Genomic DNA, 144,179 nt, shown 5'->3' on the forward strand with positions numbered 1-144,179 from the left:
CTTTAGTGGAGCTCCCTCGGTTAGTGTTTCCCTCCCTGAGTTGATGCACCCGTGCTGCCAGGGCAGAAGTGGGTTTCCCATCCCACCTTCTCATTTCTTCCTCATGGTCACGCAGAAAGAACCACAGGTCAGCTCGTGGGGTGTATCTTCTCTCCCTAGCTGGGGGACGCTGGGCTCTAACTCTGGCATCTGTGACTCGCACTGGTGCTGCACTGACCTTCTTCATCTCCTCCCTCATCTCTCTCATCTCCTCTTTGAGTTCCCTAATTACAGCAGAGACCTGAGCCTGCATTGGGCCGTTCATTATACTCTCAAAATTCCTGAGCCTATTGGCAACAGAACCCACTGTCTCGTGGTTGGTGTCAGCATTAATGGCTGCAATGAATGTGGTGTATTGAGATGGCCCCAGGTGTGCCAGATTCCACAACATCTGCCCTGTGCACCTGACCTTGTCGGGGTCATTGTCATGTTGTCCACCCCTCCCAAAGAGTATCTCCAGTATTGCCACTTCTCTCAGCTGTTGGATCCCCTCCTCAGCGGTCTTCCAGCGCATTCTATGGTGGTGCTCCTGCATTCTCTCTCTATGGACAAACCTCTCTCTTACACTCATTAAAAGCCGCTCCCAGAGGGAAAGGGGGCCTGGTTCCCTTACGAATACGTGATCCACACCTGCGTCCTGGGTCAGGGGTCCCAAATTCCTTGCCTCAGTACCATCCAGCTGCACACCTGTACCCATAAGGTCCCAGACCCATAGTAACCACGTTGTAAAAGCCTCACGGCCCCTTCGTACAACATCTTTACGCAGATTACGGAGACTCTCGTATGACAGGGACTCCGTGACGATCTCAACCTCTGGCTCCCCTGCTGGTTGTGAGGGCCCTGCTTTCTGATCCTTATTATCCAGGTGCTTTGTTTTCACCTTAGACTTTCTAGTTTCCACAGGGGCAACTGCTGCTGGCTGTGAGTGCCCTTGCAATTCAGCTGGAACCTGGCTAGATGTAACATCTGTGGGTTCCACTGCTGCACCATCAGGTTCTTCCTCTTTAAGGCAGGGGAGAGTTTCTCAAGAGCTGGGGAAAGGTACTCCTTCAGCATTTGGCCCATCTCCTTCACTAGAAACCCCACCCACTCTGGATGGTTCCTTTCTGAGGTGAGCTCTGGGGCAGAACCAGGCTCAGGGGCAACATCCTTAGCCTCTGGGGCAGAATCCTTAGTCTCTAGGGCAGAATCCTTAGTCTCTGGGGGATAATCCTTAGTCTCTGTGGCAGGGGCAGGTTCAGGCTCTGGGGCAGAATCCTTAGTCTCTGGGGCAGGGGCAGGGTCAGGGTCAGGCTCTGGGGCAGAATCCCTATTCCTTGGGGGACGTATCAGGGTTGTCATCCAAGTCAATCTCCCCTCATCTCGGAATGTTAAATAGAACAAGTTTACAAGGCCTATTAGTAATGTCAGCCACTGTATGATATCATTACTGCTTAGAAGAGATTTGAACCCCTCAAAAGCTGGTGGAGCAGACCCAAAAAACTGTGTAAGGGGTTGGGACAAAATTTTCCCTGGTGTCATATCCTCACAGTATGTACCATTATTAAAGTAACCCCAAAAACATACAGTTAGAGTGTGATAGCCCTGAATTCATGTACCCACCTTCCAGAGGAAGTTAAAAATCCATGAATTTCTCACGTTATCAGCCCACAAAAGGAAGTGGATAATAGTTACAGCAGCCTGAGTTATAGGACCCATGTTCAAGTAAGGGATTGCAAATGGGAGAGATAAAGCTGTGGCCAAATGGAGCCCAAACCACGGTAAGCTGGACAACATGATGCCACCTAACACAAAACTGAGGTAACTCAAGAACTGTTATTCCTTTTTCACCCTTTTCTCTCAATGCCCTCGGGCCCCACATTGGGTGGCCAAAATCTGTCCTGGTTTGAAAGACAGGTGTTTGCTAAGGAAAGCAGAAGCTTCCCTTTGGACTGAAAAAAAAATGTGATTCTTCCGATTATTATAATTTTGGAATTAAGAGAGCTCTCAGGCAAAGATATGGCGGTAGGAATAACAGTTCTTTACTAGTACACCTAACACGACAAACAAGAACAACAACAGCTATGAAATTAGCCACAAACAGAACAGTAACTCAGTCCCAGTGTTTTTTGGCTGCAGGCACCTTTTCTCTGAGCTGCAGTTCCCGGTGCTGGGGGCGGGCAGGTCCCACAGAGCTGCAGGAGGGCTGGGGGTGATGGCAGAGCTGTCCCAGGGGGAGAGAGAGAGACGGAGAGAGAGCTCTCCACTCACGGTGTGGGTCCCAATGCTCAGCAGAGTGCTGGATGGTGGTAGTTCACAGCGAGAAGACAGCAGGGCAGGGTCCGATGGTGGTTTCCCGACGCTGGGATGGCAGGGATGGGACAGAGGCGGCGATCGTCCTTCTCGTCCGAACTCTGTGGGGGAAAATGGGCCGAGGCCCAGCCTTCCGCTTCCCCTTCTGGCTGTTTGAATCTCGCGGGGCTTACTTCCTCTCTCTCTCTCCTCCCCCCCCCATTGTCACCAGGGCCCAGTCAACAGGTATCTTAGCATGACAATGGGGAAAATTCCACAGAGGGAAAAGGGAGAGAACCAACCCCCAACAATGTGCATATGTGTATGCAAAGTAATTAGGAAATAATAGGATAAGGCTTCCTTTCTTGCTCTACTGCTAAGAAAACTCAACACTGAAGAATTTAGCAGGAGGTCATTGACACCAAAACTACCAGATTTCTTTGTAATAGCAATGTATGAATAACATGAAACTGTTTCTGGGAGTCAGAAAAAGGAATAGTTCTGGAGCTCAGCTTTTCATCTATCTAAATAGTATGGATATGCCTTTAAGCTTATCAGCTCAAAAAGTACAGTTGTTTAAATAAGTATTTTTAACTGAAGGACCCCTAAAAGCCTATCAAAATAGATTCTTGCAACCATGAATATGAAATACATAAACCCCTTAGCTGTTGTCAAAAGCCTCTTTCAAGATACTTATGGAGGTCCTGATGATGAGGATGCCTGTCATCATCTATTCCTCTACTGATATTTTGTGATTAGAATAAGTTAGTTGTGGTGTAAAATTGTAAAGACATGAGTGACACTGTCTTGTAGGATAATTGTTCTTTTCCCTTTAATTGCTACTGAGATAGACAGATCCTTCCTCCCTACCAAAGAAATTGAAAAAATAAACACTGTTACATCTCACAACACATTTGGCTGTCTGGCTTAAAATAAGCATGTGTCATCCACAATTTGTCAGGGGTCCTAGCCAAATACCTGTTATAAATGTTATTCCATCTGTCCAATTTACCAAACAACAAGAGTAAATCTAGCAGCAATTTTTTAAAAAATAGCAATTGTATAAAAGTGAATACAATCAAATATTGTAGATACGCATATTTAAAAATATACAAAATTTGACAGTGAGTAATTCAGTAAAATTAAGGTTTGTATAAAGCATAAGCAAAACTGAGCGGGGATATGGGGAGGGCCCTACCCTTCCCCATGTATCAAACAAACAAGGCAAAAATCCCACTTATATACTATATGCTAATATATATTAATACAGAACTTTCTGGAAAACTCCTCCTAGTTTCTGTTCCTAAAATCTATGTCACTATATTGTGCTGCACATGCTCTACTAATAGTTAGGGGTCTCTCATCCTTTGGGGGTTCTTATTTCTGATGAAGGCTCTTTGTCTTCATCAGTGTCCGCTATGTAACCTTGCAGGTAGTGCAGGCGCACTAAGCTTGGTGTTATGTAATTTCAAGTTCCATGCTTGGAGTCATCCCAATTTGGCCCAGTCCAAGGTCAAAATTTTTATTTCTAGATGTGACTTATCAAACCTACATCCTTCTACGACTCCCACCTAATATCTGAGGGAGTTAATATGCTTTTTCCTCACCATTTCCTTTCTTTTCTTTGTAACAATTCTTTCCTATTAATACGAGTACCATTTTGTCAATATAGTTACACTTTAGTTAGCACGAATCACATTTCTTACACTATCAAAATCATCAAATAGTTTTTTCACTCAACTTTTAATAAAACAAAATTGTGCTAAGAAGTTGCGTGTTGTTGAATGTATGACTGAAATGTGCCTGGAACAGATCAAAGTAATTTCTTTTTAAAGTTAGAAACTCATAATATTCTATTTCTCATAGTGTATTTTGAATTGTATTAAAACTTCAGAAAAGTATTTTAGAGTACTAATACTTTAGAAAAGTATTTTTTCATTAGTAAACATACATCAATGCATCTAGACTGTTGCAATCTCATTAATATTAAACTTCTGAGCACTGAATTAGTAACTATCATACAAATATTCAATTGCAAAATTATTCTGTTGCTGTCTATTAATGTCACTTTGTGAACACTTCTGTTAAGCATGCATTCTGTCAGTGTTCAGTGCTAGAAAAACATGAGAGAATGCCTAAGTACTCACAGGTGGTATAGGGGAGGGGAAAAAACCCCAACCCAACCAACTAAACACATATACATCCAAATAAAGAAAAACAACAAAAACCAGAAGACTGTAAATTTTTGTATTGAACTGCAAAGATTCTCTACCTGCCATATATATTTCCAGTGAAAGGCAGTTTAGATGCATTTAATGACAGAAGAACAGAAGAAAACAAAATCAGAGCTACTGATACCTTTAGTCCATTTCAGTACTGTGAGAAACTCCTAAATTTGCCTCAATTGTCAAATTACTGCAAGAAACTCCTAAATTTACTGCAAGCAACAAATTTATGACCCATTTCACCTTTCGAAAATTTTTATAGGACTCTGTTTGCTCTCTTCCATAAGTTTTTCCCTTGTCAGCTCTTTGCACTGAAGTGCAAGCTGCAGCCGGAAGGCTGCTGGACTCTCTCCTGGGGCTACCATATTAAATTCTTAGATATTAGACTCACGTGTATCCAATGTGGTAATACTTCTTACATTATACCGCTGCCAGCTCGCTTAGCACAACATCAACTTTGTCCTCTGATAACTGTGTGGTTACAGAGCAAACATGAGTATACTTCAGCACTCAAACTATGAATCAATTTGGCTTTGACAGCCTCTCATTCTAAGAAGTATTGACCTCTTTTCCCTCCCATATTTTCTCTTTTTTTTTTCTACTTCTTTTTCTTAGTCTCTCTAATCATGAAGGCAATAGAAAGAAATTTATTTATTACCCCACAAATGATAAGAATAATAAAGCAGAATTATACTTTAGAAAGATGTTTGTTAACAGGACAGGAAAGAAAAGGGTGCTTTTAGCCCATAAAATCTGGAAAACAGCAAAAGTAATAAAAATTATCTGTAGAAGTAATATTAAAAATTGAAAACTGTAAGAATTTCTCTCTGAATAGGTTTTCCCCCCCTTGACTGCCAATTTTTGGTGTTTTGAAATTATTTAATTTGCTGCTTTCATGCAGAGAAATCCTTCTCATTTTTTGAGAGCAGTCTCAAAAATCCTAGTTTTGCATCAAGGTGATTTTCCAGGGTTTCAGTAAGAAAGTTCCTTATAAATGGAAACCAATACTCTTCTATTTTAATTATCTTAATTCATCACAGAACCACTTACCTTTGGACTGCAATCATGCTGATATACTAGGAGCCACAAGTAGTTGTAAAAATGCAAGGAGAACTTGTATTTAGCTGCAGACATTTCAGGAAGCCTGCAGGCTCCTGATATGTTATTCTCCAGCTACACTAGAACTCATTGGATCAGCTGAACACAAATGGAGATCAGATTATCAGATATTGGCCCTCACCAACGTCAGCTTCCTACACTGGCTGTATCGTTAATGCAATTTTTCTATTGAACGAGACCCTTGCTATTTTTACTCAGAACAAAAATAATGTTGTCATGTCCAAAGGCTACATTTTCCCCTTCGAAAATGTTCTTCTTCATCCTTTGCATTTTTAAAAAATCTTTTGTCTGCATTCTTTTATGGTCTGAGGCTCCGGTATTTCAGCCAAGCACTGATAGAGTCATTGCAGACTTCAGCTGCCTTGCAGAGCCTAAATAGACATTGAGGCTACATGGGCGACTTCAATTAAGCAGTTCTATAGAAGTAACATTTTTTATTGAAAAACAGTGTCTTTTTGCAGGGCCAAACAAAGATTGCAAAGATACAAATCAGAACAAACTACTTATAAAATAATAACTGCCAAGGCAACTAATTCAGCACTCAGCAGAAAGGACAAAGATCCATTTACCCTGTTATTTGCTTCTTTTACTCTACCATTGTGAAAACACATTACAGCAAATATGCATATGATAAAGTAAAATTTCAGTGAGACATTTCCAGATTCTAGTAACCAAACTGCAGGCTTTTTGATGCAGTAAAGTTCTTTTTCTTAGAGAAGTGTAGCTATGAAAATATTCAAGAGCTTTTTATTCCTATGCACATGTATGCAGCAGAGATTATCACAGAAGTAAAAGAATGCAATTATTTTTCCTTCATCCTGCTTGTAAAACACAAATACATTCTACTTCATGAAATGCCTTACAACGTATGCTGCATGCTGATGCTTTCCTCTCAACCACCTTAGACTATAGCAAGTGCTTTCCTTCTTTTTCAGTTCTTTTTTTTTTTAATTCAACTTCTGCAATTTGCATCTATATGTACTTTTCCTTTCCATTTTGTTTCTTTTTCTAATTTCTATCAGTTTATTTGCTGAAAATTAAAAGAGGAGCTTGGTTCCTTGACTTTCGGAAGAGGATTTCCCACATGACTTCAATTCCTTCTGCACTTCAAATCATTTGGTCCAATTAGTTCTCCCCTCCTCTTTGTTTCCTTCTTCCTGTGGGCCCACCAAGCAAGTAGCAGAAGTCTTCAAGCAAGCTGCAGAAGTCTTTGTGTGTGTGTGTGTGTGTGTGTGTGTGTGTGTGTGTGTATTCTGATCTGAGCCAAATGATCGCAAATTACTCTGCCTGGCCTTGGCTGTTATTAGACTTGACAGCAACTGTGGCTCTTTTGATTATTTCAACAGCTAGTTTTGTTGCTTGTCTGAAGATGCAAAAGCACAGCTCTCTCCTCCCTGCAGAAACTGCTTACCAGATAAAGGGATGTGTCAGGATCTGTTCCAAGACTGCTAAGGTAGATCTGCCATTGCTGCTCAATCTACCTCCTGCAGTCTTGTTAAAGCCTATCTCCCTTTCTAGATACCTCTATTATTTACACACCTCTATCAGGTATCAAGTCAGTGATGTGTAGCACTTGACAAAAAGCCCCTAGAGCTATTTATCACTTGCAAATACCAACATAAACTAGAAGAGAGATAAAGCTCACAGACAGATCACGGATTAATGCATTTGGAACTCAGTATGAAATAACTACTTACAAGAAATGGAGGCATTTAAAACCTTGTTGGGGGTTGGTTCTCTCCCTTTTCCCTCTGTGGAATTTTCCCCATTGTCATGCTAAGATACCTGTTGACTGGGCCCTGGTGACAAGGGGGGAGGGGAGAGAGAGGAGGGAAACCCCGCGAGATTCAAACAGCCAGAAGAGGAAGCAGAAAGCTCGGCCTCATCCCATTTTCCCCCACGGAGTTTGGACGAGAAGGACGATCACCACCTCAGTCCCATTCCCGCCATCCCAGCGCCGGGAGTCATCCTCACTGCTGTCAGACCCTGCCCTGCTGCCTTCTCGCTGTAATCTGCCACCATCCAGCACTCTGCTGAGCACCAGCACCCACACCGTGAGCGGAGAGCTCTCTCTCCATCTCTCTCTCCCCCTGGGACAGCGCTGCCACCACCCCCAGCCCTCCTGCAGCTCTGCGGGACCTGCCCGCCCCCAGCACCGGGAACTGCAGCTCAGGGAAAAGGGGCCTGCAGCCAAAAAACACTGGGACTGAGTTACTGTTCTGTTTGTGGCTAATTTCATAGCTGTTGTTGTTCTTGTTTGTCTTGTTAGATATACTAGTAAAGAACTGTTATTCCTACCCCCATATCTTTGCCTGAGAGCTCCCTTAATTTCAAAATCATAATAATCAGAAGGAAGGAAGGATCACATTTTTCAGTCCAAAGGGAAGCTTCTGCTTTCCTTAGCAAACACCTGTCTTTCAAACCAAGACAAACCTAAGAACCACTTCCGAGCTTGAATGCTTGTGGTGTTTTTCAGGGGTCCATATTGCTGTTTAATATCACAGATATGGACAGTGGCACTGAGTGCACCAGTGAGTTTAGCAATGGCACCAAGCTCTGTAGTGTGGTTGACAAGCTGCAGGGCAGGGATGGTATCCAGAGGGACTTGGACAGACCTGGGAGGTGGGCCTGTGCATACCTCCTGAAGTTCAACAAGGCCAAGTGGGATGCCTCACTCCAACCTGGGTTGGGACAATCCCAAGCGCAAGTACAAGATGGGCTGAGAACAAGATCAAGACCACCCCTTGGGAGAAGGATTTGGGAGTGTTAGTGGATGTCTCAGCAATGTGTGCTTGCAGCCCAGAAACCTAACCATATCCTGGGATGCATCAAAAGACAAATGGCCAACCATCAATCACTAATAGGTGCGGTCTCCCCTAGTATGTCGCTCTGGTGAGATCCCCACCTGGAGGGCTGCATCTGGCTCTGGCGTCCTCAGCACAAGAAAGGCATGGACCTGTTAGAAAGCATCCAGAGGAGGGCCACAAAGATAACCTGAAGGCTGAAACACTTCTCCTATGAAGACAGCTGAAAGAGTTGGGGTTGTTCACCCTGACAAAGCGCAGACTTTGGGAAGACCTCACTGTGGCCTTCCAGAACTTATAAGAAAGGAGGGAGAAGGACTTTTTACATGGGGCAGATAGCAACAGAACAAGGAGGAACGACTTTAAGCTGAAAGAGGGTGGGCTTCAATCAGATACCAGAAAAAAATTCTTTAACGAGAAAGTGGTGAGGCATCGCAACAGGTTGTCCAGAGGCTGTGAATGCTAAATCTCTGCAGATGTTCAAGGTCAGGCTGGATAGGGGTCTGAATAAGCTGGTCCAGGGAAGTGAAGATACACTTGTCCATGGCACCTTTGGAATTGGAATTTGGCATCTTTGGGTTGGAATTAGATGATTTTTAAGCTCCCTTCCAACCTGAACTGTTATTTTGTTCTATTACTGGTACATTGACAGTGTGAGCATGCCTACAGATAGTTACCCTGAAGAATTCTATCTAATAGTAAGCAACCTCCTTTTAAGGGGATTGAGAATTATGGAATAGTTTCTGCAAAAATTTCAGAAATATTTTTAAAGTATTTCATTGAATGCTGCCTTGCATTTTAATTTGTTTAAGTTTTGTGAGATTTTCTTGTTTCCAGGAGTACTGATTGGGAATTTTTCTAGTACTGTTTACAGGAATATGTTGGTTATTGCTACCTGAATGTTGTATCCACATACAAATGGTATTTTAGTTTGATCTCTTCCTTTCTGGTGAAATCTATCTTCAAACAGTTACAGGCATTTTTTGAATGGCTATTCTAGCTCTAAGTACAATCACTGTCCCTTGTCCATTTCCAGCTGGAAGAGGTTGATTCCGTGGCCAAGCAGTTGCCTCAGGGACTTTATCACTTTCCATAATTTGGTTATTGCACTTCAATTTTTAAATTGGACTTTAAAAAGATCACAAAGGATGATCGTCCATGTTAAACACTCATATCACTCTATAATGTATTATGCGATATTTTTGGGAATATTTTCCTAGTAATAGCTGGAGCTACTCTATTCAGCATGATTTTCTTAGGCCTAAGTTTCATCCAAATGTATTTTCCAATTTCATATGCTTGGAAGCCCCTGTGTCAATTTCATCAATAACAACAAAAGAAAGTTTAATCCAGTTTTTGAGGGCTCTTTGAATTTGTGTTATGTTCTACAGTTTATTTCTGGTTTTTCCTTTCTTAATAATTTTACATTATACAAGGTTTCCTTTCTCCCAGACAGCAGCAAAACACATAGTACAAAAAGGAGATATTCAGGAAGTGGAAAGTTGATGGTCCTTGTTGTTCTTTGTGGTTAAGTGGAGTTTAATAGCTGAATACAGGTTCTGCATTTTGGTTTTACAGTAGAGAACCAGAATACAAACAACACACAGTTTGTTTGACACGGGAGAGTCTCTTCTGTCTCTCATACATGCACATTCCAACAGCATGTACCTATGACAGCAGTGCTCCACTGAAGAGTTTTGCATCCACTCTAGGTCACGTACAAGGCATGTTGATCTTGCACTGAAATTTGTAAGGTGATTTCCTTGGACTACCATGAAATCTATCCATGCAGAGGTCATCCAAAGCACGAGGCTTTTGAGAACACACACCTGTATTGGAAGGTTTCATTTGTCTATTCTACAGTCCTGCTGTACATTCAGTTTTATTCCTGGCCTTACATCTTTTTACCATATAAAGCCTTATGTTCTTCAAAGCATAACTATTATACCACTCAAACACTAAGAGCTGCAGTGGAAAAAGCCTCTTTTATGGAAAAATTACTGTAAAGTCAAGCACTGAAACACTAAAAAATGCACAGACAATCATGAATTGATTTGTATTTATGCATTATATATATTTCAGTTTTGTGATGGCTTTTTTTTCAACCTGTACAATATGCTTTCATCACTGGGAGCACAGAAGGTGCTCAGTGTGTCAGTACAGATATTGCTCAACATCAGGATTACTCACTGTTTAGTTGTATCTTCCTGCTCTAATTTGTGGTCATATTTACATATCTATAAACTTTATTGTTTACTGTACTTGCTCTGAAGCTGAATTTATCTTCCTTATATCCTTTTTTAGTAGCACCTACAATGGAATAATAAGTAAAAACATTTATGATTTAGTTTTACAGCTACCATATGAAGTGAAGAAGTGTTATAAATGAGAAACAAAAAGTCTTGATATTTAGCAAAATTTAGATTGCTTTATTTGATATAGATGGAGCAAGCAGCGCTGGAGAACCACACACTCCATGCTCCATCAAACCTTGGTTTGTAGCCCCTTCTTATAGTATGGTCTCTCGTTATAATTTTTAACTTGGCCAGGTAAGCAGTGGTGGTCGAATAAACATCCATAAAGTCTCTGGGCAATACTTTGTCTCATAGAAAACTGGCAAAAGTTGGGAAGTCTGGTCTTTGTAGATAGGCAGCAATGATCAAATGAAGGCAGGAAGTCTGATTTTGCAAAATCTATTGGACTATCCAAAAGTCTGGTTGTGCAAAATGGTAGTAGATACAACTTATTTAGAAAACATAATATTCATAACCGGGGGATTTAAAACAGAATTATTTAATTATATATTTTCCTTTATCTGATGTACGTGCTTCACTTCAGACCTTAGTATTCTGGTTTATACAAACCCCAATACTTTTATGATTAACACAAATCTTTTATCAATTATCACAGAAACAATATAATTTCTATTTAGATATGGGCAACTGAGGCCCTGGGGGAAAAAGGTAGATGTAAAACCACACAGGTTTTTGACTTAAAATGTGGCCATATTTTTCATATCACTTCAGCAGTTTTAAGTGTGTACTTCACTGGTTTGAAGTAGGTCCTAGGATAACTTTTTAAGTAGTTCAAACCAAGGTACTGAACTCAGGCCAGGACACATATCCACCTAGCCGTGAATCACAACTGCTGTGGGTCAAAAGCCTGCCTACCTCCAGCCCTCAGCCAATATCGGGGCCACAATCCGCTGCACCTACAATTCCCACAGCTACAGGAGCCTCCGGCTTTCCAGCTACGCACTGCAACTGCCCTTCTCACCTCACAAAATCACAGAATTGTTAGGAAGTCATCTAGTCCAACTCCCTGCCAAGGCAGGGTCATCTAGAGCGGGCATGTTGGGGGTTAGGGTTTTTTTTTCTTTTGTTCCTTCTTACCTATAGAATTTTCCCCATGAGTTGCTGGGAAACGCTGACTGCTGGTACTTAATGGGTTCTTGAGAAAAAGAAGAGTTGGCCGGGCCCAGGTAAAAGAAGGGTGGGAGGCAGCTACTACCTCTCACGCGCTGCAGCTTCAGAGAAAGGGCGTTCGCTGTTGTTGCTTGGGGAAAGGAATTCGCCATAATCCAGCCCGGACCTGCTGTTTCTTCTGTGAGATGAGCCTCTGCTCGTGAGAGCAGCCACTGACCTGGGATCTTATTAACACCTACCTCACGAAAAGAGGGACCTATCACTATCTGCTCGGGTGCCCGGGAATCCTGAGCCCGCCTCTCCCTGCTCAGAACCGGCCATCACTACCCCACCCCTGCCGCTTCTTCGGCACCGCTCTGGGTTTCTCTACGCTGTAGCCCCGCACCGCCCTGCCCTGGCAGGGATATCCAGCAGTTCCAACTACTGCTGCAAAGTTTCTGATACATCTCGCCCACCAGACCGGTATCTTTCGCTCATTCCTGCCGTTCCATCTTGAGCTCTTCAGAGTCCTGCAGGGGCACCGGGATCGACTGCCCCAGGGCTTTGTTAAGCAAAGCCTCTCCTCCCTTCTTTTCCGTCTCGGCCGAGAAGGCTGTCATAGGGGATCCTGGTTCTGTTTGTTATTAATGCCGTAGTTGTTGCTGTTTTATTTGCCTTGTTATACATACTAGTAAAGAACTGTTATTCCTATCCTCCTATCTTTGAGAGCCCCTTGATTTCAAAATTACAATAATTCCGAGGGAAGGGATTTACATTCTCCAATCTAAGAGAGGGTCCTGCCTTCCCTAGCAGATACCTGTCTTTCAAACCGAGCCAAGGTGACAGAGGAACGTGTCCAGGTGGGTTTTGAGTGCCTCCATAGGGAGACTCCACGACCTCCCTGGACAGCGTGTTCCAGTGCTCGGCCATCCTCAACGTAAAGACATTCTTCCTCACGCGGAGGTGGAACTTCCTGTGGTTTCGTTTATGGCCATTGCTCCTTGTTCTATCGCTGGGTACCACTGAAAAGAGTCTGGCACCACCCACCTTTTGGCAGCTTCTTGCCCTCGTCACGAGGCGAAGCAGAACTCACGACCCCTCACCGCAAGCCCCTTCTCCCTTTTAGCAAGTAGCTGCCCGGATTCGCACACCCCTCTCGCTGCTGGGCGGTGCCGCCCTGGGCCTCGCTCGCCAGCCCATCCCCGCAAAGTGCCCGGCGGAGCGTAGCTGGCCAGCGGCGCCAGCCAGGTACCTCCCCCCACAGCCGCCTCCCCCACCCCCTTTTGTGGCGGTGCCAGGCGGCCGCCGGGCTTCCTGCTGACGCCGGAGAGCCGCGGATGGGCAGGAAAGGCCGTCTCTCCTCCCGCCTCGCCCCGCCAGCAGCAGCGCGGAGCGGTCTCCGGAAGAAGCGTGGCGGAGAGGGCGCAGGTGCGGGACAGGTCCGCGCGAATTACACTGGCCATGGCAGCCCTCGCTTCTTGAGTGCTGCCAGCTGCCCCTCCGCCGCCGATGGCCGAAGCCTGGAGGCTGGAGGAGGACGAGGAGGAGCTGCGGGAGCTCGGCAGAAGGCACCGGAGGGTCGCGCTGAGCTCGGTGGCAGGTGAGCGGGGAGGGCGCGGCGAGCCATGGCGTCGCTTCCTTTAGGCTGGCCCTGGCTCGCCTCCCCATGTCTGGATTCCTGTCGGGGGCAGGGCGGCATTGGCGGCGCCGCCCTGAGGCCCGGTGGCCTCGCCCCAGGGCAGTTCGGATCAGCTCAGGTGCATCCGACCCGTAGGTGTGTGCACGCGGGCCGCCCCCAGAGCCTGATCCTGCTCCAAGCTGATCATAGTCATACATCGGTTTTAGTTAGAAGGGGAGTTAAAGATCACCTGTTCCAGCACCCCTGCTGTAGACAAGGACGCCTTCAACTAGACCAGGTTCCTCAGAGTCCCATCCAACCTGTCATTGAGGGCATCCAGGGATAGAGTATCTACAGTTCTGTGGGCAACCTGTTACACTGTTTCGCCACCCTGAAGCTAACACGGGCACGTGCTGACCAGCACAGACACGTCCAAGTGCATAGGGTGCCCTATCAGGAAATTAAATGCCCATAAAGTACCAAAGTAGAAGAACATCTAGATAACAAAGTTGTTCACATTTAGCCATTTCTATCTACATATAGACAGCAGGCCCTGGTGAACAGGCAAGAACCAGTGTATGTGAGAAGGAATGGAGCTAGGGAGTGAGCAGATTGATGTGTCTTTGTAGAGAGACCTGGACAACAACAACAAGCTTTTGTTTGAAATTATGAACTTGATTGGACCCTAGCAGCAGCTGAAATTATTTAGTTCAGATATCATTGCTAATTGAGGGTCAAAGTGCATGTCACTGTCCTCTAGGCACTGGGGTGTGAATACAGCATTTCTTTTTCTGTCAGTGTAAAATCCATTCCAGAATTAATAATTTTCATTAGGTCTGTTTCCGGGTAATCTCAGCTATGCTACGTAGTTGAACTCCAAATATGCTGATTTTTAATAATTATGATACAACTATAACAATATAACACCTTGTGCAATTCATGTGAGTTCACATCCCTTTCAGCAACAAGAAATTGAGTGTCCCTTTGTAGTTGACAAAAACGCAGCAACACGAGGGATCCTGGAGGAAAACTTTCAACAGGCAAGCCCTGTTGCATTCAGTGGCTCAAGTTATGTCACTGCCTATCTATGCAGGTGCAGGTTTAGCAGGACCCTATTCAAACCACTGTGGTTTGGCATGTCTGCAGGGTTTTGCCTAGTCTAGGGTAGAGTGCAAAAAATCAGTGTTTGTTCCTGAATGGTTTCCTCAACATCAATATGTTCGTGCTGCTGGTTGTGATGTCTGTTTTCTAAAAGTGTTTCTTCTAGAGGTTTTTATTAGCAGAAAACATAGAATTGGTTCTGCAGTTTATATATGTATATAACCTTTGCCACCTTCTTGTGGAACAAAGCTTGTTCTCAGAATTTGTCTTTGGCATACTGCTATTAACCATTAATTAAAGGTGGGTTTTTTTCAGTTTTTGCTTTTATTTTTTCCTGTCAGCCACCCTTTGAAATGGGGCCAGTACTCTTTGTTTACCTTACTGGTATAAAGTATGTGTGAATGAATATCATTCTGCTTGAGCTGTCTCACTTTCTTCCCATCTGTTTGCACATCTCTATGCTGGAAAACACCAGTAAGATTCTCAGCAGAGTATTCTTAAGACTTCAGTGAAAAGTATCATCCAAAGTAGATGAGTTTGCTGCCTTTCCCATACTTGACATTTATTTACATACTGTTATTTACAAACCTACTGAAAATGAGTGGGGCTTTTTTGCATGCAATGTGTTGTTACCAAGCCTGCGAGATATTTTGTTAAAGGGTTTAAAAAATGTAGTGGCACCTTAGCAGATTTAAGTATTTCGGTCTGTTAAACTAATTGTGAATTTAAGCAGCTTAAATTTCTGCTATGTTCAGCCTGTGCATGGAAGTCCATAAGGGCAGTTGATCACCTATGTCCTGCTGGTGCAAGGCATGTATACAAAGTGGGAGCTGAACGGTAAAAGTTTACAGCTGCTTCTGACTTACTGAATGCTCAGACTTAGTTAGCAGTGGTTTGTTGGAGAAGCAGAGCACAGGAAGCTCTGGAATGAAGGAGTAGTGTTTTCTCTTGAAGCCAGTTGCGGTTGTGATGCACCATGTACTGTAGGATGAAGCCAGCTAGACTAAACTAACAGCTTGCTGTGGTTCTAGACGTTTGATGTCCTTTGGTGATGTGCATTTCTGCTGTCTTCTGTGTGTCAGCTCTGCTGCTTGTCCAACCTTTTGGTGCGTGAAGTCAGTGTTGTGGTTTGGTGGTAGCCTGGGCTGGTATACTGAGTGGCTGCCTCACTCGGAGCTCTTGTGCTTGCTAGAACCTGCACCAACCTGTTCTGGTGCATTGTCCAAGCAGGGGGATATTTTTCTAGTTCTCTTCAGTGGTTGGGAATCTTCTGATTCAGTTCACTGAAATGGTTTTGGGTGAATGTTGAAGCTGGAAGAAGGGAAAGAGTAGGAGCATGCAGCCAGAGAGAGGTAAGAGCCTATGCCAATCAGAAGTTAGTTAGGCTTAGATTGCTGTTAAACTGCAGCCTGAAAGCTGTTAGAGACATACTCATGGTTTGGTTTTGTTTGTGTTTTTTGTATTTTTAATGTGATTCACTGGAGGGTTGATTTGTTTGTTTTTTTTTGCTGTGTTGGGTTGGGGGCTTTTTTGCTGAAGATGCTTGCTTAAGCACTAGACTGCCAGAGCAGATGTTGAAGCTGGGAAACTTGGAGGAATGAGATAGGCAGAACCATTTATGTCCATGAGGTAGTTGTAGCTAGCTCAGGTGATTTGTCTGACTGCCTGTGTCTACCACACTGCATATCATGATCACATGTCATGGCATTATTTTCTCTGAATTCAAGGAAGTTTTTATCTGGCATGTTCTGGAAAACCTGGGGGAAGATATTAAATAGAGCAATTAGAAACTCTGCTAAAGAAATTATTTTTCCCTTTGAGAAAATGCTGGTTGAATTTGTGTATATATATGTGTGTGTGTGTGTGTGTATGATTTTTTTAGGTTATAGGAAAGAGAAGTATGACATGTTCTTTAAAAATTGAGAACAATGAAAGTAGCTGCATAGGTTCATTCAAACAGAATAATCTGGCTCTGGGAAAGGAAGCCACTTTTGTTTGAAACTTTTGGTTTTTTTAACTGCAATATAAATAATGTCATCAATTTCTACTTCCATTGCTGCCTATTTCTCTCAGATGCATTATTGTTCTGGGAAGTTACAGAGACCACAGGATCTTTACTGGACTTTTTCTGTATAGAATATTTGTATTTTTACTTGGTTTGTTTTCAATAAAGTGGAAACAAAAAAATTCCAAACAAATGAGAACAATCTCACTAAAATGCTGTTTCTCCATAGATTTACAGGTTCTCTGCAGTCTAACTCTGAGTCTTAATCTGGTGTGCTTTCCTATTTTCACTACCTCTTTATTCTGTGACTATTGACTGAAGTGGACTTGCAGGAAAGTTTATAGTGAATATAGTAAATTTTACTTATGAACTACATTTGTTGAATGTCTGTCTTTGCTGTGACATTAGGGCTGAGTACCACAATATTCTGATATTATTTAAAGCACAAGGAAAAATTTTCACATATTCAGTATCTGCATTATTTCACTTTGAATTCTGGCAAGTGTTCCAGAAAGAATAGCCCATTATAGATGTGGCAGAAATTTCCTTACTTAAAAGTAAAATGAAATTACCAAATATGGAAACCAGTATTGAAAGTTATTTGAGTTGATAATGAAGACCTATGTAATTTTTACTTTAATGTGTGGTTAAAAGTACAGGTGGTCAAGGCTTTGGTTTAACTTAATATTACTCTATTCTACTTATCACAAATGCTTGTCAGTGGTTTGTTCTCATACAATGGCTGTAAATTTTGCACATGAGTTTTGCTGTGCTGATTGAAACTTCTCTATGTTGAGTTTTGTTGGGTTTTTTTCCCCTTCCTCTGTTTCTGTTTCTCTGTAGTAGTTCAGATGTTTCCTGGAATATTTTCAGCTCTGATGAGCCGTTTTAGATTATGAATTGAAATAATCTGTTTTTGGTTGGTTAATTGACTGAGTGCTTTGGGGTTTTTTATGCCAAAACAGGATTTAGTTCAGAGTTGGATCAATTCATTACACTCCCACAACTCCCACATCAAACTGGCACAGACTTGTTTTTGAAGCTGAGAACAGTGAACTATATCCAGTATAACAAATTAAGGTTGAATATTTCACTGCTCAACATGCTGAGAGGTTATGGGAATACATTTCTGACGAAGTTCAGTGAACCTTAATTTAAAGGCATCATGGAGATTTTACAGACAAATGAAGAATTTAATATAACAATGTTCAGCAGTTGTTGCCATGTTAATGCAAAACTATGTAATTGGCCTTAAGAAGTAAAGAATAAGATGGTCTGAAATTCTTCATTGAATTCTTGAGTCTGAGACTGTTTTGGTGGTGATGTCCTTTAAGGTTCATTGAATCATAACAAGAACAGCTCAAACTCAGTCCTTCCCAAGAGGTCCCAGTGAGCCTGGAGCTGGGAGAAAGCATGATTAGGAAAAGGGTAATTCGAAGACTTAGTTGCTTAACCAACTCTTATATTTAAGGATTGGAAAGATCAGCATCTTACAGAAGAGAAGTCAGCATTGTTCAGCTGGAAACTTCTTTATCTGCAGATCTGTGTCCTTCAGTGCTGATCTGGAAATTGTTCTGCCTGTCCATACCAAGTTTACCATTTATCCTCTTTTATGAAGAGAAGAGAAGAGAAGAGAAGAGAAGAGAAGAGAAGAGAAGAGAAGAGAAGAGAAGAGAAGAGATCCCCATCAAGTAGATCACTTGTTTTAAATAAATTCATAAATTTATGATCTCCTAGTCTGCCCATGACAGGAAGTCTTTAAAGTGGGTGCCACTATTTTATTTATTTCTTTGTTTAGTCAGCTAGCTCACAAATTCAAGAAGCCGTGGACCTGATGGCCAGCTGAACATTGCTTCCCTCTTTTCCCTGGGATTCAGTCTGTTTTGTTGTGGCAGTCCCGATGCAGATTTAGGCACTTCAGTTTTAATAACTACTTCAGGCACCACCACAGTGAAACACTTAAGATCCAAAGGGCACACATAGTGTAATTCTCCTGAAATAATCTATGACTGATGCTGTAATGTTGTATCTTGTAAGTATTAGGAAGATTACGTGATTAGGCATTCTTCATAGCCCATTGAAGTTACTGCACACATTTCTACTATCTTTCATAGTGTCTGACTGTAGCTTGCTTGAGGTAAATATAAATACTAACTAAAGCTTTTCTGGAGGTTAAATAATATAGTCTATACATGAAAATTCTCCAACATATCTTGAAATTCAAGTTAGTGGCAAGAAAAAAAAAACCACTTGCATTTACTTGGCCAAGAGTGTAGACTGAACCATAAAGAATGTTGTGCCCTCTGAAGAAACGTTTCTAAAAATGAAGGCTGGTCTTAGGAAAATAATTGCATAACTTCTGGTAATCAGTGGGGTGATTTCCTAGTCAAGGAAACTGTAGAAGTACAAATAAGTATCATTATTAAGTGATTAAATGGACTTTCTTCATTTAGGTTGGAGCCAAAGCAAGGCATAGAAGTATGTAATTGCTTAAGGGGAGGTAAGTGTGTAGCCAGAGAATGACCCATAGAGCTATGATTGCCCAAAGACCTTGCTGTTACTTGTGCTGTAAGCAAACATTTCCTGTCAGGGCAACAAATGATAAGTCTGAGTTGTTGCATGAAGAATGCAGATGGACAGCAAAACATAAAATTAGTCATAACCTCATTGCATGAAGCTTTTATCAAAGTGGTTGCTGTGTATAGATGGAAAGAAATTTAGTATTTGTAAATAAATTTGTAAATATTTGCTTTTGAGAGTATAGCCTTTGTTTTTCCAAAATGGGTTCTTTCACCCAGTGTGCAAGAGGCCAATCCACACAGAGTCGAGGTATTTGATTTATTTAGTTCAGCTTAGAAAGGCATCCTAGCTGGCAAATTCACAAAGCCAGTACACCAATTATCAAAAGTTTTCATTATTTATACATTTGGACAAGCAAAGGCATGAATGTTTATTGGCTATAATTTATACAGTTCTCTTAGTAATTTAACTAACAGAAATAGAGAACTAATTAATTTATTGCTTCTGCTTCATCAGTCCACGTGCTCAATCTTCTTTTGAATATGTGGATTTCTTGAGTTGGTGGCTGTGAGTCAGTGATTGTGGTCTTACCCTGCCAGAGTTGCCTTTTACTTAGTTAGCACATTAATTTGATGAGTTGTCTTAGTTTATTCCTCCTAATATGGTTCCTACCAGCCTTATCTTGGATATTTTCCCCAGTGTACTTGCAGTCTATCAGTTCAGCATTCTGTTGTAATTCTGTTTCTTAAATTTTGTACACTGAGGTTCTCCCTTTTTTTGTTTTCTCTATAGCTGCAGTCACTGAGGCATGTTAAGCTGCAGTTACTGAGATGTTAAATATAATTTATCTACTTGGAAGCTGTGCATCACCTTGATTTAAGATCTAGAAACAACAGGGTGGTGGCGTTGATGCTCTCCATTGAAAATTGTCGTAGTTCTCTGTGTTTTGTTTCAATAAGCATCTCTCTCAATATGTGCCATATGAAGTTTTCTTTCCATAGCACTGAAGTAATTTGCCATGAACTTCTCTTCTTGAAGTTAGATATCTATAGTGAAATACAACTCTTTAAGCATTCTTTAGTTTCTTTGCTTTGATGACTTAGGTGTTTGTGGCCATGGAAGTGTTGTTTGGAAGGGAATTCTGGGTTACCTAGTCCAGCCTCTTTCTTGAAGCAGGCCTGTTGCCAAGATCAGTCCAGCCAAGGCTTTGTCTACCAGTGACTTGAAGTCTCCCAAAAGAGAGAGATTTACAGCCTCTGCAGGCAACCTGTTTCAGTGCTTTACTTATTTTGTAATGGAAGAACTTTTGCTCATCTACAGCTTGAACCTCCCAAGCTACATTTGTGATCATTGCCCCATTTATTATTATTCAATAACACCAGGAGGAGTTTGCATTTGTGATCTTTGTTGCTACGCTACAGAGTAGATATGTGCTGTAGTTAAATAGCTTTTTTGCTTTCTTTTTTCTGTGGTAAAGGAGTCTGGCCCCATCAGCTTTCTCATTGCACAGTCCTGCCTTGCTTATTCAGATCCTCAGACTGTACAAAATTGTAGTGGAAGTGTTGTTTTCATACTCTGCTCTTGAAAAACAGTATACACAAAAGACACTGAAGCCTTCCAACAGCAGATTTGAGAACACAGTATATCATCTGTTGGTCTGTGGTTTATGCTTGGCAAGCATCTTTTCCTTTAGAGAAGGATAAAAATAAATTTTGTGGGAAAGCATAGATGTAGTGGTTGATGGCACATACTAAGAAAAATTCCCATTTTTCCCCTCAACACTGTATAAATTTTGAAAGACACAGTATGTATATGTATATATATCATATACATATATTATGTATATTAATATTTTTAAACTGACCACTTGATGTACTGCTGGTACAATAATTGTTTCAGGTAGTTTTTTAAATCTGTAGAAATTTGTATGGATTTTATATATTATTCTAAAAGTATCAATTTGACATTGCTGCTTGACAATTTAGAATCTTCTGACAGAATTTAATGGAATGCTAAATAAGGTGTTTCAAAGATGAACCTAATTGGTTTAGAAATTCTTGCATGTGTTACAAAACAAATCTATCCCATGCTTTCCTGCTTTCTGTGGCTGTATTTGGGTCCAGCTTGAAGGGCTGGATGTCAGCGAGACTGAAAAAGTTCACACTGGAGTAAAAGCTGAATGCAACAAATTTTACTGTTCATTTTTTTTCTTTTCCCAAAGCTTTTAAAGAGGTCATAGCATTTATTTTTTTGTGTGTATGTTGCTACCTCAGCCAGCTTGTTCAGGCTTTTGAAGAAAATACGATTGGATCAAAACATGCTAAAGATTTCAAATGGTTGACATCACTACTCCTGTGGTTAATAGTGGGCACACTGTCAGGTCAGCCTTTCGGACCTGTGCTAGTAGCTCATGTGTCACAGCACGCAAACTGAAAAAACAAATGTCTTCAGGAAAGTATGCAAGAAACATCTCTCCTTCCCCTCTGCAGTCAATTTCTTAGCAACTTCTGGGAGGCTGCATATGAAAGGTCTTGCTAAATTGCTGCCAATGGAGTTATCTTTCACTGATTCAATTGCTTTTTTGAATCCACTTAGACTTTTAAGTCTTCAAGTCTTATATGGTAGTAAGGAACATGATCATTCATTGTTTGAAATCAGTTACTGTCTTTGACATACTGGTTGGTACTTCTGCTGGATATTCACTGGTACTTGAATTATGATGATAAATTTCTTATCTCTATTTTGCTTTTTAATGTGGTCTTGATTGTGGTGATTTACTTCCTTAAAAACTTAGGTAAATTTTCAAGCACTATGTTTGCTACAAAAGGGTCTCTGGTCCATTCCCCTTCTAGACAGAATATTGTGTGTATAGAAAAGCTGTTTGACTTTTTTTTTCTTCCGTAAAAGCATTTTGATTCTATTTGTAAGAGATAAGCTAAAATTAATATAATTTGTTTTCTCAAGGTGATAATTTTGTACTCATCATTAATTCCCCCTTGCAGTAAAGCCTGAGTGCTCAATATCAGATCTATACATGAAAATTGGTTCAGGTTGAACACATCTGTGCTAAATAATTTACAAGAATTTTTAAGTGTACAGTGTGTTGTGATCTTACTTGTTATTAAAATACTGTTTGCTCATCCTGTTGGAGAGGTGTGATGTAAATGTCTGGAAACAAGCTCAGCATTTCAGTAACGAGAAATTTACTCCATTGGGGTCCTTTATTCATTTTATAGCTGCACTGTAAATTTAGGGTACGAAACTAATAGAAATGTGGGACTTGGGATCAAAGTAGAAACTTTGTAAGAAGTCTCTCTCCTTTTACCTAGTACTTGAAGACTGATGGCAAATGCTGTACCTTTTGTCATTTGTCTTAAGCTTGCCATTCTTTGCAACAGCCAGTGAACTCCAAACTGGGATGATGAAGTTCACCTGAGAATGGAGTTCCTTAGGCTGGGCACCTGCCAAATCCTGCCTGGACAGTTTACCACATCCATTGTTTAAGCATGTCAAGTCTGTGCTTCGACAAGCATCACTGCCAGCGTGGAAAAAGTATCACTGAATGATGAGATGGGATAATGCTGCAGACCTCATGTATTCAGCACTTATCAGCCTAACTTTATGAAAAAAAAGAGTTTTTTCTGTTCTAGTGTGCTAAGCTTGCTGCAGATCACCAATATCTCTGGGAAATGCATGGTAGCAGCTGCCATGACATCAGGCACATTTAATTTCTGTTATTGCTGTCCACTACCTTGATGTTTGTGGATCCATTATCAAGAACTATTTGAAGTGTGTCATAATGGTATTCTGGCACCGTGGCAATGTAGAGGTACTAATTATTAATTATTATTAAATAATATGCATTAAAGCATTATTTGCTTTAATAATAGCAAAGTGCTGGGCTTTCTGTAGTGTGGGACAGTGGCAGAGAGCTGCACAACTTTTAAGCATGTGCTCAAAGCCGATGGATGAGGATTATCTCAGGGTACAACAGTTTATATATGCCATCATCATTAAATAAATCAATTTTTTGCACCTTCACATTAATCCCTTTTATGATGTGTCTAGGTCTTGTAATATTTGTTTGATGATAAAGTGCAAGAGTCCTTTTGGGGAATAATTCATTGTATGGTACTTCAGAAGAATCCAGTGCAATTGTGAGAGGCAATTGTTACATTCAGTTTCCCAGATTTTTTTATTGCTGTGTTGAGCCGAATTACCAATGTCACCGGAGGGAAAATATTTTGTTAATACGCTAATTTCAAATATGCTTTTCTAGAAAATTAGTAGTTGTAACAAAATCAGTGAGATTTAAGACTGTTCTTGTTAGGTGGACTGGGTAAACATCTTGGGGATTCTTTAATCATAAATGGTGACACAGGACCACAAAATACTCCAAGATCAAGTTGCTGAGTATTTCAGTGGTATCTTGAGAGAAGTAAGTACTTTCATTTGCCCGGTAAATTTATTCTGTTTTTTGAGATACTGCTTTTTTTATAATTGAGTGTATTACAGTCCTTCCTTTTCATACATTATTTTCTTTCTCTTTGTGTCATTTCATCTCTGCAGTCTCTAAATTCCTCCCACAGTGCAGACCTATGCACTTACTTCCACTCACTATCATGTCTGCTATCTAAATTGGAAGTAAAGTCACCTTTATTCTGTCAGTGGCTTCGCAGGATGAAATAGTCAAGAAAGTGGTTTTTGGTTTGTTTTAAAGCCAAATTAGTTTCCTAATACACTGAAAGAGGAATATATTCTGCATTGCTATTATTGTGAATCCATGTATTGTCCACATTGAATATGACAGCTTCCAAGTGCTTTGTCCATGAGATTACACTGGAGACTTTTGTTGTTGAGGTTTGCCATTTCAACAGTATGTTGTGACAGGTGAATGTATCTACAAATAGGTGGTCAAAGCTGGAGGTGCTTTTGGTGCTGGATGTTCTGGTTCTCAAGCAGGGTAAACCCCTGAGGAGGAAAATAATGGGATAAATTTGTATCTTGCATATTGTGTGTGAATGTTTTATGAGATAGTCTATTAATACTATAGTGTCAGAAGGACAAATTTATTCACACGTCTAATTATTGGCATATGCTGCATGTGTATCAGCACCCAGTGACAGGCAGACATAGGTAGGACTGAGTGAGCTCTAGCTGTGGAATATGCAGAATCTCTGCAGGAGTGCTAAATCTCTGATTTGGAAAGAAAAATGTAGTGCAGTGCCCTTGAAAGATAATTTCTTTTTAATGGCAATGCTAGCATCATCAGAGAAATACTTTTCTGAAATGTAGATTTAACATTTATGAAATACCTAGAGAGGAATATATTTTGTGGTTGTAATTCTTTTGTTCTTCAAAATGTTGAGCCAATTGATACTATCTATATGAGAATATTAAAAAAAATAGGTAGTAGGGCTCATCTAGAGTAGCTCCCACTGTGATTCTGATGGTACAGTAATACCTCTGTCTAGTTATACCTGAAGTATGTAATTGAAGAACTACATTGCACTGATTAGCTGGGATGTCTTTTATGAAGATGTGGGGATTTGTACTTTTAGGAGTTGCTAATTTTTTGAAAAAAGAGCTTTAGAAACATCTGTATCCTAAATTTCATTCTTAAACAACTGTGGTAGAAGGCAGAAGTGTGGTAACATATGTATATAGTGGGTGTATTTTGTTGCTTATGTACTTTGTTTATCGTTTATGGCTTAAGAACAAGCCCAGTTCCCTGTGCTGAGTTTTGTCTAGGTTCTTACAACATGAGCCGTTTAGAGAAATGGTGAGAGCTTACACAGTCTGTTTCCTTTCTCTTTTGTTTTCTGTGTCAGCCCCCTCTTTTGCTGGCACATATGCTCACAACTGATGCATGCACATGTTTCACTGTTGCAGTGCAAGAGAAATGTAGGAACAAGAATGCGGGGGTGGAACTTGAGAGTCACAAAAACAAATCAGCAGCAAAAGTAGCATTGGCAAACGTGGCCTCTGCTGTCCAGTAAAATACTTTTTTCACTTGTATGTTGTGTGCTTAAAAGTGCACTAAAGGTATTTTAAGGTGATTATAGTTTGTTTTTAATTTTTTTAGCAAGGTAAAGATACTATAACTTAAAGTCTTTGGATAATTACACACTTTATGGTGGTCAGTAGGTTTCAAAATTAAGTACTCGACTGCAGAGGGTCAGTATGTTCTCAGCTATGTGTTGGGGTACATCCCGGCCATCTATCAGTTGTGTTTAAGAGTGGTGGGGGAAAAAGCATTACTCCAAATATAAAAAACTGCAAAAATGCTTTGTGCTTACAGACTCATTTACTGTTTAGCATTAAAACTGACAGACTACTATAATTTCATTGTAGGGGGTATTATAATGTTGTTTTCTTCCTGGAGTGTACTGCTCTGGAAGTCAACAGCATACTGTAGAATTTAAAGTAAGTATAAAAACTGTTTGCCTTTACAATTAAAAACTCTAAGCATGTCCTGATTTTTGTAGACTTTTGCAGTAAAGCGAAAGCTATACATAAAGTAAATTTTAAAAGTTTCTTCCAAGCATCTCATTAATCTCTTCTTGAATCTTCTACTTTTTAAACAACTTGTAAGGGACTCTGCTGTTAAAATATTAAAATACATAAACAAATGTTCAGTTTTATGGGTTTTATTGTGTGGCTGTTCCTAACAAAATTGACCAAAATTTGTAGTAGACTTTACACAGTGGAATCAATTTGCATTGTTCTGATTCCTTACCTGAGGCAAGTGCTGAAAAGAAGAAGAGTGGCTTTGAGTCACAATATGCCTTAAAAGAGACAAAAAGGTGGCACCATCAGTTTTTGCTTGTCTCAGTGCAAATAAAGCAACTAGTGTTGAAAATCTCACATAAATGCAGATCTTTTTCCCAGAATATGTGCAATTCTTTTGAGTGAGGGCTGCATCTACACTGTCAGTTAGAAATGAAAATTTGGGGTTCTTGGTGGAGTTGTCTGGCAGGGACTGGTGCACCATTTAGCTGTGATCACCTGGGTCTAGATGTATATAACTAAAATAATGACAGGAGCCATCACATTTCTGCGTGATGCCTTGTAAACCTTCTGTATTGGTCTTAGCATCTGGGTTTGTTAACGCCTGACAGCCTTCAAAGTTCATTGGGGATTGATGCATTCAGATGCATCATCAGATGAAAGTTGTACAGCCTCTTCCAGTAATTTGCTTATCTGAAATCATCACTTCCCTCTACATTTTGGAGTTGCAGCACTGCTTAAAAACACATGATTCCCATTGCTTGGTTTATCTGGAGCTTTGCCATTATTACAGTAGCACATCATGCTTTCTTTCCTTGTGAAACCACTGCTGGGCCATCCGGGGCTAAAAACTGCTGGGATGGGGACTACTGGTTGCTCTAACTACCTGTCTTCCTGAAGAGTGTTAATGTCCCACCTCTTTTGCTGACTTTTGCATAGTTAAACTGGAAGATACAATATTTCCTAGAAATGGGAATGGTATGCCCCCCTTTCCTCCCTTCAGCCAATTCAGCTTTTAAGAGATCAAGCTGTGAAATGGGGTTAAAAGTGCGAAGTTACCAGCTTCAGGGAGTTAATGGCATTGGAGGTTCCACAGTAGCTTTGCAGTTTTGAAGTGGCAGTATGTGTTTTAGTTTTCCACTCATTTTTCAACAACATTGTATGTTTATACTGGAATTTTTTTCTAGTGAGAGCAAACTTTTCAGCTGAAGTCACTCTTAGCAGCAAGGTGCTTTGAAGAAGCTTGCAAAATACACAGAGGAAAATAATGTCTCTACTTAATGTGAGTTGCCTTTTTCATTTTCTTTGCTTGTCTTCCAGAAACAAGAGTGATTGCCTTAAAATATACTGTTTTCTGCATTGGTGTTTAGGCAAAAACTCCAGCTATTTCAGGTTTGTGGAGCAACTGAAATGACATTGACCCAGCTATTTTTCTTTTGATGTTATGTTTGTATTTTTCTTGAGAAGGAAAACTGTTCTATCATATTAGATAAACAAACAATGAAAGAAGCTAGTTTCCCCAAACTTGGAGTGTAAGAGAATCACCTTTTTTCTGAAGGCAACTGGAACATGGCATTTCTGTCTGCCACTCAGCCTTTGAATGCTGAAAAAAGGCGTAAGGTGTCCATGCTGCTGCTGAAATATAGAGCATGATTTTGTAAAGAAGCTCTAGATTTGCCAAACAGTTGTGGTATGAAGAGCAGATCTTTGTGCCTTAATGTTTTGCTTGATTCTTCTGCTGTGCTTAGAACTGGGCAAGTCTTCCCAACTTCAGCCAGGAATGTGACTTCTATCTCATCTGTTCCACCTGCTAGCTGCTTGGCTTCTTGCATGATCTCCTGCTGCTGAACAAGGCTAATATATTCTCTTGTATGGCTGTAATTTTATGAGGGCAACAAAGGTTTTGTAAATAGTAGATGTGAGTGTGAAGTGGAGAAAATCTCAAAGTATGGTCTGTAGGAGGTTGGAGCATGGTCAGTTCTTATGGATTGAGAGCCTGCATATTTCTAACTATGCAAATTGTGGATTGGAGGACAGGCAGAAAGAACATGATTAACTAAAATAAACTTAGGATCCTACAATCTGGTTCTGTAGCTTGTAAACACTAGCTGCTTATGAACTCCTAGCATATTTTACTACAGCTACATATACAATAAGGAATTCAATTACTTTTATCAACAGAAGGGTAGGGAGGACAATACTGGTGTCTTGTGTCTGGAAGGTACTACCTGTTGCTGGAAGTGGCATTTTTTCCTGTGCTTTTCCCATGCCAGAGTGCAGACTGGCCTCTTTGTTCATTTTAAGTGCTAGTCCAGCAGCATTCAGTTTTTGCTCTGATCTGACATACAGTTTTGACTTCCAGAGTTGAGAATTGAAGAATATACAGTTATCTGTTAGAAGGACATCATGTCCTGTAATTTTTTACAGCAATTTATATCTTTGATATGGAGGAAAATCTGTAGTGCAGAATTTAATTTTCAGATCTTTGTAACTATTGTCTTCTTGCTCATTTCTGTTAGAAAAGACTACAAAGAGATCTCTCTGCTGTTGAGGTAATGTATAGAGAAGAGAGAATCAGTTGTGGGCATGCACTTTTGAGACTCAGCTTATTCAAGTCAAGGATTTGCCTACAGAATGGAGAGATAAGATGTGTGTGTGTGCGTGTGTGTGTGTGTATTTTGTTAAAAAAATTGCCTGTTTTTTCTAGGCTTTCATATTCTAGTGTTTCCAGAGGTTTGTCATTTGAATTGATGGTTGTCCCTAATGCCAAAACAGCACTTAGAATTGCAAACTTTACAGAATCACAGAATCAGTTAAGTTGGAAAAACTTCTGAGATTGAGTCCAACCTATAACCACACCACTTTGTCAATAAGACCATGGCACTGAGTGGCCATGTCCAGTCTTTCCTAAAACACCTCCTGGGACAGTTACTTCACGACCTAATTGACTCCAAGCACCTAACTGAAAGATTGAAGTCTTTGAGTCTCTCGTTACAGGTGAAACTGAAACAAATATAAAAGGTTAAGGTCACAGCAAACTTAATGAGGTGGAGATTTTAGTTCTGTTTTAAAGTGTTGGCTCTTTGCATGTTGGATTACAATTCATTCTTTTCAAGAAGATCAATATGCATGTGGATGGTGGGCTCTCACTAAGTTTATCAGAAAATAAAATGTGCAAAACCAAATGAAATATTGAAATGTTGAAACAGGAATAAAAATAAAAGGGAATCTCATTGATTTCCTGAATGAGCAGGTTGCAGCGGTATGGGTGGGCTGTGGTGGATCTGCTGGCTGGACACGGGCTATGTGGGAAAGCTCCCAGATGCTGTGCTTACATGTGTTCTGACTCAGTTTCTTCCTTCTCACTGATTTATCCACACAATCGATCATTTCAGCAGTAGGAGGGCTTTGTCTGAATACTGTTAGATTGTGGCTGCGTACAGAGCAAGAGGCACTGAACAAGCAGCAGATGGCAAGCAGATTTCAGTAGGAATAATTTTTTTCAGTGCTCACAGGTAAGGAGGTTACATGGTAAGGATGGAAGGAGTGTATATTTGAAGAACTGCTGCTGCAACTCTGGTTTGACCTATTCCAGAGCTATACCATGTTGCTTCTGCTAGCAGAGTTGCACACAGTGTGATGAAATGGAGATCACTGAGAGTTAAGAAGACAAATTATAACTGTGTAGCTATGACAGCTCAGTAGGAGCACCTATGGATACAAAAAGCATTACATACTTCTAAGCACTGTTGACATGAGATAATTTTTTACCACTTCTGTGAAAATTTAATCAAATGAGCACACAAGGCTTGGAGAGGAAGTTATTTCTTTTGTAAAGGAGATAAAGCTGCACAAACGATGAGTGCTGTCAGCAGAAGAAAAATTATTTCAAATGCAGAGCTTTAAGATTGAAAATACAATCTGAGCGTGAAATTTTTTTTAGGAAGACTCTTCTGTATAGACCAGCTTTTCAGTAAAGTGTTTATTAACACATGAAAAATAACTGTTTAAAATATACAACTATCAAATTAAAAGCAAAATTACCCTGGTCAGTGGAGATTATATGCAGCTGTAGGAATTGCCTTCTGCTTGTACAGTGGATCTTTCCGTATTAAAAGATGAATCCCCCTCCAATTTTCAAATATATGTATTTTAGGTGGACAATAGTCTCCATTTATCCAATAGTTCAAAAATCATGCAGTAAAAGATATTCTGTACCTAAAATATGAGTGATAATACATGAATTCTAATATCATAGCACTGTGGTTATTTTGTAATGCATGTATGATAATCATAACTCTTGGGAGAAGTATTTTATATTTTCATTACATGCTGGAGCTTTATGTGTAGATTTTTGTGGGTCAATCTCATTAGTCCAAATAAGCTACTTGAAATACTTGCAGGATAAACAAAACACTTTCTAAAAACAGAAAAATTGAATATTTGGAACCCCCAGAAGCTGAAGAGTTAATGGTGAGGTTGCCCTGGATTCAAGTTATTTGCAGATGTTGCTGCAACCAGCTGCTGATTTTTCTCCCATCCTGTCAGGGAGCTCTGTCAGCTATGATTCATGGAATGATTTTTTTGCACTGAGTAATCTGTGGTTTTTCTTTTTTCCGTTTCCCTCTCCCTTATTTTTATTCTGAACTAAAGCACTGTTCATTTCAGCTAAAGGGAGGAGAAGCTTCCAAAGCATTAATACAAAACATTAAATAGACTGTGTTCTGAGTGGAGGAGTTGTTACAAGTGCTAAACTTACAGTGATTTTACTTGATCTTAGGCAGTCTATTTCAGTATGGAAAAATAGTTTTAGAACAGAATCAGCTTTTGGTTTTGCTAGTCATATGGTTTCACAGTGCTCTTAAGACTTCTGTACTAGTATTGCTAAAAAACATCCAATTTCTGTGCTGATATTATGCCTCCTTTCTCACAGATCGCTCAGAAAGAAATAAACCAGACTGCCGCTCTTCAGGGTAAGAACTGTATTTCTCTATTTATTCTTCCCTTCTCTTTTTTTTCCCCCTTATTTTTTCCTTTGATTGGGTGAACTAGGAAATTGGCCAGAAATATAAAAATGTCATTCTTTTACTTCTGGTTTGGTAACAGTAATGTAATACCAAAATAAGTTTGTGTTAAAAATAATTGTTTTATATTCCTTATGGGCAATTTTTTTCAAGCAATTAATAGGACTTGCTTCATTGTGTACACTTAAACTCCAAATGCTTGTTTATGTATCATGCACATGGTTGTTTGGTAAAATTGTGGTTTAAAACAAGAAGCCCCTCATTTGCTATTTTGAACTGCTTGCTTCTATAGCCAAGAAAATAATTCTTAGTTCAGTCAAAAATAGCAACTTTATTATTTATTCTGTTAACTCTGATTCCATCACACCTAAGTTTTCCCAAGAAGCAAATTAAAGTGTTTTGAACGAAACATATGCACACACGTTGTGTTTATTTAGAATTTCCATCAGGACTTGTCATGAACTTCTAGGCTATTGATTTGCAAGGCCATACTTTCCCTTAAGGTTCTGAATATTCTGTAATTATTCTTATCCTCTGAGTTTTAAATAATCTTTTTCTCTATTGACTCATTTTCAAACTCCCTCTCTTTCAGTTCTCCACTGGGGAACAGAATTTTGTCCATGTCATGTGGTAGATAGTGGAATTTTAATGAACTAAACTAAATGAACTAAAGTGATAGAGCAGACCATCGAACACTGGCTTTCCCATTCCTTTGTGAAAAGTCTTTCCAAAAAATGCTCCTATTTTCGAGGTTTTTGAACTGATCTTTTAATTTGATTTTTTACAGTCTACATTATTTTTGGTATATTTTACAATACAGTGGGCTAACATTTATAGCCGGAAGAAGAGTGTAGCATTTTCTTACAGCACACTTAATGCATTGGATCTATTGTGGGATATGATGGGAGAGAATGTTTTTCCCTTCCCTCCCCCATCTGCCACAGCACTATAGCTGATTCCAGCAGTGTGTTTAAGTTGCAGGGGAGTATTGCCTTTGCCTTTGAATCCTTTTCTCTGCTTAAAAGCTCAATCACTGCATGTACTATAATTCTTTAACACTTAAAAATACTAAACTTTTTCTTTTCTTAAAATGATGTGGTTACAGTCTAAATGTAAGAACTTTCATTAGATCATGTCATACTACAATAATGTCAAATAAATCCAAACCATTATTGAAAGGAAGTATAATTTTGTCAAAATGTTTAGTTTAAGGTTGAAATTTCAATCTCTTCCCCTTTCTTCTCTCTAGTAGCTCTCACCAATACCTTTTTGCTCTGGAGTGTGTTTCAGAAGTTTGAATTTGAACCAAAAGTAAAGCAAAACACTGGATTTTTTTCCATGGAATTGGAAAGTCAAATGTCAACCAGCCTTGGCGATAAAACACTGCCCTAAGTTGCCTAGACTACAGTCTCCAAACTGTCATGTGAAAAGCACAGAATAATTAACAATATGATGTAGATTGCTTGTAATGTTGAGAGAAATGCAGTCTTTCATTCTTGTGAAAGCATGTGCTTTCTGACCATATCTATGTATCTTTTACCCCCTTCTTAGTTTCACTGGCTGTTGTGTCATGAGCTGCGAGGAAGAAAGGCCACCATTTTAAAGGGTAGCATTGTTTTGTGCACTGCTGTTTCCAGGCTGGAACAGGAGCAGCCTGCCTTTCTTAAATGATGTACTCTGCTAATTAGTGTTGCAACACTCAGTGGTTAATCTCTCACTGTAATTGGAAGCATTATTCTGTGGTGACACATTGCTGGGTGAGATTCTCATCCCGAGTCTGGCCATTTCATGCCCAGGAAAAGACCTGCAGTTGCATCAAGGCCAGAGCCCCTTGATACAAGACCTGAGGGAAAACTAAATTGTAAAGCATGCAAGGCTAAAACTGAAGTGCAAAGCATACTTCTCTTGTAACATGGGCAGCATTTCTGAGCTGTTTGAATTCTACTGGGGACAGTTTTATACCACTTGATTATGAGCTACTGCACTTAGTACACTGTCCTCCTGTGAGCAATTCATGACAAGGGAAGAAGAAATTACAGTGGTTCAGAGGCATATTGACTACTTATTCCTAAAACTGCATGTTGAAGGATGCATATCTTAAAAACACAAGCTAGTATCCCTCTCAGGTTCTCAAGTGGAACAAAAATGACACTGCAGGTCTTGAACTCAAGGTCTAGAAACAAGATTTTCTGCACTACAATTCCTATGAAATATTGGAGGTGGGCATGGGGAGACCAGCTGACAAGATGAAGGAATAAGGAGTGAGCCTTAAGAAAGGTAGATAACCTAAGATGAAATAACAGATGTAGATGTTTCCAAGAGAGAGGCAGAGAAGTAGTTAGGTGTTTAATACAAAACTCTGGTAAGATCTTGCTCAGAAGCCTATCAGGTCTAAGTAAAAATGTGGAACACTGGGATAAGAAGAGACAAAAAAAGGCCCAGATATCCACCACCAACTCTTCCTCATGCATTGCAAGATTAGGTTTTGGTCTGGAACATGATCATTATAACAAAAAAGTCACATAACTGTATTTCTTATGATTTCAAGGCTCTAAAGCTTGCCTTTTCCAACCTCCTGTTTTTATATATTTCTCTCACTGTGTATTTCTAGATGTATTTCAAGCTTGTGCTTGAGTCTTTGCAGTATTAGGGATGAAGAGTTTATATACACTGAGACAAGGATCAGTTGTAAAACATACCTTGGACATAATTTGCAGTGAAAGATATATAAAAAAAAACTGTTGTAGGTAGAACAGTATCTAAATGGTCATTAACATAGTTACTTTATTATAGGGTGATGCCATTTAGAATTTTTACAGCAGTATCAGGAGCTCTGATAAATATTCTGGTTTGGTTATTAGCCTATCAAATGTTTGGCATGGGAGAAATGCTACAGAAAGAGGGAACGTTCTGAGGGTGATACAGGGATCTAGCACAGCACGTGGAAGAAATCTGGAGAGTGGATGAACCAAAGGCCATAGATTTAAAGGGAGGGAAACAGATCTTGGGTAACATTTAGAAAATATGCATTATTACATTATCTTCTGGCTCTTTTGGTAACTAGCAACCATCTGACACTCAGGAGAGTTTAGATAAAGCAAGGAGTAGCAGAATAGGGCTTGTGTATCCATTTTGTGTACTGCTCTGTGCTGATTTTCTTGTTAAATATAGTGCATTAATAAGAACAAAGCAAATGTTCGCTGAATCCAAATAATACCTATTGTTAATTTTTTTATTTTTATTGTTAAATTGTTAAATTTTTTATCAAGAAGCATTTAATTTCATGACCTAATAGCCATCCCTCAGTTGTTACATTCAGACAGTATTAAAATACATCTCTATTGGTAACAGTGATCTGTAATTATATGTACTGCTGTCTCTGATAGCTTCAGGTCATACGCTGCTGTAACACAGGTCAATTAGGTCAAAAGAAGTAGGTCTTTATTCCTCTAAATATTTTCAAACTGAACATTATATGATAGTATTAGAATAGAAGGTTTCAGGCATCTACATATTTGCAGTTAATCCCTGAACATGAGTAAAGCTTGGATTTTTTTTTTCTTCTTTTAGTTAAGGATTATGGATGAAAAAATCCTGAAATGCAGTCCTATAATTCGATATGTCATTGTAGTTCTCTTGACCTTGGAGATGAGGGGATGAAGGTAGCTAAGAACTGCAGCAATTTATTGAGAGATTTAGTAGGGTATCAATCACTTTAAGTCAAATAAGAAACTTTGATTTTTAGAATATCAGTGTCTACTGTGAAAAATGGGGAGGGGGATGAAAATAATTAGTTCATTTGTAGAAACAGATCCTAAGTTTTACTGCATATAGTCTGCATGCCGTAGTGTGCTTAAGTTCTTTTACAGTTATTTGCATTCATTTGATTACAGTAAATTGAGTTTTTTAAATTTAAAATTTATGAAGTCAACAATGCAAATATACAAAAGTCTTTTGTTCCTTTATAAACAAGCACTTGCAGTGGCTGATCAAAGGGGCTACTGATCCTTCTAGGGAAGCTCTGGTAAATCAAGAGGTCATTTTTATGAACGGTATTTTGTATCTGACTTAGGTTTTAGTTGTTGGGGTTTTTTTTATAATGTAGCAGAATTCCATTAGTGAAAGCTTCTCTGCATTTTGATTTCCTCTGCTATATAATCTCTTGCCCAGCTGGCGGTGCTGTGCCTGATGCCCTCCAGGACAAGGTTGGCCCTCCTGGCTGCCAGGGCAGAATGACTCACATTCAACTGGCCATGGACCAGGACCTCCAGCTCCCTTTCTGCAGCACTGCTCTCCAGCCTCTCATTCCTCAGCCTGTGTGTACATCCATGGTTGTCCTATCCAAGGTGTAGAATCTGGCATTTGTCTTTGTTAAACTTTATATTGTTGGTGATTGCTCTGTCTTAGTCAAAGGGGCAGTGTGGAGAGACTTCTGCTGCTTCTGTACTGAGAAATCACAGAATGGTGAGAAGGTCATGTAATTAAGCATCATGCTCATAGTGGGAAGATGCTGATACTAGATAAGGCGCATGATGTTATAGCCAAGATTTGAAAATCTCCCAGGAGCAAGAGATTGAGTCTACTTACTTTCAGCCTACTCAGAGGCTGCTTGTCTCTCATTTAGTAACTTTATTTCCAAATGAAAATGCTGTGGGTAGCACTACCAAAAGAAACAGTCTAAACACTGGACTACTTAATATCCAGGAGGACTAGATTCGTTCACACAAAACATCCTGAAGTACAGTTTTTCATCACTTTGTTTAAAACCCTTGTATTGTCTACTAGCAATGTCTGGACAGCCTTGACAATTCTTCTATTTTACACAGGAAAATTTCAGGCTTTTTCCCATCCTCTTCAGTGTTACAGACTGTAATGCACATGTGAAGTTTGAGACTTTGAACCTTGCTGGCACTCCATCTAAATGGGAAGAGTTGTGTGTAGAAGAAAGAATGAATGTTGGGGGATGTTTTACTGTGATACTCTTACTGGTTACATTTAGCTATTGCAATTTTTAAGGCTAGGGAGTATCAGATTACTCTTGGTCTTTAGCCTGCCTTTAGGCCATGAAAATAGAAATGTCCTGCTTTTGTATCCTCCCAGTAGGTCAGAAGTTGGGGTACTTCTAAAGAGTATTTAGACTCCTTTCCAAATCCTTGGGTTGCAGTTTCACAATTGCCCTGAGCTGAGCTACGCCTGTGTTGCTCCAAGAAGGAAAGGTCTCATTCTCTCCTTTGGGCTGCTGTCAGTGCTCATGTGGTTAGTTGGATCAGAAGGTTGATCTCCAGGGAAAAACAAATAGCTGTCTCTCCACAGATGGAGCAAGTTCAGCATAAGGGGGGGGTAGAGTGATTTCTTCCAAGTTCCATGATCAGTCAGTGGCAGAAAGAGAAGCAGGGGCTCGGAGTTTTGACTTTCTTGTTGTTATCTTAAAAGTAGGGTCATGTGACTCCTTTTTTTTCATTCTGAGAGATACATTTTGGACTCAGTCAGTGCAATCCCACAGGTTAAATAGAGATTTTAACTGGTGCAATTTGGATTTGGAATCTACTTATGTGTCTTCTGTTTATCGTGTGTTTCTCACATGCTTTCACAATGGACCTGTTTCTGTTGGGAGTAGAATAAGCTGGAGCAATTTTGTGCAGCATGTTTCCTTGGTTGCTTCTTTGCCACAATAAATCATTATGCTTAATTTTTAATTTGCAATGTTAATTTTTACTCTGCTCAGTTTATGCTTATCTGTAAGGGAGGTAAAAAAGAATCATAGGTAGGCCAAGGAATAAATGGTGGGTTCAGCGTAATTTTTGGCAGTTAGGGATCACAAGAGTATCTAGAGCCTGGTCCTTGGGGTGTTCGTTTTAATGTTGCCAATTCACCACTGTTGTGTTGGGGATTTTTGGCTATTCTTCTCACAGGCAGCAGTAAAGAGTTATTGTGAAGGGTGTATCCTAGCCAGCATCCTAGAGCACTTATTCCTAAACAGAGAAGAGGGATTTGTTTTAATAAAAAGAGAGTGCTCTATTCCTGGTTTCTGCAAAGGGAACTCTGAAGGACTGTTTGCTCTGGTGCCCTGAACAACTCCTTCCATTGTCTGGGCTGCTCTCCAGTGCTTATTCTATTTCATAATGGAAAATAATGCTGAAAATGAGATGGTTGTTGAAAGAATAAAGATGAAAAGGCTCACCCTCTGTCTTCACCGAAAGAATTTCACTGCCTCTTTAGGCTTCTTGTGTACATGAGCAAGTTTCGCCATTCCATCATCTTTCAGAACAGACTCCTGTACAAAGTACTGAGGACCATCCAGACACATGGCCACACTCCTTGTGCATTAGGAGAATTATCTGGGACATGAACAACCATGATAGACGTTAGTTCTAAAAAAAAGTGGTTTCAGGAAGCCACTTTTTTTTCAGTTGCACGTTTTTTAAGCCAAATTAATCAGTCATGGTTATAATTCTGCTTCTTTATAATTATTTTTTTTCTCCCCAAGACTTCTCAATGATGAACAGCAGATGAAATTTATGTGGTAACTGAGAAGAAGGGCTGGGAGAGAATTCTTTCCAAAGGTATTTCTAATATTTTCAAAGAAAACAGAAAAGGAGGAGGAGCTGCTAGGGGAAGCCTACAGGATATCTGCTCAGGAGACAGACTCAGCAGATTGTGAACTTAGAATGCAGAGGTAGCAATTGCTCGGTTGTCTCTGAAAGAATTTCTTGTTGATTTTTTTTTTAAGAGTTGGAGCTTTAGTTTATTTCCCTGAGGATTTATGTAGGTTTCTGTCTAGGCTCAGTATCTACATTTTCCTTTGATTCTGGAATTTGAGTGGGAGTGCTCAGTTTGCAATTATATTCATTTTCACAGCCTCTTACTCTGATGTGCACAAAAGAGAAGAGATTGTTATTTCATTCTTTTTTTTCTCTTTTTTTCTGTACTGCTCACCTTTGTAATTTCACTGTAAGTTATTTCTTTGGTGTCTTTGTTCTTTATTCTGGTATAGGGAATAAGTTACCTTAAGTAGCAACATCTGATTTGGCAGGTTGAACACTGAAATGATTAATCAAGAACTCTTTTAAAGCATATTACAGTTGCTTTCTTACTACATCATGGGGCTAAATTATTCCTGGTGAGGCCTGTCACATTGATAATTTCATCCTCTTAAATATATTTTAGTATAATGTACAGTATCATGTGCAGTTTGCACAGCTGTATTTGGACTCTGATCCTCTTGTTTGTGAGAGATTGCATTTCTGATTTTGCTACAAAATTTTTCTGTTCAAAAGTGGTGTTTTGCTCAGCGCAGACATCACCATTTGAATTTAAGCCATGTTTGTTTACTGAGTTTGTCCTAGTTTTGGCCATCTCTGACAAATCACAGGCTCAGCTGAGTTAGTATTAGCCCCTAGTATACACAAGGATGAGCTGGTTTTTCATCTGTTACAGCTGCTTCAGCTTCAAGAAGAGAACTAAGATCCAGTGATACAAAAATTCATGTTGCCTGTTCCTTCGGTGGCTCACAATCAAGGCAAGTCACCTCCAGGTCTCGTGCCACAGGAGGGTCCCCTGCCACAGAGTACTGAAGTTAGACCATGCAACACTAAAATAGTGGAAACTATTCATAGTAGTATGGTCTGTATAAGTATGCATAGCTGCATCTTAATCTAGGGATTATTGTTACAAGAGGCTTGTCATCTGACTATGGTGAACATTGCCATCGCCTGAGGCTTGAGGCAAAGGTTGACTTCTAATTAAGGAGAAGGTCCAAATCTACTCAGGGTGTTCCAACCACAAGCAGTAATTACTTTATTAAATCTCTCTTTTGATCTATAGGATAATATCTGGTGGAAGCAAAAGAAGTTCCTCAATGAGATTACATTTCTATTAGGCAATACTTCTGCTTGGAATGAATGCTTAGTAAAAAGAAATGGCTTTGATTTTACTATTATGATTCTTCACGTCATTGGACTTATGCTTCCCCATTCCCTCACACACCAGTATCTGGTATCTAGTATTAGAACCTGAAAAGAGGTTGTAGAAGTAAGAGGACTAGAGGAAATGACCTTAAGATGAGACAGGGGAGATTCAGATTAGATATTATTTAAAAAAAAATATCACTGTTATGGTAGTCAGGCACTGGAATAGGTTGCTCAGGGAGGTACTGGAGTCACCATCCCTGGAGGTGATCAAGAGAAGTCTGGATCTGGTGCTTTATGATACAGTTGAGTGGTTTAGTGGTTCAGGGGTTACAATGGTAGTGCTGGGTTGACAGTGGAACTTAAAGGTCTCTTCCAATCTTGATGATTTTATGTTTCTATGAATACAGTATTAGTTCAAACAATCCAGATATCGTTTTGTGGTTGAACCAGGTCAGGAAGTTTCTTTCCTTTCCCAAAAACACAGTTTCTTTGGACAGCTGTTTTTAAAACCATTGTGTTGTTTTAGTGCCTTGTTTCCACAGCCCTTTCTAAAATAATAGGTCCATGAATAGCTAAAAGCATGTAGTGCTCCTGAAGGCTGGACAACTAGGAGGAAAGAGAACAGTACGATGGGACAAGTACTTTAATGACAGCTGCAGAAGAGGCTTTCTCACACATCTTACTGGTGTATAGGACAAAAGATTATTTACTTTACTATTCAATCTGTCTTCTTCTTCCAAGGCTCTTGGCAAGGAAATGAGTTACGTTAAATGAACTTTTTACGGTGTGAACTAACTAGAAATCCTTTCTGTTAATAACAGCATTTATTTTTTTCCGCCAAAGACAGATCTGAAATGACAGCACTGTTCTCTGATGCAACTTGAACCTGTTTCCTCTTGTTCTTTTGCTTGTTATTTGGCAGAAGAGACAGACTCTCACCTTGATATAATCTCTTTTCATGTGTTTGTTGAGAGCAATAAGGCCTTGCATGAGCATCTTTTTCTTCAGGGTAAACACCCCCAACTCCCTCAGCTGCTTGTCACAAGATTTGTGCTCTAGACCCTTCAGCAGTTTTGTTGCCCTTCTCTGGACATTCCTAGAACCTTGGTGTCCATCTTGTAGTGAGGGGCCCAAAACTAAACACAGAATTCAAGGTATGGCCAAACTAGTGCCTAGTACATACAGATAATCACTGCGCTGGTCCTGCTGGCTGCACTGTTTCTGATACAGGCCTGGAAGGCTACCTGGACATATTCTGGCTCATGTTCAGACACTATCAACCAGCAGCCCCAGGCCCTTTTCCACCAGGCAGTTTTCCAGCCTCTCTTCCCTCAGCCTGTAGCAATGCCTGGTTGTTGTGGACCATGGGAAGAACCCTGCTCCAAGCAGGGTCATGATAGAGCACATTGCAGGGATTGTGTCCACACTGGTCTTGAGTATCTCTAGTGAGGGAGACTCTAGAACCTCTCTGGACATTTTGACACAGCTGCACAGTAAAAAAGTTTTTTCCCATGTTCAGGTGGAACTTGCTGTGCATCAGTTTGTCTCTTCCCTCTTGTCCTGTTACTTGGCACCACTGAGCCAAGCCTGGCTCCATCCTCTTATCACCCTCCCTGCAGATACAGAGACATTGAGGTCCCCTCTCAGTTTTCTCAAAGCTGAATAGGCCCAACTCTCAGCCTGTTATTTTAAGGGAGATATTCCAGCCTTGTCATCATCTTCATTGTCCTTTTCTGGATCTGCTCCAGGAGCTCCATGTCTCTCTTTCACTGAGGAGCCCAGAACTGGACACAGCACTCCTGATGGGCTTCACCCGAGCTGAGCAGAGAGGCAGGATCACCTCCCTTCCCTGCTGGCATTGCTCTGAGAGAAGTGATACTTCATTTTTCTAAGCCAACAGTGGGTTTTCATTAGGGTTTTTTTTTTTAAATTCATACACACTTCTGGCATACACATAGTGTGTTGTGGCAAGCAATACCAAAGCTTAACCTCACAATGCACATTGAAAAGACTCTTTGGCTCTTTTGACCTTGATGTCTGCTAATTTTCTAATGCTTTCTATGTTATGTAGTGTAAGAGACTGAGCTGTCATTCCCTATAGCTTTGCTGCTTCTTGAGAAAGTTAAAATGGTGTTGTTCTGCTTTTAAATAGATCATGTAAATCCATTAGGTAGTCTTAAGGAAAAGGTCGCTATTACTTTTGGAGGCCTAAAGGCATTTTTAGCAAGAGGCAAGAAGGTTTACTGATACAAGAAAAAAAGAGGGAAACCATTTACTGCCTTTGGAATTAAGGGCATCACTGAGAGTGGAGATTAGAGAAATCACCTGGTTATGTTATCTGAATCCAGGGCATTTAAGTTGCACCGGAGATTGAAAAAAGTAATATTTATTTTCTATGCCTATCCCTGTAAAAATATTGATCAAGGATTAGAGGTTAGAGATGAAGTAGTTGCTATAAGAGAAGGGTAACCCCACTGGTCCCTGTTTTTTCTGTTTTTTTTTCAGTTGCTGGAGTAAGCTGATACTTTGTGGTTCTATGTAATTTCCTCTGCCTAGTTTACCTGATGGCATGTGGCACACTGATTGCAGTGCTTGGGGGAGTATGTGATAAAGTTATGTGTTTGGTGAGGGAAAGGTATTGATATCTGTGTCTGTGAAATGTTTTGCAGTGGTATTTCTTATGGTTGTTGCTCTGACAAGGTCCGGTTCAATCTGTTCTACAAGGTGTTTGTTTCTGAAGCTAAATTTGGTTGAATGGCAAAAAATGATAGTGATTATTTCATCCAAGTTGTAATCATCCATTAGAGACTGTAGTATTTACTGACTTGCCATATAATTTGAGGTCCATGATGTTGTAAGACAGCCAGGATATATGACTGAGTGTGGAGGAAGTTCCTTTTGTCTTGTAGTATGTTTGCATGGTGACTTGCTCAAAGATGAGCTCTCTGGAGAAATGTCCCCAGAGTTTAAAGGCCGCCTCTCAATTGTTGAGGTAGGTATTTTGTTCTTGCAGCAAATTCAGTGTTGTTCCTGCCTATCAGGATTTTGCAGTCAGATACGTGCAGGTTTTATAGGCATTGGAATGATTTAAATCATTTCTTTGGCTCTGTGGCTCAAAGCTTCTATTTCATTCTTAGAAAATAATTTGAGTATGTGTAAACTTGAATGCTTTTCCCCAGCCTGGGCTAGCAAAGGTGTTAACTTTACCAACCTTTACACTATACCAAAATTCTTGTAGAATCAGAATTAAAAAACTTGAAAAATAATCTTTGATGCTTATTTTTTGGAGTGGTTGACCTTAATCTCAGAGTTGCTGGATCAATTGTGAATGTATAAAAAGGACTGAAATTTAAGGTCCTGTTTAAACTCTGAGGCAAACATTGCAGACCTACAGATATGTCAATGTAGGGTTTGTTGTTATGTAGTGCAAATTTCTGGTGAATAATTTTCTGTATTTTGCAACCAAGAGCTTTGTCAATATCTATGACATAGAACCAAATGAAGTATTTCAAGAAGGGCAAGGGAAAAGTGCTCAGGAAAACATGCCATTTCTCTGACTGAGCTGCATGCAAGGTACCTTATGGAATGACAGGTCCAGGAAGGGTGTGGTTAGAACATTTTATTTGAATTTATGTGCCCTGTGCATTCTGTAAGGTCCACTGTTACAGGTTCATGGATCTCATACACTGTAGGGTGTAACTGGGTGAGTAAGCAGTACATTGCAACAAGATGTGATCATGCATGAATATGGTTTTACATTTGAAAGATTTTAATGTAAGTGGGTTGAAAATTAATATGTCTGCTGCATTTTACATTATTTGTTTGTAAGTACAAATGGCCTGTTTGAAACCAGTATGTTTCTTGATATGGATAACCTTGTAGTGTGAACCAACAGCCAAAAGATGTGGTTAATATTTATGTTGTAGAAGGGGTTTTGGTTTTTTTGTTTCTCATTTTTAAGCACTCAGTTAAAGCTTCACTATGTTTGATGCATATGTATTAATATTTCTGTCATGTAGGCTGTTCCTTCACAACAAATACCTTTGTTCTCAACAGACATCTATAATTAAAACAATGAGGAAATTCCCTTTGTTTCCTCAGTCAGATAAAGGTTAAACTCCTTAGCATATTTCATGCTACTTTTTTGATTTGGCTGGCCTATAAAGAAGTTGAATTAGGCTGAAGGAGCACAAAAATCCTATGGCATGGGACGTGTCAAAGAACTTAGCATTTGCAATTGTACTTTGAAATTCTCAAAGGCACTTAACTGATTTTTTGGCACTGAGGTCATACCAGTAGTCAATGCTTCTTGTAATCCCAGTTCTGTGGGTTAGGTTGAACTTAACATTTTAGATCCCAAACATCTGTCTTTTGTATTACAGTGCTGGAATTGTGCTGGTAATCTTTGACTAGGCAATATCCAGATACTATTTCAACTGCTGAGTGCAGAACCTATTTAGTAGTGTTCCTGGGAAGTGAGACTCAGTAATTCACCTGTCAGAGGCCTCAGTTGCCTCAAGATTCCCCAGGAGCTCCTTCCTTATTACTCTAGTTTCCTCGCAAAGCATGCACAGTAATTAAAGCAAATGGGCGTATATTTTACAGATTTTTACACAAACATAGGAAACAAACATATCTAGGCAAAATAAGAAACACATAACTTGTTGCCTTGGTCGGATTACTGCTCTGTCGTCTTTGACATCTGTATACTTGCAAGCACCTGAGCTTTCTTCACTGGATTCCTCTAGCATATGCATCATCTGGGTCCTGCTGAGTATTTCCCCTTGCATTCAACACCCTTTTTTTCCTTGCTTGTTCTTTTCTGGAGCAATGCTCTTTTGTGTTTCTATTCTGAAGCTTCTCTGTTCTCAAAAGTCCAGCTGAAATATACCCATCTTTTAATTTCTTTGGGTGATTTCCCCACCCATGCTTTATTGTTTTCTCCTTACTGATCTGCAGATAAGTAATTTAGTAAGGATTTAAGATACTCACTGCTATAAAAGTGATGTTATCTATTTTATTACAGTTATTATTAATGTTTGTAGTCTGATGAGAACATTGACATACTGCTTTTTCCCTTTACAATACTTCAAAGATAGTCTTACCACTATACTCATTATCTTCTATGAAATATAGAAACTATTTGGAGAAAATCTAATATTCATACTTTATAACAGTTAAAGCCCTGTAAAGACACCTTGAATCCTGTGGATCCAGATTTACTGGTTTTCTTTATGCCTTTGTCCTGCTCATCCTTCATGATTAAACCAGGTTTTATTAATCTATGATGTCAGTTATGGAGATTCTGGAGCTCATTTAGCTACCAGGTTATATTTGATGTACAGAGATGTATGAAGCAAGCAGAATGTTCCATCAGTGGCTAGAGAAGGCTTTGATTTACTGACTAAAATGCAACTGCAAATAGTTGAATCAAAAAGCATTCTTCAGAAATAGGCTTTGTTTTGTACTCTTTAACTGTAAAAGTAGGACACTGACATCTTTCCCCATGTGCAAATGCAGAAACTCTATATACTTTAATGGTAAAGTATTTCCATCAGCAGAAGTTACACTTTACGGGTAAATTTTTTTATTTAAAAGCGCTGGTTCTTCCCTTCTATTTTTCATGGTTGCTTTCATATCTGAATATAATGCTGGCTGGGTCCAAATATCCTGTCCCTATCACTATAACAATTCAGTGATACCTTCATTTACATTTACAGTGATACGTTGCTATTCTGCTATTATTAAAATTATAGATGTTTTCTACTCCTATAATTATTTACTACCAAGATTAAATTGCCATTAGTCATAAATACTGTTTACTGATTTTAATCAAAACATACTAGCAGGCTTATCATAACAGTGAGTATGATAGATGACATAGCGGGGGTAGCCTTTTTAGCTCTTACAAGAGGGCCAAAGTCTTCCTGTAGCATGCATTTTGTTGGTAGCTGAAATCAGTCAGTGTGCAATGAAGACTGAGACTGACTTGAATCATGCTCTAAGGATTTGTCTCCCTGACTGTGTTTGTAAAGTCATCTTTGGGTTAGGGGCAGTTCAGCTTGGGTTGTTGAGTGAAAGAAAATGCTGTATGAAATCTATCTAGAATGTCTGTAGCTCAGGATCAGGAAGGAGTTAATTCAGGGTGCACACAAGCCAAGTGACTCAGATTCACAAAAAATTTGGGAGGTGTTTCAGTTTCATGGTCTAAGCTGGAAATTATTAAATGTGGACGATGTTGTAACCTCATGACTTTTAGGCTGCTGTGAGAATTGAAGTGAGAAATGTTATAATCTACTGCCATGATTTGCTTTGACTTCCTGCCTGTGCTCTACCTTAAAATTGAAGGTTTAATTGCTAAAATACAATCCCAAAGTATGACAGCGACAAACACATGAATATGTAATAAGTGGTTGAAGAAACAGCTAGAGGAAATTCCTGAAAGGATTTCCCTCTGCTGATCAATGTGATCTATTTTAATTAGCAGAGCAGCTGGACTTTAGCTGCTGCTTAACTACATCTTCACTTGTCCAGACAGTGGGAAGTCACTGTTGTGGCATTCATTAAGTGAGGCAGAAGCAGAAAATCTCAGCATATTGATGAGGATTGTATTGTCACTGTACTTAATTGCTGGTTGGGGATTTCTTGCTTTTGAAGCTGAACCCAAGAGAGAAGTAAAGTTGTGTGGGGATAAGTCTTAATTTCTAGATGACCCATCTATACTATTGAGCATGTGATTCTTATCCTTTTTTAGCCTCCTGTACCTACAGGGCCAGGACTTGCATGATCTAGCAGAGAACATGCAAGTGTTCATTTTACAGAAAGACTGTGGGGGAGAAGGTGCCGTCAACTGTGATTTTTTCTGGTGCTTGTCTGATCTCCTAGTGAGTCAATATGAATCATCAGCACTAAAAGGAAAAAAAAAAAGAATGGATCAGCTGATACAGAAGGATGAGAAGAACAGCTGACATGAGGTATAGCCAGCATTTGGTGATTTACCGTCAGATTAGTGGCTGAGTCATGGATTTAAGGTTTGTTTTGTCAGTGGAGGCTGAGCTGCTTACCTCAAGGACTGCTGCTGGCCTCCCCATCCACTCCCATCATTTCTCTGGTACCACCCTGATGCTTGTGTGGCTCTGCAGCCAGCTGGAGCAGTTGGCCTGTCTGGCTGAAAACTAATCAAGATATTTGGGGTGGGATTCTTTGTTGTAAACAAAATCATGTGGCTAATCCAGCAGACTTGTAATCATGCCATCAACAACACAGGAGAGCTGGTGGAAGTGGTGAATATGGGGAATGGTGAACCAGGAGTATTGGCTGTGCACTGTCTGCTTTTCTGATGCTGATAAGGAAAGTGCACCTGGACTCCATGTGCTGTGTCAGCTTATTTACACTACCAGCTAGAGAACTGGGGCTCCTCAGCAGTGGAGGCATTGAGGCAGCTGACCACTGTGGCTGCATTTTCAGTACAAATTGACTTCCACAGGATTAATACAATTCTGTCTACTGTACCCACATAGTGAATTTGGGATAGCTGTGAGTCTTCTGCTTTAGCTTTAGGAGCTTTTTCGTAGAACTAGTAAGTCTGTCTTGGGCCTGTAATGGTGGTAAATCTGATCATTTGCACCATCCCTAATTTAGCGATAAAGTTATTACCATCTTTATGTAATTCAGTCTGCAGTGAAATAATTTAGGTGATATTTAAAGTATTTTGTGCTTGAAGTAGTGTCTTCTAGTAAGTTTTTAGAATGTTGCAGTATAGTACACTGGCTGTTAAAAAGATGGCATGATTTCTAAAGTGACTGAGAGGAATATATGATGCTTTTTATTAAGCTAGTGTTTTGCCATATGGTAATTTCAGCATGAGCTATTTTAAATTCTTGGCTTGCATTCCAAGAAGTCACAAGACTTTAAAAATAGCAACATTTTAATTCTTTTTACTCTGTGTGTGAGTACAAAGTAGGGTCAATAACCATCACAATTAGACATATGTTTAACTTTTACGCAGGTATGTGAACCTAAGGATTGATACTTCATGAAAAGCTTCATATAACTTGACATTAAGGATACATTTTGAGACCTTGGAATAGATGGTTCAGAATATTAATTTTTTAGACCAACTGATCATTCTTTTTCATTATTTTTCTTGGCTTTTTCCCCCTTTAGGCTTTTATTTATACCTAGAGTGATGTATTAAAAAAGTACAATCAGTTTTCCTGTAGAATATTCATTGTTATGTCCGTTTAGGCAAATAAACTAAAGGTCCTGGTTCTGATAAAAGGAGCAGGAAATATGAAGGTCTGCTCAATTCCTGCTGAGAATCCCATGCAAGCCAATAGGAGGGTGTGGAAGTAGATGACCAAGAGATGATGAGACAGGCTAGTAGCTTGGGATGTCTTTCTTATCCCAAGCAGTATCATAACCTGTAGAGCAGAAGACTGTAGATAGCCAAGGGAGGCCCTCCCTAGGCTGTAGGTAGCCTCACATGCAGGAAGGGGGTTGTCACAAGCCAGTCCTGCCTGTGATCTCTAGCGGCAAGTGAAATCCATCAATCCTCTGCCTGTTTGCACTCAACAGCCAAGCTGCCTCACTGTCAGCCACCTTGTGGGAAAGTGCCCATGTGGTGCCCTCCACTGGGCTGGACATTCTGCTGTTCCTGAACCAGCTAAAGGACTGGGTGGGTGAAAAGATAGCCCAGAACCTTCAGGCCTCTTGGCTTAAGTAGCTGTCCTGCTCTGGGCAGACACAACTCCCTGCCTGCTCCCTTGGAGATGGCTGTGTGATTTGAGCTTTATTCCACTTAAACGACACCTCCCCCTCTCTGCTCTGTGGTGACTGCTGAGGTGACTGATGCTCCTACAGTTGCTGTGTTGGGTCAGGAGTTAGCCCTGCAGGAGCAGCCTTTTGAAAAACCTGGTAGCTACACTGAAATTGTCTCTGAAGAGAGACAATACTCAGTCAAGGAAGTGTCGAAGCAGAGCCCCTAATGAGGGAGAAACCATGGTTTATGCACAGTAAGTGCACTTACTCCACTGAACAGTTTACAGCTCTTTGCCCGGTCTACCTTTTGGCAATTTTATTTGCCTAATGTACAGATCCAAAATATGCTTTTGAAGCATTTTCCCCAAATATTTATATTTAGGAAACCTGTCCTTGAAACTCAGAGCAGAGCCTACCAGAAAGACTGAGTAGATGTTTAACAACTTGAAACACACTACTACAGGTTCTGTATCTTTCAGAAATGGGGACCCATAGGACCCTTTTAATATTGCTGCCAATTTGGAAGTATCCAACTGCTTTCAGCATAGCAGGCACAGCAACTTACAGATCCCCTCTAAACTTACTGGGTTTTTCTGGGTGCAAAGTGGATTTTGAGGAACTGGCAGGGGAAACTCTTCAAGCCTATTGCCTTAGCTGGAAATAAAAAAAAAAATTGTGATTTAAATGAGCAGTTAGCAAGCTCTAGAATAAATGTGCGGATGTCAGAGGAGTTGCTCTGGTTGTCCACTCCTGCATGCTAAAAGCTGAGGGGAGGGACAGTGGATGGTGGTGGTTGTGATGGAGGACTAGCTTGCATCTTTACTTATTCCATATTATATATGACTCTGGTGTTGTTGCTAATATTTGTAAGATTCCTTAGTACTTTGAAACTTCCCACTGTCTGCAAGGTTTTCTTCCAGCAGTAATGAGTTTGGACTTGACTTGTGTGCGTTGCAGGGCGGCACAGGAGCTGCTGTCTCCCATCCCCACAGTGAGTTACTGTCGCACTGTCCCCTCGGGTGTTCTCATGTAGTTGTGGGGCAAGTTGCATTTTGGATGGATGAATTTTTCCTTGGCATATGTGTTTGATATGATTTTTTTTTTCTGCCTTCTGGTTCATTGCTGTGCCTTATGAACAAGAGGAGGAGGTGGAAAAGAGGCAAGGACCATGCAAGATAGCAATTGCTGCAGCTCCTACCTCATCAAATAGGAAAACTAAATTTGATTTGGTTATGTTAATTATTTGGATGGCTTGAGCAAAAACATGGTATTAACTGTGGAGCAGAGCAACCTTATCACTTCTTTCTTCGCAACACAGAATAGAAGACCAGGAATTGATTTCTATGGAGCAGGGACAGGTAGGCTCAGCATAAGGTATGGGTAAAATCATCAGCTGCTCCAAGAACAGCATCTTATTTAAATTACTTGGGGTTTAGTATATAACGAAATTAGGAAGTTTGCAGTTCTTTTGCAGGGCTTCATGGGGAAAAAAAATGCATCTACTGTCATTTCTGTGTTTTTAAAGGGCTTAAATAATTGTAAGCTAGATTTGAATCAAACTCTCCTGGGGGTAGGAAATGTAGTGCTTTGCCAAAAGGTTGTTGATGAGTGACCTGCTAATGGAAAGTGGAAGAGAAAAACTCTTCCAACAGCTGTTTTTGCCTGTAAGATCATAAATTTTCTATTAGAACCATATTATTCTGGGTTCTAAATTACAGATAGTTGCGTATTTGAGCTGCATTGCTGCCCTTGATATATCCATTCTTCAACTTCACTAGGTTGGTTTAATGAAAGGTTTTAATTCTTTGTTCTTTGCATTTTGATTATAAAAATGCTTTCTATGTATTCTTTTGGTCCTCATGCCATGTGGAAAGCTGAAACTTGTGTCTACATGACAACTCCTATGATTTCCAGCTAAAAGTACTTGCTTTTATATGAAAATATTTATCAGATTATGAGGCAGAGTGCAATGGGTCAAAGGGCTTTTGCCAGCAGAGGAAAAGCTTTTCCTTTTTGTTCTTACTGATACTTGAATGTATATGCTTCATAGATTTCCTAATTTCTGCCTATAAAACTTAAATCCTGAAATCTTTGTATATAAAGTTATTGCTGCTCCAGAAGATTTCAGATTCATGTTACCAGACTTTGGTCTTCTTCCTCCCCCTGTCTGATAATAAATACAATTAAAACCCTAAAGATTGTAGTTATTCAGAGAAATGAAAGAAAATAATAAAGCTTCAAAAATGAACATCCAAGAGAAAGAGACTTGAAATATGAGGAACTAAGAAAAGAGTCCAGGGTACCTCTGTGATGAACACAACTAAAACTGTTTCTTAAAAATAAGTTTATATTATGATGGGACACTTTGAAGGAAAATTAGAACCCTTTTCTGCTAAAAATGCACAGTGAAATATGACTGATAGAAATATTTTCTAAAGCAGCTTTGAGAGCAGTGTGGATTGGGTCCAAGCCACATTTGAACTGTTTCTGAAGCCAGACAAATAGGCATTGTTTATCCTAGACTAGCCAGACTGTTTCAGAAAACAGTTCTGTCAGACCAACATTAATTTCTAGTCTTGATTAGATTCCAGAATGACTGTAGAGGGACAACTTTTTCATCCATACCCTTTTTGACTGTCTCTTTCTTGTCTCCTCCAAATCCCCCCACTCTTCATCGCACTGGAGTAATTGCAGCCATCACGTGCATGTGGAGCTAAACTGAGCCCTGACAGAGTTGGTGTGCTGCATGCCAGCAGAGTGACAGCAGACTTAAAATGCTAATGCACTCCCTGTACTAACATTCCTGCTGATGAAGTCTGGTGCTGGAAGGCTTCTGGAAAAAGCTTGATTAGTATACCTGTGTTTTGTTGTTTAGATACTGTATTGATTTGAACCAGATAAAGTCTATTTATTTTCAGCCTTTAAAAAGTCCATTCAGCACTTCCAGAGGCTTCTCACCAATACATATTGTTAATCTCTTGCGTTTAAAAGTGAAAAAACAGAAAAAAATTCTTCTTTTCTGAACTGCTTGGTTTGTTTGTTTGTGTTGTTTTAATTCCTCTGTATCTTAGCACAAAGTGGAAGAAAATGTATTAATACCATGTTCTTCAAATTGCAGCATTTCTAAAAATGATAATCCCAAATTAGATTTGATTTTTACTTGCAGAAATAGTAGGGACTTCTGTATCTCTTAAATAGGACATTCAGAGGAGAGGCATCAGAAGTCTTAGTCTTACTGAGGAAACCAGTTGGCAAAAGGAAACATTTCTCTGTCCTTGTGTATCAACAAATATTTGGTCATGTTGTCTTCCTAACCCCACCCACCAAGTTATTACTGAAAAATATTATCTCAACTGGAAGGGAAGACAAGTTGTTAAGTAATCGTTAAAAAATATTTAGCAAAAAGGTTGTAGGTTTTTACTTCACTATGTAAATTTTATTTATTTATGAGAATGTGAAATCAATGAATGCTTATAATCTGTGAATATGCACACCCACATGAGACGGAATGTGAACTTCAAGACAGAATTGAGAGAAATAATGGATTTAATAATTGGCTTTCTATATTTGGGGAATCTTGAAGCCAAGCTGTAACCTGGTTTTCATTAAAAGGGGTTGGGTATGGTTGTATAGACCAGGAGTTTTGGACAAATTCCTGTAAGATGACAACATGAGGAAAAACAGGCTTGGCAAACCCTTTTCAATACGTGGGGAATTTTTGCATGATGTTAATTAATTGTTTTCTCTTTGAGACATTAACCATGTTTTAAATTTTTTTTCTTCAATAAGCCAAGGACCTTTGTCATCCATAAGAGCAGCAATCAAGAGATGTAAGTTTACTTTTCCTTTTTGAGAACTATAATGTTTTAAGACTGCTACATCTTTTTTTTTAGTAACTATTTAACTTGGTGTGCAAAAATGAAGTAGCTGTAAGTAAGTGAGCAGAAAACTGAGGGCCTGTAATTTCTTTCTCCCTTTCTTTTTAGACTATCTCTTTTTTCCTTCATTCCAGTTCCTAACATTTTCTTATTTTTGCACTAACGCATTTGTGCATAGATGTGATCCGCTTCTTAAGAGCTTGGGTTAGACATGCCCAATTTAGTTCATTTGACAAAATAGAAGATTGTTTTATTTAGTAGAAATCTGCAGTAACTGCTTATTCATTGCATTGGGGACAGAATTAGACTCGTGTACTGGGCTTATTTTGGAAAATAAAAGATTGTTTATAAAGCTTGAATGGAAGTCCAAATTATTCTTCCCTGGTTTCAGCTTAAGTACTTTTCCCCTTTCCCTGCTCATGATGTTTCCAGGCAGAGAGTTTCTTCAAATACATCTTTCAAAGTATTTTATGCTGTTACTTTCTTCTCTTTTCAGTTTTTTTCCTTTCTGTACATGACTTTAATTTCATATTAATGAGACAACCCTCAGGATTCTGTTATGGGAGAAAATAAATTAGTGTATGTAGTATTGATTTGTTTCTCTTGGAACTATTAGTCAGAGACTCATTAGTGTAGATTAGATTGGAGGTAGTGAAAGGGCATCATGAAAGCTTTACTCAGAGCAAGTCTGCATTATGCTGTCGTTAAAATACAACACTTTTATTTGTGCTACTGCTGCCACAGATGGAATTGGGAAAACAGAGAGTACCAGATTTTGGAGGCCTTCTGTGGGTGGAGTCAGAAATTATTCAGACTGCCTAAGCCCCCGTACCTTGCCAAAATGAGAAATCATCTAAGAGATCATTAAGCATTTAATATATATGTTTTTGAAAATGAAGTAGCAAGGGATTCTTTGTTTTGAGGCATTATCACATATAAATCCAGTCAAGAAGCTGTGGCTCATGTTATTTACTTACAACTTACAAATAACTAAGATGAAATGTAAGTACCGTGTGGATTATTGAGATAATAAACTAGCAAAATAATATCCATGTACATAGCAAGGCATTGTATATGAAACTATAGTTTTTTTTGTACTCCAGTACCCAGTGCTGTTAGGATGAACCTATATTACAATGGACACTGAATAATTCCTAACTCCCCTTGCCATTAATCTGGAAAAAGTATGATATTCACTGGCCAAGTGTAATTCCTAAACAGAGTTAGAAATCTGTCTTTCTTAATCCCTGATTCTTTGGGCTCTTACTCTCAAATTTTCAAGAAACATGGTAAGTATGTACAGGGTTTCAATTTACCCACCTGTGGACAATGCTGTATACCACTTTGTTTGGATAAGTCTCTCCATTTCTTGTGGCCAGAGAGAAAGAGGGTTTATTTTCCTTTGGCGCACTGACCACAACTCCAGATAGAAAGATGCTGTCGTTTTCAGTTCTTTGACTGCTCCATAGGATTCAGAAGAGTGAGCCCAACCTAACTTGGAGGAAGGAAGCATGTGAACATGAGATCTGCTCAGAAGTAATCTTTTGATCTCAACTCTTAAAAATTTACCCCAGGGTCTTTAATGATGGTCTCAGGCCTGGACACATCCCTCTTATCCAACTACTACTGAAATAATTGAAACTGTTTCCATTGATGCCAGCACAAAAAAAACATGCACAAAAATGTGGAAGAAAGTAGAAAGAGGCAAGCCAAATACTGCAGCAGTGAGGCAAAGGGGAACAATGTTTTCACTCGCTTCTCCACTCTTCTAGACCAGGGTGCTGTTTGGAAACAGGCTACAGAAGCAAGTCTCTTATCCTAAAAGGTTGGAAGAACCTGTGGGCTTGTTCTATTCTCATTCTGTCCTAAGTAAATGCATGGCTGAATGAAGGATGCATAACAGCTTATATGCACTCTAAAGCTGTGACTTTCCATTTGGCAGTTTTGCAGCCAATTTTGGCTGTGTGTTTTGTTTGTTTTTCATTTTGTTTGTTTTCCTAGGGGGCTTCCTAGGTTCTTTTGGCTCCCGCTTTTTCCCAATCAGATCAATTCCATGACCTCATTCTCTTCCCCATCTACACAAAACATTTGGGCTGGCATAATGCAGAGTGGTGCAGAGGCAGGAACATACAGCCCAAGGAAAGGTGTAGGAAAGAGTGAAGTACCTTCATAAATCGTGATTGTCAAAATTGAGTAAAATTGAGAAAAAAACCCAGGCTTGCTCTAAGGGTGTAGTTATGAAGATTTTATTCAGCAGCAATGCCAGCCTCTCTGGTGTCTAACAGTTAGATTAGCTGTGAAGAGGGTAGAGAGGACTACCCTGGGGGTGGGAAGAGGTAACCCTGTTACCTCCCTGGGTTATTTTTTATCAGTTCACTCCCTGAAGTTGCACAAAGAAGCACTGGAGCCAGGAAACAGGCAGGAAAGAGATTGCGATTTGGGGTGTCATCTTCCTTCCCCTGTGCTGCTGGTGGTCTGAGCCCAAGGTGAACAGGTCCAGGGAGGTAAAGTGAGACAAAAACTGTACAGACGACAGTATTTTTTATCACTGTGAACTCACTGTGGGGTCACATGAGTGCTAACGTTCATTCAAGGGGAATCAAAAATCTGTATTTGCAAGGGGAATTGGACATCACCATCTTTTTAGCTACATTCAGGCATTAAATCAACCAAGCTGTAATGTCGGACAATCTGATATTTCCCTGAGGTGCCTGGAAACAGAACAAGAAAAGGAGCAAGACTTTCCCCTTGTGCCAAGAAGCAGTTTGGGAGAAAATAGAGATGCATGCACATCTTTTATTCACAGCCTTTCCATGCAGAAATAGTCTAATCAGATGTTGGGTGAAATCAAGGCCCTTTTTTCTGGTGTTGGCTTGAGGATTATCTGTTTTAGTGTTCCCTGAAGAAGGATCTGTGCAGTAACGTAACACCTTTGATATTTTGAAGACTGCAGGTGTGGCCTCTTTCATAGGAACATTCTTTCAGTTCTTCAAACTGCATTACTTTGTAGGTAAGGGAGGGAGTGTATGCCCACCCTTGAGGCTTTCCTTGAGATAATAAATAACTTTTATTCCTAGGCATCTATATAGTAAAACAAATAGCTTCTTAATCTACTAGTCTCTGTATTTCATAGATTTGAAAGAAATGTCTAGCCTGGTCTTTGAAAGCATTGAAAGAAAGTGTGTTTTAAAATATTTGCACATGTCGTTGTTGTAGAAAGGCTTGGCCTATCTGAGGATGTCTTTCCAATCTTTAATGCAAAATTAAACTTGCTTTTAAAACACTCAGTAATGACAAAACTGTTCAGTATTTCATACAGGTTTCTAAATGGAAGCACACAAATATTGTTATGTAGTGTGTACATTGTGGAAGCACTCGGTGCTCACAACAGATTCTTGATAACTTCAGTTGTCTTTGTATTGCTTTAAGAGATTGCCTGAAAGACTAATTTCTAAGCCAGCTCTCTTCCAAAGGTTCAGATCTGTATGTCAGACTTCTGTTGCCACCAGCTTGTCTGTAACATCAAAGTTTATGGGTTTGTGGTATAATGGTGGTTGTACTTATACAACTACTGTTATATGGTGTTTTGATCCATAGCTTAAAATACCCTCTGCACCATAATCTGTATGTATTTCAAATACAAGTGACATATTAAGTACACTTGAAAAGTAGAACCCTGAGAAGAGACAGTTGAGGAAAAAATTTGAAATATAAGTATGCAGCACAAAGGAATACCCTTTGCCTCCACACATTTAAAAATAATTGGAAAAAACCCACTAAGTAATTCTTCTAAAAAATATGTACAAAAGAGGAATCTGTAAGCCACTGATCTGCCCTCTATTTATAGTATGAGATTTACAGTATGAGATGACTAATGAGATGCCTCATTGACTAGCTAATAAAGTGCCTCATTGACAACTAACAGAAATAGTGACAATGGTATGAGTTGATATACCCCGAAGCATAAGCTTCTGAAAATGTTAGTGGTTCTCACCCTGAGCATTTCTTATTGTCGAAGTTGAGAAACAAACTGTTTTCAGTTGTCAGTGTATAAACTAGCACTGGAATACATTTCCATTGACTTCCCGATGGAAGAGAGGTTTTTTTAAATCTTAAAATTGTCATAATTTGAAATTGGAGGGAAAAATTAATAATAAATCTTTTCAAGACAATCCACAAAAGGAAAGAAGAATGGACTTAAAGGATCAAAAGACCACAAGGCCAGAAAAATAGCTGCAGGGTTTTTTCTTGTGTTTTTTTTTTAAGTCAGGTGTGTACAGTATTTAACAGTTCATGTCTTCTTTCATGCACTTTTAAATTTAAATTAGTTTCTTTGAAATAGTGAAGGAATAAAAGCTATGCAAGTCTGGGGGCAAGGATTATTTCTAAAGTTTGTATTTTCTTTTCCATAGCATTTGTGGAATACCTAAGAGCAGAAGATGCAGTAGCTTTCATCTCTGTTTCTACTGTGAATTTAAATCCTCTTAAGAGCTTCCAAAACAAAATACATTCTAAAAGTATAGTTGTAAAATAATGTGACAGCCAGAGTAGAGGAGATGTTGACAGAAAAAGGGAAGACCTATTTTAGTGTCATTAAAAAAAAACCTGTTTATATTACTTGTTTTTGTACATGGAAGCAACTTGATTTCATTAGTGTAAAGTTATTTTTATAAAAATATTTTAAATGTGTTGTTTTCAAAAGAGTTTATTTGTTTACTTGAATTTTGGAGCTTGATGTGTTACATAGATACCTCACTGGGTTTATTTTTTTTTTGCCTATGCTAAGAAAGGAAAGAGGTCTTTCAGGCTTTTTTTAGGTTTTTCCTGTTTAATAACTCTAATAAATTGAAGCACATTTACAGTCTCACAGGAAGAAAGAGCTTGTAGAATTTATCCAGAAATTAAGAAATAGTGAAGTAAGGTAACAGGATTATCGATTCAGTTTTACATTCCTCCTTAATTAGCTTTTATTTCTCCTGTCTTTATCATTGGAATTTGGCTATAACCCAAGCAGTTGTATTGACTATATTTACCAAAAGAGCACTTTTTTCTATCATCTTTGCAAAAGTAAGCTTGGATTTAATTGATTTGTGTCAGTTTGGGGTTTTTTTCCTCTAATGTGTGTGTGTTAGATCAGTGTTGTGTTGAGATCTCTGAAGAAGAAAGTGAAGGCGAGGTGTTTATTTACTTAGTCAAACAATTTTTGCAGAACTGATTTAGATCTGAAATCATTTGAGGTATACCTCTTGCTGGGATCAGCCTGCCTGCCCATACTTCTGTGGTAGGTGAGAGTATAAATTACGGGATCCCAACTTCTATGCACCTATATGGAGTCCTCAGTGTAAATTATTATTTATGGAAGGAAGAAAAAGGACCCAAATAAACTGTAATTTTAAACTAGAAAAAGCAGTCAAAGAGATTTGATTTCACTCTCCTCATTCCCACTGTGTTTCCTTGTTGAGCCGTGTGGTGGACATTTCCATGTTCGGTTATATTCTTCATGGTTAAATTTATTGCAAGGAAAACTTCTAAATAGCCACTGATAAAATTGGCATGCAGCTAGAAATAAAATGTATTTTTATTTTCATTTTTTAGGACACTATGTTGTGAATAGACATTACAGTTATCCCCTTACAGCAGTGGCACATGCGCTACCCTTGCATGACTAATCCATTTGATCCTGGCCTCTGGCACTCTGAAGCATTGGTTTGTTCTCCTTCACCACCTCTTTGTCTTCTGTAAACTCTTCTTTTTTTTCTCTAGTGCTCATAAATAGTGCACATCCAAAATGCCCTGTTGAAGAGGTATGTCTGACACAGCGCTCTGCAACTCTTCAATCGAGTATGCTTTGCTGATTTTGGCTAATGATGCTGTGATGTTGCACAATGAGATGCTACCATTTCCTTAAATTGCACTTCCTATGCAAAAAAAATTATCCCTTGGATAATTTGTTTTTCTCTCTGAAGAAATCCAAATGAAAATGCAATGTGGCCATTGAAAAAAAAATATTTGAATGCAAATATGACAAAACCAGAAAAATGAAGATTTGCTTATTTTATGCAACTTAAAACACATGGTTAGAAAATAAAAATGTTTCTGGCTCTTAATCCACAAGTGATTTCAACTTCAGCAAATATCTGGCTGGGAACATTTAATATTTTTTTTTTTTTACATGAAGGAGGGTGAAATATCTTTTTAAGTTCTGTGCCTTAGTACCTTTCCCTTCTATAAACAAACAGAGACATTAAATAAGATTAAAGAGCACATCTCAGAAATTACCCATCAAAAGGAAAAGCCTGATATGTTTAACACTTCTTTTTGTTTAATTCATATATCATTTTAAAGAAAGGAAAAGAAGTTTCAACTCTAGGGTGCCCACAATGCAGAATATAGGAAAGTGTGGGAATGAAGAATACAGAGGACAGGACCATCTCTTTTGGTAGTAACTTCGACATAGAGAGACTAAAAATTATTATGAAACTCCACTCTGAATATTTTAAAAAGCTTCTCATGTTTGATACAAAATAGGGTTTTTTTACACTTGGCCTATCTTAAAATCTGGGATTTAGGATCAGAGGCTCTATTTTCTAAATTTCATTGATAGTAGATTGGTAAGGGCTCTGCTGTTATCCTCACGTTGCTGTGACAGTATATTTTAACCTCTTAAAAACTTTTGTTTCTTTCCTTTAAATAGCTTCTCGGACCTCTAGCCATAGTGATCAACAGAGGGATAGAAGGTATGATGCACTTTATATTGCACTTAGGTGTTACTGTAAAACTTGATAGATTGTGTCACAGTATTGCTTTTTATGCCTTTCTTCTCTGGTTTATTTTTTTCCTTCTCTCTATTCTTAGTATGTTTAGAGTGGACTTAGAAAAAAATAGAAATACTTTGATTTTTAAGCACAATAGGTTAAGAGTTTGAGGGATTCTCTCATTGACTTTTGTATGTGTCCTCAAAGAGGGAATGCAAATAACCATCAAACCTCTGCAGAACTGTTTTATTTTGCTGACGTGTATGTACGGGATCACTTCATAATGAAAATAAGCACACTTTCAAGCCTCCTTTCAGTTTCTAAGAGGGTACTGAGAAAGGAGGTCACCAACCTGGATAGCTGGTGAGCTGAGTCTGCCATTATTTTAGATGTGAAGGAACTGTACCCTTCTTTTTTTAAATTGTTTTTAAAATGGCTTTAGAATTTATCCTTCTGCAGCGTTTTTTCTGTCAGCCGACAGAAGCTTCTGTAAGCAGATGTTTTATCTACTCACAGAAGTCCTTTTTCAAAGTGAAAGTTTTGTGAGATTCTGGATGGATCAGTGATGCTGCAGGGACCATGTCCTGGGAGCATGGGCCACCCCTGCAGCTGATGCTCTGAAGGAGCTGGTATGGTGGTAAACCAGGGGTGATACCTGTGGGTCCTTGACTCTCATGAAAGTCTCTGTAGTACTGGGTGATGGAAGCAAACAGCCCCTGTTCCAAAGGCCCTGTGAGGCTTGCTCTGCCCCCGTTTAGCACCCTGGAAGGTTTCCCTTGGGGTCTGAGGATACACGAGTTTTTTGGTAATCTAGCCAAGAAGCAATCTAGCCTGCTGTTTTCAGATTGTAGCTGGCTAAGGGCAAACACATGATTAGTTCTTGTTATCCTGTGAAGACTAAGACTTCTGCCATCTGATTGGGTTACACTTATGTTTAAGTACTTTTAGCATTTAAATTACTTCACTGAAGCCAATAAACCTACTTTTTTGCTAAGAGATTTAATTAGGGGCTTTGAATGAAAGCCTAAATGTTTGTTAGAAAGGTCAGGTAAGTTGCTTTGAAATCATGGAAAGACACCTTTAGTTAAAAAAAAAAAAACTGAGCTACTTTTATTTCCTGTTCTGAGAAAACCTTGGTCTTTTATACTTAAAATAACTATTTGTGAATGTTTTAGGCAATTATTCCCCTTTGCCTCCATTTCCAGGCGTCCTGAAATTACAATAGTTGCTGCTGAACCCCTCCGGCCATCCTCCTGGTTTCCAGGTGCAAGTTCTGTCACTCCTCAAGGATTAGGATTCCCCTCTGCTTCATCTCATGCTCAGTGGAGGAGAAATGAGCATCTTCCAGCTGAAGTGAGTGTGAATTTACATGAGGCATTGTTTAATTTACAAATGCAAAAAGCTCATTAGGTTAGAGAGGAACAGTTTTTGTTTGTTTAGACTTTCATTGCATTGAATAGAAGACTACAACAGTGTTCTTTTCCTCTGTATATGTTAATTTAGCATTTTTAATTCATATGCCTTTTTTTTAAAGCATCATATTTGGATGTATCTTAATATTTATCTCTCTGTTTTGTAGCTTCCACCATCGTATGAGCAGGTGATAAAAGAAATCAATAGAGTGCAAGTCAATACAACAAATAACAATAATGCTGCTGCTTCTAGACAAACTACTACTTCTGCAACACAAACTGACTTTCCAGAGGAGCTAATCAGCCATTTGCCAGGAAGTAATGTAAAAACTAGTGTTCCTACACACTGGGAATCAGGTCGAGGTGAGGCTGTTTTGGATTTCTCTGTGATGCAAACCTTACCCTGTCTCCTGGAGATGCACTTTGTTGTTGGCCTTTGCAGGATTTAATATGAATAACAGTTAAATTTCTGTGAATTATTACTACTGTAAATTTCTGTAAAAATCCTTCCTTCTGAAAAGCTACTATTGCATTCAGAGTATCATGAAGTCTTTTTCAACTCAGCCAAAATGACAGTCAGAACTTTGGGGCCAGAGGAGCTCAGATACCTTATCAAAGCAGTAGCACTTCATACATTCAGACTGAAAAGCGTGCATACTAAGCTGGGGAAGCTATTGTACTGTTCTTTGGTCTGGATTTTGTTTGCATGCCCCTCAATGCTGCAAGTTAACAGGAGGTTTTGAACTCAATTTGTAGGTATCATGCATTTCAGCAATCTTCAGCTTTTTCCTAAAGTTTGTATATTTTTCCATTCATATTTTTAGAAACAGAACTGTATTTTTACAAGCACTGGTAGAGTTCTCAATGAAAGCCATAATTCCTACCATCCTAATGTCTGTCAAAATATAATACAAATTAAATGTTCTGGAATAGATAAGTAAAACCTTTTTTCTGTTAGCAGGGCAGAGTCCTCTTAAAACTCCTAGGCCTCCTGCATCTGTTCTGAGTGATTCTCCTGCAGAATATGAGAATCCTTTAATGGTCTTCGAAAATCATGAAGGTCAGAGATGCCAAGAAAATCCCAATGCTGTGATATGTCCTGTGCCAAAGCCAAGATCAAGAAGCAATCTCAGACCTGTGGTCAAAAGTACTGAAAGTAAGATAGACAGTGAAGAAGAAGTGAACCACTCTACTCCAAAACAGCAGCAAACTCCAAAACAGCAGCAACCTCCAATTCAGCAGTCATCTCTTCTAGATGAAGACAGCTTACTAGACAATCACTTGGTGATGGACAATATGAGTACAGAAAGGATCCAAAATAGTATTGTTTCAAGTATCAAAGGTTTTGAACCCCAAGGCACTAATGATACCTCAGGATCATCCAAAAAGCCAGAAATTGCCCCTCGTTCATTTGTCCCAAGGTCCGTTACTACAAAGAAGCCAGTCATTGCTCCAAAGCCAGAGGTAGACAGAATTTCAGAAGAGTTGGATGCATGGACTGAAAGCAAATCAACACCTTCCAAGGAATTGCAGCCTCTGCCTGAAATACTTGGGAGCAGTGTTGTAACCAAACCTGAATTGCCAAAGAAGCCAAAACCCAGCCTTGTTAAAAGCAGCAGTAGTGATTTTCTTGATGTGAGGAGTGGATCAGTTGCAGAAAACAGCAGTGGACCGAAGAAATTTCCTATTCCTGCTCCAAGGCCTCTTGTTCCTAAAAAGTCATGTTACTCAGAAGATCTTGCCCTTTCTTTGGCCTCACTGAAACCAGTTGCTGCTCCTCCACGACCTTCTCTATCTGCTCAAGAAAAAGTTTTAACATCTCTGGGGGAATTGTCCCCTGCAGCCAACTCCTCAGCATCTGCTTTGCAAAATAAATTAGATGTGGAAGGAGATCTGATCAGTTTTGATGATGATGTTTTGCCACTAAGTCCAGCTTCTGTAGTTAAAGATGACATCAGTTCTGAAGCTGCATCAGGTAAGAAGATAATGTTTTTAAACTGTCACTGTGGTTATTCTTTGCAGGCATATCCTGTGTGAATTACATATGCCTGTCTTGTTGGGGTTTATATGTGTGTAAGAAACTTTCGGTTTTCTGTTATGTCAAGAACACTATGAAAATGACATGGATTTTGAGACTCGGGAGGTTTCAAGACTAGATAAATCTCAGAACTTGTTCACTGGATATATTAGGTGGTTACTAAAATAATTATAAAAGACTTGATGTTATATGCTAGATGTCACCTCTAGAATGTGTCACAGTTCTCTCTGGGAACTTGGGACAACTTATCTCTCACCATCTAATGTGACTAATTTATTTGCGTGCCTTAAGTTCTGTAGTGGAAGCTTGGCCATCTGAAGAAGGAGCAGTTTTTGTAGCATATAGGAACACTCATGATCCAACATACTAGGGTGGTCTGTCCATCTCACCAATGCCTATTTATTTTCTCTCTCCTGTCTTTCTGTCTTGTATTCATGTGACTACATGTGTCTAGCAGTCTTGTGACTGCATTCTGGTAACACAACTACAGCTTCAGGGGTTCATTAAGGAATGAAAATAATTTTTTCATGTGGACAGATGAATTACTAGAGCTACATTCCTCTCATAAGCCTTGTTTGATACTATTAGGCACTTGGGGTCAATTTTTTTTAGTGCTGTTTTAGGTAGTTTAAGACACAGATGGGCATTGGGCTGTCATTACATTTTATAGCATAGGTTTTGCCCTCTTAATATTCAGTGTGTCTGGTTTAGTTTACCAGCCCCACTACAATCCAGGGATAATTCTGTTTTAAAGCAGAGGGTGTGCCACACAAAATACTTGTTTAAGGAACTAGCTATGATTTAAAAAAAAAAATTTAAACCTCATCTATTGGGTTTGCTTGGCCAGGTTTTGATATTGGGACATCTACAGGGGTGGCTTTTTTGAGAACCTGCCTGAGCCTTCCCCCATGTTCAACAGAGTGGGAGGGATCCCATGTTGAAATGGGGGAAAAGTGTGGGAAGTCCTCCCCTGATGAGGAGGGAGCAGCAGAGACAATGATAAACTGACCATGGTCCCTGTTTTCATCCTCCTGTGCTGCTTCAGGCAGGAGGTTATGGCCACTGTGGGCTGCCATAACAGGACCAGGCCAGCCAGGGAGACTGTTGCAGAATAAATAGGCGGGAATGATGGAGTTGCCAAAACCAAAAAAACTTTTAATGTAAAAATAAACATAGCATGGTACAAGGGCAACCTCCAAAGATGTCAAAACTTGGAAAGCACAGGAGTATATAGCTGGGGTTGGAGGGTACAGGGTCTAATCAATAATGAGGATAAGGAACAGAACCATATATATAGCTGGCAGCCAGCCAGCCATGTATCAAAACCAAGAACAACAACTTATTTGTAATAAGCTGATTAACATATTAGTTCCCATGAGACAACTCCTCTCTATTCTCTCACCCCAATGTAAAAGGATGTCCTTCCTCTTAGCTAGGTGTCTTCCAGGGTTTGAAGCTGAAGCTCTCTGCATCTGCAGGTGAAGCCAACTCCTTGTCCACCTCAATTTCCACAGGAGGTGAGGAAATTGCAAGTGGAGTTGAGACTGGAAAGAAGGGAGAGGTGAGAGTAGGTGTTTTTAAGATTTGGATTTATTTCTCATCCTTCTCTGATTTGATTGCTAATAAAGTCAAGTAATGTTTCTCCAGGTTAAATCTGGCCATGATGGTAGCTGGTGAATGGTCTCTCCCTGCTCTTATCTCTACCCAAGAGCATTTTGTTCCATTTTCTCTCCCTGTTCATTGTAGTGGAGTGATAGAGTAGCTTTGGGGAGCATGTGTCGTCCAGCCAGGAGTGACCCACCACACATCATTTATCACCTTAACTTTCACAAAAGAGAAATGTAGATGCTGTGTAGTTGTCACGGTAAATCAATATTAGTAATTGTTAACAAATGGAATTTCTCCACAGTTTGTGAATTATACTGTCAGATGAAGTTCAAATTTGTTATCTCCTCTGTATTGTCATAAAAGCTCCAAGGCAGATGTAGAAAGTTCCCTTAAAGTTCTACATTGCTAAGATTGGTACATACAGTTCTCAGGGAGCTTATAAAAGCAGTGAAAATAAGGCAACTAAAGATCCTGCAGGAGAGGTGATTATTTCAACATGGATACAAGTCTATTTTTTCTTGGGCTGACAGATTCCAGGAACACTGCAAAAATGTCGCTAAAACTGAAAGGAAGCAGTAGTACAGGATGACTGCAGAGGTGTTTTGTACTTACGTCAAGGAAATGTATGGCTGATGTTGTCTAGGTGGGAACAGAGGCATGATCATTGTGTCTGGAGTCATGAAATAGGCACTATATATGTGGATGGTTTTAGAAGAAAAGCCATTTAGGGTAAAACTTCTGTAGTTTCAGTAATTTTATTTTGATTTTGAAATGTAACAAATAGAAAGAAAATGTACCTGTTCTAAGTACTAGACAAGAAAATAAAATATTTGCATTTTGAAAATGCATAAAAAGAAAAGTAATGTTTTAGCTATGTACACTAAAAGACTTGTCCCCAACTTAGAAAAATTATATAACATTAGTTCTTCCATTAAATCAAAGGTTGAGTGATCACAAATGAAAATCACCTGAGAAAAGCAACTTTCATGATGAAGTGATGTAAAGAGTGTCATTCTTACTCTTTCTGGTTGGTGCCCCAGATGTTATTCTACATTTAATTATGAAGAAAATGTTTTCCATCCTCATGGTTAACAGAGGAACTATTCATATTATGGTTTCCTGACTTCTTAAGTTTTTTCATTCTTCATTCAATAAAATGTCATTGGCACTGCAATCACCTCTTGCCTACTAAAGAGAAAAAGGTATGGCAACATTACCACTTTATTACACTGTAAAATTAGGACTAATTCCAGATTTTTGCTGGCATTTTTGAGCTCAAGATCATATCCTGTACCCTGGATAACTAATACTGTGCAATGTCTTGACAGAGTGTCTACAAGAACAGCACTGGCTCTCTGAAAATAAGGCAACACAGAGCACTAACACTAGCTATTTCTCACATTCCCATAGGAACAGCTTGGGATTTGCAAGATAAACCCATAGTAAAATGTTCTGTGAAGGCAGGAAGAGAAGCTCTAATCTTGCTCTCAGTTCCCCAGACCTTTGATTTTCTAACATATTTGTCACTGTCATTACTTAGCAAAATGACAGTGCTCTGCTTGTTGTTGTGGCAACCCCAGGAAAGGAAGAAGGCTTTTATGCAGTGGTATTGAAAACCAAGCACCAGCATCTTGTTCGTCAGAGAGCAGTGTTACATCACATGTTGCAGTTTACCAGAGCTTCATTTTGTCCGGTACAGCACAGGTGCATTAGGCCAATGTAAACAGAACTGGAGGGATAAATCCGTGCTGCTGATGACTCCTGCTGTGAAAGGAGGAAGGGGAAGTATTCAGTGGATGATGAGGAGGGTGCAGAAGGCAGAAGTTGAAGTGAGCATTTAAATGAAAAGGTGAAACAGGCAAAACAAAATTCAGAGTCTCTACAGTGATTTAGTTGATTGACGTAAGACATCAGCTTTCTCTAGCAGGAGGCGACCAACTTCACAGTAAGTGGAAAATACCTGAATACTGTATATGCTAAGATCAACAGTGTTAGCAGCTAACCGGTTTAGTTTCACCAGTCTAAATGTCAGTGTTTAACTGATAGTTCAACTACCAAAACTAGCTGAAGGATTCAAGGTTACCTCAAGCAATCCCGTGAGTTTTGTCAGTGTTTGACAGCATCTCCAGCAGCACAGCTGTTAGTTGAGTGAATTTGCCCTTATCCAAACATCAGTAATTTTATTATTGTCTAATCTGTATAGAGGGGAATCATTCTGGTGCAAATAGAGACTCTGTATTGAGATTTCTTTTAAAGCTTTCAGCATCCACTCAGAGAGTTGAAGTCCATGGCAACTTTGGAAGCTGTGAAATTCAGAGGTGAATTGTGACAGTATCTTGCAGCCAACTCATGATGCTGGCCCAAGGGAAGTGCCAGGAAGGAGAAGTCAGGAATGACAAATGTGTAGAACTTCTTTTGTCATCAGCTGAAACAGTTTTAAGTGCCATAATTTTGGACTCAAAGGCAAATGTTCAAAGCCATTTGTATCCTAATGAAACTACTTCTATTTAAGTCAGTCATTTAAATGTGAAGGCGTCTGTTTGGGACTCTACACCTTTTGGTTCTAATGCTTTTGATGATAGTTGTGATATTTTGGATCACCTGGGTTACTTTTGCATTTCATTTATGGCTGATAACAGGGACTTGTGCAGTTCCTTTGTGCAGGAGGTTAAAAGTTTTGATAATCTATCAGGTGGACTCAATTCTCACTTAGCCATTTTTATAAAGGCTTGGAAATTAAATCCTGGTACAAGTTCAACTGCGTAAATTTCACAGCTTCAGAAGACCCATGATTTTACCTGTAGCTGTATTAGTTGCTATGCTAAAGCATGTAGTGTGCCTGCTTGCTAAATGTTATAAGTTTTGGACAAAGAAGATAATGTAAAGGTGCATTTATAGCACATATTTAAATTGAAACTTGGAGGTGATATTGCTGCAATGGTTTTATTGCTTTTCCCATATGGGGAGCTCTTCTCTCTTCTTCCTTCTCTCTGGAACAGTATGTAATTCACTGATCGCTCTGTGCCTGACATAGCAGAATTCAGTTTAAACCAGATGCTTTGAAAAGTAGTTCAGAGAGTGCCTTACCTTACCAGCAGGAGACAGCTCACATCTTGATATCTTCATGACGTTCAGGTCAACTACTGCATTTCTTAATTGACATATATATCTGTCTGTCTAACTACTTTATCATAGTATAAAGGTTCATTTCTGTCTCTGCTGAGAAAAAAATCCAAGCAAAGCAATGCTGCTATCCATTTATATATATTGTTGTTTCTTGTAGTATGAATGGTGGCGTTTGTGTGACATTATAGACAATTCAGAAAAGCTGCTGCTTGAGTAATTCCAGATTTGTCTGCTGTGGGGATACTGCTCAGCTGCTTGATTTTAATTGCTTCCTCAGGACTGAAAAGAAAAGAAAAAAAGAAAAAAGAAAAAAATGGGAATACCTTCTGACTGGTAGATTAGTGCAGACATGTCATCAAAATCCTGTAGCTTTTCTTAAGGTTCAGCTGTGCTTCAAATTACTCTTAATGTGGTTATTTTCAAGATACCTTTCTCCTTTTTTACTTACTGACAAATTATTACCCCAGAAAAGAATGAGGTGTCTCATCCATTTTAATCTGCTTTTTGGCATAAAACCCTGTAAAAACAGTTTTACATGAGGACATGCTGCTATTGGAGACTGGGGGCTGTGCTGTGTCCTGTTGGTTCTGCTGCAAGGTTTTCAGTCTCCAGGAAAAGTGACAATAAGCATCCATTAGCTCTTCAGTAACTACAGATGCTTTCTTAGTGGTTATAAATTGGAGCCTTCAAGGACCTTGAAAGTTGACACAGGAGAGACCCTTATATCTAGGATCAGGAAACAAGTAAGGTTTTTAAATCATAGCTACCTAATGGATGAGTAGCACTCTAGGTTGTCAAATGCAAATTAATTTGGTTTGAGTTCTAGGTCTAGAGATGCTGTGAAGTAACACACAAGTAATAATGTTCTTAATAAGATCTATCTTCTCTGATATTTAAATCTGTTTATTTTACAATATTTAAAATGCAAATATCCTTTGTTTGTCAAGGAACAACAAAATGCTTATTTAAAAGAAAATATTTTAAAAATAACCCCTTTTTTCTGAAAGCATGTGATTCTTGCAAGAGAACAGAAACAACGTTATGAATTACCTTGTCCTTCACATTTTCAATTGGAAAAAAAAAAAAATTGTCCAACTGCTTTCCATTATCTGCTTTGGCAATTTCCAGCATGCCTGTTTTGGGGCACTTAAATCTCTTGGCAATAAAAAAAATCATTCATTCACCTGGCAAGAAAGGACAAGGCCATGTTTCTTAATCTTCAGGGTTATTTGCAGGTATATTTTCATGGTCACCCATTTTATGTCAAAATACCATCCGGTATCTAAAGTCAACCCAGGTTACACAACCAGTTTCTAGCAACATGCCCTCACAGCTGACCTGTTCTGGGCAGGAGATTTGGTCAGCAACCTCCTGAAGGCTCTTGCAATCTGAACTATGCTAGTCTTCAACTAGCAAACTAGATTGATGATAGAGGACCAGCCTCCAAATTCTCCCATAGTAGCTTGTGCTGGTATGTGCAGTATTTTTGTGCCAAAGGCAGTGTAATTTCCATCACCTTTACTAGTACAGATGAACAATGAACCAAATGATTATGCTTTTAGATACACACAGGTGCAAAGTGTGGGCATTCCCACACTTTGAGAGAAGCGCTGAAAGCTCAGGAAAGGTCCACCTATTGGGTTGTTGGGTGTTTAGAAAGTCCAAGAAGCTTTGCTATTGTAGTAGTAGATTTTATCTGCTCTCCAGCTTTCTGACTATGTGGATGAGATTTCATTGCTTAGTTGAAGATAGGTTGCATTTTCAACAAGTACATTTAAGTCAAATCTGTGGCATTTCTTGGCAAATTTTTTTCTATAGTTTACAGAGAATACAAAACTCTACATAATTCTTCGTCTTTGTGCACTTCTGTCACACTGATGACCAGGCTCTTTCTGCAAAGCAGATTTGTTTGCCTCTCCTCCAGTTTTAAGTCGGAAGCAGTAGTAAGTCTTCTCCCAAATGATACTGCATTCTTTTTATTTCAATGAGCTGGTGTAGTCTCCTAGCATTAAGAGAATACCAAGAAGCCTGAATGTCACCTGAACTGACTATCAGGTTATGCAGAGATCAGATGCTAAAAAAAGATGCCGTGTCCCATTGTCTCCTTTTTTTTCTTTCTTTTCTTTTTTTTTCTAGTCTCTTAGAAGTTACAGGCATGACCAGATCATGCACATTCTGTGCAGAGAGAGTTGCAAATTGCATGTTTTGTGAAAGGTGGTGCAGTTCACATTATTATATTATTATATTCACATTATATCTGTGTGTCAGAAATCCATTTCTAAAAGCAGTGAACTGTTAATTTTCTTGATGAAAAACACTGTGGAAAGCAGATTGGTAAAATCACTGATGCTGGAATTTAGATACCATACCTGTCTAATAAATCTCTTTTATCACTGTAAGTAGGTTGAGATTTAAAATCTGAGTGAACATCAGATTTTTGATTGTGACATTTCACAGTCTTTCTTGAGCATGAACCCCATTCTTTGAGGTGTTACCTGTTAGGTTTCTTGTTGGCTCTCTAGCTATATTACTAGGAGGAACCTGTTGTTGAGAATCTTCCTCCAACTGTGGGTTGATTATGCTTCCTTAAATACCAGAGTGTTTTTGTGGGGACAGGTTTTAATAAAACCATTTGTTGATGAGGTCTGTTCCTGTTCTCTGTTCCTGGAAGACTCTGGTAACAGTACTGTTCTGTGTGAAGGGAATGTGTGAGTTTTGCCTTTAACAGCTGATTTAGGTTTTTTAATTAAACCTTGAAAGTGGACAGAGTTGCATACTTCTGTAGTGACAAGTGTTGTAATATCAGCACGCCCACCTTTGTACTTCATTGTTCTCATGTGTACTGAGTACTTCTTGCAGGACTGAGCATCTTCACAACAGATAGTACTATCTGGGCTTTTAGCTTTGCATTTAGTATTTGTCGTCCCCTTATTGCTGCTAAGGTATTGTCGAGGTTTGAAGGACAGGTATCTGCTAAGAAAGGCAAGAGCATCTCTTTGAAATGGAGAATGTAAACACCCTCCCTCCAAATTATTATAATTTTGAAATTAAGGGGCCCTCAGGCAAAGATATGGGAAGTAGGAATAACAGTTCTTTACTAAGAAAATTAAAATAGAAATACAGTATTGCAAAGAGCAAGCCAAAAATACTGACAGAATCAGAATACAGCTTGACACCCCATCAGTCAGAGTGTTGGTAGCAGTCTGATTAAATAGTGGCTGCAGTCCTTCTGGAGTGACGGATGTAGTTCAGTTGAAGCAGTGGTCCTGCAGAAGGGTGCAGTTTTCCTCTGAAGGTCCAGTGATGATGTGGAAAGGTCTGGTTTTCTTCTGGAATCCAGTGGAAAAAAAGGCTGCTTTGGTGTTTCAAATCTCAGTTTTTATCTAGGTAGGACAGGCTTGGCTCCTCCCACTGGCTGGGATGATGTAGTTTTATCAGTCATGCAGTAGGACTTGAATGCCCATTAACAGAAGATATCTTCCTGGAGGAAGGATGAGTTATGGAAAAGATAAAGAACACTGCCCCACTTGGTTTCAACAGATGGTGATAGAATACATACTTTTGGTCACATTCTGTATTGCAACCTAAGACAGGTATCTATTACAATCTTACTACCTGTCATTTAAAGACTACCCATAAATATTTCAGGAAGATACCCATCTGTACTTCCTGCATGGGCAAAACCTACTGCTTCTTCTGTAACCTCATTTTTTTATTTTAAACAAGGGTGGTGTATGTCAGTGAGGGATAAAAGGTTGTTTCTCCAAAACTGTTAAAGGAAAAGAGATTATGTATGGTTTATTTGAATACACGGCTTGCATTTGTCTTTCCTGCAAACAAGCACAGTAATATGTGTTATCACATAACCCTTTGAAACAGAAGCTGTAGAAAAATGAGACTAAGGAAGCCACTGACTTTTATTATTGTTGTAAAACTTAAATTAAAAATAATCAATAGAAGTCTGTTGATAAATCTTATGAAAAATTACTTGCAGATTAATTTCCTTGAGCTGAGATGCTTTAAATGAGTACATTAACAATTCTGTTTTCACACCTCCATGTATTATGCTCAAACGATGCCCAATTGCTCTTAAACAACATAAAATTCTGATATGTTGTCAATTCCATTGCACAAAGCAGCACAGTCATTTTCTCAGATAATTTTTGCTCAAAGCCCAGCACTGGAGAATGGAATAACACAAACAAGGTAATGAGTTTTAAGCTATTTATGAGGTGACAACAGTATAATTGTGACATAAGATAATGAATGGAAAGCTAACGTTTATCAAATGGTTTTCTCAGCCTTACAAATTGCTTGTCTCAGACGTAAAAATTGTCGGAAGTATTGATGTAGATAGAGACAATGTGTGTCTGCCAACTACTGAATGGTCAAGAAGACTGTTTCTGTGCATAGTGGTCATTAACAGCTGAGAAACAGCAATCTTTTACAATTTTAAATCTCCTTTAAATTTACAAGACTACAGAACTGTGATTGTTTGGGGTATTTAGTGCATTTCCAGTTGGTCTCTCAATGTCTATATGCTCACAAGATGGAGACTTTGGAAAATTGTTTCCTCATTTTTCATGCAGAACTTCCTTCAGCTCTGCGGAGCCTTACCCTGAGAGGTGCTCTGTGCACCAGAGTGTTCTGTATGGTCATGCTGTGTCAAGGAGCCCATGACTTTAGCCCTGCTCACCTTTCCTCTGCTCATCCTGTGTCTCCAGTTTCCCAATAGGTAAATTCAGCTTTGAGGCCTTACTTGCCTCACCAGGTCACTCCTCAAGTATGATGTAGAGTTGCCAGATACCTAAGAGAGAAAAAAATGCAGTATCAGGGTTTGTTTTTTTCAGCTGATCTTAAAGTCACTCTGACCAACAGCATAACAATTAAGGTTTGCTAAATCTTCAGGCTTTTTTAAATGCAGTTCAAGTGTTAGCATTGTAGCTAGCAGATGGAGGTATAAAAGAATATTGCAGGCTTGCTCCAGTGGTGGGATTTTGATTTCTTGTAATGACTGTACTTCCAGAATGCTTCCACCCCACCTGCAGTCTGTTTTCAAATCCTCTACAGAAACTCTTGCAGTAATGCAGCTTTCATTGAAGAGACCTAAACCCTCTACCCTCATGTGCTAATCCATAACTTGAACAAAATGTTGTTTCACTCTTACATTCTAAAGCATTGTGTGTTGCCTGTACCTAATTTCTGGATGCACAGGAAATCTTTGCACACAATGTGATGGAGCCATCTTTTCTCTAGATGGTAATGGAGTTTATTTTTAACTGTAGCCTGTATACCTTTATCTGTAGACAAATAGTTGACCTGCCATAATCCTTTGTACCTGAAATATAAACTCACAACTCTTGTGTAAGCAGCCTGACTGAAGAAATTTATTTGCTTGATCGTTGATTAAAATATGATCTGAAGGTGCCCGGGTGGGTTTCTGGGGAACCTACAGGCAGGTTGGCTTTAAGAAAGGCCATGGCACAAATCTACGCAGCACACCTGTACATGATGGATTTGCCCGTGAAGAAAACCTTAAGCAAGGGGCTAGTGGGAGGTGGACATCTGAGCAGGGTCAACATGCATGGGCCCTGTGGCATGTTGTCCCTGCTGTTGTGACAGCTGCAGGCTGGCAGCACAAGCTGGGGGCACTGCCAGAGGGGGTTGATGGCAAATGCACTGGCAAGGGGGAGCTGTGGCCATTAAGTCATATGCATGTGAGAGAGCATAAAGTTGTTGACAAACAAGTACTGCATTTCTGGACATTCTTGAATCTTATGTGGATTGGCAGGCACAGATACATAGTGTCTTGCTGGAATTGGATTGTATTGTTCAAAATTGTCCATAAGAAATAATGACTTTGTATGACATAACTGTTTTTTCTAATTGTTGAAGATAAAATTTTAACGAGCAGATTTTTCCGACTTTGTCAAGAAGTGTGGCAGTACTTTTGGGAAAGGGCATGCTTTTATTAAAGTCATGAGGAATTCAAAGAGATGCCCTGCATAATTACTCTCTTAGACTATAACACTCCATAAATAACATCTCATTGACCTACACATCTGAAAAGGCTAGCAGAAGAGATCAGACTCAGTTGTTGTGGGTATGGATATGTGTCAGATTTATCATCCGGAGTCCTTCTCCAGTTTCTGCTGTACACTTCTATGATACTGTTAAGCATTGCCATTTTACTGCAGAATTTGATAATGTCAGAGAAGGAAGTAGCAGTTGTTAAGAAGAGAGAAGTATTGCTCATTGACATGAAGGTGCACTTGAGAAAGAACACGTTAATTTCGCCCTTATTTATGTAATAGTATTACAGCTGCCTTCTACATGCACCTATGTTCCCATGCCTTTTAGTAAGAGACCAGTGTTTAAGGCAATGAAGCATGGGAAACATCGCTCCTGTCTTACCGGTGGAATGTTGGGGCAGGCTTGTAGAGGAATGAGTGATACAGGCAGGGGCAGAGCTCAGGCACAACTCTCAGATCTTAGTCTGAATCAGTTCTCTCCATATCACGAGGTTTATAACCAGCAAAATGATGCAAAATCTCCAAAAGAATTAGTTGTTCTACAGCAAGGACCTTTTGTAATCAGAAGTATTTAAATGTTTTGTATGTTTCAGTAAGTATTTTATGTACTGCAGGGCTGATTGTTTAGCTTTGGCAAGATTGTATTGATTACAACTTCTCAGTGAATATGTTCACAGCTATGTCAGTGCATTAGATCAAGCGCTTTATAAACATTTCCCTAAAGCCATTCTGATTTCAGGTCCCTATTACCAAGCAATTCAGTTCCTCTTGTTCACTGGCTCATATAATCCCAGAAGGTATCTGGAGCATGTTTTTGTTAAGTCAGCTATGGAAGCAGATGTACTAAGATGTGTTAATTACAAAGAGCTGGGTATGCTAGTTGCATCTGTCTGATCTATATTCTTTTGTTACTGTATTGGGTATGAAATATAAATATCCTTAATAAAACAATATTTGGTAAGATTTGTGTTCAGCAAATAAGTATTAAAGATGTTGGGCTTTTTTCCTCCTTTTAGATCCATTTCAGTTCCTCACCAAAAATGAACCTGCCAAGGAACAGATGGCTCAACCAGCTTTAGCTCGGAAACCCACAGTGATCCGAATTCCAGCTAAATCCAGGAAATGTAAGTTCTGCAAAATGACTGAGAAATGTGTTAGAAAATTGCTTCAATCGGGACTTAACATTTAGTAATTGATTTGCTGTTTGGTAGCTAATATCAGCTGCCAAAGGAATTCCATGGTACAGTTTGACAAGACAGAGGAGCCAACCTAAGGGCTTTGGTGAGAGGGAGTGGTAAATGAGCATCATGTTCCACTCTCGCAGCTGCCTCCATTGGGCTCCCTCTCTTGAGTTTGATGTCTCTCAAACCTGATGGAGCTGATGCATATCAGAGTTGAAACTGTATGTAAGGGGCAGATCTAAAGGCTGGAAAGGAAGACTTGGAAGAGACCCTTGCAGCAGAAGCAAGCTTGTTTTGTCTGCTAAATCATATTCTGGAGCTGAACCTTTGGCCAAATTGACTTTGGTGCTGACTTTAGCTAAGGTTTAGTGCTGCTCCCAAGCTTCCTTGTCAAAAGAAAAACATTGGTGCATTAAACTTTTCTTCAAATACAGATTGATATGGGATACCATAGTTTCATAGTTTAAATCAAAAAGTGCCATTTAAGCAAGAATGTTTAGGTAGCAGTTTGAGGGAATAAAAAAAGGCATGTGAGAACTGGGATGCAAAAACCTTATGTGTTAAATTTAATGTCAGGGTCTTGACTATAGTTTTCTGAGAGTTACTGTATTCCTAAAGCCTGCCACCTCTAATCCTCTGCAGCTTTACAAATGACACTGATAGTGTCTTGGAGTGGAAATTTGTTAGAGTGCCACATGGTCTTTGTGTTGGCCTTTGTATACTGGAGCATATATTTGCAGAATTCTATTTGGCCTTATCTTTGATCCTCAGAGCTTAGGGAAAAATGTCAAAAGCTGCCTCTTAAAACCTATGCTTCAAAATCATGTTTTGCTACATTTAGTAGGTGTATAGTCAGTCTGTAGTCCGTATGTCCAGGTGGTATTTCTCTTAAGAGCTTCACTCATTATTTCTAATCTCCCTTTGCCACCGCTATTAAAATACTAAATTTTCTTTTCCTCTGCATATGCGAGAATTGCAGTGGAAATGATTAAAAATGCAAAGAAAATCAAGCTGTGAGGAAAAGTCTTTCTGTTAATACCTGATAAAAATGATAACGTTTTTTTCAATTGGAAGAATGTTTATGAACTACTGTAAAGAAACTATGACATAATTCTTCTCTATAAAGAAAATGTTAAAACTACAATCAAAAATAAAATGAAACAAAAAGCCAACCACTACTTGACTTTTTTTCCTTTTTTTTTTTTTTTCCCTTGAGGTGTATTCCCTTTGAATGTGTAGATAATTGGTTCCTTGCTGTTCTCTAGTGGTAATTGAAATTTCTACAGAGGACTGCCAATGCTGTACTTTGCTACAAGCAGCAGGAATTTGTAAAGGACTACCTTCCTTATAGGAATCAGTGGTTGGGAGATAAATGGGATAGGGAGGAACAGAAGCAGATTTCGAGAAAGCAAAGTAGCCTTTTGTCACATTGAAGTTGCTGCAGAAATGTAACCTGTTAAATGTTAAAAGAGGAGAACAGTACAACTGGGCTGAGGTATATAGTAGGATATATGGATTTAGTAGGATTTATCTCAGTACAGGAGAGTCTTTTGCCATCTTGTGTATGGAAGAGATAAATTTTATCAGGAACCAGCAAAAATGGAAAAGAAAAGCCCAAGTAAAGAAAACAAAATAACAACTTTTTAACCCCCCCCCCCCCCCCCCCAAAAAAAAACAGCCCACCCAACACTACCAAAAAAGGCGACAGAACTGCTAAAGAATTTGAACTCCAGTGAAGTTTTCAATTAGGATTACCATTTTTGTTGAGATGTTAGAAAGGAATCATTAAAATTCCATTTTGGTTATTACACTTAGAAATCACTGAAAATAACACCTGCCTTCTTAGTTGAGGATTATTTCTTTGTAATTGTTCCTCTAGTTCCTTTAATTCTGACCATAAAAAGAGTAAGGGAGAGGAAATTAGGCCATCTGTGTATATAGCAAGATTTGAAGTGGTAAATAAATATCTCATGGTTTCTATATCAGTAAGACATGATAAGAGAAGATTTCTTTTGGAACTACTTCCAGGTATTGCTTTTACTTTGCATCCATTGCAGTACCTTAGAAAGGTGATTAACTTCCCAACTTTTTTCCCCCATGCCTGGTCACTGCCAACAAAATAACTGTGTGCTTCTCCTAAAAGTTTAATTGATCCACTGAACTGATCATTTTTAAATATCACAGCAGTGTTTTACATAATAGTAATATAACAAAGGTGTTGAAAATAAACAGCACTTCTCCTTCCTATGTGTTGTTTCTTTGTTGAGAGTAATTTTCCTGAAATAAACAACTGAAGGTTTTGTTTTAGATCACGTCTCTCCTCTTTTTTTTTTTTGTCATCAGTCTAAAAATGTCCAGGCTGTCTACATATAATTTTATGTAACTCCAGGTTCAGCTGGAAGTCAGAAGACCTTAAGTGTCTGTAGCTCTTTCTGTGAAATTAATTTTCTTGATATACAGATTGTTAAATAGATTACATGGTTCCAATGTATAAAGACAAAATGTTTGGTAAATATGCTGGCAGAACCTGTCCAAGTGTTTTCCAGGTTTCAGTGGCAGAGACATTGAAAGCAAGTATCATATATTTAGAGGGGTTTTCTATTCTTTATTGAATCTGAAGACATCATCACTCTTCCCTAGTAAGATCTGTATTGTTTCCTCTTCCATGTCCTAAACTTGTTTTGCTTTTAGTCTTTAAGACTACTTGGGAACTTCCATCTCTGTTTTCTGACATCCTGAATTTTGTAGCAGGTTTATGTTCTTGCCTTCGCTTTTCTGGAGATTCTTCCACCCAACACTCCTGATATTTCAGGGTTACTTGAAATAATCCTCAGCTGTTTTCCAGCCTGAAGGATATTCCAGGAACTGATAGCTGAAAAAAAAAAAAAAAATTGAGCCAGTTTTGAAATGTAATGAAGGCATTTCAGGGTATCCAGTAATAAATCTAACATTCCAAGGGGTAGAAACTCTTCTACTTATCTAATATTATATCGCCAAATATTGCAGCTGAAACCCTGGAACTCTGAAATAACTTGCTGGTGTCCTAAGAGTAAAGTGAAGGTCCATTATGCAGGATGGGAAGTACTTAATTCAACCTCAAGAGTTACAATGTTCTCATATCTCTTTTTTCTTCACTGTTCTTTAAGTTGTTCTTCCTTTGGCTGCTCTGGCTTTGAGGAAAGAAGTTGCATTCACACAAAAAATTCCTCAAACCAAGGTGGATTCCTTTACCTATTGTTGATCCACATAAGTAAGGTATTAATTAGACTTTAATTTGGGATTTTTTTTGGCTTTTTGCAGCTTTAAATGACATCCCACATAGCCCTCCACCACTTCCTGCTAAAAAGCCTATTGGGAACACATCAAATATCACAGTGGGAAAACCCAACAGTGGTGACCTAGTGAAAAAGGGGGTAAGTTAGAACTGTTTTCCTGTATTACAGCTTTGTCTGCTTTGGTTAAAAGATCTCTTGTGATCATCAAGCATTTTTAAAATAAGTTGTTTGAGGGACCAGAAGATGAAAACAGCTACTCAAAAATATAAGGCTTTTCTCTTTTAATTCTGTACTCTAATTAATTAGGTAATTTAGACTGCTGTCAGTTTTGAAAAGCACTCTGGTGATTTTACTAAACTTTGATCACATCTATCTTCAATTTTCTGTATTCATCATCTGGGGTCAGGATATTCTACAACTTCGTGTCAAAAGCATTGCAAAGTGGCTCTAAGTCTAGTGGGATTTACATGGTGAAATGTTGTCAAAGTGATTCAGAAATGTATTTTTTTAGCTTCACTCACACAGCTCCTCTTGGTGTCTCTGCTAATTTGAAGGCAGAGGAAACTGCTGTAGAAGAATGAAGCTTGCTTTTTTTTTCCAGCTCTTTCCTTCTTGTTGTTTCTGCTGAGTAGAACCACCTGTTTTGGGAAGTAAGGCTCTGCTCCTTGCTCCAGAGTATGTACATAGTAACAGTAGATGTTGTAGCTAAATTACATTTGACACAGATTTTCGAAAGGGAATTAAACTAGAAAATGACAGTAAAATTTCCAAATATTGAGTTTTCTATTGGCAAGAATGGCAGAGAATCTTGTGAAAGCAGTAAAAAGGTAAAATCAAATTAAAAGCCCTTACTGGATGGACACTGCCAACAAATGCCTTTGTAGCTACCTCTGCTATTAAGATAAAGGATAATAAAATGTCATAATTGAAAAGGCTGTGCAGAGGGGTCCACCTTTTCTGGATAATGCTGAAAAAAATAATTTACACAACAAGTCATTAAGTGACATTTTATACAGTGGAACTCCAAAACTTTTACAGTGTCATCCAGGTTATTGTGATAAGCTTCAGAGGATGTTTTTAAAAGAAAGTTTGTATTGAATCCACTGGAACATTGAAATACTATCTTTGGAAAGGTAAGAACTGTGCTTCTAAAACTAGTGTTATTTGTCAGTGGGACTGATTAAACATCAACAGCAAAAATTGTTGACCATAAACAGTAGTTGGCACAGATTTCTTCCTTTTCACACAGAAGAGGAAAATTTTTGATATGAGGATAACATCCTCATTTGAAAGTGGCAGATTGTTTTCTTTCTAATAGGGTGATTTAATCAGAACATTAATTTGGGGACTCAGTCAACAGTCAGATTTTGTCACAAAATGTATCTGGGTGTTTTCTAGATGGGAAAAAAATCACAGAAATTGTTTATGAGTTTCAAGCACATTCCAGCACCTAATTAAGTAAACAAGACATATTTAGAAGTACTGGTTCAGAAAGGGTTCTTTTGAACCCAGGTTCAGTACTCTGATTTATGATGCTGTTCCAGAAGCAGCTGAGCTTTTTCTGCAGAGCTGGCAGTACTTTCTGGCACTAGGATGAAAACAAACAGCAGGAGTCAGTAAGGATGGTCACTTGTTAATCCATCACTGTGGTCTAAGCCCTTCAGACATGGCACATGTCCTCCTCTCTGACTGCTGTATGGTGGTAATCTCTGGCAGGGCTAGCATGGGCAGCTTGGAGGAGTTTTGCCAAAGCAAGATTCACTGGATTCAGCTGGGATTTGTCTGTTAGATCTCTAGCAAACATATTTAGATACCTTCTTTAATGGGAGCTAATGTTATTTGCAATAGACACTGTCCTGTGCAAGTTGCATTAATGCCTTGCTTTCTTCTTTAAGCCTTTTCAGAGTGCTCCGTGTACCAAAGTTAAATCAAAGTTGATAATGCAGGTTCCTGTAGAAAGTGTACATATGTATGATTCTCTTGAAATTAGCTCTTAAGTCCTTACTGCCATATAGTAGGAAAGGAGGGGCTGGGTCATAATTAATGCACAATTTAAGCTGTGTTTCAGGTAATAAATCAGGTTATTTACTCTCCGTATTTCCCTCCATGTTCAACAACATTTGAAAATTGCAGAATCACACCATAATACTTACTACTTTACTCCCAGACCTCCAGAAACTCTTGTTTTTCATGTCCATAGGATATAATTTAATATAAGAATTATATCACTCAAACAAGATTTTTTATTTGCCTTAGGCTTAAAGAAATGTCTTTTTTCTTTTGAATGGTTGTAGGAGTTGGATCACTCAGAACAGTGTGGAGTACCTCAGCTAGAACCTCTACTACCCCCAAGGCGAGTATGGTTCTTCAGACTCACTTTGAAGTGATTTTCCTGAATTAATTTGCATGGTTAGTCTCAATCTAGACACTACTGACTCCAGCCGTAGCTCAACAGTCTTGGCTGGGCACTATATTCACTAATTAATAGGCAGGACCAAGTTGCTAGCTGTTGAATACTTGTTTGTACATTCTGGTATGAGGAAGGAGATTATGGAAGAGCAGCTATTTGACTTCTTGGCTAATGTCAGTGGCTGCTGACAGTCATTCCTTTCTGAATCTTGAACCTTTTCACCCACAGCACTTGCACTTGTGGTGGGGTTTGGGTGGTGAAGGAATGAAGTAGTGGATGATGCCATGCTGAAAAGGGCAGATGCTGGGCCAGCAGCTACCCAGAAGCACTGACTAGTTTATACACTTCAGACCTAAAATGCAGGTGCAGAATTACCTTGGGGTTTTTTATTCTTGTGAACCAAAAAGAAAGAACACCTGCAAGGGCAAAAGTTGATGGACCAGCCTTTAACTCGTGTCCATCAATGCCAGAGACACATTGGATGGAGATCTGGCATTGACTAGCCAGCCCACTGTGGGTATCTTAGTATTTGCATTATAAATCTGTGAGTCTAAGCAAAAGAGTTTGCTCTGTTGTGTTAGGACAAGAAAATCTTTCTGTTACTGAAATGAACCTATCAATAATAATAAGTACTGATTAACAGGAAAGAACGTGGAAACACCTCATTATTGCTCCTTACTGGTTTGTTCCTTCCCCACATTCAATTTAGCATAACATTCCTGATTCTTATGAGGGTCTCTGGAACTGCAGTAAATATTTTGCCTTTTCACTCTTTTGCTCAAATGGATTTTTAGAGGGTTTTTTTTCGGTTTTTTTTAAGTAAGCAGTAATAATTCACTGGATTGCTTGTTAGGATCTTCTTGTTTAGTTGAGTTGCTTTAAAAATGTATGGCTTGATCTGTTTACCCATTTAAAACATTTTAACTTGGAATATCTCCTTTTATCAATATTAAAAATGCCTAGTTTAAGATGAGGCCAAGAAAAGGGAGAGATGGACGATGAAGAGAAGTGGAATTTTTTTTTTTAATTTAAAAATTGTTCCATACTCAAGTATGAGCATTAGTAGAGCACTAGTATCTTCTCAAGTGATGGGTGACACTCAGAAAATGTGTTATACTGGTACTTCAAAGATCCACCAATGCACACTTGGGGTTGATAATTTTTGCAGACCCATGAGAATTGCATGTGAGCAAATAATTATGCTGAATTACATTATATGAAAAAAGATTAACAGTTGTAGCAGAAACTTGCAGTAACTGGTTGAAGATATCTCAATAACAATCAAACTATACTGTATTTTTGTAATAGTGCTAGTAATATTAATGGCTAGTAAATATTACTACTGTCACTTGCTAGTCTCTGAATTTGGTTTCTGAACTGCCAGTCTGCTAATAAGAGTGTGGGACCTCCAGCATTGCCAGAGAACTTAAGTATTTTCAGCAGTGTTTTCTTTGTGCAGTAGACATCTGTTGCGTAAAAATGGTAAATTCTGCTATTGATGGCAATGTGCAAAGTGGTGTGTTTCATCAGAGTCACTTCAGGTAAGTGACATCCCAAGAAATGAGCTAGGTTGATTCCTAAAGACCAGTTTTCTCAAAAGCTCTCCAATAGCAGAACTTCATCCTGCAGCAGCTACAAAGAAAGCTCTTTCTAGGGGTGGATTGCTGAAACAAATATTGCCTATTTACTGGGCTCTCCAGAAAGCTGGCAGACTGTTGGTGAGCAGACTTGGAAATATATAGTGAAAGAATCTGTCAGGGGACTTCATAATCTGATCCCAGTCAGTATCTGAAGAGTTCATGTATTCCTGGAAAGCTTCAGATACTACACACTGTACAGCCCAGGTCATCATAAATCTCGTTTCCTTACTGCACACTTACTGCACTCTAGAATGAGGTGGCAGGCTTATTAATATGCATATTTCTCTGATGGTTTGCACAATTTTTAGGCCTGTGGATGGAAAAATTATACCTGCTCGACCTCCCCCACCTAAAAGTGTTCCTGGAAGGCCACCTCCACCCAAATTCTCTGCAGCCAAGACCTCCTCCCAGAAGGACGTTCTTTCGCGATCTAGTTCTGACATAGCTGCTGATAAAAAAACCACCAAGTTCAAGTTGGGACCCAAGAGAGCAAAAAGTGCTGTCTTTAAAAGTCCAGACCCAGCATTACCTCCTCGTCCTAAACCCGGTCATCCTCTCTACAATAAATACATGGTGAGAGCTGAAATATTCTGAGTACATTGTTTTTATAATACAGTACTGGTTAAAATAGCAGAAAAAAAGGTAGTTAAACCTACTAAAGTAGGTTAATATTATGTGGCTTTCAAAGTGTGTCTATCAGCATAATCTTCCCTAGAAAATTCTAGTAGATAAAAAATAATAAGTCCTGTAAGGCAATACTGGAGAAAGCAATAAATACATGTAAAGTATAGATCTATGTGGTGTATTTTTGTGTATATATATATGTGTATATATACATTATATATATATATATCTCTAATGCATAGTTCTTGGGGTTTGGGCATTCTTTTTCCAGTCACCAGTTCTGAATTCTCTTTCAGGAAAATGATGCTGAATAATTTGTTTATCAGTTTACCCATACATATCAAAAGGCTTAGGGAAATTGGAGAAGCATTGGAACTTTTAAAGTAGTTGACCTTACTTATTCAAGCTTGCAGAGAGTAAGGAATGTAACATTACTCATCTTGCATTTTCATCCCATTGATGCCATCCCTTTTCATTATAAAAATGGTTTTGGTATTGTATGTGTTACGAGGGAATTTTAAATAAAAATGGATTAACACCTCAAATAAAAACAAGAAGGCTTTTCCCCAGAAACTTGAAACTGGTCAGTGATAGAGCTGGTGGCTGCTTGAGCAAGTGCTGTTTTCAAAAAAAGCAGCCATGCAGCCATAGCATGAACAGCATCAACATTCCATCAGCATGAAAGTGGAAACCTTCTGTTGCCACCTTTTTGATCTTTCACTTTTACATTTAGAGTTTTGTGTATGAGATTTTTTTCGGTAGAAGATCAGTAGTAATTCCCTGCCCTGAAGTCTTACTGTCAATGACAACTTCCTCCTAGGGTGTTTTTCTAGTGCCCTCCATTACAAATATGTTTCTGCATCAGAGTGTCTTTCTGAATATCTTGTACTGTATGATGTGATACGAGTTAGATGTCTAAGATACTGTTAAAGGGGGTGATACCACCTGAGTTTCTCAGAGTGGCTGTTCATACCACCAGCAGTCTGTTCTGAAGGCCTTCCAAAGGAACCTGTCCTCTTCCACTGGATTCCTAATTACCTGTAGTAGGTGGTTTGAATAGTTCCATCATCTGACTATTACCACTTGCAGTGAAAATTTGAGGTGCTTAGAAGGGAAAAACACTCTCCCATTTGCCTCTGCTTCTCTTCAAGCTACCTGTGCCTCATGAAGTTTTCAAGGAAGATTGTTTTCCCAGGAACATGGGAGAACTGTCCTGTAAGGTAAGGTGCTTTTTTCTGCTGGCTTAATTATTCAATGAACAAGACTCCTGTTGCAGTAAAATATCAAATGTTTTGGTCTTGAGAGGTTACAATGAGAAATGTAATAGTGTATTTCTGTAATCAAAACAAAACAACTGCCAAAACAAAACCCAGTAATGGTGATTTGCCTCATAGTACAGGGACATTCAGCTTATGGAACAGAGCAAGAGTAATTACTTTGAGTGCCAAGAGGGAGAGGAAACTGGTAAAGTTCCTCCGTCTCATAGGAAAATAATCAGTCCCTTGGCTGAATATCTGAGAATTGAGCAAAAGATAAGCAAGTACTTTATGAAGTGCTGTACGTGATACATCAGCAAATTGGCTTTGACATACGGACTTGAAAGTATTTTCTTCCCTCTGCTTCTACAGTTCCTGACTTGGTTTTAGGGCATTACCCTATTAATATTCAATAGCTAGTGGAAATTATAGCAATGAGCAGCCTTTTTGACTATTATCAGAAGCCTACATAGCTGAAATAGATTTCTGTGCAGTATGTTGTTGTCTCTTGTAACTCATAGTACTGTGGTCTTACCTTTACCTATGTTGGGCTTTCTTGGTTGGTGTTGTTTTTTTTTTGTACACAGTGAATTACTTTGAATGTAATTCACACACCATCATTGTCATCATTGTACAGCCTAAAAATTCTGGGTGGGACAGGTGAGGTGGCTCAGCATTTTGAATATAATTTCCCTTTATGAAGATGCCACAACAAAACTGTCAGCTCCCCTCAGTGTTACTTTCATGTAAGCAAAGGCATCGTAACTTCCTTGCTCCTCTTGGAATGTTTGTTGGCATATGTGCTGTCCCTGCTGAGTGTGCTGTGGGAGAGTTGGGTTGGGTGCTCCCTTGAGCAAGGAAGAGTGACTGTTGGCACACAGTACCAAGCACCAGTGCAAAATTTGTCCACAGCCCTTGCAATGAGTGTTGCTATCAGTGCTACAGATTTCTGGCCCACAGAGAGAGCTGAGATTTTTCTATACTTGGAAAAGCACATGCCTTCCCTTCCTTTCACTGGCTCAAAAGTAGATTTTGGTGAAAAGTATTCTTGTTTACACTGCAAAAAGCATACTGAATTCAGATCCATAATTGTGTGACCAATAAGCATTTCCTTCAGCAATATCAGAACAATTCCATGTCCAACGTCAGATAATTAATTAAGGAGTACATAACAGAGAATCTGTTAGTATCTTCCATGATTTATAAACTACTTGGATTTATTTGTTGTTGTCAGGATTCAAACCACCCTCCAAAAGTTTCTGACACAAGTGCACCTCATGCTGTAGTCCTGCATGATTTTCCTGCAGGTAAGTAAATGTGAATATTCTGGAAGCATGTTCTACTCCAAGACTTTAAAATTGAAATTTTCTTAGAAATTAGAGCTTTAAAATGGTATGGAAGCTCAGTCTGCAAGGTCTGCACATAGAATTGTTCAAATCAGTGGATTTAGCTGTAGATGGGTCAGTCTTTCATTTAAAGCTGATTGATTTATCAGGTAAAATTAAGATTTTTTAAAAACTGATTCTGGTTTTGTCTGTGCTATTTCTATTAAGGTTTTACATAGAGAAAATCAATGAATGTGACAAGGACTGTTAACTGAAATAATGTTGTCTTACAGAGCATGCTGATGACTTGGACCTTCATTCTGGAGACACTGTCTGTCTTTTGGAGAAAATAGATACCGAATGGTATAGAGGAAAATGTGGGAATCACACAGGGATATTTCCTGCCAACTTTGTTAAAGTTGTTGTATGTAGGCTTTGTATACATTGCTACATAAGATCCTGTTTCATTTGTTTTCTGGTTCTATTTTACTAAGGCTCCTGTGTGTTTAACTCCATTATATGTTTTGATAATCTCTTACCGCACTGGCAGCACACAGAAGACTCATCAACTTGTTTGTGTGGTATTAGAAAGATGCTGGATTTGGCACAACCAGCTTGTGTTATGGGGAATAATTTGCTGTCAATTTAAAGCCAAGTGAGAAAAATTACTGCCCTTACCAGATTCTCTTTGGAAATGTGCAGTTTCTTAGGGTCCTCAAAGCAGATTATTTTTTGACAGCTGCATGTCAGAAACAACACTTGGTAAAAGATGGTTGACTTTTGTGCCTTCCCCAGCTTAAGTCATTTTCTCATTCCTTGAACTTTGCTGGAGTCACCACATTTTTAGCCACGTAGTGAACTATGTCAGAGTAGCACTTTGCCCCCAAAAAAACATGTTTTCTTTTTTATTTCCTAGAATATTATTTTTTCCAACAGGATCAATTTGCCTAAGTGGTTTTCTAAGTGGCTGCACAAATGGTGGTGCTAGCGCAGTGCAAGGAGATTGTGTTGTTGGAAATAAGGAGCTTAAAGCAGTCCTGTTCTTGAATGTGACACTTGATAGTGAGCAGAAGGCAAGAGACAGCTGCTCTTTTGGAGCCAAATGATAATTAATATAAAAGGAATACACTATGGTCCCCTGCAATCAAATGCTGGGTCAAACCTATTGCAAGTCTGAGTCTGAAGTCCATTTTGTAATAGTGGAAAGGGCATTGGGCTGTCCACACCAGCCTTATGGACATGGAGAAATGCCAGAGTGAAACCAGGATGCTGGGAAGGTTCATGGCTTGGCACCAAAGACAGGAGTGCCTGTGGTGACACTTCCTGGGCCAGCACAGCTGCCAGAGTGAGCCCTGCTGCTGCATGGGCAATACCAAAGATTGGGTAGACATCAGAGAGGGTAGGGTGTCTGTTTAGTTTGTAATGGTGGTATCGGAGAAAAATGTTAAGATTTGAGAAGTGATGAAGAATAAAAACTAAAGTCCTAGTTAGTAGTAGTGGAACCATGCTTGATTCACTGTCATAAGAAAGATTTGTTAGCTAAATTGATTGGCTGCTTTGACACAGACCAGCAATTTCATTTAAAAGCTCTTCCTTCTGTTCATAGCTAATGGAGAAGAGGTTTTATGTTAAAGCAGTGGAGTGAGTATTTGGGGTCAAATTCAGCATTAATACAGACAGATACAACTTCATAAAAGCTAGGAAGATTCATTCCTGTTTTAGTTGTAAAAGATGATTATCCTTTGAGAGCAAAAGTATTTTGTTTCATAATTTGGGGTTTTTTTTAAAGGAAAATGAGTGCAGTACATGAGGTTAATTATACTTGAGTGAATTCTCCTGTTAATTCATGTCAGATTTCATCTTGATACAAGGTCTCCGTACAATACACCACAATCTGTTTTACAATATTGAGCTGGGTAGTAGCTTGGATCTGGACACCTGACAATGATACACAGTTATGATTTCCCATAGAACCTTCAGAGCACCACAGATAGCAGCTCCTTCAGCAAGAGCAGTGCAGAGACATTTTGTCCTAAAAGGCACTGTGATTTCCCCCAGTCCTTCACAAAAGCTAGTGAAACATTCCTGTTGATTTTATGGGAACTGGCTTATACAATAGTGAACTATAACCCAAAGATCTTCATCAGGGCCTCTCAGGTCATAGTCCTGTACATCTCACAGATCATCCTTCATGTTACGCCAAAAATACAATTGGAGTCCTGCTGTAATAAAGGACTTGAATGTTGTCTGTTTGAGATATATGTGTATCGATTTTTTAAGTTGTATTTCTCTGATTCAAGTGAGATTTGTGAGATGTGTTTTTGTTTGGAGAGCAGTTGGCTACCAAAGCATAGAAGGGCTAAGTGTAAACAGTAGTTCTGTCTATTGTGGTACACTGTGCTAGTAAGTAATTGAGAGCAATTACCAGTTGAGAATTGGGATCTAAATTCAACATGTAGTAGCATCTAGTTACATATTCTGTCAATCAGTCATGCCACAAGTAGAAACAATAAACCAACTTCATAAAACAAAACATTAAATACTGCTCCTTGTTTGCATAAGATCTAAAAATTAGAAAACATGCATCAATTTACATGAATGTGGTCATATATAAGAACATGCCAATTACAGAGTGTCACACATCTGAAAAACAGATTATTTGAATCAGTTTCAATTTTATTGTGGTTAGTTGCCATGAGGTTGTAATGGAAGATATAATTTATTGTATTGTCTTATTAGATTGATGTTCCAGAAGAATCCAACAAGAAAAAAATACCCTCTTCATCACGATGTATCAAGTGAGTCAGATGAATTTTATTTGCTTTCTCATGTTGATTTACGAGGAATGAAAAAGATATACTAACTTTGAAGCAGTGGCTCTCTGCACTGAGGTTAATAGGGTTAGCAATTTATTAACCAGAATATATTGTAAAAATTAAATTATATGTTTTAAAAACCTGAATGTTTATGATGTTTTGTTAAGACTCGTATTTAGGTAAAAAAAGCCTAAAACCCTACTTTCATGAAAACTGGTTCCAGAAACCATGAACCAATCTAATTAATTTGAGCAGCATTGTACACTACTCTCTTCACTCCCGGATTTGCTGCTTTCTTCCAATGTCCTCACAAGATGGAACATGGTAGGGCTCCTACTCATGTAAAAGAACAAGATACAACAGGACAGAATATAGAGGTACTTTAAGCAGAGAAGTCTGTCTGTCCTTAAGGTGTATAGCAGTATGAATAAATCTGAATTTCTCACCAAATAATCAAATTAATTGCCAGCACTTTCATTTCTGATTTTCAAACAATTTGTACTAATATTTGTGGGCAAGAAACTGTTTTTCATGTTATTTATTTTTCAGTGATATTTATTGGATTTCATAATCATTCATTTCAGGAATTAAAGCAAATTCAGGCAGAGGCAGGAGCAACTAGTGTCAGTGGGATCATTCAGTTGTTCTTTAGGTGAAGTGTGGTTTGTCAGGAACAAAATATTATTTTAAAAAGCTGCTTCTGCAGCTAAGGAAGAAACACAAAGTTCTAGGTCTGTCCTAGAATACACATCCTTGCAAAGATACTGAGTGGGGGACAGGGGTGGGAATCAAGCTTCTTTGTTTGTGTGCTATGAATGTATAGAAATAATTTAAGCCTATTACTCCTTTTTTTCCAGCATGGCATTTCTGATAAACCAAAAAAATTTTTAGGTTAATTTCTTAAATTTAATTTGTTAGCTTCTTAAATAATTAAATTGATTTAAGTTGGGGGAAAAATAATTAGGTTTTTTTCAGTGCTGTACCAAAGCATATAAAATTTATTAGATGCATTGATATTTGTTTCTTTGATAGGTAAACTATTTCCCCTATAAGATTACAGGGATGGATTATACAGAATAAAGTATTTTAAAGTAGTTAAAAACTACCTTCTCCTATGAAACCTCCGTGTATTTGGGACAAATATACAACAATCACCCCCCACCCATGTTTGATTACATCTAAATTAGATGCTAGCTCAAAAAACAATCAAACTCTTAACAAAACTGTATCAGGACACTTGCTTGAATATAGCTAAAGATTTGAAATTGGACAGGTGACCCAGAAACAAGGGCGTTTATTATTGCTTGGAAAGGAAATAGGGTCTTTTGCAAAATACTGTAACAGCCAGCAATTGGGATGCAGGAATTGCATTTGGCTCCTCCAGACTCTGTACTCAACCTGCTCAGAAAGCAGAGATAATAACCAGGGCTGGACCCCAATTTTCCACCTCTTCTATCTTCAGTGCATTTTTTAATCATTTTAATTAAAATATCAATTCATATATTGCACACAATGCTGTCTTATTGTTAAGTGGATGATAATAATAAAGCAAAGTAATTTTCTCTTTTGTTTGTGTAGAAGTCCAAGATGTGTAGCACAATTTGAATATACTGGCGATCAGAAAGATGAGCTCAGTTTTTCAGAAGGTGAAACTATTATCCTGAAAGAATATGTAAATGAAGAATGGGCCAAAGGAGAGCTCAGAAGCACATCTGGAATTTTCCCCTTTAACTTTGTGGAAGTAATTGAAGATCTGCCTGGAACAGGTGTGAATATGTTTGCAAAAATCTTTTAGAGCATGGCAGCATATAGGAAAAAATTCCAAAAGGACAATGATTGCAGAAAGGAGGTAAAAAGAGAGGGAAGACTGATTAAAATACCCCCTCAAAATTAACAGTAGGACTTCTTAAGAAGCTATTCTTAATAATGACTTCAAATATCTAAAATCTGTCATTAGTAACATTCTGAATAGACACTGCTCCTATTCTTAAGTTGTGCTTTACTTATGTAGGTCCAGAAACAGCACTGAAGAATAAAGTGGAGGTTTCGTCTTCCCTTTCTCAGGTAATAAAACATAGGCAAGGGCCAGAATTTATGTATAGATTTACAGACACTGTATTATAATGTGAGAGTAACTGCAGAACCTGACACCACTCCCACAGAACACAATGCTGCATTGTCACAGCCTCAATTCCGACACTTGGCCTAAGCTGATTGTATTCAGAGCTTCTGACAAATGAACATTAGTAAATTTTTATCCCTTGTGCTGAAGGAAATTCTTGTTAACTCTGTTTTAAATATTGCTGCAGTGACCTAATTTTGAATTTATTAATCCATTCCCCTGCCACCAGAGGTAAAAAGGAATGTTATTGAACCTAGATGAAATTATGTGGTGGTACTTGCTGAAATGTCATTCTAGTCTACATCTGCAGCAGCACTATTGTATTGGGAGGGTGTCAAAACACTCATGTGCTGTACAGCTGCTTTCAGCAGCACCCATCAGTTTTTGGGCTCCATTCACACTTCTAAAATTAATGCATCTCTTCTGTTAACTTGAATAGAACAACAGATGCTCAGTAGAGTGGTGTGAAGCACTTCATGATTTTACAGCAGAAACCAAAGATGATTTATCCTTCAAAAAGGGAGACTACATACAAATACTGGAACAAGTAGATTTGGAGTGGTATAGAGGAAGACTGAATGAAAAGGAAGGGATTTTCCCAGCAGTTTTTGTTCAGAACTGCTCAGGTACAGTGCTCCTACTAGATGGCAATTCATTATTCCTTGGGTTGTGCCAGTCATGACAGCTGTGGGAGTACACAGCGGCATCAGCTGCATCAACAAGTCACACACCACCAGAGTCTTTAGTATTCTAAAGCTAAACTTAAGTTTTGAACCAAAACTTCTCTACAACAACTTCTCTAATAATGGCAATATAACATTCTAGTCAGTAAGTAATTTACGAGGCTCTGGAATGTTTTCCATTGTGGTTTGGGCACAGGCAAAACAGGGCCATTGAAACATCTTTAAGGAATAATTCAGGAGTATTGATGCTGCTTCGTCTTAGAGCAGAAAGAAGGAAAGTCGGTATTTATTGTGTATCACCATTGGGAAGTTCAAGTTAAGTGAGTTTTAAATTTAGTTTGCTTAGAAGCAGAACTGTAAGACTGTTTAATACTATAAAATGAACTGGTGGCAGTAGAGGTTTTTATTCCAGGAGGAAGGACATTGAATTTGTTACAGCAGTAGCAATAACATTTGGACAACCTGTAGCACAATAGCAGGGAAAAAACATTAGAATGACAGGAAACATCTCCAGAAACAGATTTATTTCACTCCAATGTAAGTAACTTCTCTTGTCCATGTCCTGTAGCCAGGGTAGAGCTGTCACAGCCTGGAGGAGGGAAGAAAGGAAAAGCCAAAGCACTTTATGCTTTTCATGGAGAAAATGAAGATGAGCTTTCCTTCAAAGTAAGTACCTCTCTTAGACCAATTTCCAAGAGGTCTCATGCTTCTAAGGAGTGTTAAAAAATAAGGTTCATCCAGTGTTCATCCATAGGCTTTAGACAAGAAGGATTAAGCACATAGATATTGATATGCGTAGATGTTAACACATTTGATAAGTGGTCTCTCTAAAAAACATTTTTTCCCTTATCCTGTTTCCTATCTGCAAAAATCTTCATTAAAAATGCTGAAAAGAGATCAGGAGTTGCAGAATTCTTGGCTTTTGTGATCTAGTTAACATAACAAGATAAACCTTGTTTTGCAGTAGATTCAGTTCCTAACTGGTTGATATGGTTAAAAGAGACTCTCTGTAGACTAGAAAGAAGATTTTGAGAAGGAAGTAATGGTGAGAGTGACAATACTACAGCAGCCAGGTCTCTAATGGAAACCTAGTACAGCAAAATCTTGAACTGGCAACGCAATACAGAGTTGCTGCAGGAACAAGGGGAAAAATTAAATACATGCTGGATGCCCAGATCATATTAAGCATGAACAAGAAACAAAGTGCCCTTGATATTCAAAGTCATGACTTAGGTAAAGCAAACTTCTAAGAACAGTAGATTTCACAGGAGCTGAAACGCATAGTATTTTCTCTTCTAAAACTAGCAAAATAGTTTCAGCATTAGCAGCTCACAATGCTAAAAGGATAGATGATTCTTTAAAACAGAAAAGGGGAATAGAAGGGTGTGGCATAGGACACAGTGAGAATAAGAACCAGGACCAGACACAGGAGCTGCAATTTAAATGGCCATACTGAGCTCTTAGATTGCTTTTCCTTTGGGAAAGTTTCCAAGTGGTGGTAGAAAATACTGGGATTAAATTAAAATAAAAAAAGAAATCCAGTGTTTTAAGAAAACAAACCCTAGAAACACACAAGAATAAAGAGTTAAGCAGGGGGCCCATGAGCCAGCTGTTAACATACCTGGATAACCAAAGCAATTTGAGAAGTTACCTAGCAGTGCTCTTCTGTCCCTCCAAAAGTAGTGATTTTTCAGCATAGACAAGTATTTAGCCTAAGAGAAGCTTTAGCTGGTTTTGGCAAACAATCTCCGAGAGACATAAGAAGAGAAGAGACTGGCCAGACCCTATTCCTCTTCTCTTTGATACTAATTGCTTCTAAATAGGATCAGCTCTGCATGCATTAACATTGCTCAGGAACATAACACAGTAAGCTGTACTGACTCACATTACTTCTTCTCTTACAGGCAGGTGACATGATAACAGAGCTGGAATCTGTAGACGAGGACTGGATGAGTGGAGAGATACTAGGAAAGTCTGGGATATTTCCCAAGAATTTTGTTCAGATCTTAAAAACACCATGAAGTGTTGCCTTTGTACATGCCCTTCATGTGGGAGAGAATATTTTCTACCCTAAAGGCACAGCAAAGAAGTCAATGAGTGTTGACTATCAGTGTTTTGCACTACTTTTTCTTATACAGTCACAGTAGTATCTTGAAGTCAGATAAGAAAATTTGAATGTTTTATGATGGAGTTTGTAGTCATGTTTCATGAATTGCTCAGAGACCAAAACAAGCTGGCTTTTTAGCCATGTCCAACTAGGCAAATACTGTGGTACAACACCATTTTAACTTAGATAGCATTCTAGTATGTTTACTCTCTGGTATTACATTTGTCATGCACAAAGATGCATGATAAATAACATGCATAACATAAACTGCTTTGGCCTTCTTTGAACTTAAGATCCAAACTTTAAAAAGTTTTATTACATAATTATAGCACTCATTATATAGATGAAGTTTGATATTCAGGTTTCATTACTGCTTGAGTTCCACATTAGCAATAGAATCCACTTGTTTTATGACTTAGAGGATAAGAAAAATAACTGGTATTTCATAGTAGAAAAGGATCAAATCTAATACTAGTAAGAGGGGGAAATGGAGATATAAATCCTTGTATAGTATCCTTTTATTCTTAGCCCAAGCTGCTCATACAGCAAGATCACAGAAGTCAATTTTTTATGGATTTTTGCCTTTTAATGAATAGTTTAAATTAATATGAATCATCTTAGACCTTCTTCATTTTCCCCAAAATACTTTGCAAGTACAGGTTTAGTTTTTCCTACTGCCCACTGTTCTTTCAGCACCATCATACCCTTCTTTCCTAGCTGAAGTTAGCAAGCGTTTATTGAGCTTTCTCAGATTCCAGCCATGAAGTATCTGCATTATTCCAACTATTTGCCCCTCCCCTCATGGAAGTGGAAAGCCAGTGTTCATTCAGTCTACATTTTATTTGTCACTCAAGGACTGGAACATACTTCCACACTATTCCTATCCTTAACATGAAGTATATTATACAGTCTTAGGTTTAGTTTTCAGCAGTTTCCAGTTCGTCCCCACAAACCAAATATACTAAGCATCCCTATAAATGGTCTGTTGAGGCCCTAAGGAAAACATGCCTGGCAAGAGGTTACTCCAAGCAGCTCTAACCAAGGCACTTGGTAAAAAGCAGGAGCGTACCTTGACTGACCAAGATGGATGTGATTGAGGTACTTCCACATTACAGGAACTTACAGTAGTCCGTTCCTTTTTGTAACACTTGGCTTCTGACAGAACAGTTAAACAGAATCCTGATTAACTGCGAATTCCATCAGACTGGAATAGAAGAAATTATGCTGCAGTTGCTTCTTTCACTGCTGCCAGTATTCCATCCCTGTATCACAAAAAGGCTGATGAGTCACTGCTCCAGAGAGCTGCAGGTCACTGGGTATCAAGATACTTTCAACAAGACCTTTTTTCATGGGCTTGGCATTTCAGGTTGCAGAAGGGCCAACAGTTGGAGGTGGATGGAGACTGGAAACCAGAATCATCGTGATGGACCTTGAGATAGTTTTGACTTAGTCACATCCCTGCTGCCAACTTCACTGGTATGAGCTCTGAGCACCACAGCAACAACTGCCTGCTGCTGTGGAAGATTCGGGTGCACCTGAACTGAGGCCTAAGCAGGCTGGGGAGTGTCTCCCTGCCCTCTTGTGCACTGTGCTCTGGTTATCATCACAGCAGGCATGAATAGGCATAGCCAGAACTGCAGGCCTCTCCCCAACAAGGAAGGGGTAGCCAGTCCCAGTGGGAGACTGGAGCTCACCTGAAGCAAGCCTGAGGGACCATTCACTCAACAGTCACTACTAAGCCATAGAACTTCTAAGACAGACACCACCCTCCCGCTTTGTGTTCTGTTGTGCTCATGTACAATACTGGGTCACACAACCAGGCGATGAAGATCACACAAAGTTTTAATGAGCTGAGGGATTAACATGATAAACAAAATGCTGAATTATGTGCTGTTCTGGAAGGTTGGAAACACAATGGGTACAGCTGTTACTCAATCTTAGCCGCCCCAGCAAGCTTGTCCAGAACTGTGCAATCACATGGAAGTCCACAGCGAAGGACCATCCTTCCCACTCTCCCAAGTTTTCCTGTTAGGACATTCTAAAGGTTCTTGTTCATTCCAAAAAAACAGTCATCTCCTAGAAAAATCCAAGGAATAGCCAGGTCCTTTAAAGACATACACACGGTGGGGGGGGGGAGGGGAGGTGAAGCTGAAGCGTATGATGTTTACTGGCAGTTTCCTAAGATTTTGATACAAGTTTCAAAAGTAGAACTGATTTTTTTTTTCTCCAATTTACTCCTTCCCATTTTTATAACGGTGTCTTGACCAGTTTTTTTTGTAACTTCACTGAATGTTTAGTCAGTTCTGTTCATTGACAAGACCACTCTGCTGTCTGTAATCTCCTCCCTGTGGGGCAGGGCACTAGCAACAGCAAGTCCTTCTACTCAGAGCACCGAGTGCCATCTAAGGACTGTTTGCATGTCTGCAGGCAGCTGAAATGAATGCTGAAGCGAGGGAGATACTCGGCTTTTACAGGACAGGATTTTCCTAAGGCAATGCCCAACACCACTGTGAGACCACATACAGATAACAACATAAAATTCCTGAGGTGTACAAAAAAGGCGAGAATGAGGTGGAGTGCAAATCTTAACTGCAATGTAGTAGCAAATTTCAGCTGTAATCTTGAAATTCAGCTAGATCTCCATGCATTAGAATAACAGTCTCACTTATTTAAGTATTTTGTTTGACCCATCTTCCGGAAATATCTTCAGGAAAATGTCTTTGTTGTGTACAGTGTGAGCAGTGTCCTAAATAATACTTTGTTAAGTCCAGTAAGTTTGCTATGGTACCTATGTAAATTAAGAATGTATTTAACCAATAAAATTTTTGTAATTAAGTCATGAGGGCATTTTAATTGTCATACTGAGCTTTCCATTTGACAGTTTTAGGGATATGATTCTGATTATATATTTAGTAGTGCAGCAGCAAAGTAGTACCTCACCCCCAGAGAAGTAGTCCAAACCCCTCAGAGAATCTGGATGATTTTAACAGGTTTTTCAAGCGTTTGAACTTGGGTATACCTTACACTCACTGCCTACAGAACCTATAGCATTTTGCTACCTGCAGCAAGTAGCTGTCACCACAGGCTATCACACATACTGTGGTTCTCGCTACAACGTTGTGAGGAAGACATAGGCTGATCCTGCACGTAATTCAGGTGTGCTGTGGTGAGTAGTGCTTTCATACTCCATTATTTTTCAGCTGGTATTTGTTGAGGGAATACAGAGGATGCATGGTATTTTCCTTCCGGCTTTTCCCCCACCTGAGGTCACATTACAAAGCCTATATTTACCCAGAACACCTACACGGCAATGCACTGTTCCAAACAACACATTTAAAAGCCTGAAAGCACCCCAAGGTTTTGTTCTTTCAACATACAGTCAACATACAGTCATATGGCAACATACAGTCCTCAGATATGCATATAAGAAAACCTACAGCTTCCAAAATGTGGCTGACTGGGATTCCTAGAGGCAGGTGACAGCTGCCTCAGCAGTACAGATGGGAAGAGCAAAGCAGCATGATTCCTTCCCCTTGTTCCAAGGTTCTGAGTGTCGAGCACTCACTACTCTTCCTTCCAGTACACAAAAAGGAAAAACCAGAACATATCAAGTGTTAACTTCGCAAGACAAAAATCACATCATCTGCAGAATTCTGAAGTAAGTGCAAAACTGTTCTTCTCATTTTGCTTATTAGTTGGTCCAAACCATAACTGTCAACTAGGGAAAAGTGAAAATCCCTGACAGGGAATGGTATAGCCTTCATGGGTAGTAGGGCCCCTTTTCCTTTCCCCCACTAGCTTTGTTGGAACAGTAACATTTTCATTACTTTCATTTATTTCTTGTCCTAAGCTCTGTGACAACCAATTACAAGAGCCACCACTCTCAGTGTAACTCTGCATTTTGCTCCCAGGTTTTAAATCACTAACTTACCAACAACTTAATAGGACTAAGTTTAGGTTTGCTGTCCTATTCTAAACAAAATACATTGATAGCACACAAAACTCATTTTAGCCAGAAAAAACATTGCCATTTTTAAGCCAATGTAAGTTTAAAAATAAACAAAAAATGCTGTTAGATAATGGAAAACCATCTTAAAATTACTCAGTGAAACATTTTAAGTGCTTTGTTTCTAGAACACACAACATTGCCTTTTTACAGGATTTTTCCCAGATGATCCACAGGTTCTCCATGATCAGTCATCCCTCAGTTCTGACAGGTTAAAATCCAGCACCCAACTCTACTGCTCAAGCACATTCTGGATTTCTGCACTGCTCAAAATTAACACTGCTTCCATCATAACTGCACCTTTTAACACCTTCAAACACTTTCTGACCACCAGAGACCACACTTATCCCATGAGAGGTTATATTAAATTACCAAGAAATTTAAACATAGGCACGTTATTCTCAAGCAAGTAATCTGATTGTAAGACTTCCCAGTAATACCAAATTCTGACATTGGTTTCCCTGTCCAATTTCTGCCTTCCCTGTACTCTTTGAGACACCTATCACCAATACAACCTCTGCACACACATACACGATTTTTTTTTTTTTTTGGTGAGGACTAAAATTACTGGGTAAAACCAACACAGAGAATCCACAAAAAGGACAACTCACCTTCTTCCACCCATCTCCACAACACAAGTGGAGAATATGTACATGACTACTTTTTTTTTTTAAACCAATGCCGTAGGTTTTCCTTATTGAAAACTCATCCACACATCCAGTACCCAATATTGTCCAGAAACAATACAGGCAACCAAGCATTAGTTCTGTATTTTAAAACCTTTTATTTTCCACCAATTTTTACTTTCACACAGACTCTTGTACGGGCGGCTCATATCCATCAGCTCGCTCTACCTTAGTGCCTGCCTCATCCCCACAGGGCTTTCCAGCACCACCACCTTCACCATGCAGCTCCATCAGCTTGCCCACTAAAAAGGAGTGACAGAAACAGTGAGAGATGGATGTTTAAACAGTTTTAAATTACTCAATTACTCATCATACACAAATGAAACCACCAGAACATCTTTTATAGGTAGGACTAAGTCCATTGCACACAGCTCATGCACACAGATACTACTGCAGTGGCAGTCAGACAAGAAACAGCAGTGAAACAAAGCTATGTAATGAAACTACAAATGACACCTTTTTCTAAAAGGATTTGGACACAACTACTGCTGCTGCATTTCACGGGAATGTCAGTAAAAAGGGAAATGGAATCATTCCACATCATGTGGGACCGAAACATTTTGTCATCATTCATTCCCAAAGCAAAGCTTTTAAACATTCAGCAGCAGTTCCAGGTGAGAATACAAGAAGCTCCAAACTTCACACTCACTGCTTGGCTTTCAATCCTGGAAGACACACAAGGGGACAAAGACACACGGTTTCCCTTCTACAACTACTTAAGCTCATTGACGCTGTAACATTTTTATCCAAAAGCAAACACACTTGAAGTAACTCCTTTCCACACCCTCCTTCAAATGTCTGCAGTAAAAAACTTACATTCAAACTTGGGCTTCTTGAGCATCTTCACCTTGCGGACATAGACATCGTGCAGAGGGTAAATGGACTGACAGGCCTTCTCGATGTCCTTGCCAATGCTATCTGGGATCCTGAGAAATGATAGAGCACAACAATGCTAAAAACTGCCTGCTTCTGCAGCAGCAACACAGGCTTAAAAAAATCCTCAAGAATACAAAATATTCTACAAAACTTTACACCATCACTGACAATTTTCTTCAAGTACATTTAGATTCTAAGACATCTCCCCTGCAATGTTAGGAGGAATGCATTGCAAGCATGTTCATTTTGAGAGCAAACCTGCGAACTTTTGGAAGCAATCAGCGCACTTTGAAAAACTCTTGTATCAGAAGAACTCAGAGCATTCACAGCCCCAACAGATCAGAATTACAACTGTAGTCTGTAGAAATGTGAACCACAAATTTTCTGGAAGAGTGATTTTACATTTATGCAAATATGACAGTGGATTGAGGTCAGACAGGATGCAGACACTAAGATAAGCCATTTGCAGAAAAGGGCGATTGGCTTTACTACACTAGCAGTTCCTTGCCTGGTCTCTTGACAGTTTGGGTTGCACCAGCACTCCCCAGGCACTCAGCAACAACTAACCCCCAAACAACGATTTAAACTGTAAGGGAGAAAAAGAACACAGCGAAAGCTTACAGCTTATTGACAACTTCCTTCAGGTCATTGGTCTGCACCTCCCGGGTCATGATTTCCATCATTTTCTTGCGGATCTGCCGGACCTGCTGGTGCTGGGCATAGGAGGTCTTGCGGATTTGGTTATTGCGCTTCTTGGTGAAGCCCACACAGAAGAGGCGCAGCAGATAACCATCTGTAGTTTTGACATCCACGTGAGCTTCAATCATTGTCTGGAGGAGGAAGCACTGAACACTTACCACTCACACAGCAGACAGCTGCTTAGCCCCACTCACCCAAAAGTCTAACGCTGATGACAGTCCAAATATGGCTTTGCCCAGCATGAGCGCTTCCCTCCCTCCCTGAAGTCAACAGCAGAGATGCAGACCTTGTTTCTTACACACCTGCCATTTTTTGACCATGGAGCACATTTTGTCCCGTGTGAGGTCCATCCCGTGGAAGTTTGTCAGACAATTTTTGCCCTGAACATCCTCAGTGATCAGTTTAAATTTGCGAAAAGCAACCTCATCATTCTGCAGATCAGCCAGGCTCACTTCAAATACACGGCCCTTCAGCCCATCAGAGGCAATTTCTGTGTGATGAACAGAATAAAACACCTTAGATTAATATTAGAAGCACATTCTTCAAGTCAGATACTGAATTCCCACTGGAATCCTGTTCTCTAATGTTTTTTAATGGCGATCACAGAGCCACACAGCAAGGCCGGAAATTCCTCCCTTTGGGAGGAATTATTTTAAGGTAATAGCATCAAGTGTGGAATGTGAACAGCAGCATACAGCGGATTCTACCACATGTAGTAATTTTTTTTTTAAGCATTAAGGGGTTACAAAGTATTTGAAATTATAAACAGTAATGAGAAAACTAAACAGAAAAAGCCACAAATGCTCAGCAGAAATGAAGCAGCAATGAACAGCCCAGTACAATCATTTCACAGCTCCTCCTCCAACGAGAAACCATTTTAACAACACTGGCCGGCTCAGGCTTCCTTTGGCGGTGACCCTCATTTTGTGTTTCACATGTTGCAGTTCAAAGTAACAATCTTATCATCCTTTGATGATAACTTTGAGAGCGACTAGCAGACCATCATAAAGCAATTTAGCCATTCTACATGGCTAAGCTTCCAAAAACAGATTAGCTCTATCCAGACACTTCTGCTTTGTAATAGAGGGCTCCTCTTCCTAAGGTGTGCCAGGTCATATAAAACCGAATTTACCCTCCAGTGATACATCAGTGCTTACATTAAGTCAGCAGTTCTGGCTCTAATGTTTACCCAAAACTTTTGAATTTCAGATATTTCAGTGTCTTGATGTGCTGGTCGTTATCTTATTAGGACTAAGGTCTCCTGTGGCACTGTCCCCCATCTCCCCTGTGACAATTAGAGCTACTGCTTACTTCTTGAACTTTTCCCAACTTGCCAGGTTACCACAAGAAGAGCTAATTAGAAACTTCAGGTCCTTCCTTCCACGGTTTGGCATTCTTGTGCAAATAAAGGCCCAGCGTACGAACATCCCTGCAGCTAAGCTCATTTATTCAAACAACTCGGTCAACTAAAAAAAAAAAAATCTACTCTTTTAGCTTTCAAACTCGTAACAGTACAAGAAAAAACAAATTTTCAGCAGTTTTTTACCTAAGAAGTTCTTCAACCGCTTGGAGCTAGCACATTGAGCAAACACAATCCCCTGTACTGCACCGATCCCAACTACTCACTAGTTCCTTGAGTTCTGGTGACAAGCGTCTTCCCGATGTTTCGGATATTGAACATAGCCGGTGCTTTGACATCGTACCAGTCCTTCTTGGAGAAAGGATCGACCCTTAAATGAAATGAAGATTTTTTTGAACGACTTTCTCAGATCACACCGGGCTGCAGTAAGACCTTCCTCTCCAAACACCCGCCGCGCCCACGCCCGCCGACGCCATGACAGCATTGGCCCTGCTCCGGCCGGGCCGCCGCCGCCATCCGCCCCCCATCCCAAGCATCCCGCCGCCGCGGTGCCCCGCCCGGCACACCCGGGCACCGCCCGCCCCTGCCCCGGTGGCCCTCACACTTTCTTCTTGGCGCCTTTCTTGCCGCCCTTGGTGAGACGCTTGTTCTTCCCGACCGCCATCGTCCGGCCCGCGCCGCGGAAAGGGAAGAACGCGCGCACTCCCGCGAGATTATACGAGATCGGTGCTCGCGCGAGACCTGCGCGAGCCACCCGCGATACCTCCGCCCGGGACGTACCACGCCGGGACGGAACCAACGGCACGGGAGGGACGGGGGAGCACTCGTGCCGGTGAGCGCCCCCACCTGGAGCCTTGCGGAGCGCCCGGCCTGGGACATCCGACCCCTGCGCCCTGGACCGGGGCTTCCGTCCGGAGCGCAGCGCAGCGCCGGAAATGTGGGGATGCCCGAGTGGGGCCGCTGTGCGGACGTGCAGAGCCACAACCCGGGTTCGCTGCATCATCCCTGTGCCGGGGTGGAAGGCAGGTGCCACCTCCTGCCCATTCTGATGTCTTGAAGCTGAATTATCTGTCCCCAGGCTGAATCATCTGTCCCCAGGCTGAATCTTGTCACCTTTTTGTAAACGTAACTGATGTCGTCTGGTATTTTCTACAATGGAAGTTGCTTAATGAAGAACTTTGTATTTCAAGCATCTCGTAAGAGTACGTTATACAAATAAATATGCATTATAGATGAGGACAATGCATTAGACAGGCGGGGTCATGTAAATTTTACAGTATCAAAGATGTAACTTGTTACCCCATGGTGTGTTTGATTTGTCAAACCTCCACCTGCATCCCGAGCAGAATAAATAATATCTCCTTTCTAAACTAGAATCTGTGTTTAGAGAGTTCCTAAAATCGGCAGCTTTCCCAGGCCTTGGGTCACCAAGGCTAAAACCTGGTGGTCTGGGCTGCCCCAAATGCCCTGGCCAATTGCTCCTCTCCCCACTGCACAGGGCAGGAGGGCAGGAGGGCAGGAGGGCAGGAGGGCAGGAGGAGGCTCCGTTCAGCCTCCCTGCATGGGCTGGAATGGGACATGAGAAAGTAGTGCCCAGGACAGCACGAGGAACAGCACCAGGAACACCTGGGACAAGAGGTGACCACACAGGCTGTGGTTCACCAATAATTCTCAAAGCAGCCTCTGGCAAGGATATGCCTGAGGCTCTTCCAGGTAGGATGGGATCCAGCGTAGGTACCTGCACCATGCCAGCTAGAGACAGCCCATTTCCAAGCGTCCAGGATTGTTCCTCCTGTGGATGCCATCTCTTTTCCACCCACACCGGGACAGTGGAAAGTGGAGTGTGCCCGAGGGGTCGTGATGAGAGTCCCCATCCTCCTTCCCTGTCCAAGAGAAGGGTACTGAAAGTCAGCAAGGTGTGACTATGCAGACCTTCCATGTCTGTGAGGGTTTTTTTGAGGTGCCTGAGCTGCTCCAGTGTAGGGACTATGCACCTTTGTGGAAGATTTCTTCAGAGATTGTAGAAATGCCACCAGAGCTCAGGGTAGGACCCTCTACACCTTCACTGTGGCAAATCTGTTACAACTCTTTTGGGAAAAGTGCTGCCCAGAACCTCATTCTCTCTTTGCCACTTCCCATCAGAGTCTCTCTGATGTCTTAGAAAAGGAGGATGGAGACCACCTCCACCCACTCATGACCAGCTCTCCTGGGTGCTGCATGCCTCTCCTTCTAGAGAGGACATGCTTTCCTTGGGGGTCCATTACAATGGTTAAGGGAAAGGAGTATTTGATGGGCTCAGGCTGGCTCCTGGCTCTTTGCTTGTCTCTGCATCAGTGGAGCAGCTGGAGTATGGGAGGTAGCAGTGAGGAAGAGTGTATCCTGGTTCTTCCTGGAAGTATGAATTTACCTGCAAGGGGACAAAGGGAAAAAGGACACATCGCATTTAGCTTAGTCTCTTAGCACTGCAGAAGGGCCACGGATGAGTCACATCTTTCCAGGAGTTGTAGGAACATCTGCCAGCTGCCCCAGAGGTGATGGTGACATCCTGCTGCCCACCAGGGAACCATATATTTTGCCCTGCCGCCCAAAAGGACCAAGGTATCCTGCCTTTCATGGGACAGGTGGCCAAGGCCAGACTGGGCAGGGGCCACCCAAGGGGACGCATGTAGACAGACACGTGGTTTGTTAATGACTACCTAATGACCTTGGGGGCATGAGGGTGAGTGGGGCCTCCTGGATATCTGGCGCTCCCCCCAGACATCCACTGGACCTTGCTCTTTATCCTGACCCTCCTCCTGGATCCTTGCCCATTGGGGATAGCTGGGGCCGGTATAAAAGAGGTGCAGAGGAGTAGGAGGGATCCTGGAGACCCTGAGGCCATAAGGGAAACTGAGGTGCACACACAGGTGCAGGTGAGGGGTGCATAGGGTACCAGAATGTCTGGGGGGCTGTCTGTGAGGAACCCAAGCATCCAGTGGGGAAGGGAGGCTGTGTATGGCATCTGGGTTGTGGGGCATGAGATGGATCTATAGGGGAGCCAGGGGTCTGAGAAGCAGGTAGGGGGTGTTCCATGGGGTACTGAGGCTGTTAGGGAGTGCATAATTTTAGGTAACCCATGCCTCCAGGCAGAATCCACAGATAACCCAACTGTCCAGAGATGGGCCCCCATGCATTGGGAGGGGATTTGTATGGAACACAGAAATGTGGGAGGGGGAATTTGTCCCCACCAAGCACCCAGGGTGGGATTTCCAGTCAGGGGTCCAGAGGTCCAGATGGCCCTAACTCCACCTTCCCCAGGTGTCCATGGCAAGCTGGGTGTTGTGCATGACCCTGGTGCTGGCAGCACTAGCAGAGGCAGTGGGTGAGACCCGCTATGAGAAGTTCCTGCGGCAGCATGTGGACAACCCCCGGACGTCCACGCTGGTGGTGCATCGCTACTGTGAGACCATGCTGGCACGGCGACGGGTGACAGCCCCAGGCAGGCCCTGCAAGCCCTCCAACACCTTCGTGCATGCCCCAGCTGAGGACCTGGTGGCTGCCTGCTCCCAGGCACCTGACCCCACCACGGGGTTCCACAGCACCCTGAGTCCCATGAGCCTCACTGCCTGCCGCCTTCGTGGCGGGGACACGCGGCCACCCTGTGCCTACCGTGCCCGCCAGGTGCAGCACTACGTGCGCGTGGCCTGCCGTGACGGGCTGCCCGTGCACCTCGCAGGCACCTATGTGGCCCCGCAGTGAGGCCGTGGACCCTCAGTGCGGGTTTGGATTCTCCCTCCCACCAGGGACTTTTGTTAGTGCTGGCAATAAAGGTGGTGTCAGAGGCCTGGGCTCCAGTACCAGCTTCTGTGGGGATCCTGCAATCATACCTCTCCCTGGGTGCCCCTGAGCCCCTTGGGTGACTCCAAACCTGTCCAAGGTGTATTTGTGTGCCTTGAGTTTTCTCAGCCTCCTGGGTATCCCATAGCCCCCTGGGGTGTCTCTGTCCTCTCCTGTGCCCTCTCCCCTTTCTTGGGTGTCCCACAACTCCCATGGGTGCCCCACAACCACCATCACGCCCCCAGCCCAAGCCCCTCAATCTCCTGGATGTGCACCCAGCCCTCTCCCCAGTGTCCGGACCCTTTGGGTATCACATTGCTTTCCTGGATAGCCCATAACTCTCACAGAATTTCCCAACCTCCCACATGCCTTATAATCCCCATGGGTACCCCTAAATTCCTCCTTGTCTGACCCATAAACTGTCAGATTCCCTGTCTCCCACATGTCTCTGACCCCATCTGTGACCTCTGTGGGGCTGAAGGTGCTCTCCCTTGGGGCCCCCACAGGACTGAGCCCCAGCTGGGGCCACACAGAGCCCTGAGCCACCATCCCACACACACTGAACACAATGAACACAAAACTTGCACTGTGTCTGCAATGTGTAGCCACACTCATAACACAAAGCATTCAACACTCACACCCCTGTGAGTGGGCACAGCACACAGCATTAGCACACCCAGCACATACACACAGTATACACACACATATAGATGTCTGTGAATCTTGATGGGATTTCACACATTTCATCTTGTGTTCATCACCTGTTGTCCTTCATTCTCCCTGTCAGTACTTAGCAAGCTTACAAGCTTCCCCTGTCTGAGCCTTTTCTTCTCCAGGCTGAACAGTCCCTGCTCTCTCAGCTGCTCCTCAGTCACTTCACCATCATCAATTCCTTGCTGGAATCTCTCCAGTATGTCCATGTCTGTCATGTACTGGGGAGTCCACCACTCCAGGTGTATCTCAGTGGTGCTGAGCAGATGAGCAGAATCACCTCCCTTCAAGTGTTGGCAGCACTCTGCCTAGAGAAGCTCGGTACGCTGGGGGACCCCTTTGCTCTGGTCCTATTTGCTGTGGGAGCCCTGAGAAGTCCCAAGAGACTGATGACATCCAGGTGCTGTGCTGCTGCAAAAAGGCAGCCCAAATGCATCCAGAAGGGGTAGCTGAGGAGGAAAAGGATTGCAGAAAATGGTTTTCCCAATCCTTTTCCTCTCTCCCTATCCTGGTTTGAAAGACAGATGTTTGCTAAAGAAAGCAGAAGCTTCCCCTTGGACTGAAAAAAAACCGTGGTTCTTCCGATTATTATAATTTTGGAATTAAGAGAGCTCTCAGGCAAAGATATGGGGGTAGGAATAACAGTTCTTTACTAGTATATCTAACAAGACAAACAAGAACAACAACAGCTATGAAATTAGCCACAAACAGAACAGTAACTCAGTCCCAGTGTTTTTTGGCTGCAGGCACCTTTTCCCTGAGCTGCAGTTCCCGGTGCTGGGGGCGGGCAGGTCCCGCAGAGCTGCAGGAGGGCTGGGGGTGATGGCAGAGCTGTCCCAGGGGGAGAGAGAGCGATGGAGAGAGAGCCCTCCGCTCACGGTGTGGGTCCTGGTGCTCAGCAGAGTGCTGGATGGTGGTAGTTCACAGCGAGAAGGCAGCCGGGCAGGGTCCGATGGTGGTTTCCCGACGCTGGGATGGGACACAGACGGCGATCGTCCTTCTCGTCCGAACTCCGCGGGGGAAATGGGCCGAGGCCCAGCCTTCCGCTTCCTCTTCTGGCTGTTTGAATCTCACGGGGCTTGCTTCTTCCCTCCTGTCCCCTCCCCCTTGTCACCAGGGCCCAGTCAACAGGTATCTTAGCATGACAATGGGGAAAATTCCACAGAGGGAAAAAAGGGAGAGAACTAACCCTCAACAACTTCCCTCTGGTAGAGGCAGCAGGAGCGTTCTGGCTTGGGAACCACTGTCCAGCCTATGGATCATCCTGGACACAATGCTCTGGAAGGTCTGGCTCTGACTTGCTGCATGTGGTCTCACAGGGGTTAGCAAAGTGATGAAAGAGCTGAAGAGTCTGTCTGAAGGAGCCCAGCATGTTTCTCTGAGATAAGATAAATAGATGACTCCGTTTCTAAGCATTAATGTAGGGAAGAGGTTGGTGGCAGCTCTGTAGGAGTGCGCTGAAGGAGACTGACTGTTCATCACAGATCCATGTTGTGCTGGCAATGGGGAGATAATTGGCAAGGCAAGGAGCTTGCAAAGCTTTAGCTGGGTACTCAGTGGAACTCAAGAGGTAACCAAACATTCAACCAGCCCACAAAACACAAGACTGGATTCATTTAGCATGCTGAGCTTCAATTTAGTGACAAATATTTTGTTACAGGTATTGGCACAGGGCCTGCATAGTGTGGGATGTTAACCTGATCACAACTCTCCCTTGAGTCTGGCACTTGAGTCTGGTTCTGATGTTGACCTTGGCACCTTGCAGCAGCATTCCCAGCAGACCAGAGGCCAACAATAGTATTTTTCAGCTTCATTTTTTTTAGACTGGGTATGTGGCCTCTCATATAAACAAAAATTCTTAACTCCCAGCTTTCCTGGTACTTTCCCTTATGGTAACTCATGTATTTCCAGCCTGAACAGTCCTAGGTTTTGGGTCTTAGGGTCAATGTTTGAACTGGGGAAGTGCATTAGGATTTCTGATGTGTAGCTGTTGTGGGAAAAGTGACACCTAAGCCTTAGATGAGTGCCACAGCTGTGTGAGAGGACTTAGTTGTCTTATGTCCCCCCTTGTCTTTGCTGTCCCCACCACGCCATGAGTAGCAGTTTCCCTTTTCCTAGTCAGCATTCTTGTCCCCATGCCCAGGAACCTCTGCAAGAATGGTGGATGGGATGGATAATTCCCTGTATGGTTAGGGACACAGATGACCCTGCACCCTGGAGGCCAAGTGTGTCACCCACTCAGGGGGAAGAAGGATTGCAGGATATGTCTGATTTGGAACACAGCTTGAGGTCTGTGTACCATAGGGACAGTGCTAAGGAGCAGTGATTGGAGGAGCACCACAGTCCCCAGGATCTCAGAGGTACTGCTGGAGGTGGAAAGGGGTTCTTTCTTGTCTCATACTGCCCCCAGGCAACCTGGCAGCTCCTTTCCCAGTGGTCCAAGCACACAAGAAAAGTGGATGTGCTGCACAGAAACTGTCTTGAATTCTGCTGTATTTGTGCAGGGTATATTTTAAGAGCAAGCAATATACTGGAAAAAAGCTTTTTCCATGTCAATTTTGGCATGCATGGCATGCAGCAACAGCCTGGTTTTGAAGGACTCGTTCTGCCAAATTCATGGAGCTGATATATGACTTTGCTGAGTAAATATTTCTGAAGGCCTTTGCAGTGCCTGCTTAAGCAATTCTTTGCTATGGTTCTGAAAAAACATGCACGTTTTCCAAGGAGCAGGAACAAATTTCTACAGTAGCAATATATTGTCACACCACTCATGCCTCTCATTTCATACCATCAAAGGCTGGGTGGTGGAAGCTTGTGAGCCATAATGAAGCATGTGAGTCAGCATTGTTTGTTTCATTCCCCTGTGACAAGTGACAGCCAGTTTCTGGTGAAGGAATTAATTGTTTGGCAAGAGACTGAGAGAGCAGAGGAAGCTGACCACTGTCAAAGCAATCTGGGCATGAAAGTCAAGCAAATATGATTCAGAGACAAGTTTTAGGCATATAGTGCTGTTCTTGAAACATTTTTGGTTGCATCTTTTTATTTTTCTTCAGAAAAAGAAAGCACATAAATGGGAAGGGAATCTGTCAAATATGGATGAAGAGGTCTGAACTGAGCTCCTGTCTCAGACTTGTCTGTGATCTTAGTAAAGCTGCTTAACTCCCACCTACAAAGCAAAGATGATCAGTTTCTGTGTTACAAAGCAGAATCAACCAGAAACTTTGCAACTTTATAGTTGATCGTGTTAGGCAGAACATGAAAATACCTAAATGAGGAAGAAGTAAAAAATAAATGCAGTGATTTATTAAAACATAATACTACAAAATTTCTTCCTTTTATTTTCAGGCACCAGTCACTCCCTGGCTTTTTGCTACTTGCTTCCATTACAAATTTGCTGACCACTGCCTGTAAATGGCCCACTGCTGCTTGAGGCAAAGGCCACAACACCCTCTGGATGATCCTGATTCCTTTGTGGCTATTTTTTTCTGAAGAAACAGAGCTGTGTCTTAGGGGAAAACAGCAGAGGAGTGAGCCAACCGTGCAAGGATGGCATGGCATGGCATGGCATGGCATGGCATGGCATGGCATGGCATGGCATGGCATGGCATGGTATGGCATGTGCTGAAGTAGTGGAGCTGCCCTGCCATCAAATGGGAGGAATCATCCAGACTTTTCAGCAGACTCAGGTAGCTGCAGCATACTGTGTGCATCCCAGAAATGGCATTGGTGCTCTGGGACAGCAGCTCAGAGCTGTGTCCCCAGGATGAGTGCCACCTCTCCTGTGCACTTCAGAGCCCATAATGCAAAGCTTGTGGGGTAAATCACAGAGATAGTATTTTTCCTTAGCACTTGCCAGGATGATCTCAGCTACCAGAGAACAAATGAAGAGGTGGAATCCTCCTCTGAGCCTTGAAGAACCAAGATAACAAGGAGCAAAGATCAAACTCTTGTACTTGCATTGACTCCAAGTATTTCCTCCTGAGCCAGTCAGCTCCTCCCATGGACAGGAGTGAGAAGGGTGGAGAAGTGATTCTGCTCCAGAAATGCCCCACATAAATACCTTTGAAATACCCCAATTCCTTCCCAATGCACAAAGAGTAGTCCTCCTCTCACTGGGCCAGTGCTGAGAGGTGGAGCTCACAAGTCCATAGTGGGCCCTCAAAATGCCTTTCACCTGAATTTCAGAAAAGGAGTACCTGAGTCACTTGAGGCTCATGAGCAAGAGGTACTTTTGGGAGTGTTGGGGGTTGGTTCTCTCCCTTTTCCCTCTGTGGAATTTTCCCCATTGTCATGCTAAGATACCTGTTCACTGGGCCCTGGTGACAAGGGGGAGGGGACGGGAGGGAAGAGAGAAAGCCCCGCGAGATTCAAACAGCCAGAAGAGGAAGCGGAAGGCTGGGCCTCGGCCCATTTCCCCCGCGGAGTTCGGACGAGAAGGACGATCGCCGTCTGTGTCCCATCCCAGCGTCGGGAAACCACTATCGGACCCTGCCCGGCTGTCTTCTCGCTGTGAACTACCACCATCCAGCACTCTGCTGAGCACCAGGACCCACACCGTAAGCGGAGAGCTCTCTCTCCGTCTCTCTCTCCCCCTGGGACAGCTCTGCCATCACCCCCAGCCCTCCTGCGGCTCTGCGGGACCCGCCCGCCCCCAGCACCGGGAACTGCAGCTCAGGGAAAAGGTGCCTGCAGCCAAAAAACACTGGGACTGAGTTACTGTTCTGTTTGTGGCTAATTTCATAGCTGTTTTTGTTCTTGTTTGTCATGTTAGATACACTAGTAAAGAACTGTTATTCCTACCCCCATATCTTTGCCTGAGAGCTCCCTTAATTCCAAAATCATAATAATCGGAAGAACCACGGTTTTTTTTCAGGCCAAGGGGAAGCTTCTGCTTTCCTTGGCAAACACCTGTCTTTCAAACCAGGACAGATTTTGGCCACCCAAGGTGGGGCCCGAGGGCATTGAGAGAAAAGGGTGAAAAAGGAATAACAGTTCTTGAGTTACCTCAGTTTTGTGTTAGGTGGCATCATGTTGTCCAGCTTACCGTGGTTTGGGCTCCATGTGGCCACAGCTTTATCTCTCCCATTTGCAATCCCTTACTTGAACATGGGTCCTATAACTCAGGCTGCTGTAACTATTATCCACTTCCTTTTGTGGGCTGATAACGTGAGAAATTCATGGATTTTTAACTTCCTCTGGAAGGTGGGCACATGGATTCGGAGCTATCACACTCTAACTGTATGTTTTTGGGGTTACTTTAATAATGGTACATACTGTGAGGATATGACACCAGGGAAAATTTTGTCCCAACCCCTTACACAGTTTTTTGGGTCTGCTCCACCAGCTTTTGAGGGGTTCAAATCTCTTCTAAGCCTGATTCTGCCCCAGAGCTCACCTCAGAAAGGAACCATCCAGAGTGGGTGGGGTTTCTAGTGAAGGAGATGGGCCAAATGCTGAAGGAGTACCTTTCCCCAGCTCTTGAGAAACTCTCCCCCTGCCTTAAAGAGGGAGAACCTGATGGTGCAGCAGTGGAACCCACAAATGTTACATCTCTCCAGGTTCCAGCTGAACTGCAAGGGCACTCACAGCCAGCAGCAGTTGCCCCTGTGGAAACTAGAAAGTCTAAGGTGAAAACAAAGCACCTGGATAATAAGGATCAGAAAGCAGGGCCCTCACAACCAGCAGGGGAGCCAGAGGTTGAGATCGTCATGTATTCCCTGTCATACGAGAGTCTCCGTAATCTGCGTAAAGACGTTGTGCGAAGGGGCCGTGAGGCTTTTACAACGTGGTTACTGCGGGTCTGGGACCTTATGGGTACAGGTGTGCAGCTGGATGGTACTGAGGCAAGGAATTTGGGACCCCTGACCCAGGACTCAGGTGTGGATCACATATTCGTAAGGGAACCAGGCCCCCTTTCCCTCTGGGAGTGGCTTTTAATGAGTGTAAGAGAGAGGTTTGTCCATAGAGAGAGAATGCAGGAGCACCACCATAGAATGCGCTGGAAGACCGCTGAGGAGGGGATCCAGCAGCTGAGAGAAGTGGCAGTACTGGAGATACTCTTTGGGAGGGGTGGACAACATGACAATGACCCCGACAAGGTCAGGTGCACAGGGCAGATGTTGTGGAATCTCGCACACCTGGGGCCATCTCAATACACCACATTCATTGCAGCCATTAATGCTGACATCAACCACGAGACAGTGGGTTCTGTTGCCAATAGGCTCAGGAATTTTGAGAGTATAATGAACGGCCCAATGTAGGCTCAGGTCTCTGCTGTGATTAGGGAACTCAAAGAGGAGATGAGAGAGATGAGGGAGGAGATTAAGAAGGTCAGTACAGCACCAGTGCGAGTCACAGATGCCAGAGTTAGAGCCCAATGCCCCCCAGCTAGGGATAGAGGGTACATCCCACGAGCTGACCTGTGGTTCTTTCTGCGTGACCATGGGGAAGGCATGAGGAGGTGGGATGGGAAACCCACTTCTGCCCTGGCAGCGCGGGTGCGTCAACTCAGGGAGGGAAACACTAACCAAAGGAGCTCCACTAAAGTGAAGGTAGCCTCAACTTCCCATAACCAAGATACAGGGTATTACAAAAGGGAGGATGATTTGTCAGATCCCCTTGAGGGAACCTCCAACATGTATGCCCAGGAAGGAAATAATAACCAGTGCTAGAGGGGCCCTGCCTCTAGCCAGGGAGAGGCACGGGAAAACCGGGTCTTTTAGACGGTGTGGATCCGATGGCCTGGCACATCAGAGCCACAAAAACATAGGGCATTAGTTGACACTGGTTCATAGGTCACCCTAATACCATCAGAACATGTGGGGGAAGAGCCTGTTTCTATTGCTGGGGTGACAGGGGGATCACAGGAATTGACTTTGCTGGAGGCTGAGGTGAGCCTGACTGGGAAGGAGTGGCAGAAACATCCAATTGTGACTGGCCCAGAGGCACCGTGTATTCTAGGCATAGACTTCCTCAGGAATGGCTATTACAAAGACCCAAAGGGACTCAGGTGGGCTTTTGGAATAGCTGCTGTAGAGGCAGAAAACATTAAGCAATTGAACACCTTGCTTGGGCTGTCAGAGAACCCATCTGTAGTGGGACTCCTGAAGGTGAAGGAGCAGCAGGTGCCAATTGCCACCTCAACAGTGCACCACAGGCAGTACAGGACAAATGGAGATGCCGTGATCCCCATCCACAAGATGATCCGTGAGCTGGAGGGCCAAGGGGTGGTCAGCAAAACCCACTCACCCTTCAACAGCCCCATCTGGCCTGTGCGCAAGTCTGACGGAGAATGGAGATTGACTGTGGACTATCGTGCATTGAATGAAGTGACTCCACCGCTGAGCGCTGCCGTGCCGGACATGCTGGAACTCCAGTACAAGCTGGAGTCCAAGGCAGCAAAGTGGTACGCCACCATTGACATTGCCAGTGCATTTTTCTCCATTCCTCTGGCAGCAGAGTGCAGGCCTCAGTTTGCTTTCACCTGGAGGGGCGTGCAGTACACCTGGAACCGACTGCCCCAGGGGTGGAAACACAGCCCCACCATCTGCCGTGGACTGATCCAGGCTGCACTGGAAAAGGGTGAAGCTCCAGAACATCTGCAATACATCGATGACATCATTGTGTGGGGGAACACGGCAATGGAAGTATTTGAGAAAGAAGAAAAGATCATCCAGATTCTGCTGGGAGCCGGTTTTGCCATCAAGAGGAGCAAAGTCAAAGGTCCTGCCCGACAGATCCAGTTCCTGGGAGTAAAGTGGCAAGACGGGCGGCGCCAAATCCCCACTGAGGTCATCAATAAGATCACCGTGATGTCTCCACCAACCAACAAGAAGGAAACACAAGCTTTCCTAGGTGCCATAGGCTTTTGGAGAATGCACATTCCTGAGTACAGCCAGATCGTCAGCCCTCTCTACCTGGTCACCCGGAAGAAGAACGAATTCCAGTGGGGCCCTGAGCAGCAGCAAGCCTTTGCCCAGATCAAGCAGGAGATCGCTCATGCTGTAGCCCTCGGCCCAGTCAGGACGGGACCAGAGGTGAAGAATGTGCTCTACTCTGCAGCCGGGAACAAGGGCTTGTCCTGGAGCCTTTGGCAGAAGGTACCTGGTGAGACCCGAGGCCGACCTCTGGGATTCTGGAGCCGAAGTTACAGAGGGTCTGAAGCCAACTACACCCCAACAGAGAAGGAGATCTTGGCTGCTTATGAAGGAGTTCAAGCTGCCTCAGAGGTGATTGGCACAGAAGCACAGCTCCTCCTGGCACCCCGACTACCAGTGCTGGGGTGGATGTTTAAAGGGAAGGACCCCTCTACCCACCATGTCACCGATGCCACATGGAGCAAGTGGATCGCCCTCATCACACAGCGCACCCGTATCGGAAACCCAAATCGCCCTGGGATTTTGGAAATAATTACAAACTGGCCAGAAGGTGAAAATTTTGGTCTTGCCGATGAAGAGGAGCAAGAACAAGTGACCCGGGCTGATGAAGCCCCGCCATACAACCAACTGCCAGCAGATGAAACTCGCTACGCTCTTTTCACTGACGGTTCCTGTCGCATCGTGGGGATGAACCGGAAGTGGAAAGCAGCCGTATGGAGCCCCACACGACAGGTTGCACAATCTACTGAAGGAGAAGGTGGATCAAGTCAACTTGCTGAACTCAAAGCCGTTCAGCTGGCCCTGGACATTGCTGAAAGAGAGAAGTGGCCAAAGCTTTACCTTTACACTGATTCATGGATGGTAGCCGATGCTCTGTGGGGCTGGCTGGAAAGATGGAAAAAAGCTAACTGGCAACATAGGGGAAAACCAATCTGGGCTGCTGATGAGTGGAAAGACATTGCCACTCGGGTAGAGAAGCTCCCCGTAAAAGTCCGTCATGTAGATACCCATGTCCCCAAGAGTCGGGCTAATGAGGAGCACCAACACAATGAGCAAGTAGATCAGGCTGCAAGGATAGAGGTGTCACAGATAGACTTAGACTGGCAACACAAGGGAGAGTTGTTTCTGGCTCGATGGGCCCACAATGCCTCAGGTCACCAAGGCAGAGATGCTACCTATAAGTGGGCACGAGACCGAGGGGTGGATCTCACCATGGACAGTATTTCCCAGGTTATCCATGACTGTGAGACGTGTGCTGCCATCAAGCAAGCCAAGCGAGTGAAGCCCCTCTGGTATGGGGGGCGGTGGTCCAAATATAAGTATGGGGAGGCCTGGCAGATTGACTACATCACACTGCCTCAGACACGCCAAGGCAAGCGCTACGTGCTGACCATGGTGGAAGCCACCACCGGATGGTTGGAGACCTACCCTGTGCCTCACACCACTGCCCGCAACACCATCCTGGGCCTGGAAAAGCAAGTCCTTTGGAGACATGGTACCCCTGAGAGAATTGAGTCAGACAATGGGACTCATTTCAAGAACAGCCTCATAAACACCTGGGCCAGAGAACACGGCATCGAGTGGGTGTACCACATTCCTTATCACACACCAGCCGCTGGGAAAGTGGAACGGTGCAATGGACTGCTTAAAACCACCTTGAAGGCACTGGGTGGGGGGACTTTCAAGAACTGGGAGATTAATCTACCAAAGGCCACATGGTTAGTGAACACCCGAGGTTCCACTAATCGAGCAGGCCCTGCCCAGTCTGAGCCCTTGAGAACACCAGATGGGGACAAGGTTCCAGTGGTGCATATGAGAGGTATGCTAGGAAAAACTGTTTGGGTGAACTCTGCCTCCAGCAAAGACAGGGGTGGTCTTTGCTCAAGGGCCAGGTTGTACCTGGTGGGTGATGCAAAGGGATGGAAAGACCCGATGCATACCCCAAGGAGACCTTGTTTTAGGGTGAACTACCCACAATACTGTGCCTGTATCTGTAACTGTATGGATGTCTATAATTTGAAGATTTTAATTTGATTTGGCATGATGGTAGGGGAAAATTCAGGGTGGATAATGTTGAGGGTTAGTTCTCTCCCTTTTTTCCTCTGTGGGATTTTCCCCATTGTCATGCTAAGATACCTGTTGACTGGGCCCTGGTGACAAGGGGGAGGGGACGGGAAGGAAGAAGTAAGCCCCGCGAGATTCAAACAGCCAGAAGGGGAAGCGGAAGGCTGGGCCTCGGCCCCAATTTCCCCTGCAGAGTTCGAACGAGAAGGACGATCGCCACCTCCTGCCTCTCTGTCCCATCCCAGCGTTGGGAAACCACTATCGGACCCTGCCCGGCTGTCTTCTCGCTGTGAACTACCACCATCCAGCACTCTGCTGAGCACCAGGACCAACACCATGAGCGGAGGGCTCTCTCTCCATCTCTCTCTCCCCCTGGGACAGCGCTGCCATCACCCCCAGCCCTCTTGCGGCTCTGCGGGACCTGCCCGCCCCCAGCACCGGGAACTGCAGCTCAGGGAAAAGGTGCCTGCAGCCAAAAAACACTGGGACTGAGTTACTGTTCTGTTTGTGGGTAATTTCATAGCTGTTGTTGTTCTTGTTTGTCTTGTTAGATATACTAGTAAAGAACTGTTATTCCTACCCCCATATCTTTGCCTGAGAGCTCTCTTAATTCCAAAATTATAATAATCGGAAGAACCACGGTTTTCTTTCAGTCCAAGGGGAAGCTTCTGCTTTCCTTGGCAAACACCTGTCTTTCAAACCAGGACAGAAGTGAACCCAAAAGTCAGATGCAAGAAAGCCTGTCAGATTTCCCCTGGTCTTTCTGACTAGCCTCGGCTAGCTGGGTTCAGAAAGATAGGGGATTTTTTGTCTGGCATGGACAAAGTCAAAGATTAGAGGAGGCTCTCCTTCCCGGGATGATCCAAGTTTATTGTCCTGAAGAGTTCCAGGGAGAAGAGAGCGAGCATGGCAAACGTGGGGTATTTTCAACCCCAACTCAGGGGGCGGAGGAACCCCAGGTCACAGCCACTCAGGGCTGGCCAGGGGGAAAAGGGAGGGATTAAGGGAAGCAGAGAACCACGCTACAAACCGAGAGGGGAAACAGAACAAACCATCTTCAGTGCAACACAAAACCATAAACGTGCATTACAACATCTCCCCCTTTTTTGTTTAATAAGTTAGAAGAAAGGCATTGGTTTCATTCTGATTCAGAATATGGCAGTATTGGATAAGGTTCATCACTGGGATGAGTGGAAGGTAGGTTTTTCTAAAAGGAAAAAGCAAACATATTTTAAAGTATATTAAATGTTGGTGTCCTTGCTAGAGGTAAACCATATTCCAAGGAGATGTTTTCTTCTTGGCAGCGTCTTCTTTTTGAAGCAATTAAAACTTGCTTCTCATCCCCTTCTGCTGGAGCTGGATGTTTGGGGACAAAAGGTTTCACCCACCTCTGGGGAATCCACTGAGGGCCTGAGGGGGTGGATACACATGCATAACCACGCCCCCAGGTAACAAGGTCATAGGGACCTTTGGTTTCCCAAGTTTCTGGGTCCCTGATCAAAACTGGTGGACACTGGCACAGTTTGAATTGACTGCCACTGTTAAAGTGACAAACCACAGGTGGACTCATATTTTCAAAAGAACAGTTCAGAAAATTGATAGTAAACATGGCTTTACGGAGCTTCTGCTGTGGAGACATCCACACAGTTGGACTGCTCTGTCTAGCCAGGACCTGTTTGAGCATCTGGTGGGTACGCTCAATCACACCTTGGCCTGTGGGGGAGTTGGGGATGATGCCAGTTTTATGTTCCACTCCCCACTGCTGGACAAACTCCAGGAACTCCTTGGATGTGTACGGTGGGCCATTGTCTGTTTTGATTTCTTTAGGGATCCCCAGCACTGAAAAGGCTTGCACTAGGTGTTTAGAATGTACAGCCCTTTCTCCTGCATGGGCAGAGGCATAAACTGCACCTGAATAAATATCAATGCTTACATGTACATATTTGAGGTGACCAAAACTGGGAATGTGTGTGATGTCTGTCTGCCACACCTCACAGCTGCCAAGGCCTCGGGGGTTAACCCCCATACCCAGTGAAGGCATGGCCTGGAGTTGGCAGCTGGGACAGGTGGCCACAATGGCTTGAGCCTGACTCTGTGTTAGCTGGAACTGACGGATCAGACCCGGCACATTCTGATGGTACTGCTGGTGGCTCAGCTTTGCCTGTTGGAAGATGTTAGGGAGGTGTGCTTTCTCAGCTGGGGCAGCAAGGGAGTCTGCCTTATGATTCCCTTCTGCGATTTCGCCTGGCAGATCGGTGTGTGACCTTACATGCATCACATAGAACGGGTGCTCTCTATGCAAAACTAAATAGATTAGTCTGGAGAGCAACCTGAAGAGCTGCTCATTCTCGATGTCCTTGAGAACTGCCTGCTCTGCTCTGGATACCACCCCAGCTACATAGGCTGAATCAGTTACCGAGTTAATTGGCTCTGAGAACTTCTCAAAGGCTCTCACAGCTGTGGCCAGTTCTGCTATCTGGGGTGAACCCTCCACAAACTCAACCTCAGCTTCCCAATCTTGAGTTTGTGGATTTCTCCAAGTCATCACCGACTTGTGGGATGCTCCAGATGCATCAGTGAACACTGTGAGAGCTTTGAGTGGCCTAAGGCTCCTTTTCTCACAAGGAATGAGGTGGAATTCCTTATTAAACAGTTTGTGAGCTGGGGCGTGGACTGGTGTTTGTCCACTGTAGCTATCCAGAGATAACTGCTTGGTTGGCATTGCTCTGAAGTAGGTGCTCAAACATTTCTTTGGTCAGTTTCTTGGGAGAGTTCTTCCCCTCCTTTGAAAGCTTGACCAGGAGGTGAATACATGCAAAGTCACAACCAGCCAGCTCACACAGTCTTACTCTTGCTTTTTCAATCAGCTGAGCTATCAGCTCCTGTGGCTTAGTAATGGGTTTGGGTCTTGCACATGAAATTAAAATCCACTCTATGACTGAAAGTGAATCTTTCTGCCCTTTGATCCACTGGAATATCAAACCGTGCAGGTGTAGCAGCTTTCACAGGACAATAAATTTAAAGGGCAGCTAGGGATGACACCGGTGAGCTTGCCTTGTGGCCAAAGCCTTTTCTGCTTTTTCTATGACTGTTTTTGCCTCTGGGGTCAGTTCTCTGGGAGAATCCAGCTCTCTCTCCCCCTTTAATAAATTGAGGAGGGGGCCTAGGTCCTCACTGGTGAGGCCTAGCCAGGGCCTGACCCAGTTCAAAGACCCACACAAGAAATGGAGATCTGCTAGAGTTTTTGGATTGTTATTAATTACCAATCTTTGCGGCACAATGGTCTGCGCAGTTATTTCCAAGCCCAGGTACCTCCAAGGTGTCACAGTTTGGACCCTGTCCTCCTGCAATTGAAATCCAGCAGAGGTTAAAACTTTAACTACTACGTCAAATGTGTCTTGGAGTATAGTGTCATTGGGGGCACACACAAGCACATCATCCATGTAGTGTAGGATAATGGCCTCCCCCTTTTTGGCACGCACTGGGCAAAGCAACGAAGCTACATACCACTGACAGATGGAGGGACTGCACTTCATTCCCTGGGGAAGGACTTTCCAGTGGTACCTTTTCACTGGGGCTACTCGATTGGTGGTGGGGACCAAGACAGCAAACTGTGGGCCATCCTTTGGGTGGAGGGGAATTTGGAAGAAACAGTCCTTGATGTCCAGGACAGCCAGTTGCCAATTTTGGGGAAGCTTTGTTGGAGAAGGCATCCCAGGTTGGAGTGACCCCATGTCCTCAGTTATTTTGTTTCTCTCCCGGAGATCATGGAGAAGCCGCCACTTGTCTTTCCCTGGTTTCTTTATCACAAAGACCGGGGAATTCCAAGGGCTAGTTGTTCTCTCTATGTGGCCCTTTGCCAATTGCTCCTCTACAAGCTCTTCAAGCGCCTCAAGCTTCTCCTTGCTAAGCGGCCACTGGTTTACCCAAATTGGAGTGTCATCCAGCCATGTTAACTTTTGGGTAGGGCACTCTACAGTGGCCACCATTAAAAATCCTGGGGTGTTTTAGGAATAACTAATTTGACCCCCCACTGGGACATGGTGTATCTCCCCCATAGGGGGCACTTATAGTCTGTAACAAATGGATGGACACTGGCCAATTTTCCGTCCAGTCCCTCAAACTGCTCAATGTTTTTTGAGACTTTTGCCAATTTCATTCCTCCTATACCCTGGATTTTGCCTGCCACAGATTGCAGGTCCCAATGTGACAGCCACATCCTTTCAGGTATGATCGTCACATCTGCCCCTGTGTCGAGCATCCCTTCCACATGGAGATGATCTGATCCACGGGTTAGGTTGCATGCCACAGAGGGTTTGTCCTCACCCACCACTTCTGCCCAGTAGACTTCAGGTGATTTTCCATCTACTGGGATCTCTGCTGGAATAGGAATTGCCTGGGCAACGATTTGCCCCTCAGCCAGATAGAATGGTGGCTGAGGGCATCTTGCCAGGAGAATGAGGCTACTTATGTCTCCCTTGATGGTCATGGGAGCCACCTCAGTCTCCAGGGGTGTGTGTGCTGTGTCCCCCAGTAACAAAATACTCACTGTCCAGTTCCCTGTGGTTTAACATCACATCCTATAAGTTGTCTGGCAGGTGCACTGCAATGACTGTCCAGTCAGTAGACCTGAAATGAAAACCTTTGGTAGTTATAAGCCTAAAACAGCCTTGCGGCTGCTTAGCCTTTTTAAACAAACATTCATGTGGCATTCCCACACCCTGTTTCCCTTCCTCCCCCTTTTTGGTCAAGAGAGAGGCTTCTGCCAGTGTGGAGCCTGCTGCATTTATATCTTTGTGCACAGTTATGTCATTTGCGTGTACGCACTTTAAATTTAGTTTTGTTGTTGGTTGAGTTTGTTTTGTTGTTGGCTTTGTGGACAGTCTTTGGCAAAGTGTCCTGGGTTTCTGCAGTGGAAGCAGATGATGTGCTGAAGCTGTTCTGGTGTCATGGGCTGCTGCTTTACTCCTGATGTCACAGCTGTTGCAGTTCTTGGGTTTGGCAGTCCAAGCTTTCTTTCTGGTCCACTAAACAGCTCTGCGGAGTTCCTGGTGCATGCCTCTATAATCTCTGGTAAAGTTGGTGCAGCCATTGGAGGCAGGCCCAGGATCACTCTGTGACAGGCCTCATGAGCATTTCTCTGAGCCAATTCCTTAATGAGTTCCTCTTGTGCTAAGGGATTCTGCACTTGTCTTCGGATCTGTTCTCCAAGGCTATCAACAAACTGTAAAAAGGGCTCAGAAGCAAACTGTTTAACATTAGTGTGACTACCCATGGTCTCTGAAGTAGGCAGCTGGTTAAAAACCTTTTCTGCTACTTCACAGATTTTTGTTAGATATTGCTAGTACTCTGACTTGATTGTCAGGGTTAGACCACTCCCCTTCCCCACATAAATGATCTAAAGTTATGGGACTTCCATCTGTGTCTACTGCGTTTTGGCTATCTTGTATAAGTTCCTTTAGCAATCCCTTCAGAAATCTCTTCCAAATGTTTTCCCACATATCAAACTCTGAGGGGCTCAGGAGACACTTGAAAAGATCTCGAAGATCAGCTGGAACTACTTCATTGGATGTTAGGGTAGCTTTCAACATCCCTTTAAAGATTTCACTATTACGGCCAAATTCTTTTTGAATTTTGCAAAGTTCCCTAAAAGTTTGATATGAAAAAAATTGGAATTGCCTAATTTAATTTCTCCTTCCTGCATATCTAACAGGAGCAACCGATGGTATGTATTTTTGTTCCAGGTTCTGATCCCCGGGTTCCTGATTCCCAGGGTTTCCCCCCACCCCCCCACACCCAGGAGGGTTGGGAGGTGGGACACGCCCCCGGTGCCCCCCAGACCCCCCCAGGCAGCCGGGAGCAGGGCCACCCCTTCCCAGCAGGGTGGACATGGCCAGTGTCGGCACCCCCAGGGCAGCCCGGAGCAAGGCTACTCCCTGCCCCGCAGCCGCGGCAATCTGGGGAGGAGAGGATTCCCTCCCTGGGGAACCGGGAAGGGTTTCACCCCACCCCGCATGGGAGCCGGGGGGTGGGTACCCCCCTCGCCCGGCCCCACACTCGCGGCAGCTCGGAGGAGGACCCGTTCCCCCCCATCCCCGTAGGGTTCCGGGAGCTGCTGGCCGTTCCCCCCACACCGGACCCGGAGGCTGCCAACTCCCGCCTGCCGCATGGACCGAGAATGGCTTTATTTCCTCCGCTTGGGAATCCGGAGGGACAATTGTCCCCGCCCCGCAGGGTGTGTGAGAGGGGATGGTCCCACCCTGCTCCCTGTGGCGGCTCGGAGGGCACGCTCCTTCTTCCCCGACCCCGTTCCCGTGGCAACCCTGAGGCCAAGCACGGGAAACCTCAGTAGGGGAGGGGCCGGAGCCACCTGGGTGGGAGGGGGGACGGTGGGAACCGGGATTGCAACACCTGGGGGCGGGGCCGCAGGGTGACGTCATGCAGGGCGGGTACCTGGAGGAGAGAGGGGGCGGGTCCGAGGGAACGGAAAGGGTTATTGGAGGAGAAAGGGTTAGGGGTGGGTACAAGCGGGAAATAGGAATTTTGGGAAGGTGGAAGGTAACCTGGGGGATCAAACACGTGGCCACCGCCATGGTGGACTCCCCGCTGGTGTTCAGAGACCTTCAGGGGATCGGCCACGTGGCCTGAATACTGTTCTGGGAAATTAAGGTTATGCCAGGCTTCCTGCACATCTTGGGGAGACCCATGTGTCCTTTTCAATTCAGGGGCAGAGGGGGAGAGAGGAGAAGGGGTAGGGAAAGTCAGAGGGGTTTTCTGTGGCTGTCTTTTCAGTACTCTCTTAATCAATTCTTTGTGAACTTTTTAGGAATATTGGGAGGAACTGAGAAAGTGATTCCATCTCCTATTTTTGATGTTAAAAGAGCCCCAATTTCGTCCCAAGAGGAGCTTGAATTTACATTTTGCAGGGTAAACTGAGGGAACTGAATAGATAGCCAACACACAAAATGCTTCAAACATCCTTTAGAAGTTCTAACATTTCCACTATGTAAAATTTCCTGAATTTGGGAATATAAACTCCTCTGTTTGGTAGACAACTGAGAGCCCATAAATGCAAACTACGCAAACAATCTACCTTTTCTTGTAGTCAGAAAAACCAGAAAACAAGCAGCTGTTCCCCCCTAACCCCGGGTTAGAAGGGGCCATGCGCTGGCTCTACTGCCACACAGGTGGACTGGCTGACCCCCCCCCCCCCCCCCCCCCAGCTCTGCTGCAGCACCAGCTGCACCACCCCATCACTGGGGTCCTTTTGGGGTCCCTGCCAGCTGCAAGAGTCACTCACCCCTTCCTGGACGCCTGGGTCGTCCAAGCTGCTGCAAATCGAAGTCCTTTGTCCCAAACTGACTTGCTTGGCTCAAAAACAAGCTACCAGTTTGTCCCTTTCTGTCAGAATATTGCGCAGAAAGCAATTTCGTGCTAGAAAGGAGCTGAGCAATCCAAAAGGCTTAATGAATCCTTAGATAGGACTCCAGCCAGAGCATGAGGCTCTCAAACTTCCGTGAGAAAGCCCCACGTTGGGCGCCAACTGTAGGATTTCCCCTGGTCTCTCTGACCTGCCTTGGCTAGCTGGGGTCAGAGAGATTGGAGATTTTTATCCGGCATGGACAAAGGCAAAAGATTAGAGGAGGATCTCCTTCCTGGGATGATCCAAGTTTATTGTCCTGAAGAGTTCCAGGGAGAAGAGAGCGAGCATGGCAAACGTGGGGTATTTTCAACCCCAACTCAGGGGCAGAGGAACCCCAGGTCACAGCCACTCAGGGCTGGCCAGGGGGAAAAGGGAGGGAGTAAGGGAAGCAGAGAACCACGCTACAAACTGAGAGGGGAAACAGAACAAACCATCCTCAGTGCAACACAAAACCATAAACGTGCATTACAACAAAAGCCAGTGTATAAAAAATTGCCAAGAGTCGCAGCTGAAGCCAACCCACATTCTTGCAGCAGGCAGGGACATGCACAGCCTCCTCCCTAAGGGTATCGGGGAAATTCACTGGAAATGGGGGCCCAGCCAATGAACTATTCCCTCCCATCAGCAGCACCCATAGCCAAACATTAAAAAAAAAAGAAAAATCCAGGTGTTAAACCTGGAAAAGATTCACAGGAAGTACACAGAGTGTCAAGAAAAACCTGGGCAATTACAATTCCCCAGTAGAGCAGACTGTGTCTGGAAGAAGGTGCTCATGAATTTCTCCTTGTTAGAGGTGGGAGGCGAGTAGCTCAGCTAGTGACATCCTGTCTCAGGTACGCTGATGCTGGGCTCTCTCCAAGTGTCCCAAACTTACTGCTTCTCCAAGGGCTGAAGAACTGATGTCAGGAGCAGGGCAGCTCATCTCTGCCTCGTGTTGGGGTGGAAGAGTAAAAGAAGCCTGCAACTTTTGAAAAATCTTCTTTATTTTCTCCCTTGCAAAGAAGCATTATGTGAATTGCCCTTGCTCCTGAAGAGAACCAGCCACCCATTCATCCCTGCTTCCCACTCCACAGTGTGTTGTTGTTCCCAGGCAAAAAGGCTCTGATTCTTTAGGAGAGGTGGGGATTGGAGGACTGCCCCATAGGCACAGAAATCCAATCAGTACAGTGAGTTCATTAGAAACAAGCATGCACGCAGGCAGGCGTTTATTAGTCCACATTTACCATACCAAAAAGCAAAAATCCCCCAAAATAGGGGTGGGTTCCCAGTTTTGCCTACTTGCAAACTAACAGTGCTGAGGATACTAAACATGCCTTGTGCACTCCAACTGGAGTGTGGGGCAGGAGCTGAACATGCATTCACAGCTGAGATTAAAACCTCTCACACATCCAAGATCAGAGTAGCTGCAGCAGTTTTAATGTGTGCAAGAGAGAGGCTGGCTCAGCAGATGCTAAGTACTGGCAGCATAGCCAGTCCTCTAGTTCAATGCTTCGCTCTGTGTCCACGGCCCTCTCTGCAAACTTCATCATGAGCAGGGCACGCTTCATGTTCATCCAGTTTTGCAGTACCTGGCACAGAGTTTCCTCATGGCTGAGGGGCTGCTCCACGAGGTCTTTTCGGGGCCCCCAAAGCAGACACTGCAGCATCCGCTTGGCCTCGGTAATCCGCACACGCTTGATGGGATCTGCTTCCAGTAGTAGGTGGGCCAGCTGCTGGAGTCCCTGGGAATAGATGGACAGGTTGGGTAGAGCAGGGAGGTCCTCAGGGCTATACTCCTGTTCCCTGAGGTGTACCTTCTCCTCAAAGGGGTTGGGCTGGTGCAGCAGTTCATAGATGAGAATACCAGTCTGAAACTCATCAAATTTCTTGTACTGAGAAGCTGACACAATCTCTGGGGCCAGCCGGGCCTGACTCTTCTTCAGTTTGGAGTCTCCAGTTCCAGTCTTCTGTTTAGCTTTCAAAAAGTTGCTGATGATGAGGCGGGGTAAGTGTTTGTCATCTTTGGCTTTCACACAGCTCATGGGGGGCTTGCACGGCACAAGCAGTAGGTTCTCCAGGCACAGGTCACGATGGATGATGCCATGCTCTTTGAGATGCTCCAAGCCATTGCAGAGCTGGAGGAGCAGAAAGCAAACACGACGTTCATACAGTTCTGGCTTGGCTTGGTGGAGCATCACCGAGTCCCTCACAAAGTCAGCAGTGGTCTGGCTTGGCACCTCGCGGGTGATGACCACCACACAGTTGTGCTCACTGGCAGTGCGGGAGGGATGTAAGCCAGCTCTAGGCATGCTTTTCCCCACATCTGAGGCCAGCAGCATGCTAGAGGGGACAGAGGCTACAAAATGCCCACAGTCCTGCTGGATGTTGAAGTGAACTGGCACTGCAGGGCTACAGTACGAAGCAGCTACCTTGGACTCCTGGGTTTTACAAATCTGTGAAGAGAGATCAAAAGAAAAGTCTCATCAGCCTGTCTCATCAGAGACAGAACAGAGACCAGAAGCTGAGAGGTGGGATGCTAAGCTGTGATTTGCAGATGCTCTGGAAGACAACAGCAGAAGCAGGATCCCTTAAGCATTGGTCCCTTAAGCATTGGTCCCTTAAGCACTTAAAATGATCTCCTAAGTTGAGGATTGTTTCTGTCCTGCAACAGCCAAACCTTAGCCACCAGATGCAATCCTACCATGAATAACTACTGAAGATTTTGTTTCACTGCCAACAGAACCAACAGAGCTTTTATATCACAGATATTGAGATAACATCCTGCAACTTAAGAGACATTCCTGGAGCAAAAAGCAAAGCTTGTGGCAGAAGACATGCTATTTCTATCTCTGGAGATAGTTAACACTCCTGGATGAGGCCCCACGTAATGTGAGGTGACTGTGAGCAGTAGTGCTGTTTGTGGTGAGGGGTGGACAGAGATCTCCAGCACTTTCTTCCCACCTGATTTTTTTCTGGTCCCAAGTCCTGAAGCCACTTTCACATCCTCCTCAACCGTTCCACTTCCTTGTGTCAGCAACTACTCTCAAACCCCTGATCAATGGCTAAGGAAAATCAGCAACAAGCTGTACTCCTCAGCACAGGCAAAAAAAAAAACACCTAAGAGAAAATGGAAACTTACAGCAAGCCTAGAAAGAAGTGAGAGTGCAGCAAACGCTAGGGAGAAAAATGCCTTCTATAATCTGGATTCTCTTTAATCTACATGACTTCTACCTTCATTTTCTTCCATATTTTACGTTTGTACTGCATTGGAGACTCAAACCCAGGTTTATTATAGGACTGTCCATTAGCTTATGGGGCCTTCTGGCACTTCTATTACACTTTTTTCCCCCTATATTTACCAATGTATTTATATGTCATCCACAGGAGTAAGCAACAGGCTGAAACTCAGCATAAAAGGTTCCAAAAGCTGGAGCGTGCCAGTGCCAGTCACAACATGTGTGCAAAATCATAGGAGAAATCAATTTTGCCTCGGAGTTAAAATATACACAAGAATAGACAGGAGCTGAAGAATAGGGCTGCTTTTGTATTCCTCTAGCAAGGGTTTGAATCTGGGCATTTGCAGATAATTCACTCAGATGAGACAATACTGTAGAGATGGGGCATTTCCAATCCCTACTGTACTCTTTTCTAAACAAAAAAAAAATACCCTGACCTGTCTTATTTGTGGAAATATAAGCTTTGGAGAGCTAGGCAGAATGCCGATGAGTGTAGTGGGACCCAGAATGATACAGGAGGTCCCCAAATGTAGACCAGACCTTCCACCCCTCTGGCTAACAAACCTGCTTGTTCCTACTCCCAAAGGAAAGGCATTTAAAGCATAAGAAAAGGGGAAGAATTCCTAGCAAGAGAGAAGACCCTGAAAGAACAACTACAGCCAAATGAATACAGGGAAATCTTCCCCATCCAGTCATTCTTCTTGACTTTGGCTGCCCCAGAGGAATCCTCTCTGCTGAAAGCTCCAAGTAGGAGCCTGGGCTGGCTTAGTCACACACCTCTAGTGGAGAAAGAAGTCAAGGCATGGAGCATATCTTATCTTAATTCCTCTAAAGCCATTTCCAATCTGTTTTATACATAGCCATGTGTGTCTGTGCATAGCTCAAACTCTGGCTCCTGCTTCTCAATAGGCTCCTTGACTCAAGTCTGATCTTCTGCTCATTTTGAGCTCTCCAAGTCTAATTTTAACTAAAGGTCTGTGATCTCTTTCATGTCAAAAAATCTATACAGAAGCCAGGAGGGGGAGCTAGGGATCAGCCAATTGTAAAGTTTCACAATTATTCATTCCCTGCTTTGGCTGCCGAACGGTGGTGGCACACAGGAATCGTATGCATGCACATGGATAAACATATAAACAACATCACTACGCTGGCAGAGTATGGCCTTGTTGCAGTGCTTTGACTTTGTTAAGACAATCTGCAGTGTACCTAGGGCACAGAGTAAGCCCACTTCACACAAAGGACCACAAGTGCAGTCCTGTCAAGAGGATGAAATGTGCTGTTTCTGCCTTGGCAAGAATTCATGTACTACAGTCATAGAGCTGAGCTACCCCACCTAACACAGCAGACAAAAGCAAAGGTGTGGGTGTGCCACAGGGAACTGCAGATTGAAAAGGAGCAGAACAGTTCACTACATAGTTCTTATACTTCAGGAAGAAAGTTGTGATGGATTTAGGTATAACACACAAGAAAAGCTGCAGCTCTGACTGCTGGACTAAGGGTATTGGTGCAAGATCTCATCTAATTCAATTCTGGTTGTTTACAGCCCCCCTGTTGGGTTGATTGTACTTCCTTTAGGATGAACTGGCTTTTAAGCTATGACTTAACTATAACATCCCTCAGGGATGTTTTAAAACAACCTAGAACAACCCTTAGAGTTCAAATGGTAGTAACTATTCAGCAGAGGGGTTTTTTTTCCTTTTTTTTTTCCTTCCTTAATGCATCTCTGACAGTGCTTTTTTGGGAATTACTTTGAAAACAACCTGAGGAATAAGCAGCAGTGAGGTATCCCCAGCATACAGTTGTAACAGAAATTAAAATCTCTGTATTCAGGCAGTAACATAGATCAAGAACCCCAAATCCACAGGATGTCCATGGAACTGGTTGAATATGCTTACTTAGCCAGGTTTCAAAGAGCTGAACTATTGCACCTCAAGTTTCCATTTCAAAACATGTATTCCATGGAGTTACAGGAAAATATTTCAGACCTGACCTTACACAGCATGTCTGGGTCAGCCTTGCATTGTTTAATTGGGATCTGCAGTGTCTTATTGGCTGTAGCTACAAGATCATGTAAGCACTCAGTATCTGGGTCAGATACTTCCACTTAAAAGGCAGGCAGAGGCAAAAATGCCGTCTTTTGAGCAGCCTTTTTTAAGCTTGTGTCATCAGAACCGAATGCCTCTGAGTTTAGAACAGAGTATTTGTACAAAGATGTTTTCAGAGAGAGAAAATGATTGGATTTCAGACCCCTTTAGCAATAAGCTTTATCTGACTGGCATTTGTTACAATGAAAACTCCTCCAAATTAACCTTTGTAAGCAGTAGGGGGAAAGTCCCAATATTGGAAGGGGTTTTGCTTGCCTAACTGCACCTGTGAGAAATAAGAACAGAGAAAACAAGACATTGCATGAGACACCATGTGCTGATAGTGCACACATCTCCACCTAGGAGCTGGAGATAAGCCTGGATACCTCCCAGCTATGGACTTACCTTCACAGCATAGGTAGTAGAAGGATCCTTGGAGCAAGTGGCACAATAATAAATTGCATCCCCCGAGTTGCAGCAGGGTTTGTTGCATGTCAGCTTGAAGAGCGACCAGTTGTTCTCGCTGAAGTGCAGCTCATTCTTCTGCTCCCGCATGAAGCAGTCCTCACACTTGGCGACTAGGCGACGCAGGGACTCAGTGTACAGGGCTCCCAGCTTGCTGTACACCCCCTCCTTGCTGTCGATGTTGCTCAAAAGGTTGTGGAGGCTGGAGGCTGAGGACACCTGGCTGGACACACTGAGCTGCGAGGAGGAGAGGGACTGGAGGTTTCTGCTGGGGCCACAAGCCCCTGTGCTCTTTCCAGTGCTTGAGCCCCAGTAACCGTTTCCTTTGGAGCTTTTCTCCAGGGACTCAGAGGAAGAGAAGGTGCCAGGGCGGTCCCCCAGGCTGGCTTGGTGAATGAAGGTAGGCTCCTCTTGGAGGCACACATTGCTCTCAGAATGGCTGACATTCAGCCTGGGGCTGGCAGCACCAGCTGCTTTGCCTGAAGATGCCTGTCCCCCAAAAAAGCCATCTGGAGAAGACACAGTTCTGATTACTGTCTTCTTCTGGGGCAGAGGGGGTGGACAGCTGGGGGCAGAGGAGGGACCATCCACAGTGGAAACAGGAAGGAAAGGGACAGGGGGAAACACTTGGCTCTCAGCTGGAGAGGGTGAGTGGTTTGGCTCAGATGAGTGTCCTAGGAGATAGCACACACAAGAAGATGCCATGAGTGACCTTTGCAGGCTGAGAGCACAGGTCCTTCTCCATATCCCTGCAACCCCCTAGGCCTTGGCTTGGAAGAAAGCAGAAGCCAAGTTACATGTGAGCACAGTCTTCAGCTATTCATAACTGCAAAGTTTCACAGGAGGGGTTAGTGATTTAATCCAGTTTAATAGAGCAGGTTTTGCAAAGCAGGCTGCAACCAGCCATCCAGAGAAATGCACTTCCCCACCCTTGAAAACCACTCCCCTATGAACTGCATATACAGCAGTAAAAAGGTAGTAGAGGGTAAATATTTAAGCAGTGATGTCATCCACAGGGAGGTAAGAATTAAGCACTTGGTACAAGGACAATATTTTAAACACAGCCTCTCTCACCTGGGAGCTTCCACCCAGTGCTTCAGCAGCAGGGCATGCATAAGGAGAGAGTGATTCATGGCACACAGCTCCAACCCTCTGGCTATACTAGAGCATTCCAAGTATGTCGAACCTCTCCCTCTGGTTCACACTGGGGAAGGGTCGCTGAGCAAGCCTGGGATTTGGGCAATTTCTATCTTGCTGAAAAAACATCTGACCTTCTTCTCCCTCCCCCCCCCACCCCCCCACCCCCCCCCGCTGCCTGTTTCCCAGTTTATTGCAAGACTTCTTTGCTCAGAGGGCAGACTGGCCCCACTACATACCACTAGAACCCAAGCAGCTCTACATACCAAATGGACAAGGATTAGGTTGGGATGGCTGGCTCATTTTGGGCAGCTATAGAAGCTGCTTTCCTACCTGGGCCAGATAGGAGATGGGTAATACATTTACATGCAATTAAAGAAGTGGGACATTAAAAAAAGGACAAAAAGATGATTTGACATTGAAACAAAGAGCATTAATTTCAGGTCATAGAGACAGAAGAAGTGAGGAGTGGAGGGGAAATTAAAGCAAGAGAGACAATAATTTAAACGAATATATCTATGCCACTTGAATGACAAACAGGACTCTACTAACAACTTGCATGCAAGTGTAAACCTTAAAAGGTGAAAAGTGGGGTTTTGCTCTGAGCAAATAGCAAATAGTTTAGCAGATAGCAGGATCTATTGCTTTCTTTAAATCTATTTTCCAAAGCTGCAGAGTGGTACCAAATGACCCCTCCTCCTTGCAAAGCTGCTGCTGAGGGTTCAGCTGCCAGCAGGCACTTCCTCACAGTGACTTTCTGCCTGCTCCAGAGGAATGCCCTGTGGCAGTTTCCATGTCAGCCTGAAGAAGGCACTTGTCTCCTCACAGCTGAAGTGACTCACCGGCAATCACGTAAAACTGCCAAGTGCAGGGGCTCAGGTCCCTGAGCTCCCAGCCTGCTCCACATCACATGAGGTAAGGGCAGATCCCCTGGTTCTCAGCTAGCAGAGTGGATGCTGGCACTGTCTGGCCCTATCCCTCCTCAACAGATTTTGGTAGCACTGTCACTTGTCTCCTCCACTGCCAAGGCTCTCTGTATGTATCTTCTGTAATCTAGCCCATCACACCAACATCACCAGGGGATACACCTCAGGAATGAACAGCACTGATTTCAGCTTCTGCAGGTTTGTCTCCCATACAAGGCTGTTTCAGCAGCCCATTTCTGACAATATGCTCAGAAACAGCTCTGTAGGGAATGTGAATCAGTATATGTCTCTTTTGCCCCAGTGCTTGGTTGCCAAACTATCTGAGTCCTGCTGGACCCTTGCCCCAGATGCATACCTGCATTGCACACCCAGCTGCCCAGCAAGTGACTGCTCTCCAATTTCAGCTGAGAAATATCTGCTGTAACAACTGAGATTCGTGCTCCAAGCTTTAGTGAAAACCCAGACATCCACATCATAATCTAATGGGTCCACAGGAGAGATTCCCTCCATTAAAACCCTGCCAAAAGCCACAGGCAGTGATCATTCAGCATGGCACCTAGTGCCACTTCCATCCACAGGACTTTGACGGAGGATAGAGCCAAGAGAAACTCTTCTGCATGCAGTCCACGAGTACCTCACCAGAGGCATCTCTGCCAGGACATGCAGCTGAATCCCGGTTTCAAGAGACAAGATTTACTTGAGAGAGTCTCAGGAAACAAACATCAGGACTGGAATCTTTGGCAACTAGTCCACGTGCCTAGCCCACAAATGCCAAACTGCTGTTAAATTTTTTAATATGCTGCTAAGGCTCTGCCCCAAGCAGAGGGTAATGAATTAAACTTTCACAACTCTCCTAACAGTGTTCTGCACTTCAGCATGGAGTCCTTCTGCATGTCAAGGACTGAAAATTCCCCCTCCACTTCATATTTTAATATCTGACAGCATAGCAAATTAATTTGAGCTCACTTCACTCAGTGACTGAAGGCACAGCTTCTTGCTTGCATCAGCAAGATAAACTGCATTTGAGTATTCATTTAAAAACTCATCTTTCCCCTGATGAGTTTAAAAAGTTGCTTCCATTAGTAAAGGCAGAGAAATCCTCTTGCCCCTATCATTTTTGACAGCAAATTGCTTCTGTGCCTAGAAAGTAAAGATCCAACAAATTTTGGGGGGTAATTTTTTCTTACACCTGTACAATTTCCTGGCAAGGTCTCACTCTCAGACTCCAAATTAGCAGCAGAAAAATTGAGCTGCCAGAGCTCTGACTCCTAATTTTATTGCTGCACATTGTTGCTCTTGGAAAGACAGAACCTCCACTACATAAAGGTTGCTCTTGCTAAGGAAATACTTTCTGAGCTGCTGAACACGTTAGTGCATGTCTAAGGTACGCACTGATGAGAAAAGTGACTTCATAGTAAGTGTTTTTTAATCTCAGTTAAACGAGTGCAGGCAGATTTTTTGCCCTTAAGAAATAACTGGGAACACAATGAGAAGAAGAGATCACCTTTAGTACAAAACTCCTTCTGGTACTCCTCAAATCTTTGTAGGACTTTCTCTAGCAGGGCTACTTGTGACATTGTGAAATGCATGAAGCGTAAGCAGGATTGTTTTTATATGGAGATTTTATCCAGACCAGAGGAGATCTACAGGGTAAATGATACTGGCATGTGCTGAATGAAAGAGTAACAAGTCTGTGATGTTGGTCTGACTCTGCCACATTCATCTAAAATGCATCTAGCTGCAGAAGGGTAGAATTGGAGAGATAAAGGGTCACTGGGGGAGCTGAGGACTGGATCCTTGTGATCCCTGCTGTGAGGATGCTGTCCCAGCAGTGGGCCTCAGGTACAATGCTGCCTCTCCAGAATGCGGTGGTCACTTACTGCTATCGCTGCCGGTCTGTGTGTCCGAGTCAAGGCTGTCACTGGAGCCAGCCGTGAAGCTAATGTGGGCACTCCTGAAAGGTGGGCTGAGGCTCTCTGCAGAGCTGTTGCTGACTCTCTCCAACTCAGTGTTACTTGGATTCATTTTCAGCCTAGAGAGAGTGAAAGAGAAATCAGGAGACAGATGGCAAAAGGATATCCTACATGCAGTTTTGCATGGAGACTCCAGCTGAGAGCAGCCTTAGTTTGCTCTCTGCCTATCCATATACTGCACAGTCTCTTATAACACCAGACTACCTCATTCCAGTGCACTTTTCTTCTTTCTCCAGTACCTGGGGAATTGCATCCCACAGACTCTGAGCAGGTTATATATTTGCAGTCCCCATGCCAAACTAGCTGTGCTGGAACAGAGAGGGAAAGCTGGTGAGCTAAGAGCATTCAGCTCTACTCTGCACCTCCTTTGCCTAGAACATGTGAGGTCCTGGACCACATCCCATTTTGGCCACTGCCACTTGGAAGTGGGGATTCACCAGTGTTTGCCTTCAACAAAGTTCTCAAGGGAAGGAAGTAGTATCACTCCTCCCATTTTACAGAAGGCTGGTCGAAGCTGTGTGTGAACCCCATTCTTTATGATAGACACACAGGCAGTAGAAGAGTCCATCATCTCCAAACATGCATCACAGTAACAACCAATACCTTACAAAAGAAGAAGCATCTCTGCAGAAAACATGAGCCTACCACACAGTTTTTAATGTAAGACCTACAGTTTTCCATGCAGCTTCCACCTAAAAAAATAAATAATAAACCAGCCATAAACTGGGCTTATAACCTGCTAGGTCATGGTTTAAGTGACCAGTTTAAGTAAGCAGTATTTTTTGCTAAGATAAAGAACTACCTCTGCATTTTCTTATGTTTCTGCCTTAGAAAACAACAGAAACTGTTGAAATCAGGCAGCACAGAAGAGTATAAACACTCCTAGCATTGATACAGTTCCCTCTTCTTGTCAGCCAGAAAACAAAGGTTATCAGTCCACATTTTTTAAGTATAACTGCCAATCTGCTTATAAAATTCAACACATTGATTAAGAATGTAAAAAGGTTAGTGGCAGACTTGTACAGAAGTAAAAGGACTGCCACTGGCTATATTGCTGGAAGGTATCTGGCGTTTCCTGATCAGAAAGCTGAATGGCTGCTGAGAAAGACAAACAAAAGACATGCACATTTTCTTGTCACACCCTGGTCACATGCACGGGACCTCTCCCCATCCCAAACTCCCAAGGACAGCAGACAGATTTTTATTTGATGATTGAGAAATGTTTCATTCATAATCCAGACAAAGACTTACTCTTGTGTCCACACCACCACATGGAGAGCAGAGTGTATGAGAAGCCCGGAAGAAACTTCTGCCAGACTTCCTCATTTGCCTGAGCAGCCTTGGTCTAAAAATACTCGAGGGCTGATGAAAATAAGCTTCTAAAAACCAGTTCAGGTATACTACAGCAGAGACACTGGTCTTCCACCAGTGATGAATTTATCACAGCAAGCCTCTTGGGGATGATTTACAAAACTTCACAATGCGCCACACAAGTCAGTTTAAAACATGAGAGAGGGAGGAAAAGGAAGAGAGGGAGAGTTTGAGGGGTTTAGGTCTGTTATGATTAATGCTGTTGAAAGCAACCAACCGCACTTAAACTTTTTTTTTTTTACTATAAAGATATAACTTTATCCTATAACTTTCTCAGATGTTTAACATTTAGTAATTTGGGTGGAAAAAACACAAGGGTGCACACCCATGGCAGAACGCTGTCTGACCCAGCAAGAATCAAAGGAGCATTTGAATCCATCACTAAAGAAGACTTAGCAAGATATTCAGTCTTGATTCACACAGATGAGATGTTTTCTAACACATTCCTTCCCCCAGCCCTCCCAAAAACTTGGTGCATTTCTATTTCTTTCCCATCACTAAACACAAACTCACAGAGCTGCCTTACCATTCCCGCACTCAGAAAGAGATGAGACTTTGCTCTGTGCAGTCCAAGGTCCGCTGTGTGCAGCCACACCTATTCCTCCAAGCAACGCTGTGCTGGCCAGAGCCGTGCTGGCTGCTGCCCTTGCTGCACTCAGTGACTTGGTGAAGTCAGATCCAGAAAGAGCCCTGTTTCCTCCCTGCACAGCCGTGACTGATGTAAAGCGCTGTTCCTGAATAGGTGCACCGAAATAGAAATTGTTTGCCGCTTAAATGATATCCTGCTCTTGTTTCAGATGTTACAGCCAGGCCAGCTAATACCTCATGGAAATACCTCTGCCTCACAACTCCCTCTTTTCCTATGAGCTGCTTGAAGCCCAGGGTGCAGCCTGCACAGATCAAAATACCACACACTCTACCAAAGAACTACTAGTGAAAACTTGCTAAGGTCAAACTCTCCCATTTCAGTAAAATTCCACCCCAAGAGCTGAACAGCTCATTGTTGGAATAGCCTGTGGAACCCTGACTTACAGCTAAACCAAATATCTCCTGCTTTGCTAGTGTTCCTTCCACCTCATCTGAGAGCAAGGGCACAGGTGGCTATTTTCTTTCTTGCCCTTTTCACCAAAAGTTATTGGAAATCACCAAAGGATGTTGAAAATAAAGACTACAATCTTAAACCCAAAGAAAATACTGGGTTTGTGCCCTGCACCACTAACTTATAAGCATCTGTGGGCTACACTCCTCTTCAGAAAGAAGTAATAGTAGTTAATTTACATAAATTTAAAAATGCCTACTCAGCACCTAAAACATAACAAGCAACTTCAAGAGCAGCGCCAGAGCCTCAATCATGTGCCTGTGCATAAAGAACAGGTGACAAGAGTAGCTCTCCCAATCTAATAACCTAAACCCACAGGATTTCACAGATTTTCAGCTCTCCAACTATTCTGGTAGCTTTAAATACACTTCAGTTACTCAACATCCTCCATGCAACAGCCTTGCATATTCAGTCAACCCTTCAAGTTCCCTATTTCCAAGTTTTCCCATCATAAACAATTTCATTCAGCTGACTTTCCACATGATTCTCACAGTCCTGCCTAAAACAAATAAAGATTGGAAAGAGTGGTCTTGTAAAAAAACACACCAAAACAAAACAAAATCCCCCAAACCCACCAACAGTTTGGATTCTTATTATTGAAGAGGGACACTGTTCATTTCCCTTGTCTCATGTTTTACCTCTGGTCAGGGCCTGCTTCAGCTTTCTTGTGTTTCAATTTGACCAGTAGCCATGTGTACACTTTCACATTTTTTAACACAACAGAGTCCTACCTAATGCTGCCATGGGACTCCAGCATCACCAACTGCATGCTTTGCACTTCTCAGACAGTGGAGATAGGCACCAAAGCTTGCCTCCCCTAATTGCAGAAGACACACATGGCTTGGGATATTGCCCCAGGAATCCCTGGACTTTGGACATACCTTCAGCTTGAATTTCCTGTCTCAGATTTGACACGAAGATATGGTTACTTTCCACAAGTGTAAGGGCAGGTTTTCAGAGCAGGAGGCCCTTCAGACAAAAAAGCTGCCAGGCTCCCGCTTGCTCCTTTCCCATATCCATCCCACAGGCAGCCTGCTGGCAGCACTGGAGGATGTGCATGGTACCTCTGCTCTGCACAAAGCCATGGTCACTCTGCAAAGCCATCACGGCGGTCTCCCAGCCTTGCTATGCCAGCAGGAGGATGACACTCCTCCTCAGCACAGATGACAGGACTGAACAAATAACAGAGATGCTGATCTTTATAAATCATGCGACAGAGGAACAAGGAGAGGAGAAGAGAGCAGACAACTCACGCAAATCACCACACAGCAAACTGCACTCCAAGAGGCATTTGGTGATAATGTCAACAAGACACTCCCTCCCAGTATAAAATAACGGAACTTATGTACAGAAGAGAGAAAGGCCAGACTGCATTACAGCATCAAACCTAATATATGGCTAGGCATAATTATTACACAAGCGGAAGCACCATTGTACCATATGCTTGTCTATCATGAAACCTGAATAATTATATCTTCCTCCTCTTGCCACTTGCTGTTTCTTCCAGCATCTTCCTCTGGCTGCAGAGGGAAGTTAAAACCCAGTACACAGGAGCTTACATCTGAAGCTTAGATTTGTACTTATCCTTCTGTTATCACCTGGCAAATGTGGAGAAAACTGAGGTAAGGGAAAGAAAGGATTCTGAAGAACTCCCAGCTTTGTTCAGAGGGATACACTGCTCCTCCCAGCATCAGAGGTGCTTTATGTAGCACAGGTTAAGTTGAAATGAGGGTTTGGAGTCTGGAGGTACACAGGAAAATTCAGACAAGGCACAGAACTAAGATGGTAGGTGGGTCAAAAATTAAATGAATAAAAAATCACTGCATACTCTGATGCAGCGAAGAAGGTAAAGAAGCTAATTTCAATTTCCAACTCTGTGCTTTCTTTAGTGGTAAGACAGGAAATACACAGAAGAGTGAATAACTTTAATTTTAAAAGACACAAACTGTCCTAAAAGATAAGCTGATAGATCACAACCTTTTAGGCCAGTGTGTTTTGTCACCAGGACACACCCTAGCGCTGAGCTCCAAGGAGAAATGGGTGCTTCAGGAACATTAAGAAAAGAGGAATATTCCGCCTCAGGTACAGTTGCAGCTCTGTCACAGACTGATTTCTGGCAAGGAACACACAGCACAGCCCCACCAGCCAGCACCACCTCTCCAGCAAGAAACAAACCTGTCTCTTTTCCTGGTGATCCAGTTCCCAACACCTGGCTCTTCTCTTGGTAATCCAATTCCCAGCATTGCAGTTTTTCTGTAACACTCCTGTGCTCTATGTCCTCCTGCAGCAAGCAATGGCAGTAGCACCAGAACAGGCAATCTTGGCACTCTTCAGGCTCTTTCTTCCTGGCTACATTCAGCAATGACACATGTGGGGAAGTACTGTGCTGCACCTTTGCTACCCCACGTAGGCACACACAGAAAATTTCAGAAGCCTATTTTGGCATTGCCTTTTGAAGGTGGCACTAATTGTGATAAAAACAGCTCCAGATGCAAAACAGCATCACTGTTTTCTTTCTTTAAGAGGCTGATGAAAATCAGCCTCTTTCTTTCTTTAAGAGGCACATGAAATAAATTAGCCATCAAGGTTTTGGAGGCTAAAAGAAACCATGAGGATCATTTAAGCCTGATCCTCTGCATAAGAGAGACATACATTTCAGCAAAGATTTATTCCTCCTGCCAAGAAAATAAAGGCCATACTAGGGCATTTTAAACCAAAGAGCATTAAATCATCATTGCACATACGTGTCCTGGGGATCCTAGTCTCCCTGGTGAGCTCCTTCCCCAGCCAACCATTTTCCCAGCTTTTGGAATAAGACCAGCCACCATCTTCCCTTTCCAGTCTTTACCCCCTTGTAATTATACTTACTTGTTTGTTTGGTCTGAAACAGGATAACATCTATAACCTTTCAAACAAGCAGAAAAAGAAGATTCTATGAAGAAACAGCTGCAAGAGATCCAGAGTAGCTTTACAGAGGACAAAACAGGCACAAATTCATTATTTTCCTTTTTTTGTGACAACTTTTAAACCTCCCTGAAATCGCTCTTTCTGCCATCCTAAGAGACAGCTTACTTCCAAACCAGAGCTTCCTCAGTCTCTGGAAGGACTTTACCCTGTAAAAATTTTTTCCCCTCATAATTGTTAAAGCCAAGATGAAGAAAACAAAATCTAGAGTCACTTTTTCTTTCTCTGCTTTGTAACTATTCAAACACACATTCAAGTTTTCCTTAAAATAGGCAATTAAATTTCATTAGGAAAGTCAAACAGGCAAACTTAATTTTCCAGCATTAAATCAAATGCCTTGCTGCAGCTTCAGATCTATAAGGAAAAAGGATGGTTACATGCCTTTCCTGCAGCTGAGATGAACCCTCATCTGCTAAGCCCCCAGCACCAAGCCTGTGTCGCAACCAGGTATACACTGGCTTCACCCCCATCTGCCAAAGGAGCCTTTGCAGTTGAGCCACCAGGGAATGTCCTGGGCAGAGGCATTCTGTCTGTATGAGAAGTACATAAGCGTAACAGAAGGATCAGTGGTTCTTCCATCAAGGACGTGTTCACAGGCTTCCTGGACTAGGAGAGTGCCTCAGATGGATGTGCCTCAGAGTCATCTTTGTGATTCTGCTTCTTCAGGTATTTGGCTGTAGCACAGGACAAATGGAGGGGATGTTCCTCCAGCAGCAGGCCATAGCCCGAAGCTGCAACAACTGCCCAGGGTGGCACAGTGCCACCATGGCGATTTTACCAGCTGTGCATGCAGCTACCCCTCCCACTGCCTTGGTTCCTGTGTTGACACACTCAGTGCAGCCACAGTTTTGCTTGAGACAAAAACAAAAGCACCCTCAAAGCAAAGAAACAAAGCAAGGCTTGCAAACCCTGAGTCTAATCAGATCACTCCTTACTACTTCTGAGCCAGCTGGGCTTTGGCTTCAGTAGCTGGAAGCAGGACTAAGTTCTTTTGAGTAAGGTGCCCCACAGCTCAGCTACAGGCATCAAGGCCTTTGGGAGACAAATACCTGTAGCACAATCTGCCCTTCAGCCACAGGGGGTAACCAACAACTACCTCAATCTGGCAGGATTTACAGCTCTGCTGGAGATCCCAGTCATGGATGCCACATGTTCCCCAACCTCAGTTTTTCTGCCTGCTTTCATATAGGCTTTCTAGCACACAGATGCTTTCATCAGGATGACTCAAAAGCAACTGTTAGAACTGGCACAGCCCAATCACACCAGGAGCATGAAATAGCCCCTCAAAGGGGCAGAAAATGCTCCACACTCCTCTGGTGTCATAACACCAAAATGGAGGACAAGAGCAAATAATCTGTGTGCTCATTTGTTTGTGGGCCTTTTGTTTCCTCTGACTCCAGCAGGGATGTGGCATCACAGCAGGAAGTCCAGCATTAAGGAGAACTAAAGTCACTTGCTCATCTCTTCCCTTCCCTTGAGAAACCTCATTTGTTCACCTCTTGGTCAATTTAAAACACTAGTTTCCTGGGCTAGCCAATCCCGAAACACATTGAAAATTCAGTCTCAACCTGGAGGTCAGTGAATTCTACATGCAAGCTCAACCATGGACCCCAAGACCAAGTTCTCCTCCAAATATACATCCCTTCTTCTCTTGACTTTCAAATCAAGGAGCTGGAGTCAAATCTGTTGTGCAATGCACAGTTTCAGGCAGCAAAATTGCTACATACAATAAAGCAAGTACAGGAAACCTACAAAAGGCAAAAGTATCCTTCCCTAGTATGCTCAGACAACATAATTAATGGAGAGAAAAACAAATTTTCTTCCCTGATTTGACCTTCATTTTATTTCTTTTTTTTTTTTTTTTTGGTGATGCACACAGCTACAGATACTAAATGCACACAAAGTATTGTAAGTCTGAGGGGTTTTCTAAACTGCTTAGCAGGGCTATTTCCTTACCAGATAGACACCTCCCTCACTTTTTTCTAGGGTCTACAGTTGCCTGCAAACCTGACTTCCAGGAAAGCAGACAGCAGAAGATTGCCTGAAGCCAGGTGGCTCCCACACATAACAAGGCCATATAGAGCAAGTTCCAATTACCTGCTTGCAGGCAAGTAGCCCTGCCTGGGAAACTGCAGCTTTGAGAGTTCACCTTGAAAGCAGAAAGTCATTAGAGCCAAACTGAAAATGTTGATTTTGGAGGCCCTTGTTATTAGCATCAAGAAAAGTTGCCCAGTCCAACCTACAATTAAAGATTGCAACCCCAGGTTTTCTATGCTATTCAACATCAAGGAACTGCCAAGACAGAATGAATCTAACCTGGGAAATACCAGCCATTCTGGGCATGGACCTTTTTCTCACTTGAATATTGGGATTAAGGTCATACCTTGCATCCCTGAAGCGTTCTTACAAGTGCACATTACATTCCTACCAAGACTTTGCAAAGATCAGACAGATTTTCAGAGTAAAAAGATAAATAGCTTTTCAGCTGTGCAGTCACCTCCCATGCTCCTGAAAGCCCACCTTTGGACAGAAAAGGAGTAAAAAAGAATGGGAAGCACTTCCTAGTCAATGAACTCCAGCAGCAACCATCCCAATTGCAAAGGGTTAATAAACTACCATGCACAGACTCATGGAGGTGTACCTAGACTGTTTTTTCGGTGGCGGTGGCGGTGCAAACTCCACACCATTGCTCTTGTCTTTAGGGAAACCAAAGGAGAAAGAAGATTTGGTCATCCCAGTCTGGCTCTCCAGTATCAGGCCACCGTCCACAAATTCAGAACCAGCTCTTCCACTCTCAGCTCCTACTGTCCACAGGTGGTTTAAAACCCCTTCCTCCTCCTCTTGCTCCTCCTCCTCTATTTGGCACTGCTTGGTCCACAATGGGTTACAATATTTCTGCCTCCTGTCATAGGATGAGCCTGCCACGCCTCTACTGGACTCCACAGAGACCCCATTCACATGAGTGCAGGGAGAAGGGGTCATCCCAAAGGCACCTGTATCAGTACAGCTCCTTGGCAGCAGCTGAGCACCAGCTCCATCGTGGCTGTTGTCATCACCAAACCTTCCCACATGGGAGCTGACTGGGGGCATACATCTCCCCTCACTGCCCGGCTGTCTGTTTCTGGACATCTTTGGGGGGATGGCTGGACTCTCAGTAAGTGAGGTCTTCACAGGAGCTGCCAGATGAAATCTTGTGCTGTTTTCATGCCCAGATGCTTGAAAAATCTGTCCAGACTCAATAGCAGGTGATGAAGTCCCAAAATCAGAGTGGGAAGTGGGGCTGATACATGGCCACTGAACTCCTACTGCTGAGTCAGGGCTGCTGAGGAATATTGTCTTGTGATCATCCTCAGTGTGTGCTGTCATTATAGTTATCTTTGCTGCAACCTGGCCAGTGGAGTCTTGGTGTTCCTTCTCACCTCCCAAAACCCAGCCACTATCCCTCCACAACCAATCAGCTTTCTCCTTGGCAGTGCCGTGGACCAGCTTCTCTGCTTCTGCCTGGCTGCCAACAGCCTTCAGCTGTGCCTTTCTCCGCTTGGTGCTCTCAGCATAGATGGGATCACCATGAGCTGGCTCAGTAAGGCGAGGGCACTGAGGCTCCACCAGAGCCTCCTGAGGGGTGCTTGAACCCTCTGTGCAGAGGCCTCCAGTGACAAAGGGCTCCCCAGGGAGAGGTAAGTCCTGCAAGTCCTCATCCTCCTGGGACAAAGCAAAGGCAGCTGCCTTGCAGCTCCCTGTGCTCTCAGGGAGGGTGGCAGGCTTGGTGTGGAGAGATAGGTTTTTCCTCTCTGAACACAAGGCATAGGGAAGAGGATCTCTCTGGTCTTTCGTGATGCAAAAGGCCACATTCACAGCTTTGTGCTCCTCTTCGCTGAACTTGACTGCCCGGCCTCTTGGCCTTGGAGTCTCTGGAGCATCCCGCAGCCTCCATCTGCTGGGAGTGTGACTCTCCCTCTCACACTGTGCAGTCTTTTCCTCTGTGCAACACAGCTCCCACGGGATGGGGTGCTCTTTGAGGCAGTTTGTGATTGAACAGTACTCACCCCCTTCACTTTCAAAGATAGAGGAGATGTGACCACAGTCACACCCTGAAGGGAGCACTGCTCCTTCTCTAGCTTGGGAAGTAGTGTTTCTGCTGGAATTAGTGGTGCTTCTGTCCCTCAAGGTAGACAGATTAGGGCAGGGGACCTGATGAGGCAGTGCAAATTTGTCTTTAACTCTGTCCTCCTGCTTGTCCACCTCATCCACAAGTACCAAGCTGTGGATGGAGACGTTTCTCTCCACTTGACTCTCCAGACCATGCAGACCCACCATGGAATAGCTGGGAGGACAGCAAGACAAGCAGTCATTGGGCTGGTTGTGAAGGAAGGGCTTTCTCACATCACCACTGGCAAAATTGTCAAGGCAAATGCACTGTGCATCTCCTGATTTCAGGAGGAGTTGCTTGCCAGAAATCACACCCCAACTGACCTGTATGGGTCAAAAAGTACAAATGCCCTGTCAGAACATGCATATGCAAAATGAAAGACAAAATTCAAACAAACCCACAAACTGCAAAAACAAAAGCCCAGCTCTGCAGAACAGTACTCTGGAATTCACCATCTATTTTGCTGTGCTCACCCCACCACTAATTTCCACAAACCTTTCCTGCTAAAACTACACTTGTCATATTTTCTGGACCATTTGTAATCCTTGCACTACCAACAATGGCAATGCACTGGAATAAGGCATTCTCCTTTCTCTTCCTATGGGTTTGCTGCCAGAAACATGTCCAACCTGTCATCCTGTCTGTGAATCACTGTGCAATTAAAGATTCAGAGAGCAAAGGAATATTTTCACCTCTCTCGGCTTATTTTCATTTCATTTCGAACTGCTCCAGAGTGTGTGACTCCAGAACAAAGACATAGACTATTACAGGTGATCCTGGGATAACAGTTTGGCCATGCTCAGAAGTAGGGATTGGGGAGCCTGCATGCCAAATCTGCATGCACAGATCAAAGGTCACAAAAAATGGCAGCTTGCACTTGTGTGCCCTTCACACCTTAGAAGAAAAGAAAGGGACAGCAGCTGGAGGCTGAGAGAGCTGGTGAGCCCTGACTCACCTCTGGGGCATGGGGAAATAGGAGCACACCTATGCCACAGACAGTGGGGCAGCAGCCTGTTCATCACTCTGCTGAGGCACTGCTGGTATCAGCTGGTCAGGGCGAGGAGCTACACCCACAGAATTACTGCTCTGGCAAAGATTGGTAGGAAAGAGTAGGAAGGCAAGGCACTTTCTTCCTCACCCATAAAGACCATGGATCCAATCAGCAATGACTGCAACCAGACAAGACATCATTTCAGTAAAACTTTCCAGGAAAATAACCTGCATCCTCATTTAAAAAACAGAAGTTCCTAAACAAACAATGTATTTTTAAGCTCCCCTGCACATGACTTGTGAGCAACAGCTCATTCAGCTTCACCCAAAGATAGACTGAAAAACCAATATATGACTTTAAGACCTGAGTCAAGACCAGAAGGAAAAACAAAGGGAAGGAAACATTTGTAACAGATATTCCTAGCACTCCCAGGATAGTTAAGTAAGGGGAAGTCATGCTTTGACTGGATTAATCATTACCTGTGACAGCTCTGCATTCATATTCACATCTGCCCACATGTCAGAAACATCCGAGTTTATCATTGTTGGCTTCACAGCAATTGTTGGCTTTGAGAAGTGGGAAGTATTTAGACCACCTTCTTCCAACACAAGGCTCTCGGGCTTGGTCCTAGCTCCATCTGGGATCACACCACAAGCTCCTACGTCTGGTGGTGTTTGCAGCCGATGGGAACTCTTTAGGTTGAAGCAGTTTTTGCAGGACCCAGGCTTCCAAATGTTCTCCACAAAGTCATTGCACACAGACATCTTCAAATCCTTTTGGGTCAGACTGAGAGCTCACTGCGTCTTCTGCACAGCCCTCCAGTGCTCATTTTGCATTTGTTCCTGAGCCACTCGAAAGGACCACCTAGTCATCTGGAAAAGCACAACACTGTCTGATTAGCTTGATTATGCCCCCAAGTGGGAAGATTTTTAATAGGACAGGTGATAATTACACTTGCTCTGCCTTCATCACAAAGACATATTATTTACAAGGCTTTTTTTGTGTAGCTAATGCCCACACAATCACTTGAAAAGTCTCAACTTCTAAGCATAGCTCTGTAATAGAGAAGACATCTAGTGAGCAGCATTCCAATGTGATTTAATTCCCTGCTTAATCAGCGTGTATAACCAGCCTCATGCAAGGTTTAAATCAAGGGTAAAGAAAAGGAGTCTTGGAAATAGATGTTCACAGCCCCACAAGCAGAGCCCAACAGGAAAAATTTCTTCTCCAAAATGGCATCCTCTCTATGGAAAATAAAAAGGCCTGGAGACATAAGGACCAGAATCACAGACTGTGTAACCAAGGGGACCAGCAACTACCTTCCTTCACCCAGAAGCACCACTGTGATTACTACCGTGGTACACAAAGGCTCCTCTCCCACCCAGAAAAAGGCAATCAGCAAGGCTGGGGCTGGCACTGATTTGAGCAAGTGTCTGGCAGAATGCTCTTGTTTGCCAAGAGCCACAAATAGTGGCTCTAGAGTGTCAGCTCGCTGAAATGATTCATTGCAAGGGAAGAAATGTTTTGCTCTTGGATTACTTATAGACAAAGATTCCTTTCCATCTTCCTTCCCCAGGAGGGAAATGCCCCAGGAACAAGACATTCCTGCATTCCTGTATCCCCTTCCCCACCATCCCCCTCCTGGCCAGCCAGGTCTGATTGCATTCTAGCCAGTAGCTAGATACCTGGAACTAACAATTTTAGAGATACTTCTGAGGAGGACTCCCACAAAGATGGATTAATCCACATTGGATTAGGAAAGAAGATCAGACAGAGAATGCAGACGACTCTTATGGGTGTCAGGATTCAAAATTCCCCCACGTGGTTTCATACAGTCTTTCCTCATCTAACCAAGTTTAGGTCATCATCTCCTGGCCAGCTGATCCTCAGGTAAACTGAGGCCCCTTTCCTGAGGGTCTCCAAGTGAACAGGCACTTCTATACTCCAATCCTGGAGGCACATGAGCAAAATTTACCAGCTTGATCCTTAAGCACTTCCTTCACGTAAGCATACTGGAACACCACCAGAGATATGGACACTTTTGCAATAGCATGCACCCCTAAAACAACTTGCAGTGCAGTAAAGAGTCTTGCATCTGGGCTCAGAGATGCCCTGGCCAGCCCCTCCAACAGCCACCCACACTGCATGGCATTAAGGCAGACAACAAATAAGAGACGGTGTGGGACAAAGTGAAGGGGAAGAGAACCACTCACCACAAGCATCATCGAATTCAAGTGCCACCTATGGGAAGGGTGTCTTTGATCAGCTAAACCATCAGTACCTGCAGACTCCTTCCATCTGGCAGGTTAGTAAGTTAAGATCTATTGCTTGAAAAAGCAGGAAAAGGGGGGAATATCGGTGGGATTCACCAATCAGATTGCTGTGTGTCTTTTATTTTTAGCCTGTTATAGACAGGCTTTTTTTATGGACTTCACAGAGTCTGAATTAACCAAAGGGCAGCAAATCACTCTCGCGCATATTCCAACATCTTCAATGAGGTGAACAGTATTTGCAGACAAAAGAGCTTAAAAAATATTTTGTCCTTTGTTTCCTTTCAGATCTAGCATGCAGTGTCCAGCATCACCCAAAATTAAACAACTGTGCTGATGAGAGCCAGCAAATTAAAAAGAAAAATCAAAGAGAAGGAAGCAGGCACTGGAGCCAGAAAAAATTCTTCACTTCTCGTTC

At 42.1% G+C, this 144,179-nt stretch overlaps 4 protein-coding genes and 1 non-coding gene across 5 annotated transcripts; 2 read left to right on the forward strand and 3 right to left on the reverse strand.

Annotated features, from left to right (window-relative positions):
* The first annotated feature begins 13,371 nt into the window (after window positions 1-13,371).
* On the forward strand, window positions 13,372-91,512 carry SH3D19 (SH3 domain containing 19). Its single transcript, XM_062493650.1, has 19 exons — window positions 13,372-13,462; window positions 51,063-51,140; window positions 57,883-57,925; window positions 59,149-59,296; window positions 59,523-59,718; window positions 60,314-61,330; window positions 73,176-73,283; window positions 76,641-76,753; window positions 78,910-78,968; window positions 80,974-81,238; window positions 82,441-82,509; window positions 83,780-83,852; window positions 84,164-84,294; window positions 86,610-86,668; window positions 88,265-88,452; window positions 88,698-88,750; window positions 89,248-89,434; window positions 90,060-90,157; window positions 91,396-91,512. The coding sequence occupies exons 1-19, from the start codon at window positions 13,372-13,374 to the stop codon at window positions 91,510-91,512; spliced, it is 3,093 nt and encodes a 1,030-aa protein (XP_062349634.1).
* Window positions 91,513-96,368: 4,856 nt separating this feature from the next.
* On the reverse strand, window positions 96,369-99,917 carry RPS3A (ribosomal protein S3A). The gene is made up of 6 exons (XM_062493740.1): window positions 99,828-99,917; window positions 99,492-99,595; window positions 98,168-98,355; window positions 97,788-97,996; window positions 97,107-97,216; window positions 96,369-96,532 (listed from the first exon to the last, which is right to left on the reverse strand). Exons 1-6 carry the CDS (start codon window positions 99,887-99,889, stop codon window positions 96,411-96,413), a joined length of 795 nt encoding a protein of 264 aa, XP_062349724.1. The 5' UTR covers window positions 99,890-99,917; the 3' UTR covers window positions 96,369-96,410.
* LOC134044757 (small nucleolar RNA SNORD73) lies at window positions 96,796-96,865 on the reverse strand. Its single transcript, XR_009933266.1, has one exon. It is a non-coding gene; the product is annotated as a small nucleolar RNA SNORD73 (small nucleolar RNA).
* Window positions 99,918-102,528: 2,611 nt separating the features above from the next.
* Window positions 102,529-102,963, forward strand: LOC134044502 (ribonuclease CL2-like). The gene has a single exon (XM_062493741.1). The coding sequence runs from the start codon at window positions 102,529-102,531 to the stop codon at window positions 102,961-102,963; it is 435 nt and encodes a 144-aa protein (XP_062349725.1).
* A 19,547-nt stretch (window positions 102,964-122,510) lies between these two features.
* On the reverse strand, window positions 122,511-142,255 carry PRAG1 (PEAK1 related, kinase-activating pseudokinase 1). Its single transcript, XM_062493742.1, has 6 exons — window positions 141,971-142,255; window positions 140,351-140,823; window positions 138,974-140,287; window positions 130,824-130,975; window positions 126,821-127,554; window positions 122,511-123,548 (listed from the first exon to the last, which is right to left on the reverse strand). Exons 1-6 carry the CDS (start codon window positions 142,253-142,255, stop codon window positions 122,511-122,513), a joined length of 3,996 nt encoding a protein of 1,331 aa, XP_062349726.1.
* Between the last annotated feature and the right edge of the window lie 1,924 nt (window positions 142,256-144,179).

The sequence above is a fragment of the Cinclus cinclus genome, chromosome 5, assembly GCF_963662255.1.
Source record: "Cinclus cinclus chromosome 5, bCinCin1.1, whole genome shotgun sequence".
NCBI lineage: Eukaryota > Metazoa > Chordata > Aves > Passeriformes > Cinclidae > Cinclus > Cinclus cinclus.

Bases quoted from the DNA above. Each gene is read 5' to 3' on its own strand.
- SH3D19 (XM_062493650.1), top strand. From the start codon at position 13,372: ATGGCCGAAGCCTGGAGGCTGGAGGAGGACGAGGAGGAGCTGCGGGAG. The intron at 61,331-73,175 runs GTAAGAAGATAA...TCCTCCTTTTAG, and splicing joins CAGTTCTGAAGCTGCATCAG to ATCCATTTCAGTTCCTCACC. The intron at 89,435-90,059 runs GTACAGTGCTCC...CATGTCCTGTAG, and splicing joins TTTTGTTCAGAACTGCTCAG to CCAGGGTAGAGCTGTCACAG.
- RPS3A (XM_062493740.1), bottom strand. From the start codon at position 99,889: ATGGCGGTCGGGAAGAACAAGCGTCTCACCAAGGGCGGCAAGAAAGGC. The intron at 98,356-99,491 runs GTGAGTAGTTGG...TTCATCACACAG, and splicing joins CACCAGAACTCAAGGAACTA to AAATTGCCTCTGATGGGCTG. The intron at 97,217-97,787 runs GTAAGCTTTCGC...ATCATTTCTCAG, and splicing joins AAGGAAGTTGTCAATAAGCT to GATCCCAGATAGCATTGGCA.
- LOC134044502 (XM_062493741.1), top strand. From the start codon at position 102,529: ATGGCAAGCTGGGTGTTGTGCATGACCCTGGTGCTGGCAGCACTAGCA.
- PRAG1 (XM_062493742.1), bottom strand. From the start codon at position 142,255: ATGTCTGTGTGCAATGACTTTGTGGAGAACATTTGGAAGCCTGGGTCC. The intron at 140,288-140,350 runs GTGGGAGCTGTG...TCACACTCCCAG, and splicing joins CTCAAAGAGCACCCCATCCC to CAGATGGAGGCTGCGGGATG. The intron at 130,976-138,973 runs GTGCATGGTAGT...CACTCTCTCTAG, and splicing joins AGGTACACCTCCATGAGTCT to GCTGAAAATGAATCCAAGTA.